We start from the raw sequence: 144,179 nt of genomic DNA, 5'->3' as shown, positions 1-144,179 counted from the left end.
GTAAAAGTTTGATTTTGAGTTTGTTTGCGCCCCACTAAATTTTTTTAGCACCAGCCACCACTGAATATCAGTGGTGACATATTTTAATAGTCAGGTTACACAAAAATAAGTCAAGTGTCCCAAGGTTAGCCTACCTGTGGCATTTTTGCACCCTTTAAAGGGCATTTCGGGAAGGGCGCACATGTAAAGGACGCTCATTGCTTTATTTGCCACGTGTATTTTAATCGTCAACACGATGTGACATTATTGTGGTACTCGAAAAGTATTATCGAAAGTTTACATACAAGAGCTCAGATCTTTGAATGGATTAGGGCATAAGAATAATCACTTCCGATTGGATTTTACAGACGGATTCACGAGATACAGGGAAGGTGTTTAAAACCAGGTTTGTGGCCGTGGATGTGTGTGTGTGACCATCCGCTCTGGTGGCATCTTTTTCCAGTCAGAGATGAGCGTTTGGTTCAAGTGTTTAAAGAAGCCTCCCTCACTAATTCAAAAATGACCAGTAGGTGGCGGAATAATACAAATAGTGAAGCGGTTACGGTTATTTTATCAGTACAATATTGCACAGCTGGGAAGTTCTTTTAGCCAATCAGATCCAAGAACCAGAAAGATCTATATAAAGAACAAATATATATATATATATATATATATATATATATATATATATATATATTTATTTATTTATTTATTTATTTATTTATTTATTTATTTTTAAACAATTTTCACTTTATGCATTGTCAACACTTCTGCTGACATGTGCTAATGTTTTCATGGAAATATAAAAATGTATTCAAATCATAGTAATTTCTAAGAAAAAGAATGACCCACTAAAGATCTCTCTCAGATAATAGTGATGTTTAAAGATAAGTTATGATTTATCTGATATAAAATGGAACAGATTTGTGCAATACAAAAAAAGGGATTTGTGATAAATTCTTTGTGATAGTTACCCTATATTTATTAATTAGTAGTAAGGCATGATAGAGATGTAACATGAGAAAATCCCCAACCATTTAGCTGTGTTGTAGCTAATCCTTAAAACCAGATTATCCTTGGCCTCCTAAATTATGATTTAAGGGTCTTTAGCTGGCTCAGTGTGTCTAATATTTTAAAGATAATTCAAGAAGTAATAAATTCAATTTTCCATGAGGCAACATATAGCTTACTCTTCCCTGCTATGTGGTAGTAGTGCTACACCCATAAAGGGATAGTTCACCCAAAAATGAAAATAATTTTTTTACATTACTCACTCTCACGTGAGCCCCACCGACTTCTATAGGAGGAAAAATAATACTATGGAAGTCAATGGGGTTCATGATCAGTTTGGTTTCAAACATTCCCTTCAAAATATTTTTCATTGTGGTCATCAGAACAAAGAAATTTATACAGGTTTGTAACAACATGAGAGGGAGTAAATGATGACAGAATTTAAATTTTTGGTGAACTATCCCTTTAAAGTGTAACGGTGCTTCATGATGCCATAAAATAATAATTTTTGGCTAAGTGACTTCACAAAGAAAATTCTGTTCCACAAAGGGTTCTTGATAGTGGAAAAGGGTTTTGTAGACTATAAAAAAATGTTAAAAGTAGATGGGGAACTATTCTTTAAGGAAAAAAACATGGCATCCCTGCACGTGAGGAAGCTTTTAGGACCTTAATTTTTAAGAGTATATATTTTCTAAAATAAATAACACTGTACAGTAATTAAATAATATTAATAACATTGCAATAAGGTTATCGTGTAACATTACTTCCATGACATTTTAAATAGACGTAACATTCATAAAATAAACGAGCACACAAAACAAAGCAAAAAATGAGACACAAGCCTTACCCAAAACAGACACTTTCCTTAATCTGTGAGCATATGGGAAATGTTCGCCCAGAGCCCTCACAAAGCTCCTTTAAAGAGCAGCAGCAAAGACATTGTGGGTGGTGATGCTGCAGGGCCCCTGAGAAATGTAAGGTGAAGGTGTGGTGGTAGCGATGGGGGTGAGGAGGTGCAATAAAGGTTTCAAGAATGAAAATCAAGGGATGATGACATGAAAAACAAAGACATAAAGAGATGCTGGAAAACAAACTAGGGAAGAGTGTGAAATAGGAAGAGTGAGGGCTTGGGGCAATGCTGAGATTTAAACCCATTCTGTCTGAAGCTCCATCGGATAATGAGCTGAGTAAGCAGAGAAAGAGAGGGAGAGAGAAACAGAGAGCACTTGCTGCTGCACAGAAAAGTTAATTTATTTGCTTACATTAACATTCAATCTTTCCTTTATTTTTCTCTTTATCATTATTTCAATTTTTTGTCCATTTTCAAATCCTTGTTAAACAATCTCCGTCCATTCTCTAATTTTTACAGATTTCAGTCATTACTCATTAACACTTATTCACTTTTCTCCTCTGCACTTCTGTTTCTTCTGATCTCTGAAGTTGCTCATATCAGTTTCCCAGTAGCATGTTTCTTCCTTACATTGCTGTTGGCCCCATGACCCCTTTTATATCCGGGCCCTTATCTCTCCACTTGCATCCTACCCCAGTGGCCAGACCTCTGACTCTTTAAATCGCTCCCTCACTTTCTACGTCTGTACAAATGATAAAAAAGGATAAAAAAGAAAGAATAATCTACAGCAACTTTAATAATAGATAGGTACGAAGCAACGCAGTAAACAAAATAAAAAAGATTCAGCGATTCAGATTTTATGATTAAGTAATATAATTTATGATAACAACAATATACTGAATTTGGATAACAAACACTCAATTTTAAAGAATGGGACACTGTCTAACAGTAGGTCTGTACTAAAAAGTGGTAAGGACAAAACGCAGTTAGAAAGTAATATGGGTGTCCACATACGACTAAATAAAATCAGTTCACTATGAGAGACCGAGGGAAGCCTTGGTTTTTAAGAGTGGAAGGCTTGCGCCAGGACCTGTCCCATTTCATTTCAGGTTAGACCATCTGCATTACTGCGCACCACAGTGACAGCTGTCAGCGCGCGCCGCGTACTTCATGTGCATCCATGGCACGAGGCCAGAATGAGGCTGATTCAGAGTTACAATAAATGAAAATATATTCACATGTTAATTACTTACAGCTAGAATAAAATTTACATTCACGTCTAGTTAATTATTGTTTATTTGAATGCGCAAAACATTTACAAAAAGTACCTTTGAAACTTACAGCATATATTGCAGAGTTACTATATTGACTTGAAGAGATCTTTTTCAAATCTTACACTCATTTATTATTAGCATTATTATTATTATTATTATTAGAAGTTGTTGGTGTGAATGATGACAATAATAATAATCATAATCATAATAATAATAATAATAATAAAAAGAAGAAGAAGAAGAAGAAGAAGAAGAAGTGTTTTAGTGTTTAAAGTAAGTTGTACGTACGATGTTATAAAGAAAAATACATTTTGTGATGAAATCCTTGGGACGAAATCTTGGCTACGACTAAGAGTTTTTATCTACGTTTTACTGGCGTCCTGTAAGTTACTTTTGTTTGGAAACAGCGCCCTCAGCTGGCAAAATATTTAAATGATACATCATAAGAGTATAATGGTGTCCAGCTAAATTACTTTTAATCACCTATATTCAATATTCTAAAGAGCACAGGTACGCAAATTATTATTATAATTTTTTTTCAAAAACACACACCTGCCTCTACTGCGTCTTTCTTGTCCTTATCTAAAGGACAATGAGTAGAAGAGCACACCACAAAAATTTTTTTTACAAATATCCTAAATAATTTCATCATAAATAAATGACTGAAAGGCGCAAAACAATCTAAATGTATCCTCACAATTAAAAGGAGCGAGATACTTTGTATCTTGATTCTCTGACAGCCACGGTTATGCACATTTAACTGGATTACTTGGTTAAAACCAGCTATACCTGCTGTGCACTATATAGTGGGAATGTATCAGTATCCCTACTCTAGTGTGTAAGAGAACAAGCAATATTTTTTGGTTGTTTTCTTATTTTTGCCAATGATTTTCTCAAAGATTCAGGAAATATGTCAACCCCAGTAATTCAATGATTTATACACCGTTGAATATTACGAGACATACTCTGTTTTATGGATTTAAACACAAACTTGTATGCATAACGGAAGTGTTATTAAACTGCTATAGTCTGGCAACATTCTTTGTTCTCATGCTATTTTGTATAATGAGTTTATTAATGAACAGTATGTGTGTACAGCTCATGAGACTTTTCTTGTATATGGACTGATGTTTTTTTGTATGTTTTTTTGTTTGTTTGTTTGTTTGTTATTTATTTATTCTTCAGTCTGGACAGCATGACCTCTAAATTATAAAGCAGGCCCTGTTCTTTCTCTCAGTGAAAAATAACATCTGTCCTGCAAATGGAGAGCTTAGTGTGTCTGTATAATTTATGGTAAAAGCCTCTAGAGTGTGGCATAAAAAATATATCTAGAAGTCCTCTATAACAAACAAAACAAGGGATTGGTGCTTGAAACAAATCAAAGAGCTAGAGTGGCTGAAAAAAGTATTTAGTGAACTCCACGTGCATCTGGACGTGCCTTAATGAGACTTTATGCAATAAAAGCATTTCTATGGGCCTGGTGGATGTAGCTTTGTACAATGTAAAGTAATGCAAAACCCGGAAAAGTTACATTTTCTCTTTTCAGCCACAAGCACAGGAGACAGCACACAATCTAAATCAAGAAGAAATAATCTACCAATAAGGAGAAGGGTTGTGTCTAGCTAAGATAGTTTTGTTTAATTTAAAAGTAGTTGCAGCAGTAGGACATTTCTGGTAAAACTTTAAAGAAAGTATTTCTCTATGTAAGGACTAGTTAATAAAAAGCTACAGTAATATCAAATAAAAATGAAAACTACTTTATACAATTTATTTATTTATTTTATCACAAACTGAGCAGGCCAACAAAAACAACGAAGGTCACGGCAATGGAAGGCCACCAGAATTGTTGTTTAACCACAAAAATGCGATGTGCGACCCCCGGGTGACAAGAAAACTTGGAACAATGACACCAGCGAATTACATCTTAACATAATTTCTCAGGCACGAATAAACAACCCGGTGGGCATTTGGATGGAGGCATTACCCCTGATAAGGCATTGCGGACCTTCGATTTGATCTCCTGGGACATCATTGAAACCACTAAAATAGATGGCATGATGGTCGTTGGCAAACACGGTCAATCAGAGGAGATTTGGATGGCTTTGTTATCTTAAGGATGGTGGAGATACCATCCCGATGCCTCTTACAGTGATATCCATGAGTGCAGGTGCCCGGGTGGCTGTCCTCTGGGTCACCGTGAGAGCCTTCCCCAAGGAAAACCAACCCTCTGGGGCCTCTCACATCTCAGGTCTGCAGCAGCAGAAATGTTGGAGGAAAGAGCTGGCCTGCCAAAAATGGGACCATTCTAACCTTTAGCTCTCCCGAAGACATCTGTATGCGTGTCACTGCATTTGAGGGGTGGGCGTCACTCTCTGACGTGTTGCCACCTTTGGGGCAGGAGTGGACTCAACCTCCCCCACCTGAACCATTCCACCTCGATGACTGGTTTCTGGGTGCGGCTCCCTCTTGCCCTCAGCGTGAGCCTCCAGTACCTTTATTCCCTGGGCTGCATGAAGAGCTTACAAGGTCATGGGGGGCCCCTTTCTCCTCTTTTAACCTGCCTTGTATGCCTTCACCCCTCACCTCCCTCGATGGAAGGGTCACTAAGGGCTTTACGTCTATCCTGACAGTGGAGCGGTCAGTTGCGATGCAACTGTGTCCAGCCCCTGCTGCCGCTTGGAGGGAAAAGCCAGCCCATCCCTTTTGAGCCTGCGAACAGGCGTCCACTCTGACTGGCAGGGAGTACTAGGCTTGCGGGAAGGTGGCCTCTGCCTTACACGCTATGGTGTTGTTGTAGGTCCATCAGGTGAAGGCCCAGAAGGATCTGCACGAGGGTTATCACGAACCAACAGTGTCGGAAGACCTCATTGCGGCTACTGACCTGGCACTTCGTGCGACTAAGGTCACCGGACAGGCCAGTGGGCGTGCGATGTCCACAATGGTGGAACAGGAGAGCCATCTCTGGCTGTACCTGGCTGACAAGATGGATACAGAGAAGACATAATTACTGAACACTCCTGTCAGAGTCCTGCATGGGTTCATTTTTGGAGCCCCGCTCCCGCCTGTACTCGCAAAGTTCAGCACCAGATCCGACCCATCACCCGTGATAATATCAAAATTAAATCCGCACCCACCCAGACCCGTTACCCGACCCGCACACGCATTTATCACACACACACTAAAATCATTCCAATTAAAGTGCTTTATTTTTTTCTGGTACCTCTCTCAACATCACAACAGCGTCATGAATGGGCTTATGAAACAGACTAAGGTGCGCTTTGTTTTGCGCCATTCAAGTAGCCTGTCAGCATCACCTAAATAGGCTATGAAACGTCTCGGTTACATATGTAACCCTCGTTCCCTGAAGGAAGTGAACGGAGACGTCACGTCGTGACCGACGAATTGGGAACCGCTTCGCGGGTGACCTATCTGCTTCAAGAAACCTTTAAAACGCCAATGAACTTGGCATGCAGATAATTGCATCTGCCGGCGCCGCCCCGCCGCACAGGTATTTAATGAGCGACAGGTGCAGTTATCAAATCAGCTATTTTTTGCTGAGAAAGCTGGACAGAAAGAAAAGTGTCCGGCCGATATCAGCAGTGGAACAGCAAACTGTGGCGACGGGACGTGACGTCTCCGTTCCCTTCCTTCAGGGAACGAGGGTTACATATGTAACCGAGACGTTCCCTTTCAGTCGGTCACTATGACGTCACGTCGTGACCGACGAATTGGGAATCCCTACCAAAACGCCACTGCAGCTGGACCCTTCCAGTCCCTGCAAAAGCCCTCCGCCCTCCACATAAGGGGCGGAACCTAAGGTGAAATGCAGAAGGCCGGTCACTACCTGTTCCTTAACCCACGATAGTGAAGCAGCGAACTGGGGAAGCGTCTAAACTGAGCGGACCTAGAACACTGCGGAAGCCATCCCCTAAGAAGGTTTAATGGATGACATAAATATATGAAACAACCGAGGGTTGCTCAAAGAAGTCTCTGAACAATACATGGTATGTTGAGAGATGCAGAGCAGGCTCTGCTAAGGAAAAACGTGGAGGATTGGAACCCCACGGACTATACACACAAATGAACCCCACGTAGGGGACAAATGTGGACGCCTAGCCTACACAGGTTTACAGAAAATAGATCAGTGATAGGTTGACAGCGGATGCTCTGCAACACCAGCTATCAGGGCGGTGGAGGAGAGGCAAAAACAGTTTTTGAGATGTTTTTGCCCCGATGGCCTTCCATATTGGTGCAAATGTACAGCACCAAAATAGAGGCTCCAAGCCGACACACGAGCCGACCCTCGGCATTCTTAACTAATTAGTAGAAAGAACCCGAGTGGAAACCGGTTCGACACGAACACTATAGAATCTTGTGAACGTATTAGGTGTCGCCCAGCCTGCAGCTCTACAAATATCTGCTTGCGAGGAACCACGAGCCAGTGCCCAAGATGATGCCACACTGCGTGTAGAGTGAGCACGTAAATTAAATGGACAAGGCACATTCTGCTTTTGATATGCAAGGGCTCTAGTATCCACAATCCAATGGGACATCCTCTGCTTGGTGACAGCTTTCCCTTTCTGCTGACCACCGTAACAAACAAAGAGCTGATCTGAGGTCCTAAAACTTTGCGTCCTGTCTATATGCACACGTAGTGCACGAACAGGGCATAACAAAGCCATGGCTGGGTCTGCTTCCTCCAAAGGCAGTGCTTGCAGGTTCACCACTTGATCTCTGAAAGGAGTGGTGGGAACTTTGGGCACAAAGCCGGGCCGGGGTCTCAGTGTTACGCTGGATGCAGCCGGCCCGAACTGAAGGCACGAATCATCGACCGAAAATGCATGAATATCCCCTATCCTCTTAACAGAAGCCAAAGCAAGGAGAGTTAATGTTTTCATAGTAAGAAATTTAACACTCACACTATGCAGAGGCTCGAATGGGGCTTCCTGGAGTGATTTCAGCACCAAGGACAGGTCCCAAGGAGGAATAGAGGGAGGACGCGAAGGATTCAGTCTTCGAGCGCCTCTGAGAAATCTAATGACCAGGTCGTGCTGACCCACTGTCCTAACGTTTACGGGTGAATGGTGAGCTGATATTGCAGCGATATCGACTTTAATAGTGGATGGTGACAGCCTATTCTCCAAACGACGCTGGAGATACAAAAGCACAACACTAATCGGGCATTCTCGGGGCTTTTCACTTTGGGAAGAACACCAGTCGACAAACAGGTTCCATTTAAGCGCGTAAGCCTGTCTCGTAGATGGCGCTCGCGCAGCAGCAATAGTGTTAGATACCTCTTGCGGTAAATCACTCACATCCTCCGTGCCCCGTTCAGAGACCACACATGGAGGTTCCACAGGTCGGGGCGCGGGTGCCATAATGTGCCCTCTTGTTGAGAAAGAAGGTCCTTCCTCAGGGGAATCTTCCAGGGAGGGGCTGTCGCGAGGAGAGAGAGTTCTGGAAACCAACTCCTGGTTGTCCAATACGGTGCCACCAACAGCACGCTCTCCTCGTCCTCCCGGATTTTGCATAGGGTTTGCGCAATGAGGCTCACCGGAGGGAACGCGTATTTGCGCATGTTTCGCGACCAGCTGTGTACCAATGCATCCACGCCGAGCGAGTCGTCAGCTAGTGAATAGAACAGGCGACAATGGGTCGTCTCTGGGGAAGCAAACAGATCTATCTGCGCTTTGCCGAAACGTCTTCAAATCTGCTGAACCGCAATGGGGTGGAGCCGCCATTCGCCGGGACGCGCAGCCCGAGAGAGCACATCCGCCTCTACATTGAGCGTGCCCGGGATGTAAATGCCACGAAGAGACCTCAAATTCTTCTGACTCCAAGTGAGGAGGTGACGGGCGAGATGCGACAGGTGACGTGAGCGTAAACCGCCTTGACGATTGATGTACGCCACGGTCGCAGTGTTGTCTGTGCGAACTAATACGTCTTTGCCCCGTAACTCGTTGCTGAAACGGACGAGCGTAAGATATACAGCCCACATTTCCCGGCAGTTTATATGCCAATGCAGCTGGGGTGTCGTCCAGACCCCCGAAGCCGCAAGCCCATCGTACGTGGCCCCCCACCCCATGTCTGAAGCATCTGTGCATACTATTGCATGCCTGGAGACCTGTCTCAGAGGCACACCGGCTCGGAGAAAAGCACAGTCTAACCACGGAGTGAAAGTGCGACGACACGCAGGTGTAATGATAACACGGTGAATGCCGCGCAGCCACGCTCTCCTCGGGACTCGATCGTGAAGCCAATGCTGAAGCGGTCGCATATGAAGCAGTCCAAGCGGAGTTACAGCTGCGGCTGCTGCCATATGCCCCAAAAGCTTCTGAAATTGTTTCAGCGGGACCGCGCTCTTGCTCTTGAATGTATTCAGGCAAGTCAGAATCGACTGTACACGTGCTTCTGTTAGACGAACTGTCAAATCGATCAGTCCAGTTCCATACCGAGAAAAGAGATTCTCAGCACGGGGCAAAGCTTGCTCTTTTCCCAGTTGACCCGAAGACCCAAACGAGCGAGGTGTTTTAAAGTTAAATCTCTGTGATCGCACAGCGTCTGACGTGTTTGAGCTATTATTAGCCAATCGTCCAGATACGCGAGAATGCGCACACCTTTCTCTCTCAGGGGTTTTAAAGCCCCCTCCACTACTTAGGTGAATACGCAGGGTGACAGAGAGAGCCCGAATGGGAGGACTTTGTACTGGTATGCTCGCCCCTCGAACGCAAAGCGGAGAAACGGCCTGTGCCGGGGGAGAATCGATACGTGGAAGTACGCGTCCTTCAGGTCGATAGATGCGAACCAATCGTTTGGGCGTCAGCATTTTGAACGGCATTCTGTGAAGTGCACGGTTCAGCGAACGCAGGTCCAGGATCGGTCGCAAACCGCCGCTTTTCTTGGGTACAATAAAGTAAGGGCTGTAAAACCCCGACCTCATCTCGGCTGGAGGGACCGGCTCGATCGCGTCCTTCGACAATAAGACAGCGATCTCTGCACGGAGGACGTGCGCATCGTCAGCTCTCACCGCAGTGAAGCGAACGCCAGAGAATTTGGGGGGACGCCGGGCAAATTGGATCGCATAGCCGAGACGAATCGTGCGTAAAAGCCAACGCGACGGGCTGGGAAGCTGTTCCCACGCCCCCAGATACCGTGCGAGGGGGACTAAAGGCACGATCGGTGTACCCGCGGCGGGCACAATGGAGGTGATCGCCGGTGTGTGCGTAATGGCCGCTCCGACAGCAGTGTTGTGTGTGATAACACTCACCTGAGTCCGTTGCTGGGTGGGTGAGTAAGGGAGGCTCTGCTGAAGACACCTCACACCACTCGATGCACCCTCTGGCGAAGGAGGAGGAAGACGATGGGTTATGAGCCCGTAGCTGTCTCCTACCGCCTTAGAAGTTGGAGAGCGCGGTGGGGTTATGAGCCCGTGCGTCGCTCTCGTTCTCCTCTGATGAGTTGGAGAATGAGGGGGGGTATGAGCCCGCTTGTATCTCCGGCGCTCATCTGAAGACCTAGAGATGGAAGTGGAATTCGCTCTTTTTGTGAAATTGTGGGCGGAACAAAAAATTGAAACAAAAGATTCCCCAACCGGCCCTCCTCCGGTGGGGGGAGTGGTGCCTTCACCATCTCCCGAAGAGCGATCCCCTCCATCTCTAGGTCGCCCGTCTCAGGGCCGCTTCGATCTCCTCTTTCCACCCTTCAAAGCGGGCTGAGCGGGCGGGGCGGGCTGCTGACGACCGGTTCCTCGCTGCTTAGAAGAGCCCCAGGGAGGAACGGAGGCGGCCGCCGCAGGACGCCCTCGGCGAGGAGCAGGCTGAGGCGCCAACGTGGACGGGGCAGGCGCAGGAAGCTTCCGACGTGGCATGATCTGAGCGATGGCCTCAGTCTGCTTCTTGGCCGCGGAGAATTGCTGGGCAAACTCCTCGACCGTCTCGCCGAACAGGCCGGTCTGGGAAACCGGAGCATTCAGGAGCCGGGTCTTATCAGCATCCTTCATGTCCGCCAGACACAGCCAGAGATGGCGTTCCTGGACTACCAGGGTAGACATCGCACGCCCGATGGCGCGTGCGGTGACCTTGGTCGCACGAAGCGCCTGATCCGTAGCCACACGCAGTTTGGAGAACTCCGCCGAGTCGTGACCTCCCGCGTGCAGGTCCCTTAGAGCCTTAGCCTGGTGAACCTGCAGCAATGCCATGGCATGCAGGGCAGAGGCTGCCTCCCCACAAGCCTTGTAAGCAGCACCGGTCAGCGCCGATGAGTGCTTACAGGCCCGTGAGGGGAGAGTAGGCTGGTCCCACCAGGAGGAAGCGACACCGGCCGGACACAACTGCATCGAGACCGGGCGCTCCACTGACGGGATACCAGTGTACCCCTTGGCATCTCCACCCTCGAGAGAGGTGAGGGGTGAAGGCTGATACTGCCGGTTCCGGGCGGAAAACGGGGTTTTCCACGACCGCATCAGCTCCTCATGCACCTCAGGGAAGAAGGGCACCGGGGGCGAGGACTCAGAAGCCCTGGCACCCCCGAAGAACCAATCATCGAGGCGGGACGGTTCATGTGGGGGAGGTTTAGTCCACTCCAAGCCGACCGCCTCCACTGCCCGAGCGAGCATGGCTGCCATCTCGGGGTCGAACGCAGAATCCGCAACCTGGCCCGAAGGCGGGAGCGGATCCGGATCGGCGTCCGAGGCTGACAACCCCCCCTCCGACGTTACGGTGGACATCGCGTCAGGTGGAGGCTCAACAGAGCGCGAGGACACCGTAGAACACGGGCCGCTCGTCTCCATCGGGACCTCCGCTGGCAACGGATCAGGGCGCTGGGAGCTGCTGGACGAACCAGCAGACCGACCCAGCACCGTTATACGGAGATCATCCTTCGTGAGTCTGGTAACTGCGCCCTTAGCAGTACCAGACTTGGAAGGCGGGGGCCGTTGCCGGAGGAACGACACCCGTCTCCGCAAATCCGCCATAGTCATGCCCTCGCAGACGGAGCATGAACTATCACGCAACGCTGCCTCTGCGTGCTGGAGCCCCAGACACAAAAGACAACGCTTGTGGCCATCCTGGGGGGCGATGAACACACCGCATCCAGAAAAGGAGCACGGACGGAAATCCATCTTTAAAAAGACGACCCCGACCGTGACACGAATGAGTGGCTGTCTTTTAAAAGACACAAAGCTCAAACGTGCTGCTCTTTTAGGGAAATCACTCTTTGTGCAAGCTGGTGAAACACACAGGGAGAGGCAACGCACTCACTCGAACTCAAGTCCTAAATTAAAGAGACAGAGAGAGAGAGAAAGGGTGGAGAAAAAACACTGCGAGCCTCCGCTGAGGTGTCTTTGCCCAACCAACTTCAGCAAGCTGAGATCTTATTTTCTTCCCTTCACAGAACAGGATCTATGAAGATCAGTTTAGAAAGCTTCTCGAGAGCAGATGTCTGCCGGCTTCGAAGCAATAAAGCTGATTTGGTATTATGCACCTGCGCCTTATATACGCACCTGGCGGGGCGGCGCCGGCATTATGCAAATACCTGCATGCCAAGTTCATTGGCGTTTCTGATAGTTCTCAAGTAGATAGGTCACCCGCGAAGCGGTTCCCAATTCGTCGGTCACGACGTGACGTCGTAGTGACCGACTGAAAGGGAACACTCTTTTAATGTGCTGATGTTGATGAAGCACACAGGGGAACGGCTACGCACACACTCAACTAAGAGTGAGAAAAAGTAAAAAAATTAAAAAGAGAGGTGGAACACCCGCGAGCCTCCGCTGAAATGCCTTTGCCCAACCAAATCGAACACGCAGAGTTCTCCAAAGAGCAGAGAGTAGCTTCTCGTGAGCAGTCAGTCTGCCAGCTTTCGAAGCTAAAAAGCTGATTTGATAACTGCACCTGCCGCTCATTAAATACCTGTGCGGCGGGGCGGCGCCGGCAGATGCAATTATCTGCATGCCAAGTTCATTGGCGTTTTAAAGGTTTCTCGAAGCAGATAGGTCACCCGCGTGACATCGTAGTGACCGACTGAAAAGGAACCTGATAATTATACACAAATAGACCTATTAATGAAAAAAAGAAAAAATACAACCTACCTACACAACCCCTGCTGTGATCCTACAAGTCTCGAAATGCTTCCTATGAGAAGACGTTTCCAGCTTCCGGCTATCAAACAGAAAAACTTTATGCAACTCCTGTAACGCTTTCTTCAACAAGGCTTCGAGAAGCATCAACAAAGGTCATGCTGTCACAGTGGTGGTGACGTGATGGGTCAAATGTCATATCGTTCTTGCGTGTGTAATGCTAATTTAGACAAACAAATACTGCACATACGTATTTTCATTCGTGCTACCACCGCCCGCACGGAGCTAATTATCCGCCCGCATCATCGCCTGTGAATTTTAGGAATGTCACAATCCACCCGTTTTAGACACTTTAATGACCCATTCCAGGACTCTGGCTCCTGTGTTCCAAGCCGGCCTCTTTGGCGAAGAGGTTAAAAGCTTCGCCTAGAAGTTCTCAGCCACCCAGAAACAGACTGAGGCCATCAAGCATATCCTGCCGCATTGAAAGCTTGCTGCTTCTTCCCGTTCATCCTCGGCAGCGTCACAGTCTGTTCCTTGCTTAGGGTGTTCTGCTGTGGCCAACTCCAATCCTCCGCAGCCACCACCACGCAGAGGAACCGGTCACAAGCAAACCATCCCACCCACCCAGTCCATCGCCAAAACTCAAGGAAAACGAAAGTGTAAGTGACCTTGATACTTGCGACCTGAAGATGGCAGGGACTGCTCTTTGAGAGAAGATGATCGCACCACTTCTGTAGTGCCTTTTGTCCCGATCCCTGGGAGCCTGGAAACAGCTACCCCAGATTCGCCTGGCATGCCCCCCAAGTTTTCTGCCATTCTTTTCACTTCAATGAAAGATACAGATGTCTTGCGTGCGGAGATTGTGGTCCTACTGGCGAAGGACGCGATAGAGCCAGTCCCTCCAGCCGACATGAGGTTGCGGTTTTACAGCCCCTACTTCATAGTACCCAAGAAAGGCGTTAATATGATCAGTTTTTATCAAAGTTTGGAGCCGAGCTGTTGCGTTTTGGACTTTAAGTGATGAAAAGATGACTGGTCCAATTCAACATATAAAGAATTGTAGTAGTCTGACCGAGATGCAGAGATGGGGACTCGAGTTTGAGACTTGGACTCGAGTGCGACTTAAGTCGCACACACAGTGACTTCAGACTCGACTTGAGACTTGTCCTCAAAGACTTCAGACTCAACTCTGACTCGAGCCACGGGACTCGTGAACAATGTTTATTTTTAGGAAACGTCTGTTGAGCTCGCTGTTATTCCCCTCCTCCGTTACCTACAACCTGCCTACGATGTAACACATGACGTATCTGCTCCGTGCGTGCAGCCACACATTTGCAAACGCGAACATACATGTTGACTGCACCGGCTGCTGTGCCATTCATCGGAAGCTTTGGGTAGTGCTGTGACAGACCCGCGGTTCGGCTCGCATGCGTTTCGCGTATTAATATGCAATTTAAATAGGGTACGTTTATCATTAACCTGTTTCTAAGGCTTGCAAATGTTTAAATGGTTAAATAATTTAACCAAAAAAGGCGCTAAAGTGACCAGATTTTTGTACGCACATGATGTTAAATGTTTTCCGGTGCAGCTCCAGTCAGGTCCAGAGTTGCGCTACTTTGTGTCATACTGTAGTCCGTTAACATGCATTTGCTGAAAAGAGCAATAAAAAAGTGTAACGTTTTTATGTGAAGCGTTTATGCTGCATCTTCTAAAGCGCTGTTTGGATTCGCCCTCCGCCTGTGTGTGAGCACGCGTTTAAGTGCCCTCAGTAGTCCATATGGAGAGAAGTGTTTCCAAAAGTACGCCAACATAAAATCTTTCTGTTCTTGACAGGGCACATACACACAAAATGATCTCACAGTATTCTTTTTCTAATAAAATAATTTATTAGAACAAACAAATGCTACCTATACTGCAAAGAAAAAAAAAACAGAAAACACTTTGCAAATACAAAAGGTAATTTGAGAGAAAATGCAGCTGAGATTAAAGCATTTTATATTTTATCATCTGAAGTGTAGTCACCCTTTGAACAGAATTTGCAAAATCACACTTTTTATGAAACACTTCCTTGAGGTTGAGATGAAATTGAAAGAATATTTAAGAATGAGTTCAGATCTAATCTAGGCTCTTATTGACTGCTTTCTTTAGTATTAAAACTATCCATTTCATTTTAGTTTTCTAATGACAAAATTATGCATAAGTACTATATTTCCCAAGTGTAATATTGTCTACAAAAAGTAATTTTAAACATTTATACATACACCTTCGGATAAAAAGATATGGAATATCATGGGAAAATGATCCATAGTGTCCAAAAAGCTTTGACTGCTAATGTATCTGTGTAAGCTTTTGTTACATTAAGAGCAAATGCAAAAAAAAAACTATTACAAATGTATTATCTGTATTACTATACAAATTGATACTTCTGAATGCATGATCAGCTTTAATGAGCATTGTAATCAAAATATGTCATCTTTTTAGTTATTTTCCTTGTAGTTGTAACTATGGCTTAAGCGCCTCTATACAGTCACTAGACGATGAATGTCTTGCTTAAAGGCAGTAAGCATTGTGTATAGCTCGTAATTTTGAACTGGTCAAATCTCCCTCCTCTGCAATGGCTTTAACCTCTTTATTGTTGTAATACATCAATGTACGTGTCTACAAAACGTCATATTTTTTGCGAAAGATTTGTACTTCGTTTCGTTTTTTTTATTTATTTTCACAGATCAGTGAATCTTACCAATAAAATGTCACTTTATTCTCATGTCAGACATATTGTAGGTTTTGTTTTTTAAGATTATGCTAACCATAAATACACTGCATTAAACAAGTATTTAAAATGAAAAACAAATGAAAGCTTACAAGAAAAAAAACAGAAAGTATACAAATGCAACAAACCAAACGCTTTACATAATGCACCTCTTTTTATTGTACACGTTAAAAAGGTGTATTTAATTTCTATTTGATTAAAAAGTTAACTTTAATGCTGTCATTTGTGTGTTATTTATATGTGTATATATTTTTCTTGTTAAAATGCATTTATACAAAATTCTCAATACATCTTAGCATGTAGCCATAACTAAAAATCATTTAGTAAACTGCATTTCCCCTAAATGTGTAAATACTAATCTAACAACAAGACCCTATTCAAATTCCCACAGTTCCGGACATGCCCAAAACAGCAACAACCAGTGATGGGAATCTGGGGCAGGGAATATGCGAATATGAAAAACAGCACTTATATTTCCATTATATCATAGTGGCAAATAAATCACACGAAAACAAATGTAATCAGACTTAGAAGCAGGAGACTGAAATTGACTTCACTCATCCAGGAGACACGATTGTTTATAAATGTTCCTTCAAGGCAGGTCACATTCCAGATTTTTGAAGGATTACAGAAATTCCTGGAGATGCAGCCTTTCAATGTTTTATTCTGTCCATATCCAAAGCCAAATGGCAATGAAGAAGCTGAAACCACGTAGACAAACACAAAAAAGAGATATGCAGTTTCTTAACACACTCTTGTTAACTTATATATATCTACACTCATAAATCTTCCTAAAGTATACCTCAGTCATACAGTAAGGTAAAATAAGGTATACTACCTGTGTCGCTAAAGCAGCGGTCCTGACTTCCCACGCAGTCCATATCAACATTTTCACAATTGTCATCAAAAATACCACGACATGATTTACACTTCAGTCCATTTGGGGTTTCGTTTAGTGCTAAAAGTCATATTCGCAATAGAGATTGTGGGTGCTCATATACATATCACTGTAAAGTCACATTTTATTAAAGACTGAAGATTTAAAAGATAAGATTAGGCTTTTACCATCAATACTTGCATTGTTACAACCATTAATGTTGCAGCAGGAAAATATCAAAGTGTAACTTGTTTGTCCAATACCAAACGATGACGTGAATGTTGTACCATTTGCATTATAATATGCACATATGTCAGTCAGTAGGCAAAATTTTTGAATATCTGTATAAATATAACCTAATGAAAAACACACACAAACACAAACAAGAAAGTAATGTTGAAAATATCAAAAGGACACGTTTTATAGAGAAAACATATTTCTCTTTCCACTGTGGATTTATGGGTTCAGCAAGTTAATGCAACAAATATATAAAAATTACATGGGTAGGTGGCTACAATGTAACAATTCCTTGTTGCACTTAAACTTTTAAGTTTAATCAATTTGACATTACAATTAATTTCAACTTTTTTGAATTTCTTTTTTGAATTTAAAAGTTTGAATTAATTGTTAATAATTCAAGTTGATTAAACAAAAAAATTAAGTGCAAGGAATTTTTAAGATATAAAAATCATTCAAAGTAAACAAAAATAAGACTGGATACATTTGTTTACTCTGTACAGTGGCACAAGAGTAATTTGAATAGCAGTTTGTTAAAGATTGCTTCTCGCAATATGAAGTGTCACACGTCAGACACTGCAGCATATGAACTGTTAATCAAACACAAGAAATATGACCGTGTAACACTTAATGAGCATATTTTTGTAATATTGTATTTAAAAATTCAAAATTGTAAAAAATGTTATTGTACCCGAGTAGAGAACCGCAGAGATGAGGAAGAGTCCTAAGAGCAATTTCATGCTGAAGCACTTTTGGAGCTGAATTGAAATGAACTTACGGTTGTTCTGTAAAACATCAAACAGAACTTTATCTTTTATACATGGGAGGTGGTCCGTATCAACTAGTTATAATAAAGAACACAATTTAATGAAGTAGAGAAAAGGGAAGTTGGCACAATTTTAATCCTGGCATTAAAAAACAGGGGATCTTCTGTCAGTTATCTCAGTATTGTTATTATAGTACAGTTTCTATAAACTGACCTACAGGTACATCTCATATTATCATATTTATGACAGGCAGGCCTGTAACTTGTAGAAGTCATGATTAAAGGCTAAATTAAAGGTCTCTTATTTTTTACAAACCCTCTGCATTTGACATGTTGTTTTTTGTAAATGATCATTTTTATCAGGCTCTTGTGGTTCAGTAATTTAACTTAATGGCAATTAAAAGGTTATTAGTCAGTAATTAAAATGCATTATTTTTACAAAAGTCAATTTACTTCTAAGTGCATGCAGCTTATTTGGCAAAAACTTCCACCTCTGAGCACTTATTTGGAGAAGACAGTAAACAATTTCAAAATCACTAAAGTTGCAACTAGAAACATTGCAGTCTGAACTTGTAAATTGTGTAAACATGACCATTTTAAAAATAGAGGAAAATAAGAAGGAATTTTAAGAGAAGTTGTAAGATTACCAGTAATTTACTAGTACAATGCTATGTGTGAACTGACTCGTTTACCTCCCGCACGGTTACAGGAGTTTTTCTCCACACACTGTTTAAGTTGAACACATGTAAATCGCCCAAATCTTTTGACCAGAGCTTTTTTAAAGGCATTCCATGCAGTTTGACGTTTTTGTCAAACAGCGACCCCTAGAGTCACTGGGGAAAACTTGCAACTGTCGTAATTTCGCACGCCCACTCTGTACGTACCTGTAAGGATAGTGTTGGGCGTGAGATGGACTCCGAAGATAATGACCAGGGAATGTTTCACAATTTCATACAAATATTAGGCTACTGCATGTCTACTAAACTACAGATGATGGTAATAGGATAATAAGAAGTTTATGCCAAGTGTAGAGTAGGCATATAATAATAAAGTAGCCTACCGCGTTTGCTGGCTTATTACGTTTTACAAGATTGCAGCTTAATCACAAGTAAACAGTCTATAGTCTAACGTTATGTCTACTGTATAATATTATTTGTTTTTTAATTGTAATGTAAACATTACAAAATGCATTGACAAAGTTAATTGTATACGTTGCATTATTTCATAACATTGGCCATTATTCGTTGGCCATAAGAAATCGAAATTAGACAAATGACTACACATCACAACACAACACTTGAGTTTAGATGGCCAAAAAAACATGTAAGAGAAACGAGTGTTTGTTAGCAAGTCTGCTAAATGCTCTTATGATCGTAAGCTAGCTAGACCCTTGTTGAAGTTATTTTACTGGTCTAATTATCAACACTGGATGAATGAACAGCTTAGTAAAAAAATACACACTACAAGCAAGCGCAACCACATACAACATAGACCGCAAACAAATTTACAAATAAGAGATTTACTTGTCCATCAACAAGATCGCCAGATCAGCATCCCTTTTGCATCCAGGGCTGTCTATTAGCTCACGCCAACGAGTAAAAACCTGACCGAGTGGGACTCTTGTCCAGTTCCTAACTCGGTCAGATTCTCTTTTTCGCTTTCTACTCTCTTCCGAACGGGTTTCCCTCATCGAGCATCACGTCTCAAATGTGCGCGTGCAGTTGTTGTTACAGGCTTGTTTGACTTCATGCAGCGCTGCAGGAACCGACAGCCGGATGACGTCAAAGTGCCATCTCGGATCATTCTCGCGGTACTTTTACGTCATCCGACTGCCGGTTCTTGCAGCGCTGCACGAAGTCGAACAAGCCTAACGTGTGTGACGTCGTTGCCGTAAAGCAAGTCGTGATTCTCGCGAGATTTGTCAGGGGCGATTCTCTCAAGCTTGCATTGCTGGTTTTGGTAGCGGCGTCCTTCCCGAGCTTCAACAGGAGGATGATTCGCCCTACTATGACTTCGTTTACCATCGAAATGACTTTGAAGCTGTTATATTAAGGTAAAATAACTGCATAGTGTGTCTTTAAACAGTTTACTATTTAATTGCTAAACTGCTCACGTCTATTGCACACTTTCTGTAGACTTTATTGTCTAATGTTTTAGATGCAGGTTGCAACCAGTGGTGTATACGGAATATAACCACTTCTGTATTAGATGCACTCTAAAACATTTGCTGTAATTTTGCAGCTGGTTGCCAGTAACTTACTGTAGAAGATAAAGTAAAAAAGAGTTTCATGTTCACTTAACGTTGAACAAAATGTTGCCAGTAAATAACATAAATGTAAAATCTACAGTAAGTTACTGGCAGCTAGTTGCCAGTAATACCCATTAATACTGTAATTTCTAGAGACATTTTTTACAGTGTGGCATGGCACTTCTAAATATTAATTAATAATATTAATTTTACAATGATACTTACGCTTAGATGTCACGCAAAAGAAGTTAATTGACAATACTGGCCCATTTTGAAGTGAACTAAATATACAAGACTAGTCTTACAAGTCACTGTATACCCACTTCTCCAGGCACCACTACACCACTGGTTGCAACCCTTTTCCCCACAGTTCAGTGAAGTAATTTATTACAACGTTGTTTGGTCAAGAGCAACTGCTCGCCTGTTGGCATTTGCCAAACTTTTGCTCTCTGACAGAGTTTCTTGTATTTCGGTACTGTTTTGTCAATGATATCTTACAAGAAAAAAGACATAATGTTGTTGCATATGTGACTATCACTTAGGTATTTACTGGTGAAGTCATTCTGGTAAATATATGGTAATTGTCAGGACTCTGCCACGAGAGTATGGTTTTATATTTATGTTTTATTGTGATGGCAGAGTTCTGACAGTCTCTTGTTTAATGTGGAGGCCATGCCTTGTTTATTGTTGCATGTGTCTCGTCTTTAGTCCCCGCCCCCTTGTTCTCCCTGTTAATTATTCATTATCAGTTTATCCCTTGCACCTGTGTTACCCTCGTTAAGTTTCCCTATTTAATCTCCTCTTGTCTCTTGTCCTGGGCTGGATCATTGAGTTGTATCATGTCATGTCTCGTCTCGTAGTCTATCGTGTTTATTCAGTTTAAGTTTCATCAGAATGTTTCTTGTCTAGTCAGTACTGTTATTTCATGTTTCTATGTCGTGTTGCCCCCTCGTGGGCTTTTTGGTTTTCTTGTTTATTTAATAAATGTTCTTTGTTCACTCCCCGATGTCGTCTGCGCTTGGGTTCTCTTGCTCCATGTCTCTAGTCCTCACAGTAATTTACTGAAATTACTGTGTAAAAGAGGCTACAGGCTTTTTTTATGAATGAAAACAGCAAAAACAGGAATCCAAAGTTTTGCTTTTTATTATTATACACAAACATGGCATTAGGTCACTAAAAATATTAGGATCAAAATTAAGATGTGCCTCCATGATATTTAGGTTTTTTCCTACTGGTTACTAAGAGACAATATGCTAGTTTACAAAGACCTGCAGTGTATATGTAACATGCCAAGGGACCGCCAATTAAGTCCTTTTTAGGATAATATTTAAGATATTTTGCATTATTGTGTCAGTAGGAAGAATTTGAAAAAGCTCCAAGATGTACTGCTTTGGTGGAAAGCAATTGAAATTAATGTTTTTATTAGCAAATATGTAATATTGTTTGTGTCAACATTTTTGCATATTTGTATTATATTGGCATATTAAACTCACAAAGAAGCTCATTTAGTTCAAAACTTACTTGAAACAAAAATCAGCAATCCATAAAAATATGGAAAATCCACACATGAGCAGGAGCTAGTTGGGCTAATTTGTCTTTTATTGCTTAGACAATCCACCAATTTGTCTGACTACCATTTGTAGTTTTGGAGGAATTTCGACAAGTTACAGTTTATAAGAAAGAACAGCAACATTTAGTCAACAGTTTATTTTTGGAGTTTTGAGTGTGCACAGTAACAGATGACAAGTCCCGCTGCCAATGCACAAGCACCACCCCCTTCTAAAATTGCCCATTAGCATATGTTATTTTTAATTTTCATTATTTATTCTCATAGATACAGTAACTTCCAGTAAAGGCAGCCTTTGGGAAAAAAACAGAACTCTTTAATTCATATTGGTCATATTGCATTTCCCCTATGCATAGTAATAGGAGTGCTCAATCTTGTTATATCCAATCTTTTTGTTGATGTTCAGCCCTATATTATTAAAACAAAAAATGATACAACAAACAGCAGAAGAGTATATAATCATAAAATTAAATACAGTCATGTTTAGGTTTAAAAGTAGCATTCATATATATCTTACATTTTGTTTAGTAATACAGTACATACGCTCAGTTAACACTAGTTGGATTCTTGTAAAGAGGTCTATATTACAACCTGATTACTTTTTTAAACATGATTAGTAATTTTTGTTCAGTTTCTCCATCATGTGTCCTGAAATAATAAAAAGTACCCCATGTGTAAATAATAACCACACTATATCTCAAATATCAAAAAAAGGAGCGCTTCCCGGACTCAAAAAATATGCTAAAGTCAAGGTGCTCTTTGGATAGGAAAATAGTAGTATAACAAACCAAAAAAAAAGTTTTTTGTTTTGTTTTTTGCTATAATAACCACACTATACTTTATACTTTTATTACTAAAAGATGAGCTATGTATGTTCTCACTAACTTGATCCCAATCTGTTGCCTAGTAAGCCATGTCTTCTGCATTGCTCTTGGGTGTAAATGTAAAAAACTCAATTCTTAATTAGGTTTGATATGATGCAAGGAGAACAAGGAGTTGCTAGTGATTGACACCGTTCTTCTTCATTGCTTCTACTGCAAAGTGACAATGTATCATTTTTGTTCTCATTTTTAATCTCCAATTTGCACAGTGCTATTAGCATAGATTATGGACACATTGTAACAAATACTTATAGTGTTATTTTCAGTGTCATAAGCTCTGTTTTCGGCTGCAGCTGAATTAGCACGCTTATTTGACGCTCAAAACAGATGTGTGTGCACGAAAGATGATTCGCCTTAAAATGCTTACCTGTGTGATTGACTTAATGTTAGTTAACGTAAATCTAAGTAACAAACCAAACATTATTAGCAGGAATAGTGGCGGTGAGTTGAAAAAGTGCAGGGAACAGAACCATCTTTTATCGCTATATATTTTCATACATACAGTAGCATGCACTGAACGCAGCCCTGATATATACTTTAATCACTGGCTTTTACTGACTATTAAAAAACAACTAAATGTCAATTTCATTAACATTTATCAGACAAACCAAATGAAATCTGTTTTGAGGAGATTTTGTTATGGATCTTTCAGGTTCCATTCACTAATCTCACACGTGCAGCATCTCTGGAATAGCCTATAATTAATAGTCACCCGATCATCAACTCGCCTATAAGCACACACCTTAACATCACTGTTTGTTCATCATTTGTGATTAGGATTTTTACCTGTTCTCTCTATTGGATTACCTGTTTCCATGTGTCTCCATCGTTATCATTCCTATCAGTTTACAGGTGTGTGCTCCATTAATACAATTTGTCCACAATTTCCAGCCATTGGCAAAAGAACAGTAAATAACTCTCTGCTATTCTATTATCATTGCCATCCTGAACATTTCATTGACATGCAAATCTGTTCAATAAAACTGGCTTTTATTGTAGTCTTTGATATGAGCATTTTCAGGACCTTTTCAAGGCCCTTTATCAAACTCTCACAACCATCGCTTCCACCATGCCAACCAGCCTCACCACGGCCAGTCCTGTGGCCAACGGAGCACCCTACTCAGGTGTGAAATATGATTACAATAGATTTCTCCTCCAATGTTTGCTGACCCTGGAGATGCAATCGCACTAATATCCCAAAGAATGAGACAGCACATGATTTCTATGCTGATGGTAAGTGTGTTATGGGGCACAAACTATTTGGGAACAAGCTGGTCCAGTAATGCGAACATTATCCAATTTCAAAAGATAATTTTTGTGAAATTTTTGGTATTCCTGTTTGTTAATCTTCTTTTAGTAAACAATTGTTTCAATTACGGTAGATCAAAATTCCCATTAAAATGATTATGCTCTTAGTTTTTGCACTCTTGCAGCAGCTAGTGGATGGATTGAACAATCACTTATCATTACATATCGATGAGGACCGGACACGCGGATCTCATGACTTATTAGTGTCCATACATTGATGTCCATCGGACCAAAGATGTATTCAACAAGATCCATTCAAGTAGCCTGTTGCATTCAGCCTTATATGAGCAACAGGGTCACACCCACCAGAGTATTACAACCCTCCAGAACCAAGCCTGGAGTCCATGAAACTCTGATCATAACGGTTAACATCCCGCTGACTCAATATCTAAGCATTTATTGTGGTAATTTATGACAAAACACAGCTATGATCGGTGCACCAAATGATTATGTGTAGCACTGCACAGTCTATGTGTATAAGCTCAATTATTGCTTGACTTACCATCATACTTTGAAAAATTTACTGAATTTAAGAAAACCAAATTAAAATGTATCTTTCTTGCAGCACATCCACAGACTCACATTTCAGTGGCTGCTATCAAGCACTTAAAGGTCCATTGTGTAGATTGTCTAGTGGTAAGACACAGCTCACCCCTCCCTTTCGAAACATGTAGAATGAAGAACATGAAAGTCCCAATAGACAAACATTAATTCATCAGAGACAATGTAGTGCCAAACATGCTCTATAAATTTGTCCATTTAGGGCTACTGTAGAAACATGGTGGCGTGACTTCCATGTAAGGGGACCCACAGTGTAAGTAGATAAAAATATTAGTTCATTATGTAAGATCTTTATACACCACTAATAATATAGTAATTCCTATTTTATTGCATTTCTAGAGATCCTCCTAAAAGTTACACAATGCACCTTTAATCTCACTGTAGAGTATGGAACATAAATTACATCATGTTGATGTACTAGTAACTATTTTTATGTTCATATTATATATTTATTAACATATTCCAATATTATAGACTTATTTTAAGCTTAAACTATGCCATGTGTTACCAATGTATGTGAAACATTTGTTGTGAAGGGTTTTTGTTTTGATAGATAAAGAATTAAACATTGTTTACACCTTGACAGATTTTTCTTGTAATGTCTTACAATCAGTGTTATTTATAAATTAAAAATTTCTAAGCCAATCCCTGTAGTTATCCAAACCTGCTTTCACCAGTTAGAAGAAGAAAGTTAAATGAGCAAACATAATTGAGCAAGTATTTACATAAAAAATGACATAGCCCTTGTCCATATTTAGTCAGTAGAGGAGAGCAGGGGTGAAAGTACCATTTTTCAGAAAAACATAATTTTAAAAGATAATGTTTTAGGCAGAGATATATTTTTGGTGTGGTCAAAAACTCACAATTGTAGTTTATCAATACCATGTGGAATTTTGAACAAATGTAAAACTGTTTCAATAATTTCACTTTCAACATAAGTAGCGCATTAACAAAACAAGATAGATTTTTGTGTTACACTTGTTTTAGTAAATATACCTGACTATGACCTTGTTAATATTTAACTGCAAACATATTTTGTCCTTTATGTTGGCAAAAACTAATTAAATAACATTTTCATTTTAAATTTCAATTCATCAAATATTTCAAAAGCAACTCAAAAGTACAAACTTGAAATGTTGAGAATAAGTTTTTTTTCAATCGTATGAACACTACAAAAATAAATTAAATCAAATTAGAATAATATACATGCTGAAAATAATGCATCAGTATTAGCAGCGGGACAAAAGCAACAAGTGTTACTGAAGTGCTAAAATGCTGTCATAGTTTGGAATGCAAATGTAATCAGGGCTCGGAGAAAATCGCTTTGTTCCTTTCGCCCGGTACTCCCCTATCTTTTCTTGCTTTCATGATTTAATTTATCTCCTTCAAGAAAATGGCACTAAGACTCATCAGTAGAAGACTGCAGCTGTGGACTCTTAGCCAAGATGTACTTTTGTTGCCTGGGGGATATTTAGAAGTAGTAGATTTAGTGTAAGTAGTAGTGTTAGTGTTGGGTTTAGGGGTAGGATTTAGATTCCCTTTATTGTAGCAGCTAAGCGAGACTGTGGAGTTTGATGAGATTCCACTAAAATGTTTTGAAGTACAGCCCTTCCATGTATACTTTCCCAACACTTTAAAATCTGAAAAAACACAAAAGCACAAACCTTACAAATGTAGATAGGCTCTAATAGTTTGAAATGTATTTGTTTGTGATTTTAATGTCACAGCATTTACAACATTTCAATGTCAACACACCTGTCATATTGAAGCAGCATTCCTGGGCTCCCACACAGGACAGTGGAGTTTTGCACTTTTTGTCTTTGATATTGTTGCATGAGTCACACTTAAGTCCATTCGGGACATTATTTTTTTCTATAAAGTAAAATGTGCAAATTAAATTAAAATGAATTTATGTATTGTATACAAGTCTTATGACAATGTTTTGACATATGTTTGACAACATATTTTTATAGGATTAGTCTCACCAGTCAGGCTGCCATTGTTACATCCATCTGTGTCGCAGCATGACAGTGTTACATCAAAAAAACCAAAATTAACACTTGTAGGTGTTGTGAAATTACAGGTGTTTTCATTAGAAAAACAGGTCTGTAGGGTTGAAGAATTGCCTATACAGCACACAATTTAAGAAAAAACATAAATGTATTGTTTCAAATGAGATTTAATAAACATTTAATGTGATTTGTTGAAACAAAGAATGTGTTACAATTTTGAAAGAAAATGAAACAATAGGAGATTTGTCAGATAAAACTGTGAAAAGTTGCAGTCCCAACTAACCTAAATATGACAGGAAAACAACAGCACAATAATAGTTAGCAGGACAGGCTTTTAAAGATGCGTTCTGATAAAACCCATCCCAACATTGCAGCATTTGAACTGTTCATCACAACATCAAATGTATAAATAAAAGGATAAGTCAGAAACATTTTAACAAAATCTGAGATTTATTTCATTGCATAATATTTATTTCCTGTGAATTAATTGTCATTAAATTTGAATCATCTAATTATACATTACCTGAGTGGATGAGTGAGGAGGTCAAGCAGAATCCCAACAGAAGCCACATGATGATCAAGAGTCAAAAGCCAACTTATGAAAGTGATGTGTAGCTCGATGATAGTAGATTTATATATTCAAGATCAATTTATAAAGAAGCAGAACAAATCAAGTTTGACCAGTATGTCAATAAATAAACATTAGACTAAACATGTGTGTGGGCATAGACACTGTTTTGCTTTTACAATATGTAAGGGTGGGGATAAAAATGCCTCCTTGCATTTTAGTTTCAATATTTTAATCTGAAAAACTCTGAGAAGGCAAACTTCATGATGTGTTAGAGCACTAAATAACCTCTACATCGACCAGTACTGTAACACATGAAAGAGAAACATAACATGTTAATAGAAAAAAATTACAGGAATTTACTTACCAAGATCGAAAAGAGCTTTTTGGACCTACCTGTGGGAAACAATGATGGAATAATGTGATATTTGTCAGCTCTGTCATGGGTTGCGTGCTCTACCCAGAAAATAAACACTGAACACCCCAGCATCAGTCTGGATTTGCATGAGCAAGCACCAAAAAAAATGAAAGCTTTAAAAACATAAGTGACCAATAGCAAAAGCAAAAGCATAAGAACTCTGGGAACAGCTCCAAGGTGCTGCTTCTAAACTAGGAGTGGGGAACCCTGGGTCCTGGGGGGCCACTGTCCTGCAGAGTTTAGTCCCAACACTAATTAAACACAGCTGCATTTCATTTCCATTAATCCTGAACACTTTGATTTGATTTTTCAGATGTGTTTAACTCTGCAGGACAGTGGCCCTCCAGGACCACCCTTACGAAAATTAACCATGGTTTTACTACAGTTAAAACCAAAAAACCATGGTTACTGTAGTAAAACCATAGTAACTACAAAATTACCATGGTTTTGACAACCATGTTTTTCAAAAACCATAGTTAAACCATGGTTAGTGTAGTAAAACCATGGTTTTGCTGATGGTAATCAATACACAAAAAAAACCATGGTTACTACACTTTTACCACAATAAAACCATGGTTAATTTTCGTAAGGGCAGGATTCCTCACCCCTGTTCTAAACACACAACCCATACCATAGGTTTGGGAAACCATATAAATGAATGTTTTCATTATCATAACAGGCAGATAAATGTTTGCTCACTGGGTAATATTGTTTGTATAACATTTTGCATATTAAACTCACAGAGCAGCACATCAAGCTGAAAGCCACAAGTATCAGCAATAGATAAAAACATGGGAATTCCAGATGAGTGAAGTTACAGCTTAATTTTCTGAAGAAAAAAAATAGGGTTACTGGTTCTTATCACATTTTTCAAAATGTGTTCAGATATGAATATGTATTGGACCCAAACAGGCAAATAATAAATGATCAAATTTGGATTAAGAAAATTATATCCTTATTTCTGGCAACGCCGTTAGATTAAAATAACATGCCATTTAATAAAGCTAATGAGAGAGTATGATAATTAAATGTGAGACAGCACAAACCATTACACACAAGTCATCAGCAAAAACTGCAACATTCAGTCAACATTTTAACTCTGGAGATCTGTATGTGCACAGTAACAGATGACAAGTCCAGATGCCAATGCACAAGCACCAACCCTCTTCTAAAAATGTCCATTAGCATCAGGGTGTAGCAGCATCCTAAAAGGAAGTCATGGCTGTCAGTTGGCCAAACAACTATCACAAATTTGTGATAAGCAGATACGCTGAATATGCGTTTTTTACTCTCACATAGGTCTACTGCTTTTCAAATGCTCTTTTCGAGCACATGATGTCTTTCTTTATGTAAATTAAAGTTTATCCCACTAGAAGATACAAATCAGTTGCTGGTGATTGACACCGTTCTTCTTTATTGCTTCTACTGCAAAGTGACAACGCCTAATTTTTGTTCTCATTTTTTAATCTTCAATTTGCACAGTGCACTAACTTTCACCAACTATTAGCATTTGGACACGTACCAGCTTGTTTGTAACAAATACTTATAGTGTTATTGTCAGTGCCATGAGCTCTGTTTCAGCTGCATTAGCATGCAGTTTGAGCTTTGACGCGAAAAACATATGTGTGTTCATGAAAGATGATTTGCCTTAAAATGCTTACATGTGCTTAATGTTAGTTAACATAAATCTAAGTAACAAACCTAAAAACATTAGCAGGAATGGTGGCAATGAGTTGAAAAAGTGCAGGGAACACAATCATCTTTATTTTAAAATGGGGGACATGTCCACTGCATATTCTACAGCAGATTACTACATTTTATCGCTATTGGTTCTCATACATACAGTAGCATGCACTGAAGGCAGCCGTCATAAGCTTTAAACGCTTATGGCTTATACTGCCTTAATACTGACTATTAAATAACAACTAAATTTCAATTTAATTAACATTTATCAGACAAACAAAATGAAATCTGTTTTGAGGAGACATTTGTTGTGGATTTTCAAGGCTTCATTCACCAATCACAATGTGCACCATCTCTTGCCTCAATAACCTACAATTAATCGTCACCTGATCATCAACTCACCTATAAGCACACACCTTAACATCACTGTTTGTTTGGTCGCATTTGTGAGCAGGATTCTTTCATTCTTTCCTGTTCTCTCCATTGGATTACCTGTCTCCATGTGTCTCCATTGTTATCATACCTACCAGTTTACAGGTGTGTGCTCCATTAATACAATGTCCACAATCTCCAGCAATCGGCAAAAGAAAATTAATCTTTGCTATTTTATTACCATTGCCATTCTGAACATTTAATTGACATACAAATCTTTTCAATAAAATTGGCTTTTATTGTAACCTGTAGTCTTGTGATCTGACCATTTTCAAGGCCCTTTATCAAACTCTCACTACCATCGCTTCTACCATAGCAACCAGCTTCACCACGACCAGTCCTGTGGCCAACGCGGCACCCTACTCGGGTGTGGTACAGGATTGCAATGGATTTCTCCTCCAATGTTTGCTGACCTTGGAGATGCAATCGCACTGATTTCCCAAAGATTGAGATATCACATGATTTCTCTGCTAATGGGAAGAGTGCTATGGGGGCACAAACTATTTGGGAACAAGCCGGTCCAGTAATGCAAACATTTTCCAATTTCAAAGATCATTTTTGTAAAATTTTTGGTATTCCTGTTTGTTAATCTTCTTTTGGTGAACAGTTGTTGCAGTTACGCTAGCGAAAAAATCCCATTAATGACTACCGAATGCTCTTAGATTTTGCACTCTCATTACTTATTAATGTCCATACATCAATGTCCATAGGACCAAAGATTCATTCGCAGAGGTGGATAGAGTACCCAAAATCTATACTCAAGTAAAAGTACCAAGTACTTATAAAAAATCTATACTCAAGTAAAAGTAACAATCTAATTATTTACTTGAGTAATAGTAAAAAAAAGTATTAGATGAAAAAACTACTCAAGTAGTTAGTTACTAGTTACTTCCAATCAGATAGAGAAGAAGTGTAAAAACACTGAATTTCAGACTACTTGCAGGGCTTTCACAAACCTCTCCTTGAAAGTCTCATAGTTTTATGTACGTAAAACCTAGGTTAAAGTAAAGCAGCCTATCTTAGTCCTGCAACATCACATAACGTGTCATAAAAAAATCTCAAACACACACTGACTGTTTTCTGACAGTTAACTGTTTCTTTATTTTCAAGTTCACAACACAAACTTGGCAGCATATGCCTTTAAACAAGGTAACAGTAATCAAAAAAGAAAGTGTGTGTCTGTTTGTTATCATGTTTTTACATTAACCCCTTGGGGTCCAAAAACGTTTTGACGTGTTTTCTCCTTATCATGGCAGAATCAACTTAAAATACCCAATCATTAATAATCATACACTTACGTGTTTGACATCATTTAAAACTGTGAAGGGTCTTCTTTTATTTGTGTACATTCATTCACAATAACAAGAGATCTTTGTGTTTTTGTCAAATAAAGAAAATAAACAGGGTGCGCATTCAGACATTTCTGTCTCCGCAAGCTGTCTCTCAAAACACGTTACAAAAATCAATTGAAACTCCGCGAATACTCGTCACACAAACATGATACACATATCCTAAGAAAGCCTGAAATGTCTACTTTTAAACAAGCTAATTATAATCGAAAACAAATATAGCATGTTTATAGAATCAGCATTGAAGTAAAGAGAGTACTGTTTTTCCTGGCTGACTTCATTATCTCTAATGTGGTCACGCCTACTTGCGGTACCCGCTGTTCACATGGTAATGAACAGACGAACAGTTCAAACAATGACAAACAAAGCATAAAGTTTTATCAGATTTAAAGACTTTACTGCATGTTTGGATGATAAACTTTATACACACACGTGAGAAAGATTTTCATTTATGTCTGGACTTTGAGGAAGAGAAGCTATTATCTTTAATGTTAACTTTACCGAAGAAGAACAATGGAAGACGCACTGGAGGAGGATATATTCCAGAAAGTAAGTAATTTTTCCTTATTTATATTTGCTATCATGTAATATGCTTATGGCTTGTGCAGTTCAGCCTACACAAGCGACCTCAGCAGACTGCACGCTTCGGATGGAAAAACTTTCGCATTGTGTACAAACGAGGACGCGTGAACTCACGTAATAGCAGATGACTGTTACATGCCATACAGTGTTAGACACAGTTATTCACTTTCGTATCCTTCATGGCAACTTTGAGTAAGGCTGCACTACAATATATTTTAACTGTGTGCTGTCATATGATTACATACATTGTTTACAAACGAGGATGCGTGAACTCACATAATGGCGAATAACTGTTACATACCGTACAGTGTTAGACACAGTAATTCACTTTCGTATCCTTCATGGCAACTTTCAGTAAGGCTGCACTGCAGGATCTTTAAGTGTGTGCTGTAATATGATTCCATATATTGTTTACATGCAACGCAATTCCATACATTGCGCTTTACACGTGACACCGTTTTTTACGCGGAGAAGCAAGTACTCGTGCACATGGTCCCCATATGTGATGTGTTTTTAAAGTTAATACGCACTTACAGAAATGCATTAAAAGATTGTTAAAAACAGAAGCTAGATGATCAGTCGATGGGCATCTGAAAACAGTCATCGGAAAACAGCTTTTTATAAAACTAATCACTGCAGATGTTTATCTAAGATGTTCTGAATTTAGTTTATGTACATGATAGTTTATCTGAATGTAGTGCTATCAGTGATATTTACCCATCAGTTATGTAAGTGGTATTTCTGTGGACAATTTATGCTAACAGCTGTTTATAACTCTCTTACAGGTCTGCATCCCTCTCATCAGTACAAAACTATGAAGTTGAAAAACATATTCACACTTTTTGGACATAAAGTTATATAGTAACATGAGTCACATGAGCAGCTCTGTTGTGTATCAGTTTCTTAGTTCACACAAGTTAAGTTTTTGAATAGGGTTTGTTTCCAAATAAACTGAAAATATCCGACTGACCTTTATTTCTATTTTGATTATATTGTTAACTTCTTCTTAATAAACCACAAATAAACTGTATATATTTCTTTTGTCCTCACTTTCTTCACTGTAGTTCCCTCTCACATTCCTGCCTAATTCATTATGCAGCTCATTATGCGAGTCTTTTGTTTCCGGCCCCTCTAAACAAAAAAGTGTCCTACAATTTCTAAATCAATATATTGTTTTATGTGAATGAGTAAGCAGAATGATTTTCACAATTTTAAAGAAAAAACTTTAGACTACTAGATTCTGTTTAGAAAAGTCTTGTGAAAACATGTTTAGTATGGGTTTTGTGGACTTATATCAGTGACTTAAAAATGTTGCTTTTTTAAAAACCACGCATAAACATTTTTCTCTCAAAAATACAAACATATACATACATGTAGCTCATATAATATTGTAGCCCAGTTTGTGCTGAACGCAGCCATTAATATGTTTAAAGCAACTGAAAAAAGACCAAATGTAAGAGCATGTCAGAACCTCTGACAGTGTCCCAAAATGGTCGGACCCCAGAGGGTTAATAGGTTATTTTCATTGCCATTAAAGTTAAATTACTAAACATAAACAGGAGCTTGATAAAATTGCTCATTTCAGAATTTCATATGGAACTTATGTTTTTACAAATCAACTCTACATTCATTATAATATATAATAAATGTTTCTTTAAAAACATACTTTATACTTTATTCTTTTAAGTATATACATTCTTTAGGAAGGAATAAAATAAAATACAATCCCATTTTTATTCTTATTTTCTACACTTAAATAAGGTGTCTGGATTTGTGTAGGGGAGAGCAGGGGCAAAAGTACCATTTTTTAGAAAAACTCAATTTTAAAAGATTACATTAAAAGATGTTTGAAACAGAGATACATTTTTGCTGTGGTCAGTAACTTACAAGTGTGGTCTATCAATACCAGGTGGAATTTTGAACAAATGTAAAACAATTTCACACTATAATTTCACTTTGAACATAAGTAGGGCATTGTTACTTTACACAACAAAACAAGATAGATTTTTTGTGTTGCACTTGTTTTTATTAAATATACATGTCTATGACCTTGTTAAAATGTAACTGCAATCATATTTCGTAATTTATCTTTGTAAAAAATAATGAAATTACATTTTCAATTTCAGTTTTATCAAATGTTTCAAAAGCAACCAACAGTAGAAACTTAAATTCAACAGTTTAAAGCATATACTGTAAAAAAAGATGGACGATGCGACTTCGCCTCCTTCCATTGTAATGAACTGAAGCAAAAATGGTCCGACAATGGTCGCCACCATGTTACTTAGCCAGTTTGAAGCCAAGGCATGAGGCCAGAGGCAGAGCCGTGGAATCAAACTTCCGCCCAAACGCTTGCAGGACCAATTCAACCACGCTAATCATAACGACACGCCCTGTTTCTTTAGCATCAAATTACTAGCTAAAATTAAAACTACTTAAAAGGACCAAAACCATCTTTCGGCAACTTTGATTGAAAGTGTAAATAATTTTTTTATTTAGAGCAGAGTCCCATTCGTTTGAATGGAGAGAGCAGGGTTTATGACTTGTACTGCAGCCAGCCACCAGGGGGCAATCAAAGAGCCAGCAGCTTCACTTTTCAAGACTTATGAGGCACACCCGGTTTGAACACTATGAAAATTAAATGAAATCAAATTAGAATAATATAAACGGGACAAAAGTAAGTGTTACTTTCGTCCCGACAGGATCTCCTCACATTTAAACCCGATTTACTTTTATTTTGAAAAACTATGAGAACGTGATATTTGTCAGCTCTATCAAGGGTTGTAAAGATGCTGTTTGGGATGCATATGTTATCAGTGCTCTGAGAAAATTGCTTTGTTATTTTCGTCCCACGTTACTTTTGCCCCGGTTCTCCCCCTGCATTAATGCAAGACGTAACATTAATGCTGTTCAATATGTTTAGTTTTGTGAGTAAATTATATGGAAATGTAAAGATGTGAACGTGTGTTGTTTGTAAAGTTTACAGGATTTGTCATTGCATATGACAAAAACACTCGAACAGTGTGTGAAATAGTATTATGATAAGGTAAAAGTGCCCATAGTTAGTGTTTAAATAGGCTTTACTGTGACACTTACTGCTACGCGTTGTTTCAGGTTGGAGCTTGAATTTCTGTATGCTGAGATGTCAGTTTGTTTTGGTGCACAAAGCATGGATCGCATTATGAAACTATTCTTTTTGACCTCTTGTAGTGAAAACATAGACCGAACGTGAGGCTATGCATGATCTGCCTCTGATAGCTTCCTTAGGTCATCCTCTGCTTCAGTCCTCTCCTTTCATCGACTATATATATATATATATATATTATTATTATTAATTAATTAGTACCATTTAACAGTATAGTAACGCCACCGAATGTAGCGAGGTAAAACTACTGTAAGGTACTCTGATTATAACAGTTATCCCGCTTACTCAATGTCTATGCATTTATTGTGGTAATTTATTACAAAACATACAGTATAATCGGTGCACTGTATATAAGCTTAATTATTGCTTGACTTACCATCATACTTTGAAATAACATTAACATTTTAATTTAATGAACATTTACTGAATTCAGAAAACCAAATTAAAATGTTTCTTTCTTGCAGCACATCCAAAGACTCAAATTTCAGTGGCTGCTATACCTTGTCAACTACTTAAAGGTCCATTGTGTAGAATTTTAGTGGCATCTAGCGGTGAGACACAGCTCACCCCTCTCTTTTGAAACACATAGTGAAGCTACGGTAGTCCCCACTGGACAAACATGTCTTAGTCAGAGATAATGTAGTTAAAAAAACAAAACATGCTCTATAAATTTGTCCATTTAGGGCTACTGTAGAAACATGGCGATGTGACTTCCATGAAAGAGGACCCACAGTGTAGATAAAAACATTTGAAGGCAATAAAAACAACACAGTTCATTAAGTAAGGTCTTTATACACCAATGACAATATATATTGTATGTATTTCTGTCAAGAGATCCTTCTAAAAGTTACACAATGCACCTTTAATCTCACTGTAGAGTAATAGAGCATGAACTACATCATGTTAACTATTTATATGTTCATATTATATATTTATTAACATATTCCAATATTATAGTTGTATTTTAAACTTAAAACTATTTCATGTGTTACCAATTTATGTGATACTTTTGTTGTGAAGGGTTTTTGTCTTGACATAGATAAACAATTAAACATTGTCCACACCTTTACAGATTTTAATATTGTAATATCTTACAATCCGTGTTATTTATAAATAAGAAATTACTAAGCCAATCCCTGTAGTTATCCAAACCTGCTTACACCAGTTAGAAGAAAAAAGTTAAATGAGCAAACATTATTGACCAAGCAGTTACATAAGATAATTACATAACCCTTGTCTATATTGAGTCAGTAGGGGAGAGCAGGAGCGAAAGTACCACTTTTCAGGAAAACATAATTTTAAAAGATAATGTTTTAGGTAGAGATATATTTTTGATGTGGTCAAAAACTCACAAGTGTGGTTTATCAATACCAGGTGGAATTTTGAACAAATGCAAAACGACTTCAGTATAATATAATTTCACTTTCAATATAAGTAGCACATTGTTACACAACAGAACAAGATAGATTGTTGTGTTACACTTGTTTTTAGTAAATATACCTAACTATGACCTTGTTAAAGTGCACAATGTTTGAAAGCCAATGTTGATATTTGAAATCACCTAAACATACACGCCCCTACCCCAATAGAATCTGGACCTTCTTTTGATAGACCCGCCCCACACATATGCATCCCAGGCAAGGATGTTGGTTAGTAGACATGCCCCCTTACTGCTGATTGGCTACAAGTGTTTTGGTAATCGGCCCGACTCCCTTTTCCAAAGCGTTTTTCAAACATTGTGCACTTCGCCTTTAATATGTAACTGCAAACTTATTTTGTCCTTTATGTTTGCAAAAACTAACTTTAAATCAAATATTTCAAAAGCAACTCAACTGTACAAACTTGAAATGTTGAGAATTGAACATTTTTTCAATCGTATGAACACTATAAAAATAAATTAAATCAAATTAGAATAATATAATGTACATGCTGAAAATAATGTATTAGCAGCGGGAAAAAGCAACAAGTGTTACTGAAGTGCTAAAATGCTGTCATAGTTTGGAATGCAAATGTAATCAGGGCTCGGAGAAAATCGCTTTGTTCCTTTCGCCCGGTACTCCCCTATCTTTTCTTGCTTTCATGATTTAATTTATCTCCTTCAAGAAAATGGCACTAAGACTCATCAGTAAAAGACTGCAGCTGTGGACTCTTAGCCAAGATGTACTTTTGTTGCCTGGGGGATATTTAGAAGTAGTAGATTTAGTGTAAGTAGTAGTGTTAGTGTTGGGTTTAGGGGTAGGATTTAGATTCCCTTTATTGTAGCAGCTAAGCGAGACTGTGGAGTTTGATGAGATTCCTTGAAAGTTTTTTGAAGCACAGCCCTTATGTGTGTACTTTCCCAAAAATACAAAATCTGAAAAAACACAAAAACACAAACTTTACAAATGTAGATAGGCCTTAATACTTTGAAATCTATTTGTTTGTGATTTCCTTTTCTATCATTTTTATGTGATTCTTACAACCTATCAAAAAGGAAAACAGCATTTGTGTCAGTGTCAACACACCTGTCATATTGAAGCAGCATTCCTGGTCTCCCACACAGGACAGTGGAGTTTTGCACTCTTTGTCTTCCATATTGTTGCATGAGTCACACTGAAGTCCATTCGGGACATTGTTCTTTTCTATAAAGTAAAATGTGCAAATTAAATTAAAATTAATTTAGGTATTGTATACATGTGTTATGACAATGTTTTGACATTGTGTAAGTAAACATATTTGGATTACTCTCACCAGGCAGACTGCCATTGTTACAGCCATCTGTGTTGCAGCATGACAGTATTACATCATAAAACCCCAAATTAACAATTGTAGGTGTTGTAGAATTACAGGTGGTTTCATTAGATAGGCAAGCCTGTAGGGTTGAAGAATTGCCTATACACCACAGAATTTAAGGAAAAACAAATTTATTGTTTGAAATGACACATTTATATTTAATAAACATATTTAATATGATTTGTTGAAAAAAAGAATGTGTTACAATTTAGTAAATTAAGTAAATTAAACAATAGGAGATTTGTCAGATGAAACAGTGAAAAAGTTACAGTACCAACTAACCTAAATATGACTCGAAAACAACAGCACAATAATAGTTAGCAGGACAGTCTGCTAAAGATGCGTTCTGATAGTTGAACCCACTCCAACATTGCAGCATTTGAACTGTTCATCACAACATAAAATGTATAAATTAAAAGGATTAGTCAAAAACATTTGAACAAAATCTGAGATTTATTCCATTGTATAATATTAATTTTCCGTACAATTAATTGTCATTAAATTTAAATCATCTAATTATACATTACTTGAGTGGATGAGTGAGGAGGTCAAGCAGAATCCCAACAGAAGCCACATGATGATCAAGAGTCAAAAGCCAACTTATGAAAGTGATGTGTAGCTCGATGATAGATGATGTATATATGCTAAAAAGAAGCAGAACAAATCAAGCAAGTTTGACCAGTAGATCAATAAATAAACATGTTTAGACACTAAGCATGTGTGTGGGCATAGACACAATTTGTTTTTACAATATGTTCGGGTGTGGATAAAAATGCCTCCTTGCATTTAAGTTTCAACATTCTTTTCTATCTATTTATATATAATGAATAGAATGAATATCTTTTTTGTCTTTAAAATTAAAAGTTTTACATGTTTGTCAAGTATGCAGTCCATACTCGAAATATGACTTCTGCATTTAACCCAAACACACCCGGAATGGGTCGTTATCACAGAAGAGAAAACATACATAAATACATACAGCAACAATTAAAATTAATCAAATTAATAACAAAACCAATATTTGAGTGTTATTAACAAGACCAGAATAGGTGTGCCACTGTTCCTTCAGAACTCAAGCAAATAAAGCAAGTATTCTCTATTTATCAGCTCTAAACATTTCAGTACATTTCTTAACATGGTACAGTTAAAGAATACTTCTTTCACTTTCTTTGAAAGAAATAATTTATGCAGTAGAGACCCTATTTTTTCCAATTGAGGCCCCTGCTTACCTGGTTGATATAATTCATCTTCATACCCCACTCCGGTCTCTCAGGTAACCAAAATCTGCTATCTATGCCACGTACTCGTTTAAAGACATATGGGGATAGAGCCTTTGCCACTACGGCACCCAGACTCTGGAATGCTTTGCCAACCAGTATTAGGTTTGCTGAGAATGTGGACATTTTTAAAGGACAAGTGAAGACTCATTTGTTCAGGTTAGCTTTTGAGTAATTTATGTTCATTTCATATTTATCATTTTATGTGTTTTATTGATTTATTTTCTTTTTTAGCTTGTTTTTATTATGTTGTACAGTCTACTGTAAAGCGCTTTGTGACCTAGTCTGTGAAAGGCTAGGAAAATTTTTTTACCTACTTACTTACTATAGCATAGAGTGTAAAAAAGATGGACGGCGCGACGTCGCCTTTCTTCATTGTAATGAATTGAAGCCAAAAATGTCCGACCATGGTCGGCGCGATGTAAAAAACGTCAGTTTGGAGCCAATGTCACGGTAGGAAATCCACTGTTTCCTCCGTGTCGTGTGTGTGTGTTTGTTTACTCACCTCTGCCATGTGCTCATTAGAGCGATTCAGATCACCTGTGTGTTGATTGTCTCGCTCCAGCTGTTCATCATTACATCTCCTCCATAAATACTCACATGACTTTCTGTTCCCTGCCAGATTCTCACTTTGTGTTCGACACCGTGTTGTTTGGTTGTTCCGTGTCTGTTGGATTATGTTTACAGTTGAATGTGTATTGTCGTCGTCGTCTTCGTGTGGATGTTCCCGTGTTCAGCCTGGATTTCACCACTGCTCACCACTCCACCAACGTCGCACTCAAACACCAACTTCCACCGTAGTCTTCGCCACCATTGCCAACAACACCGGACTGTTACTTCCGCATTGACTCTCTATACTCTCTCTGTGTTTATTTTTAATAAACATTGTTTATCATTCCCCTGCAGTTGTTTCCACTCCTTACATGTCATTACAGAAGAATCTGGCCAACATGGAAGCAGCGGGGGAACAACCTATTTCCGCGCTGGAGGAGTTTCTCCAGCGATTGTTGGCTAGGATGGATCATCAGGACAAAGCTAACGACGATATGCGGAAGGCCGTTCATGCAATGGTGGCGAAAGTGTCCGAGCTCTCCCAGCGATCTCCACACACCACGCTACCCACTGCGCCACCCACGCCGCCCGCATCATCTTCACCTCCAGGGGGTAGTTCTTTTCCAGAACCCCGGTTACCGATCCCTGATAAATACTCCGGTGAGCCTAATTACTGCCGTACATTTCTCTCACATTGTTCTCTTCACTTTGCTCAACAGCCCCGGTCATTCTTCCTTGAGGAAACTAAGGTTGCATTCACGCTTTCACTTCTGACCGGCAAGGCTGCCCTCTGGGGGATGGTGGTGTGGGAGAACAAGGACATCTGCTGCTCCTCGTTCGCCCTGCTATCCCAGGAAATGAAGAGGGTTTTCGATCGCTCCGTCGCCGGGAAGGAAGCCGCCCGTCTCCTCACGGAACTTCGGCAGGGGGAGCGGTCGGTTTCAGACTATGCCATCGAGTTCCGGACCCTGGCGGCGGAGTGCAGGTGGAACGAGGAGGCGCAGTGGGATCATTTCCTGCATGGGTTGGCGGATCGGATCCAGCGAGAGATCGTCACGGCGGAGTTACCCACGACGCTCAACGGACTGGTGGATTTGCCGATCCGGGTCGACGCTCGACTATCCATTGCCGCCCGTAGGAAGTCTTCCTCCATTTCCCAGCCGCGTACCGAGGTTTCCCATCTGACCAGCGAAGTCTCCGCCGGCGGTCTCTCAGATTCGGAGCCCATGCAGGTGGGTCGAGCTCGGTTACCCCGGGAGGAGAGGAATCGGCGGAGATCCCTTGGATTATGCATGTACTGCGGTGAGCCGTGTCATCAGTGTCAACGATGCCCGGTAAAAGACCAAGCCCGGTAGAAAGACGGAGGCTACTATCGGGCGGGATCTCTGCTAGCAAGACCTCGATTACATCTACTCTCCTTCCGGTGAGGCTACGGTGGTCCACCAAGTCTCACACTGGGCACGCACTTCTGGATTCGGGGGCGGAGGGCAACTTCATTGACAGCTCACTTGCACGTAAGCTTCAGTTACCCTTCATTCTACTCACCGACCAGATTGTGCCCTCTGCCCTCAATGGACAGCCGCTACCCACCATCAAGCACACTACAGCACCCATCACACTCATCACCTCTGGCAACCACACTGAGACTATTTCCTTTTTCATTACTGACACTGCTCTCTCCCCTATAGTTCTCGGACACCCTTGGCTCCATTCCCATAACCCCAAGATTGACTGGAAACTGGGTTCTGTTACCAGCTGGAGCGAGGAGTGTCATAAGTCCTGTCTTGTCTCTGCCTGTTTGACTGTGTCTGAGTCTGTGTTTCAGGGGGAAGCAGTGGATTTGTCTAACATGCCCGCGGAGTACCACGACCTGAAGGAGGTGTTCAGTAAGTCTCGGGCTGATTCTCTACCTCCGCATCGTCCCTATGACTGTGCGATAGAATTATTGCCAGGTACGTTTCCGCCTAAGGGCAAGTTATACTCTCTGTCTGTTCCGGAGATGGAGGCCATGGAGAAATATATTTCTGATTCTCTGGCAACGGGGTTTATTCGTCCTTCCTCTTCTCCAGCGGGGGCGGGGTTCTTTTGTGTGGGGAAGAAGGACGGATCCTTGCGACCTTGTATTGATTACCGAGGGTTGAACAACATTACGGTAAAGAATACCTATCCTTTGCCGTTAATGTCTTCTGCCTTCAAGAGGTTGCAGGGAGCGTCCGTCTTCACTAAATTGGACTTACGTAATGCATATCATTTGGTCCGTATTAGGAAGGGGGATGAATGGAAGACTGCATTTAACACCCCTAGAGGCCATTTTGAGGATTGCGTCATGCCTTTCAGGCTAACGAACTCGCCGGCAGTCTTCCAAGCACTCGTTAATGACGTGTTGCGAGACATGGTAGATCAGTTCATATATGTTTACCTGGATGACATATTGATTTTTTCTTCGTCTCTCCAGGAACATTTGCAACACGTACGACGAGTGCTTCTGCGGTTGCTAGAGAATGGGCTTTTTGTCAAGGCGGAAAAATGCGTTTTTCATGCACAGTCTGTTTCTTTCCTAGGACACATCATTTCGACTGAGGGTGTCCGCATGGATCCTGAGAAGATTAAGGCTGTGGTAGATTGGCCATCCCCAGAGTCTCACAAGGCCCTGCAGATATTTCTGGGGTTCGCCAATTTTTACCGGCGTTTCATTCGCAATTTCAGCCAACTAGCCGCACCTCTGACCGCCTTAACTTCCTCTAGTTTGACGTTCAGGTGGTCAGACGCAGCAGAGTCTGCGTTTGCCAAACTGAAAAGCTGCTTTGTTTCAGCTCCCATTCTTGTCCCCCCTGATCGCTCACGTTAATTTCATTGTGGAGGTCGATGCGTCAGAGGTGGGGGTAGGAGCAGTGCTTTCCCAGCGCGCATCCTCAGACGAAAGGGTTCATCCTTGCACGTATTTTTCTCACCGTTTATTTCCTGCGGAAGTTAATTATGACATTGGCAATCGAGAGTTGTTGGCGGTCAAGCTAGCACTGGAGGAATGGCGTCACTGGCTTGAAGGGTCGGGTGTACCTTTCATTGTCTGGACGGACCATAAAAATCTCGAGTACATTAGAACCGCCAAAAGACTTAACTCCAGGCAGGCTCGGTGGGCACTTTTTTTCGGATGTTTCGATTTTACATTATCTTACCGGCCGGGTTCCAAAAACATTAAACCCAATGTTTTATCCCGTCTTTTTGAGCGTTCCGATCGCACTGCTACTCCCGAGCCCATTTTACCGGAGACCATCATTATCTCCGCGCTCAGATGGGAGGTCGAATCGAAGGTTTTGACAGCCTTAGAAGGGGTAACGTCCCCGGCTCAGTGCCCACCGAATCGATTGTTTGTGCCGGAGAAGTTACTGTCTGACGTCCTCCAGTGGGGTCATTCTTCCAGTGTTGCTTGTCACCCAGGGGTAAGTAGAACTAGATTCCTAGTCAAGCAGCGATTTTGGTGGCCTGGTATGGCTCGTGACGTTCACGACTTCGTCTTGGCTTGTTCTGTTTGTGCCACTGGTAAGACTTCCAATCGACCTCCAGATGGGTTACTCTTACTGCTGTCTGTCCCTTCAAGACCCTGGTCCCACATATCGCTAGATTTCATTACCGCCCTCCCACCCTCTAAGGGTAATACGGTGATTTTAACCGTAGTGGACCGGTTCTCGAAGGCGACTCATTTCATTCCCTTGCCCAAATTACCATCAGCCAAGGAAACAGCGGTAGCTGTCATTGATCACGTCTTCCGTATACATGGCCTCCCGACAGACGTGGTTTTGACAGGGGTCCCCAATTTGTGTCCAAATTTTGGCGAGAATTTTGTAAATTGTTAGGAGCGACTGTTAGTCTTTTGTCCGGGTTCCATCCCCAGAGCAATGGTCAAACCGAGCAAGCCAACCAGGATGTCGAAAGGGTGTTACGATGTTTGGTTTCCAAGAATCCTTCGTCCTGGTGTCAGCAACTCTCAATTGTGGAGAACGCACAAAATTCTCTGCCAGTGTCCTCTACGGGCATGTCTCCATTTAAGTGTAGTTTAGGGTACCAACCACCTAATTTTGTCAGTACGGAATCCGAGGTGTCGGTCCTCTCCGCACACACACTAGTCCAGAGGTGTCACCGTACCTGGACCAGAGCTCGTAGAGCTTTGCTCCAGGCAAGGTCACGCACCAAGGCCAAGGCCGATCGCCACCGGTCGAAGCCTCCCCGTTACGTCGTCGGTCAAAGAGTGTGGCTTTCAACCCAGAATATTCCGATGCGTTCCGTTTCACACAATTTTGCTCCCAAATTTATTGGCCCGTTTTCTGTTACCAAAATCATTAATCCGGTAACAGTGCGTCTTAGCCTTCCACCGGCGTACAGGAGGGTTCATCCCGTCTTTCATGTTTCCAAAATTAAACCGGTGATTTCATCCCGTCTTAATCCGCCTGCCCCGGTTCCCCCCCCCCCGCCTCAAATCGTTAATGGGGAGACCACGTATTCGGTTAACCGTATTCTGGACTCTAGACGGAGGGGACGCGGATTTCAGTACGTGGTGGATTGGGAAGGTTACGGTCCGGAGGAGAGAAGGTGGGTTCCTGCTCGAGACATACTGGATCACCGCCTGATTGATGATTACAATCGACAGGTAAAGCAGGCTGGGAACGTCAAGGGGCGTTCCTAGGGGAGGGGGTACTGTCACGGTAGGAAATCCACTGTTTCCTCCATGTCATGTGTGTGTGTGTGTGTTTGTTTACTCACCTCTGCCATGTGCTCATTAGAGCAATTCAGATTACCTGTGTGTTGATTGTCTCGCTCCAGCTGTTCATCATTACATATCCTCCATAAATACTCACATGACTTTCTGTTCCCTGCCAGATTCTCACTTTGTGTTCGAGACCGTGTTGTTTGGTTGTTCCGTGTCTGTTGGATTACGTTTACAGTTGGATGTGTATTGTCGTCGTCGTCTTCGTGTGGATGTTCCCGTGTTCAGCCTGGATTTCACCACTGCTCACCACTCCACCAACGTCGCACTCAAACACCAACTTCCACCGTAGTCTTTGCCACCATTGCCAACAACAACAATATCGGACTGTTACTTCCGCATTGACTCTCCTTACTCTCTCTGTGTTTATTTTTAATAAACATTGTTTATACATTTCCCCTGCAGTTGTTTCCACTCCTTACGTGTCATTACAGCCAAGGCATGCTCAGAAGGAATCGTCCGTGGAGCCAGAGGCGGAGCCGCGGTATTAAACTTCTGCCCAAACGCTCGCGCGCCCAATTCAACCACGCCAATCATAACAACACGCCCCGTTTCTATAGCATTAAATTACTAGCTGAAATAAAACGTATCACAAAAAGAACAATTGGACATATATCAGCGTGATATCAAGTACCTGAAAGGACCAAAAACCATCTTTCGGAACTTTTATTGGAAGTGTAATAATTTTTTTACTTAGAGCAGAGCCCAATTTGTTTGAATGGAAAGGGTGGGGTTTATGACTTGTACTGCAGCCAGCCACCAGGGGGCGATCAAAGAGCCAGAGGCTTCACTTTTCAAGACTTAAGGGCTCGTTATAGTCGTGCGTTGGTCCTACGGTGTAGCACTGATGGCGTAGGTTCCGCGTCGGTTTTCATTTATACTTTTGCGTCGTCGTCCGCGTCGATGTGCAAACACACGCACGACCGCTGGTGGGCAGTATCCACGCGTGTAACCGCAGTAGCAAGAAGAAGCTTGGCAAGTTAACCCACAAACGAAGAAGAAACAGCAACATGTTGTGTATAATTTGAGAAGACCAGCAATGATGGAAGTAAATAAACAGCGACTTTTGATGCAGCTTGAGTTAAATCACTCCTCAACTTGGCTCTTCTTTGTTTTCACCGTCACAAACGGAAATACCTATGACGCAGTTTTTTTTTACCTGACGGGAGGGGTTCAGGTGGACCAATCACAGCGCTTGCGGTCCGCATAGATCTGACCCGCTGTTACATTTTTTGCGAGGTGCGCGTCAGGCTATGCAGAGCTACGCACAGGCTACGGATCGCCTTTATGAGGCACACCCGCTCTATAGTCATTCATAATAATTGTGGCTGTTGTCTGTAATAATCTTGTGAGAATCGACCATGTCTGTAGTTTGGGCAGGATTTGACAATCTCATACATTTTTTGGTTTTTGTTACCTGTGCACCTTTTCATCCATCTTTTCATTTTTCTCTTTTAAATGTCTACTCAGTGTCTTCTCATTCACGTTTCATGATTAATTTTAATAATGTGCAGAACTTTAATTAAATTAGATTTTTGTATAGGCGGAGCTGTCAGACGCAAATTTGCAGAACCGCTTTTAAAAATAGAATCCACTGACATTCATCACTACCCAGCCAACATTGATATGTGGGCCCCACGTGGGTCCCATCTCGGCAGCATGGGTTACATGTGGGCATGGGCTTCACATGGGCAATATATGTGGGTCCCATGTGGGTTTCCCTATGTTATATACATTTAAACTCTTAAAAGTATTACTTTTGGTTGATAGTCACTTTTATACAAAGAGCAAATAATATCACATATAGGATATGATTAGTATAAAACATTTAAAATAAAATGCATTATTGTTTACATTTAATTGTGATATTTGTGTTTACCTGCCAATTATTCATTTTAATTTGCACAGCTGAGCATGAGTGAAGAAATGTCAGAAAGTTCATCAGTTTGTTAGTGTGTTAATTAAAGAAATGTTTCAAACATTCTGAAAGGAGTCTGATTAGTGGAGTCAGGTGTTTCATATAAGGAGACCTCATTACGATCTGCTCACTGCTACGACACATTACGCTTGACAAAGTAGTCCTGCTTCAAATGTTTTTAATTGTGATTTTTTTTTCACATAATATAATATCATATTTGAAATAATCTTTGCTAAAAGGCAGACTTTTAAAATTACAACTATAAAGATGATAAACATTTAAACTACAAGAATTTCCGCTCAGGCGCAAGGATATAGTTTCTACCAGAGCAGCAGGAGTCTCTCACAACTGTTACACTTGTTATTTATTCTGAGTTGTGTTTTTAGAAAATGTAATACTACGGTGCAAGTTCACGGACTGCACAGGGATGAATCAAAGCAAACATGCAAGGGCATTTAATGAGTTTGGCTGTGGATGCTCTGGAAGTTCTTCATAAAACGTTTGAGCAAAGATTAATTGATGATCAGAAGACCATCTCCAGAAGAGTGAGCAATGTTTGTGGTGTTTTTGAGTTCGAAGTATTTTTAGAGTTTGACTTCTTTCAATGCCTATTTTAAGTGTTATGTTAAATTGTTCGTCATTACCTGCATTAGCAGTTTTGAAATGTTGATGATTATTTTAGCATTGAAAGTGTTATAAATTGACAAAGTATTTTGATTTATTGAACCTTTACAGTATTTTATTTGATTTTTCATATTGCACCTCCTTCATGTTTTGGGATGTTACAGATGAATGAAATGTTGAATTTCAATTTAAAACAAATATATTATTTAAGTAAATTAAAATTAAGCATTAAAAGTATAATTATTACATAATAAGGGACCAGTCCAGTACCCATTAAAAACCAATACTGGGCCCTGGTAAATAATGTGGGCTTCATTAGGTGGGGCCAATATGGGCCCCATGTGTGTTGCCCATCTGGGCCCCACATTAGCCCCACTTTGTTTCTATATCAAATTCATGTGGGCAACCCAGGTGGGGCCATAGGGGAACCCGTGAAAAAACCCATATAGGGCCCACATAGGAAGCCCATATGGGGCCCACGGTGCAAGTGCACGGACTGCACAGCGATGAATCAAAGAAAACGTGCAAGGACATTTAATGAGTTTGGCTGTGGATGCTTTGGAAGTTCTTCATAAAACTGTTGAACAAAGATTTAATAATGATCAGAATTAAGACCATCTCCAGAACAGTGAGCAATATGTGTTGTTTTTGAGTCTCAAGTATTTTAAGAGTTTGACTTCTTTCAATGCTTATTTTAAGTGTTATTTTAAATTGTTAGTCATTACCTGCCTTAGCAGTTTTGAAATGTTCATGATTATTTTAGCATTGCATTGTTATAAATTGACAATAAAGTATTTTGATATATTGAACCTTTACAGGTTTTTTATTTGAATTCTCATATTGTACCTCCTTCATGTTTTGTGATGTTATGTCACAAGTCGGGGCTGGCCACTAATGTAACAAGCCACGCCCCTTCTTATTTTCCACCTCGAGGAGGTCCCAAAACCAACCCAATGACCAGACAACACAAGTGCACGTAAGTATAAAAAATAGAACTTTATTTAATTTAATTAAAATGGATGGGGAAATGGGAAAGAGAAAAAGATTTAAAACTAAAGGTTCTTGTTCTGCCCTCCAGGTGGGCCGTGATCAGAAAGGGACAAGGGGGGAGACGAGGCTAGAGGTCCGGGGTCGAAGGCTCTGTGGGGGTGTGCGGCTCGGGCTCCTCCGCCTTGCTTTATGATCCCATGGCGCCCTCCTTTTCTTCCTGGAGGCAGAAATAAAAGGACTGAGATAAGTGCTGGATAAAATACTGACTCCTTGACGTACCCTTTTCCTGGATGACTTGGGTGCTCCTGTACGTGGAGCTGGGGCGGTGTCACGTAGGTGTTCCTCCAACTAAGGTGTTCAATTTTCTCTCCTTACATGCTGCTGGCTAGAACACAGAAGATCGGTTAAATCACCACTGGTATCGATTCTCACCTCTCCGGCTTAGGACGAAGTACAGTAAGCGCTGTTCAGGTAAGGTATTCAGTTTCGCTCTCTCTCTTTACAGGCGGTCAGCTCCCAGGTAAGTTTTTCGGGTTTCTCTCTCTCTCCACAGGCTGCTGGCTGGGGCACAGAAGATTGGTTAATAACCACTAGTAATGACTCTCTCACCTCTCCAGCTTGGGACGTCGTACAGTAAGTACTGCTTAGGTAAGATATTCAGGTTCGCTCTCTCCCTTTACAGGCGGTCAGCTCTCAGGTAAGTGATTCAGATTTCTCTCTCTCTCCACAGGCTGCTGGCTGGGGCACAGAAGATTGGTTAATAACCACTGATAATGACTCTCTCACCTCTCCAGCTTGGAACGTCGTACAGTAAGTACTGCTTAGGTAAGGTATTCAGATTCGCTCTCTCCCTTTACAGGCGGTCAGCTCTCAGGTAAGTGATTCAGATTTCTCTCTCTCCACAGGCTGCTGGCTGGGGCACAGAAGATTGGTTAATAACCACTGATAATGACTCTCTCACCTCTCCAGCTTGGAACGTCGTACAGTAAGTACTGCTTAGGTAAGGTATTCAGATTCGCTCTCTCCCTTTACAAGCGGTCAGCTCTCAGGTAAGTGATTCAGATTTCTCTCTCTCCACAGGCTGCTGGCTGGGGCACAGAAGATTGGTTAATAACCACTGATAATGACTCTCTCACCTCTCCAGCTTGGAACGTCGTACAGTAAGTACTGCTTAGGTAAGGTATTCAGATTCGCTCTCTCCCTTTACAAGCGGTCAGCTCTCAGGCAAGTGATTCAGATTTCTCTCTCTCTCTCCACAGGCTGCTGGCTGGGGCACAGAAGATTGGTTAATAACCACTGATAATGACTCTCTCACCTCTCCAGCTTGGGACGTCGTACAGCAAGTACTGCTTAGGGAAGGTATTCTGATTCGCTCGCTCCCTTTACAGGCGGTCAGCTCTCAGGTAAGTGATTCAGATTTCTCTCTCTCTCCACAGGCTGCTGGCTGGGGCACAGAGGATTGGTTAATAACCCCTGGAATAGATTTTCACGGCAGCGCCACACACAATCAATCACACAAGTACGTATGGCTACCCTGTTTTACTCCGCTCTACTTCAATGGTAGCACTCGTGGTCAATCGACAGACAATTTGTAACATTTAGTTCACTGTTTGGGAATGGTGGACCTACGGTAACCGTGATCTCATGTATCGACCGATACCTCGAGACTGGATGATGATGGAACGCCTTTCCAACGGCTGCGAAATACTGCAGTGGGGGAAGATTCTACACCGTCACACCGAGCCGAGCGCTGCCCTCTCCTCTCCGTTTCCTCGACTATGGACTGGACAGGGGAGCCCCTTTGAAGAGGCTTCGGGACCGGTGAGATTTAAACTCCGCCTCCCTCCTCAAGCAATAGATGTTCTGTATATACACACAAGCAAACATAAACTTTTGGTTTTACTCATACAGTCTCCAGCAGTCGAATTCTTCACCACCACTCTACCAAACAACCCGGGACCCAAGGATGGCCGCCGAAAAAAAACAAGGTTAATATTCACATTCAGGGACTCGCCCACAGCATATATCAGGTTTGAGATAACTGGCACCCGCAGCCTTTCGTTCTCCCACGACGAGGTTGGTAGAGGCAGGGGTTTCTGACAATACACACACAACACCACACTCCACCACTTCAAAGTGTATTTCCACAGCAAACACAGACTCACCCACAGCACTCAATGTGAACACTTAGGACGCCCCGTCTTCCTCCACTTCACCGGAGCCCGTTAGGCTTTGTTAGTGCGGGCCAGTAACGTCCACGTCGCTGTAGTGGGCCCGAACTCGTCTTCCTCCGGTTCTCCCACCACTCTGCTCCGTGGTAGGGCCGTCACTCCCTTTACTGGAGTCTTACAACACAGAACGAGTTAGCACACAGTGTGACCAAAATAATACTGCATACTCACAGTCGCTGTACAATCCTTTCCAATGTTTTCCTCTTCCTAGCTACAGGTAAACAATTCCAGCAATACACAACGAGGTGTTTCTTCCTGATGACAGTATTACACAATAATTCCGTTAGCTTCTAAATTCTTCTGTATAAGGTGATCACTCACGCTAACTCTGCTTTTTCTTCTGCTTCGTTTCAGTCCCAGCGATTTCCTGTCGTCTCCCAGCGACTACGGTTTGTTTGTCCCCACACAGCCACGCCAGCTCAGCCTGAATAATAAAACAGCGAACGAATACGACCAGCAACAACCAGCTACAAACAGCAACAAAACCGAACCCCACTCTGTGTTTCTAGATGATCTTTTATACTGTCCTCTTTCTCGTATCCTCCAATCCCCAGCCGCTCATGTTTAACAAGACGCACCTGTGTTTAATCGACTTGTTTTCGTCCCGCAGCGTTTACCGGAAGTTCCGGTGTTTCTGCTCTTCCGTCCGGGCGAGAACACTTCCGGGCGGAACCAAACTCTCATATTTTTGGTTCCGCCCCCGGAAAGATCGTCACCGTGTGACATCCTCCCCCGCCAAAGCGTTCTAGTCCCTAGAATGCCTTCGGGTCGTCCACTCACCATAGCGGCTAGGGGGGCGGCCTCGGTTCTCTCGCTGGGACCGCCTTGGAGGCGAGTCGGGTTCGGCTCGAGCTGGCCTGTCTTCTGGCTCTCTTTGAGCGGCCGGGGCTGGCGCCACCGTGGGACCTCTTGGGACTACAGCCCAACCTCCGATCCAAGGGGCTATAGGCACGGACTCCGTGGGAGTTGCTTCTGCGGGCCCAGGGTAGTTTGGGCATGGACGAATCATGTTACGGTGCACTACCCGGTCGGGCCCGGACTGTCCCTCGGGCCGGATGGTATACACTGGTTGCCCCGGTCTCTGTTGACTGAGGACCACATACGGAACGGTCTCCCAACGGTCGCTCAGCTTCCCCTTTCCTTGCCGCCGATTATCCCTCACCAAGACTCTTTCACCAGGCAGTAGGGGGGCGTCCCGGGCGGTCCGGTCATATAACCGCTTGTTTCTCAGTCCCGCCATCTGTATCCGTTTTGACACTTGCTCGTACTCGAAGTGTAGGCGCTGGTGGTGGCGCCGCACCCATTCTATCACGCTCACTACCTCCTGGTTCACCGCGACTCCCAGCACCAGGTCGGTGGGCATTTGAACGTGTCTGCCAAACATCAGGTAAGTAGGGGCGTACCCCGTTGTACAATGTACACTATTGTTATAGGCTTGGAGGAGATTTGGTAAGGCACTCACCCAGTCGTCTTGTCGTCGTTGGTCCAGGGTTCCCAGCAACCCCAATAAGGTCTGGTTGAACCTTTCGCAACCGCCGTTCCCCTGGGGGTGGTAGGATGTTGTGTGTGTTTTTGTACAACCATACAGTTGGCATAACTCACGGATCACCCGTGATTCGAAGTTGGCCCCCTGGTCCGAGTGTAGAAACTCCGGACATCCAAACGTCTGAAAGACGGCCCTCCACAAAGCCGTGGCGGTGGTGCTCGCCGTCTGGTCCAGGGTGGGGACGGCCCAGGCATACTTTGTGAACAGATCGGTAATCACAAGGATGTTTTGGTAGCGTCCAGTGGTCGACCCAGCGTCAAAAAGTCCATGGCCATGATGTGGAGAGGAGCCTTGGCATTGATGGGGACCATGGGCGGTCGGGCCTCTCATCTGGACTTAAACAGTGTGCACCTGGGGCACGCCTGGATCAAGGTGTGTACTGACGCCTCCAGCCCGGGCCAGTAGAAGTACCTGCGCAGCAGGGACACGGTCCTCTCCTGTCCCTGGTGTCCCAACTGGTCGTGGTAGGCCGTGATCAGTGCTGTGACCTGGTCTTCGGGCACCACGATCTGGCAGACTTCTTCGCCCAACTTCGGGTCCCTTACCCGCCTGCACAGTACTCCTTCTTGCAATTCCAACTTGTCCCACTGTCCCAGCAGCCTCCTTCCTGTGTCGGTCTGGGCTTTCCTCTCTGCCAGTGTCGGCCGTCGGCCTTGTTCCAACCACTCCCGAACTTGGTTCACCTCCTGGTGCTGGGCTTGTCGTTCCTTCCACGGGCGGGGGTCCCATCCCAGTTCTCGGGCACTGCCTCCTGCTGGCTTCCCGGTGCATCTACTACACCTACCATGCATTCTTCCTCGTCGCCAGCCGTTTCGGGCCTGGCCCGGTCCTTTGGACCTTCTGCCTCAGGAAGCCTCGAGATTACATCTGCATTTGTGTGTTCCCGCCCAGGGAGATACTGTGGCGGGTAACCAAAATTCGCCAATTGGGCCACCCACCGTTGCTCCACTGCCCCCAGTTTCGCCGTCTGTAAATGCACCAGTGGGTTGTTATTTGTGATTACGATTACCTTGGCGCCCCAGAGGTAGTCTTTAAACTTTTCGCTGAGCGCCCACTTCAGTGCAAGCAACTCTAGTTTGAAAGAGCTTTAATTTGCATCATTTCTCTCTGCCGGATGGAGGCTCCGACTGGCATATGCAATGACCCTCTCTGCTCCGTCCTGTCGTTGGGCCAACACCGACCCCAGTCCAAGGTTGCTGGCGTCTGTATAGAGAACAAATGGTTTTGAGAAATCAGCGTAAGCCAAGATATGGGCCTGCAGCAATTCCTGTTTTAGCTTTTGAAAAGTAGCCTCACAGTCTGTACTCCACTCTATAGCTGGGGACCCCCGACCCCGAGGGCGGCCTGTACCAACCAGTAACTGGTTTAAAGGCTTAGCAACTTTTGAAAAGTCTTTAATGAATCACCTGTAGTACCCCACAAAGCCCAAAAAGGATCTTACTTGTCTCACTGTCTTCGGGGCACTCCAATCCCTCACCGCGGATACCTTCCCTGGGTCTACTGACAATCCCGCAGCGCTGACCACATGGCCCAAGAACTTGACTTCTCGTCACAACAGGTGGCACTTCTCGGGCTGCAATTTCAATCCATACTTCTCCATGGCCTGGAAGACTTCCTCAAGGTGCCGAAGATGAGACTCGAAATCTGGGGAATAGACAATCACATCATCTAGGTATACTAACACTGATGCCATCAACTGACCTCCTAAGCACCGCTGCATCAGGCGCTGGAAGGTGGCCGGAGCGTTGCAAAGGCCGAAAGGCATCCGGTCCCACTCAAATAGTCCAAAGGGGGTCGTGAATGCGGTCTTCTCCCGGTCTGCCTTGGCCACTTGCACTTGCCAATAGCCACTGGCCAAATCTAGAGTGGAATACCACGCGGACTGCGTGAGCCTGGCGAGAGAATCTTTGATCCGCGGTAAGGGAAAAGCGTCCTTCTTGGTCACTAGGTTGAGCTTACGGAAATCGACGCAGAATCTCCAAGCCCCTGTCTTCTTCTGCACGAGTACGATTGGAGCGGCCCAGGGGCTGCTACTCTCCCGGACGATGCCTCGGCCCAGCATGCCCTGCAATAGCGTGCGTACCTCGGTATATAAGGTAGGTGGTATCGGCCGGTACCTCTCTCGGCTTGGTCCTGCGTCTCCCGTAGGGATGTGATGTTCCACCACCTTGGTGCACCCATAGTCTTCATCGTGCGTCGCAAAACATGTTGCCATCTCCTGAGTAATGCCTGTAGCTTCTGTGTTTGCGCTTGTTCCAAGTCTTCCCCTTGTAGGGACTCACCCGTGAGATGACTGGGCATGTTCCTTCCAACGTCGTTGGGGGGTGGATCCATCTGAGTGAGGGCCACCTCGACCACAGTGGGGCATACCTGGCGGAAGCTCACGTCTCTCCCTTCTCGTACTTGGTGGGGTGCGACTGTCGTTAACCGGGCCAACCGTTGATGTCGGTGTAAATGTACCGCGTAGGGGTGCTCATTGCGTATCTTTACAGGGACCCGTCCTCGTCGGACCACTGTCAGGCCCCGAGCCACTTCCACCTGTTGGCAATCCACGTGGGGCTCGATCAACACCCATTCTTCGGGGCCAACTCCTTGCGGCGGGACTCTCGCCCATACGATGGCCTCACTCTTGGCTGGAACAGATATTGCAAAGCGACAGGCCACTCTTCCTACCTCTTCTCGGTCCCTTCGGACCTGGGTCATCTGCACCCGACGACAGTCGGCCACCACACGTTCCCACTTGGGCCGCTCGGCTGGCGGTAATAATTCTTCCCAACACTCTGAGAGGACGTTCAATCCCAGGAGGGCTCGGTGCGTACCCAAGCAATGGTCCTGTACAATAATTACTCCTTTCTGGGGGACTACCACACCGTGGATTTCTAGGTCTGCCAATCGATAGCCGATGTAAAGGATATCTAGGCCATTTGCGCCCTTCAAAGTGAGCCAGGGGGCCTCCACTCCACGTACTCCCTGTCTTCCAAATATCTCTTGTGAAAGGCTTTCTGCGAATAGGGTGACCTGCGAGCCCGTATCCAGGAGGCACTGAATCTTCTTACCACACACTTTGACTTCCGCCACCGGGCTGTGCCCGATCATCTGACTCCTAGAGCCATCTCCTTCCAAAGGGTCTTCTACAGGGGTCCCGGCCACACGACCCACTGTGGCCGGCCGACCTAAAAACCCCCTTCGGATGCTCTGTGGGACCCACACTGGCGACTGTAGTGGCCTGGCTCTCCACAACGGTTACAAATTGGTCTCCCTTGCTCGTCCCATTCAAACCGGGGCCGGTTGAGTCGGTTTGGGCGTCATGGCAGCTCTCGGCCCCCTTCAGAATACACTCGGTCTCGGGGAACAGGCCTCGTCTCCTCCCGCATCTGTCCCAGGCGCAACTCTCCCAGAAGTGTTTTGGACAGCTCTGACATCTGGTCCCGGACATCCTTCACGAGCTCCATTTTTAACGCCTGCTTCCAATCTGCTCCTTCAGGCATGGCCGTTGCTGCCGCACACACTGGGGGCTCTCGTACTTCGGCTTCGTCGCTCTCTAATGCCACTGCCTCCTTCTTCAAGTCCTTGAACGTGAGCCCTGGATCCCTCCGAAACTGCACCCTCAGGCTCTGCCTTACCGGGCCTTCTCTCATTCCCAAGAGAAACTGGTCACACAGCAGGGCTTCTCCATCCCCCAGCCCATGGTCTCGGCGTCCCTGCAGTCGGGTAAACTGCTCTTGTAATCTCAAGGCGAAGGCTCTAATGGTTGGCGGGGGCCCTGCTTACAATAAAAAAATTGGGAGCGGAGGACAGCCACGGGGGTGTGATCGCCATACTGCTCGGTGAGGAACTGGAATATTGTTTGGGCGGTGGCTCTAACGGCCTCAGGGGCGGCCTGCACTTCTCGCCGCGCTTCTCCCTCTAGTGAGTTCAGTACAAACTGTAGCCGCTGGGCCACACTTAGGCCTTGCAGGTCGGCCAAATACTCTAGTTGGGCTTTCCACTCAGACAGATGTACCTCAGACTCTGCTCCTCCATATTTCTGCACCCAGGGGTTACCCATAAATACGGGCGTGACAGAGGGTGGGGCCTCTGGCACTTCTTTGTCGGCCATTGGGCGACCCTGGTCACTCAACTCGAGGTGGAATCCTGCCGACTACGCCAAAATCTGTCACCAGTCGGGGCTGGCCGCTATTGTAACAAGCCACCCCCCTTCTTATTTTCCACCTCGAGGAGGTCCCAAAGCCAACCCAATGACCAGACAACACAAGTGCACGTAAGTATAAGAAATAGAACTTTATTTAATTTAATTAAAATGGATGGGGAAAGGGAAAAAGATTTAAAACTAAAGGTTCTTGTTCTGCCCTCCAGGTGGGCCGTGATCAGAAAGGGACAAGGGGCGAGACGAGGCTAGAGGTCCGGGGTCCAAGGCTCTGTGGGGGTGTGCGGCTCGGGCTCCTCCGCCTTGCTTTATGATCCCGTGGCGCCTTCCTTTTCTTCCTGGAGGCAAAAATAAAAGGACTGAGATAAGTGCTGGATAAAATACTGTCTCCCTGACGTACCCTTTTCCTGGACGACTGGGGCGCTCCTGTACGTGGTGCTGGGGCGGTGTCCCGTAGGTGTTCCTCCAACTAAGGTGTTCAAATTTCTCTCCTTGCAGGCTGCTGGCTAGAACACAGAAGATCGGTTAAATCACCACTGGTATCGATTCTCACCTCCCGGCTTAGGACGTCGTACAGTAAGCGCTGTTCAGGTAAGGTATTCAGTACTGTTAGGTAAGATATTCAGGTTCGCTCTCTCCCTTTACAGGCGGTCAGCTCTCAAGTAAGTGATTCAGATTTCTCTCTCTCTCCACAGGCTGCTGGCTGGGGCACAGAAGATTGGTTAATAACCACTGATAATGACTCTCTCACCTCTCCAGCTTGGGACGTCGTACAGTAAGTACTGCTTAGGTAAGGTATTCAGATTCGCTCTCTCCCTTTACAGGCGGTCAGCTCTCAGGCAAGTGATTCAGATTTCTCTCTCTCTCTCCACAGGCTGCTGGCTGGGGCACAGAAGATTGTGTAAAAACCACTGATAATGACTCTCACCTCTCCAGCTTGGGACGTCGTACAGTAAGTACTGCTTAGGTAAGGTATTCAGATTCGCTCTCTCCCTTTACAGGCGGTCAGCTCTCAGGTAAGTGATTCAGATTTCTCTCTTTCTCCACAGGCTGCTGGCTGGGGCACAGAAGATTGGTTAATAACCACTAGTAATGACTCTCTCACCTCTCCAGCTTGGGACGTCGTACAGTAAGTACTGCTTAGGTGAGATATTCAGGTTCGCTCTCTCCCTTTACAGGCGGTCAGCTCTCAAGTAAGTGATTCAGATTTCTCTCTCTCTCCACAGGCTGCTGGCTGGGGCACAGAAGATTGGTTAATAACCACTGATAATGACTCTCTCACCTCTCCAGCTTGGGACGTCGTACAGTAAGTACTGCTTAGGTAAGGTATTCAGATTCGCTCTCTCCCTTTACAGGCGGTCAGCTCTCAGGTAAGTGATTCAGATTTCTCTCTCTCTCCACAGGCTGCTGGCTGGGTCACAGAAGATTGGTTAATAACCCCTGGAATAGATTTTCACGGCAGCGCCACACACAATCAATCACACGAGTACGTATGGCTACCCTGTTTTACTCCGCTCTACTTCAATGGTAGCACTCGTGGTCAATCGACAGACAATTTATAACATTTAGTTCACTGTTTGGGAATGGTGGACCTATGGTAACCGTGATCTCATGTATCGACCGATACCTCGAGACTGGATGATGATGGAACGTCGTGGGCCAGCCTTTCCAACGGCTGCGAAATACTGCAGTGGGAGGAAGATTCTACACCGTCACACCGAGCCGAGCGCTGCCCTCTCCTCTCCGTTTCCTCGACTATAGAGCACTGGACAGGGGCGCCCCTTTGAAGAGGCTTCGGGACCGGTGAGATTTAAACTCCGCCTCCCTCCTCAAGCAATAGATGTTCTGTATATACACACAAGCAAACATAAACTTTTGGTTTTACTCACACAGTCTCCAGCAGTCGAATTCTTCACCACCACTCTACCAAACAACCCGGGACCCAAGGATGGCCACCGAAAAAACACCAAGGTTAATATTCACATTCAGGGACTCGCCCACAGCATATATCAGGTTTGAGATAACTGGCACCCGCAGCCTTTCGTTCTCCCACGACGAGGTTGGTAGAGGCGGGGGTTTCTGACAATACACACACAACACCACACTGCACCACTTCAAAGCGTATTTCCACAGCAAACACAGACTCACCCACAGCACTCAATGTGAACACTTAGGACGCCCCCGTCTTCCTCCACTTCACCGGAGCCTGTTAGGCGTTGTTAGTGCGGGCCAGTAACGTCCACGTCGCTGTAGCGGGCCCGAACTCTTCTTCCTCCGGTTCTCCCACCACTCTGCTCCGTGGTAGGGCCGTCACTCCCTTTACTGGAGTCTTACAACACAGAACGAGTTAGCACACAGTGTGACCAAAATAATATTGCATACTCACAGTCGCTGTACAATTCTTTCCGATGTTTTCCTCTTCCTAGCCACAGGTAAACAATTCCAGCAATACACGATGAGGTGTTTCTTCCTGATGACAGTATTACACAATAATTCCGTTAGCTTCTAAATTCTTCTGTATAAGGTGATCACTCACGCTAACTCTGCTTTTTCTTCTGCTTCGTTTCAGTCCCAGCAATTTCCTGTCGTCTCCCAGCGACTACGGTTTGTTTGTCCCCACACAGCCACGCCAGCTCAGCCTGAATAATAAAACAGCGAATGAATACGACCAGCAACAACCAGCAACAAACAGCAACAAAACCGAACCCCACTCTGTGTTTTTAGATGATCTTTTATACTGTCCTCTTTCTCGTATCCTCCAATCCCCAGCCGCTCATGTTTAACAAGACGCACCTGTGTTTAATCGGCTTGTTTTCGTCCCGCAGCGTTTACCGGTAGTTCACGTGTTTCTGCTCTTCCGTCCGGGCGGGAACACTTCCGGACGGAACCAAACTCTCCTATTTTTGGTTCCGCCCCCGGAAAGATCGTCACCGTGTGACAGTTACAGATGAATGAACTGTTGAATATTTATGCTGAAATCTGATATTTACCGAACTGAAATGATTTGCTTTTATCGGTTTTCAATTTAAAACAAATATATTATTTAAGTAAATTACAATTAAGCATTAAAAGTATAATTATTACATAATAAGGGGCCAGTCCAGTACCATTAAAAACCTATACTGGGCCCTGGTAAATAATGTGGGCTTCAATAGGTGGGGCCAATATGGGCCCCATGTGTGTTGCCCTGCTGGGCCTCACATAAGCCACACTCAGGTTCTATATTAAATTAATGTGGGCAACCCAGGTGGGGCCATAGTGGAACCCATGGACAAACCCATATAGGGCCCACATAGGAAGCCCATATGGGGCCCACATGGGCCCCACCTTGCAATGTTGGCTGGGTAGAACTAGTACAGTAGAACTAGTCTCATCAAGTCTAACACAGTATACATAGCCAAGCCTTATTAGTTATTTTTTATGACAGAAAATAAAGATAGCTGCTATAGGAAGCCATTGTAAAGGACATTGGGAATGGTCCTATATGTTTGTATTTTTTCATGTGCACCAATATATTCTAGATAAAAAACATAGATACAAAGCTTGTTTCTCCAAATAAGTCCAAACATTTATCTTCGTTGAAACCAGCTACAACCTATAGCGATTAAACTGCCACATCAGGAAAAGTAACAACACGCCAGTAGGGAAAGAACACAACTCAAATTTTACTTATTCATCCAAATTACTTATCTCTCATTACATGTACAACCTGAACAAATTACATTCATCCAAAAAACTCACATGTATCTGTTTGTCAATTTATAATATTTTAATTGACCTAAAATTAGCAATTATGGAATTTATTTTTTACCTTATTCTGCAAAACTATAATAAAATTAAGAGACTTAATATGAATAAAAGAAACAAATAACAGAGTTGTGAGACCAAAGACTGTTGGCTAGATACCCAAAACAAATCTCATCTTTGACCATCAGACACAGATATGAAAACCATGGTTTTTAGCTGTGAACCAGTTTAATCCGCTTACCCGTTTCATATCCCTATCGTGTTTATATATATAAATATATATGTATTTCTCTCAAGGGTTTTTCTCCTCCTAGGAGTTTTCCCACTAGGGGTTTTTTTCATCCCTGGGAGAGTCATCTAACATTGCCTTAACTTAGCACTTTACTGTATACATTATTACTACGCTCGCTTACGGTTTATTCTTAGCCGCTGTATTCTACTTCTTATATTATCTATCAATTATTCTGTGTTTTCCCCTACATCTATTCATGTAAAGCTGCTTTGAAACAATGAACAAAAAATGTGAAAAGGGCTATATAAATAAAATTGATTGTATTGGCTGAGATGAGGCTACTTAATTGGGTTGAAGAGTGCTGACCCCCACTGGTCGTACCTGGAACTCATACTTCTGATATTGTCTAATTAAAAATTTAAATAGGCGTTATCTTTACTAAATAGAACTATTGAGAAACTGCTATGATGTCTATTGAGTTGGCTTGCGCTACAATTCATTGTAGTACAACTTGGACAATTTACATTTCTACAAAGAAAAAAAATGCAACTGTTTTTAAATGCATAATATTTACATTGATCTAAAATAGATTATTTATGGACATCAAATGAATGCCAATGGGGTAAAGGCACAAACTCAAATTTCACTTATCCCAATTCCTTCACTATCACTACTTTGTTCAACCTTTAAATTATAAATTTACCCAAAAAACAAACAAATATTTGTTTCTAAATGTATAATAGTTTAATTGATTGTTCAGGACACCAACTCAAATATCACTTGTTCATCAACTTTACTTTATTATTATGGTAACACTTTACAATAAGGTTCATTAGTTAATATTAGTTAATGTATTAACTAACATGAACAAACTATGAGCAATACATTTGTTACAGTATTTATTAATCTTTGTTAACGTTAGTTAATATAAATAAAGCTTTACTTGCTTGTTCATGTTAGTTCACAGTGCATTAACTAACATTAACAAACTTTTAATAAAAGTATTAGTAATTGTTGAAATTAACATTAACAAAGATGAATAAATGCTGTATAAGTGCAATTCATTATTAGTTCATGTTAATTAATGTAGTTAACTAATGTTAACTAATGAACCTTATTGTAAAGTGTTACCATTATTATTATTATTATTATTATTATTATTATTATTATTATTATTATTATTATTATTATTATTATTATTATTATATGTACAACATGGAAAATGTAAATTTCTCCAAAGAAACAAAAACACATCTATTTTTTTATGTATAATATTTGGATAATTTACTCAAACTCAAATTTCACTTATTTATCCAAGTTCCCTTTCAGTCGGTCACTACGACGTCACGTCATGACCGACGAATTGGGAACTTGGCATGCAGGTATTTGCATAATGCCGGCGCCGCCCTGCCAGGTGCGTATATAAGGCGCAGGTGCATAATACCAAATCAGCTTTATTGCTTCGAAGCCGGCAGACATCTGCTCTCGAGAAGCTTTCTAAACTGATCTTCGTAGATCCTGTTCTGTGAAGGGAAGAAAATAAGATCTCAGCTTGCTGAAGTTGGTTGGGCAAAGACACCTCAGCGGAGGCTCGCAGTGTTTTTTCTCCACCCTTTCTCTCTCTCTCTGTCTCTTTAATTTAGGACTTGAGTTCGAGTGAGTGCGTTGCCTCTCCCTGTGTGTTTCACCAGCTTGCACAAAGAGTGATTTCCCTAAAAGAGCAGCACATTTGAGCTTTGTGTCTTTTTAAAGACAGCTACTCATTCGTGTCACGGTCAGGGTCGTCTTTTTAAAGATGGATTTCCGTCCGTGCTCCGTTTCTGGATGCGGTGTGTTCATCGCCCCCCAGGATGGCCACAAGCGTTGTCTTTCGTGTCTGGGGCTCCAGCACGCAGAGGCAGCGTTGCGTGATAGTTCATGCTCCGTCTGCGAGGGCATGACTATGGCGGATTTGCGGAGACGGGTGTCGTTCCTCCGGCAACGGCCCCCGCCTTCCAAGTCTGGTACTGCTAAGGGCGCAGTTATCGGACTCGCGAAGGATGATCTCCGTATAACGGTGCTGGGTCGGTCTGCTGGTTCGTCCAGCAGTTCCCAGCGCCCTGATCCGTTGCCAGCGGAGGTCCAGATGGAGACGAGCGGCCCGTGTTCTACGGTGTCCTCGCGCTCTATCGAGCCTCCACCTGACGCGATGTCCACCGTAACGTCGGAGGGGGGGTTGTCAGCCTCGGACGTCGATCCGGATCCGCTCCCGCCTACGGGCCAGGTTGCGGGTTCTGCGTTCGACCCCGAGATGGCAGCCATGCTCGCTCGGGCGGCGGAGGCAGTCGGCTTGGAGTGGACTAAACCTCCCCCACCCGAACCGTCCCGCCTCGATGATTGGTTTTTCGGGGGTGCCAGGGCTTCTCAGTCCTCGCCCCCGGTGCCTTTCTTCCCCGAGGTGCATGAGAGCTGACGCGGTTGTGGAAAACCCCGTTTTCCGCCCGGAACCGGCCGTTTCAGCCTTCACCCCTCACCTCTCTCGAGGGTGGAGATGCCAAGGGGTACACTGGTATCCCGTCAGTGGAGCGGCCGGTCGCGATGCAGTTGTGTCCGGCCGGTGTCGCTTCCTCCTGGCGGGACCAGCCTACTCTCCCCTCACAGGCCTGTAAGCAGTCTTTGGCGCTGTCCGGTGCTGCTTACAAGGCTTGTGGGGAGGCAGCCTCTGCCCTGCATGCCATGGCATTGCTGCAGGTTCACCAGGCTAAGGCTCTGAGGGACCTGCACGCGGGAGGTCACGACTCGGCGGAGTTCTCGGGGGATCTGGCGCTTCGTGCGACCAAGGTCACCGCACACGCCGTCGGGCGTGCGATGTCTACCCTGGTAGTCCAGGAACGCCATCTCTGGCTGTGTCTGGCGGACATGAAGGATGCCGATAAGACCCGGCTCCTGAATGCTCCGGTTTCCCAGACCGGCCTGTTCGGCGAGACGGTCGAGGAGTTTGCCCAGCAATTCTCCGCGGCCAAGAAGCAGACTGAGGCCATCGCTCAGATCATGCCACGTCGGAAGCGTCCTGCGCCTGCCCCATCCACGTCGGCGCCTCAGCCTGCTCCTCGCTGAGGGCGTCCTGCGGCGGCCGCCTCCGTTCCTCCCCGGGGCTCTTCTAAGAAGCGAGGAACCGGCCGTCAGCAGCCCGCCCCGCCCGCTCAGCCCGCTTCAAAGGGTGGAAAAAGATCGAAGCGGCCCTGAGACGGGCGACCTAGAGATGGAGGGGATCGCTCTTCGGGAGATGGTGAAGGCACCACTCCCCCCACCGGAGGAGGGCCGGTTGGGGAATCTTTTGTTTCATTTTTCTGTTCTGCCAACTTTTCAGTCGGCACCCACAAATTCACAGAAAGAGCGAATTCCACTTCCATCTCTAGGTCTTCAGATGAGCGCCGGAGACACGAGCGGGCTCATAACCCCCCCTCGTTCTCCGACTCATCAGAGGAGAACGAGAGCGACGCACGGGCTCATAACCCCACCGCGCTATCCAGCTTCTCAGGCGGTAGGAGACAGCTACGGGCTTATAACCCATCGTCTTCCTCCTCCTTCGCCAGAGGGTGCATCGAGTGGTGTGAGGTGTCTTCAGCAGAGCCTCCCTTACTCAACCACCCAGCAACGGACTCAGGTGAGTGTTATCACACACAACACTGCTGTCGGTGCGGCCGTTACGCACACACCGGCGATCACCTCCCTTGCGCCCGCCGCGGGTACACCGATCGTGCCTTTTGTCCCCCTCGCACGGTATCTGGGGGCGTGGGAACAGCTTCCCAGCCCGTCGCGCTGGCTTTTACGCACGATTCGTCTCGGCTATGCGATCCAATTTGCCCGGCGTCCCCCCAAATTCTCCGGCGTTCGCTTCACTGCAGTGAGAACTGCCGATGCGCACGTCCTCCGTGCGGAGATCGCTGTCTTATTAGCGAAAGACGCGATCGAGCCGGTCCCTCCAGCCGAGATGAGGTCGGGGTTTTACAGCCCTTACTTTATTGTACCCAAGAAAAGCAGCGGCTTGCGACCGATCCTGGACCTGCGTTCGCTGAACCGTGCACTTCACAGAATGCCGTTCAAAATGCTGACGCCCAAACACATATTTCCATGCATTCGTCCAAACGATTGGTTCGCATCTATCGACCTAAAGGACCTGTACTTCCACGTATCGATTCTCCCCCGGCACAGGCCGTTTCTCCGCTTTGCGTTCGAGGGGCGAGCATACCAGTACAAAGTCCTCCCATTCGGGCTCTCTCTGTCGCCCCGTGTATTCACCAAAGTAGTGGAGGGGGCTTTAAAACCCCTGAGAGAGAGGGGTGTGCGCATTCTCGCGTATCTGGACGATTGGCTAATAATAGCTCAAACATGTCAGATGCTGTGCGATCACAGAGATTTAACTTTAAAACACCTCGCTCGTTTGGGTCTTCGGGTCAACTGGGAAAAGAGCAAGCTTTGCCCCGTGCAGAGACTCTCTTTTCTCGGGATGGAACTGGACTCGATCAATTTGACAGCTCGTCTAACAGAAGCGCGTGTACAGTCGATTCTGACTTGCCTGAATACATTCAAGTGCAAGAGCGCGGTCCCGCTGAAACAATTTCAGAAGCTCCTGGGGCATATGGCAGCAGCCGCAGCTGTAACTCTGCTCGGACTGCTTCATATGCGACTGCTTCAGCATTGGCTTCACGATCGAGTTCCGAGGAGAGCGTGGCTGCGCGGCATTCACCGTGTTATCATTACACCTGCGTGTCGTCGCACTTTCACTCCGTGGTCAGACCGTGCGTTTCTCCGATCCGGTGTGCATCTGAGACAGGTCTCCAGGCATGCGATAGTATGCACAGATGCTTCAGACACAGGGTGGGGGGCCACGTACGATGGGCTTGCGGCTTCGGGGGTCTGGACGACACCCCAGCTGCATTGGCACATAAACCAACACCTGTCGCATCTCGCCCGTCACCTCCTCACTTGGAGTCAGAAGAATTTGAGGTCTCTTCGTGCCATTTACATTCCGGGCACGCTCAATGTAGAGGCGGATGCGCTCTCTCGGGCTGCGCGTCCCGGCGAATGGCGGCTCCACCCCATTGCGGTTCAGCAGATTTGGAGACGTTTCGTCAAAGCGCAGATAGATCTGTTTGCTTCCCCATAGACGACCCATTGTCGCGTGTTCTATTCACTAGCCGACTATTCACTAGGCATTGATGCATTGGCTCACAGCTGGCCGCTAAACATGAGAAAATACGCTTTCCCTCTGGTGAGCCTCATTGCGCAAACCTTATGCAAAATCCGGGAGGACGAGGAGAGCGTGCTGTTGGTGGCACCGTATTGGACAACCAGGAGTTGGTTTCCAGAACTCTCTCTCCTCGCGACAGCCCCTCCGTGGAAGATTCCCCTGAGGAAGGACCTTCTTTCTCAACAAGAGGGCACATTATGGAATTCTTAAAAGGAGCCTCGCCAAGCCTCTAAAGGAAGTGACTTGTAAGGACTAGTCCTGCCAAGGAAGTATCCTTGACATTGAGAAACGGCTTGAATCCTTCGCGTCCTCCCTCTATTCCTCCTTGGGACCTGTCCTTGGTGCTGAAATAACTCCAGGAAGCCCCATTTGAGCCTCTGCATAGTGTGAGTGTTAAATTTCTTACTATGAAAACATTAACTCTCCTTGCTTTGGCTTCTGTTAAGAGGATAGGGGATATTCATGCATTTTTGGTCGATGATTCGTGCCTTCAGTTCGGGCCGGCTGCATCCAGCGTAACACTGAGACCCCGGCCCGGCTTTGTGCCCAAAGTTCCCACCACTCCTTTCAGAGATCAAGTGGTGAACCTCCAAGCGCTGCCTTTGAAGGAGGCAGACCCAGCCATGGCTTTGTTATGCCCTGTTCGTGCACTACGTGTGTATATAGACAGGACGCAAAGTTTTAGGACCTCAGATCAGCTCTTTGTGTGTTACGGTGGTCAGCAGAAAGGAAAAGCTGTCACCAAGCAGAGGATGTCCCATTGGATTGTGGATACTATAGCCCTTGCATATCAAAAGCAGAATGTGCCTTGTCCATTTAATTTATGCAGTGTGGCATCATCTTGGGCACTGGCTCGTGGTTCCTCGCTAACAGATATTTGTAGAGCTGCAGGCTGGGCGACACCTAATACGTTCACAAGATTCTATAGTGTTCGTGTCGAACCGGTTTCCACTCGGGTTCTTTCTTTTAATTAGTTAAGAATGCCGAGGGTTGGCTCGTGTGTCGGCTTGGAGCCTCTATTTTGGTGCTGTACATTTGCACCAATATGGAAAGCCATCGGGGCAAAAACGTCAAAAAAACTGTTTTTGCCTCTCCTCCACCGCCCTGATAGCTGGTGTTGCGGAGCATACGCTGTCAACCTATCACTGATGTATTCTCTGTAAACCTGTGTAGGCTAGGCGTCCACATTTGTCCCCTACGTGGGGTTCATTTGTGTGTATAGTCCGTGGGGTTCTAATCCTCCACGTTTTTCCTTAGCAGAGCCTGCTCTGCATCTCTCGACATACCTTGTATTGTTCAGAGACTTTTTTTGAGCAACCTGTCGGTTGTTTCATATATTTTTATGTCATCCATTTAACCTTCTTAGGGGATGGCTTCCGCAGTGTTCTAGCTCCGCTCAGTTTAGACGCTTCCCCAGTTCGCTGCTTCACTATCGTGGGTTAAGGAACAGGTGGTGACCGGCCTTCTGCATTTTGCCTTAGGTTCCGCCCCTTTATGTGGAGGGCGGAGGGCTTTTGCAGGCACTGAAAGGGTTCAGCTGCAGTGGCGTTTTGGTAGGGATTCCCAATTCGTCGGTCACGACGTGACGTCGTAGTGACCGACTGAAAGGGAACGTCTCGGTTACGTATGTAACCCTCGTTCCCTGAAGGAAGGGAACGGAGACGTCACGTCCCGTCGCCACAGTTTGCTGTTCCATTGCTGTTTTAAGGCCGGGCACTGTTGCTCGGCTTCTCAGCAATAATATAGCTGATTTGGTATTATGCACCTGGCGGGGCGGCGCTGGCATTATGCAAATACCTGCATGCCAAGTTCATTGGCGTTTTTGATAGTTCTCGAAGTAGATAGGTCACCCGCGAAGCGGTTCCCAATTCGTCGGTCAAGACATGACGTCTCCGTTCCCTTCCTTCAGGGAACGAGGGTTACATACGTAACCGAGACGTTCCTTCACTATCATTACATTGTACAACCTGAAAATTTTACATTTATCAAAAAACCCCTGAATGTTTCTGAATGTATAATAGTTAAATTGACCTAAAATGAAAACTTTTTTGAGTGAGCTACAGGGACCACATGGTTCTGTGTTTTGTTGTTTGAAACATCCTCTAAGATTCTGCGCATGCACATGTTGTGCTCAATCCTCTTCAATAATATTTTCTGGGTCTAATTTGGGCTTTATTAAGGCAATATTGACGCCATTGTTTACAATAAACCTAAGCACATGCACCTAAATGTAATGCTAAGGGGTGTGACTTTTCGTACAATGTGCGGTAGGTAGTTAGCGAATCTCAACACACTCGGCCAGTTAACCGATCTGAGCATATTGCGTATTTTTTGAGAGAGAGCTTCATGGAACCGAAAACTAGACTACCTGTTGTTAGGAGAATGGAAACAGCGGTGTAGAATAAAGGCAAGATGTGAAAAATAATGTGTTTTTATTTTTTAAATGAATATGTTACAGTGCACCTCTTGAACACAATTAAACCTTCATAAACAGCTGGTTTACCAAATGTTTAGAAAAGATTTTGCAATACGATTTGACTTTACTTGACACTAATAGAAAATAAAACTTATAAGACATATCAGTAGAAGACTGAAATTGTGGATTGAGCATTTTGTGCCTAGGTTTCCAGGGTTGGTGTGAAATGGGTAGACCAGGTTTCCAAGGTTGCCCAGGTTTCCAAGGTTGCCCAGGTTTCCAAAGTTGGTGCTTAATGGGTAGCCCAGGTTTCCAGAGTTCGAGTTGAATGAGTCTTTACAAAAAAATTTTGAGCCACAACCTTTCCATTGGTAAGTGCTGCCGGATGATGATGAATCTGTCAGAACACACATACACAAAACCTTGTAAATTAAAAATTATTCGCTCCATCCTTTAAAGAGTACATGTAGAAGAGTTATATTTATAATTTTAATATTTTGTTCCTTTTCATAAATTTTTTTATGAAAATGTTATACATACCATCTATGCAGCATTCCTGGATTCCCACACAGGGCAGGGGTGTGTCACACTTATCATCGTTTATGCTGTTGCATGACATGCATGTCCGTCCTGTCGGGGCAGTGTTGTGTTCTAGAAAGAAAGATGTGCATATTGAGGTATATGTGCATTTTTCACAAACATATTTAAATGATTAAGTGTTATGACAATGTTTTGATATACTGTATGTGATTAAAATATTGTCATACACTCTCAGAAATAAAGGTACAAAAGTTGTCACTTGGACAGTACTCTTTCAAAAAGGTACACCTTTTTACCCCAAAAGTGCATATTAGTACTTCAAAGATACATATTGGCAGTTCAAAGATACACATTTGTACCTTTTTTAAAGGGTACTGCCCCAGTGACAACTTTGTACCTTTATTTTTGACAGTGTAGGATTACTCTTACCAGGCAGATCAAGTCTGTTACAGCCATCTGTGTTGCAGCACGTAGCAGTTGCATTAAGATACCCAAGATTGTATGAAAAAGGTTTTCCTAAAAAAGAGCACGCTTCAATGCAAGACTGCACAGAAATGGACTCATTGCTGATAATGCCTGAAAAACAACAAAATTAGGGTTTGTATTGATGAAGGATGATTTGAAAGCTAATCATATTTGTCGAACTATTTACAACTAACCATAATAGCTCTTGTAAACATAACAATATGGCTGGTTAGAAGGACAGGTTTTTAATGACTCCCGACTGTCCCAACACTTCAGCATTTGAACTGTACATCACAACAATTCACAAAAAAAAAAAAAAAACTTTGTTATTAAATATCATTTTATGTAAACAAAATTGTCATTAAATATGGCTTTTTACTCTTTTTAGTGTACTTTACCTGAGTGGATAAGTGAGGAGGTGAAGCAGAGTCCCAACAGCAGCCACATGATGAGCAAGTGTCAATAGGTAATAAAAAAGTGATGTGTAGCTCTATGATAATCAGATTTATGTATGCTAGAACAAAAAAAAAATAAGAGGAGTGGCACAAATCCAACCAGTGAGTCATTAAACGAACATCAGACTGATCACAATTATGTTAGGGTAGGGATAAAAACTACTTCCTGGTGTTCAAGAAGCATGTAAACCAGGGCTTTGAACCAAAACATTTTCCCAATTGGTTCGTTCCGAACAGAAACAGCATTTTAAAGTTTCCGGTTTTTGGTTCAACCCTAAAATTGACGTTCCTAAACCAGTTAGAACAAAAAATTAAGTTCCCGAACCGGTTAATAACGTTCCATGTCTGCTGTGGGACATACAAATAAGTAGGCTGATCATTAGGACATTAAACTTAAATTATTAGTTTACATAATTTTCCTTAAGTCTTTATCTTGTCATCAAACATTATAAAAAGGCTACATTATGTAAGCGGCATAACTGTAATTCTGACATGCCAAAATTTTTTAAGTGCACTTAAACACGCGCACACACACAAACGGAGGACGAAGTCCAAATAGCGCTTCGGGAAGAAGAAGATGCAGCATAAACAGTCGCTCCACACAAAGTGAAAATTACGTGGTTTTCAGTGCTTTATTCGGCAAATGTATTTTAATGGACTACAGTATGAGACACAGTAGCGCAACTCTCTCTCTCAAGTTAATAAATAAAGAGTTGTGGGGCCTCATTTATAAACTGCTGTGTAAAAACCACCCTACATTTGATCTTACAATCATTTATCAAAAATGCGTATGTGTGATTCATAAACCGAACGTTTGCGCAAAAAAACGCGCGTACCCCTTTCAAATCTATAAATCGCAAATGAACTTGAGCTTGTGCGCAGCCGAGCAGTTTCAGATCTCCGCCTTTAAACGTTGTCTAATTAATGTCTATAGACATATAAAAGAGCGCTTGTCAATGTTTAAATCTTTTACGAGCAGGAATGGCTTTTATTTCCAAAAACCTGCAGCAATCGGATAAGCAACAGTGCGTAGCCTGCTCAGACCCTGACGTGGCGCTAAGCACTTTTCCACATTTAAAGACAGTTTTTATAAATATAAATTGTTTAAAATCACTTAAGTGTTAACATTTGCAAGCCTTTGTAACAAGTGCAATGGATCAACTTTCACCCTATTTAAATTTGCGCATTAATCCGCGAATCACAAGCAAGCCAAACAGTGGGTCGTGATCTGTATACGGATCACGGATCAGCTGCGATCCGTTACACCACTAATCAGTATTAAAAAACAAACATCTTGAGATAATTGGTAGCCTACAATATTTACCTCTTATGATTGAGCATTATAGGTCCTGTCCCAAATGGCACACTCCGGACTTGTGGTCCTCCTCAGAGTCCACACTTTGGTGATATCACGTAGTCCAGACTTTAGGGACCCTTAATGCGAGTCCACGTGGGTACAACGGAGTCGTATTTTGGGACAGACTCGAGCGTCACACCGGAAATAGGTAGAGAAGTTGCCCGTCAGTGTGAGCTCCTCCCTTCCGTCGTCTGATTGGTCTGATTGAACTTTCGCAAGGACTTCTGGGTTGGTAAAGTGCGCGAAGCCTGCTGCAGTGCGGGCTTCGCTGAAGACCACATCAAGGGGGCAAAAGAGGCGCTGATGTGCACACTTCAAAGCGTAAAAATGACAGATGGGACACCCTACGGACTCGTGGACTAAGCGAGCACGCGCAATTTAAGGCCATGAGACCGAAAGTCCACATGAAGTGCACCATTTGGGACAGGGCCATAGACTTGGGCTTGAGTAGGCTACTTTCCAGTGGCAAGCTTCTCATTTCTCCGATGAGTCAACGACGACCGGAAGTGAACTTCATCGAGTATTGCACAGAAATCTGGGGTGCGTTCCACTCCAGTTTTAGACACACACTCGCGAACTTCCCTAAGCACTTCCCCTCGGGGGAATCCCTGTCGCCATTTTGAAGTGCGTTCCATTTCGTCAAGTGGACGAGGGAAGTTTGCATGGACAGACCCTCGCTCCCTCGATTTTGACAAAGGGAGCGAGTCTGCTTCATATGTACACTTCATGCAGCTTCATATCCCACAATGCAACACGATTGTGACGTCACTTCAGCTAACTCGCGCTTTGCACATGGAGGGGGCGGTCTCCACTTTCCATGTGATCAAGGGCTTAGGGCGATCCATTTGAACCCACTTCAAGTGTTCTAGCAGTAGGCTAGTGGGCACTCGTACAACGTAAGCAATGACGTACATCCGAGTGAACGAGACTGAGGGAAGTTAGCGAGGGAAGTTCATAAAAAAACGAACTGGAACGCAGGGCTTGTCGAAGAACGGAAAAAATAAGGGTATTAACCAGTTACCATTATTTTAAATAAACGATTCTGTTCCGGAACTTTTTTTTAAGTTTCTGGTTTCGTTTCTGTTCCTTGCAAAACATCAAAAGTTTCTGGTTTTCGTTCCGTGAACCAGTTCAAAGCCTTTATTTAAACATACATAAAAGTTATGAAAAGGACTTGCATTGCATCTTGCCCTTGTCAAATGATTAAATGAATTCAAAGCACACAAAAGAAACAAATACGAAATGCATGTTTTTATTGAGACAATATTTCATCCATGCATATACTTGTATATACTTAAAAATATAGAATTGGAAATAGTCATTACATTTCAGGGTATTAGTTCACAGCACCTCCCACAGTATATATACTATATATATTTATACTTTGTCCAGATGAGTTATTGATTTGTCTTTAAACATATCTCTTTATTACAACTGCTTTAAATGAACATCCTTAATTTAAAGCAGGCACACATAGGGCTATAGTCTTGTATACTCCCACCTGTAAATTGTTGTTTAATGCACAGTTTTAATGGAGTAAAAGTTAATACTGCAGCTGGTTAAAGCATACAGGAAATTTTCACATAATAAATGTAAATGGACAAGTTCCTGCTTGCTAGTATTTTTGTCACCTAGGTTACAAAATACTGTATTCCACACCCATTTTTTCTTATCTTAACGGGAAGAGAACAGGTGGGACAAAAAGATGTGTCATAAATAAATTAGATGGCGAGGAAATGGTTACATGTACACAAAAACTCATTTGTAGGAAGACAGGTTATACTAAGACAAGCCTTAGATACACTCCCGGGGAAATATTACAGAAAAGTGCCATAAAAAATAAATATGTGTGTATCTGATATATATATATATTTATATATATATATTTAAATAACATTCATAGATTATGCTTGATCACCTAACAAAAATATAATCACATTACCTGCCAGGAGAAGGCCAAAATATGTAACAATGTACCATGCCTGATCCAAGCAATGTTAACATTTTGAAAAAAGCTACAGTAGCTGTGCTTTAGGACAGTTTTGGGGAAGCTCACACTCAATGGCTCTCCCGTAATTCCGGCATCTTTGATTGACGTACAGAAGTACATTTCTCATTGGCTGTTTCTCCATCACCTATTTAGGTTGAGAATCTGCAAATGATTGGTAAGTGCTGTGTCTCTACTGTTGACTGTTGGCCTTGCCAGCAAGTCTGTTTGAGGCAGTAGATAGTTGAACCTGGCAGAGCCAGACGAAATTGAAGACAAGGCGTTTGCATTCAGCGTGGGGCTGCAGGATCTGTGGCTGGATCGGTGTGGGCTTTCAGAAGGTCCACTATCTCAGAGTTGGAAGTCTTCGTAGCTATTGAAAGAGCTGTGTTGCCATCCTATAAGAGTGATAGAGAAAAAAATAATTTTGAAAGTTAATTTATTATTAAACATCTCACTTTGATGAAATAATCAAAAGGTGTTATGACACCATTAGCAACTGCAACACTGTAAGTGACTAATACAGAAAGAGTCAGGTCCATGATCTGTGTAGATCAGACTGACCTCACGGAAAGTCATGTTATAGTCATGCAAAATTTGATCAACTTATTTGTGTCCATGGCACGAAATTCACCTTTTTTCCATTCATTGGGCACAAATGAAGAGTTTCGTTGCAAAACGAGATAAATCCATTTTTTAACATTTTTGTCAAAACATGTTTATTATTATGTTATTATGTTATTATTTTGTTTTATGGTGCTACTTAGCTGTATTTTTTAAGTTATGAAGGTTTAAATCAAAACAAACCAACTGCAGTTGCATTGAAAATAATTGGAATGCACAACCAAAAAACGAGATTTCTGAACAATTAAAAAAACGGTGGTTATCTCGTTTTGCAACGAAACTCTTCAAATGTCTTTTTTGGGACACTCACACAAATTTTTATAAATAGTTTTTTTGTGTGCGTTGCACGACTTTCTTTTTCGTGTAATTTTACTGTATTGCTTTCTCATAGTTTTTTTCCTATTTTCTTACCATTGTCGCTTGGGGTTGGGGTTAGAATCACTTTCTTTTACATTTTTACAACTCTAAGCCAACTCCAGACGAGAACAGTTTTAAAAGCGGAAGACAATCATGTAAAAACCAATGCATAAAAGTACATCCTAACCCAAACCAATGACTGATGAACAAAGCAGAAGTAGAACAGCAACCAAAGCGCTCAAGTGAAGAAAGCTGGCAGTCGGTTGAAATAAAGCTGCCAGTCGGCGTCCGTCGGGTGTTTTTAGCTGCGTAAAAAGCTTTGGTGTGCACGCACCCTAACTCTCTGTTTGTCTATTAAAAGGTATTGTTTTAGAATAGTGAAAACTTGTATCTAGTACCTTTTGTACTATTGCCTCCCTATGACACATCGCTTTTTTTGTTTTCTAATCTTTGGATAAAAGCGTCTGCTAAATGCCTAAATGTAAATGTAGTTCTGAATCTGGATTAATTTAAACCATGCCTGGGAAACTGTTTTATACAAATAAAGGTAGTTGTCATTAGGATGGTACCTTTAAATTTGCTAATATGGACCATTTAGGTACAGATATTTATCTTAGAGATACCAACATGCACCTTCTAGGTGTACTTTTTAATAAAGGTACCGCAACTTTTGTACCATTGTGGACCTTTTTTTCTGAGAGTGTACATGTGCACACAGGCTATTTAGATGGCTGAGGTCCCTTATGATTTTCCTGGCTTTGGTCCGGCATTGTTTGTTGACAGACAGCAGGTCATGGAGGTCACTTTTGGTAAATACTCTCAGCTGAATGCATCTTTCCTTGTGGAGCAAGTCTATCCTGCTTTGTTCTGTTCTCAAACCAGGGTGTGACGCATCATGTCAGGATGCTCCTTGATTGAGCACCTTAACAGATGGTGCACGCTACTCTTCACCAGTTAAGTCATAAGATAACATGAACTAACAACTAGGAATATATTTGTACAATATTTATTAATCTTATAAATGTATGTTGATACAAATACAGCTGATCAATGTTTGTTCATGTTAGTTCATTGTAGGAATGCTGATATTGCGAGCATGCGCGTTGAAATTCTGAGGTGACTGCATGGTAGTGTTGTAGTCAAGACCACCTTAACCGAGACCAAGACCAAGACCAAGACCGAGACAGGCCGAGACCGAGACAAGACCAAGACCATTGCAAGTCACTGCATTAAAACACTATGATAAAATGTGGAATATGCATATAATTAGGCACTTCTTGTCTCTGTGTGTGTGTGTGTGTGTGTGTGTGTGTGTGTGTGTGTGTGTGTGTGTGTGTGTGTGTGTGTGTGTGTGTGTGTGTGAGTGTGTGTACCTGGTAATTATCACGTTGTGGGGACCAATTGTCCCCACAAAGATATGAATACCAGTGTTTTTGTGACCTTGTGGGGACATTTTTAAGTGATTTTGTGAATAAAACAAGCAAAAAAAATCTTAAACCTTTTGCTTAAACACTAAATTCAATAAAAATTCAATTTGCTTACCCCATTGTCAGATTTTTTTGCTTGTTTTATGCACAAAATCACTTAAATTTGATATTTTTGCTCTAAAAACTAGACTTATTTTCTTGGGTCGTTTTGTTCATCATGAAAAAGCATCTTAAATTTAAGAATTTTTTTATATTTTTACTGAAAACAAGACAAAAATACTTTTTGTGATACTTTTGAAAATCATTTTTTGCAGTGTGCCATCAGTTGTGGTCTTGACCGGTCTTGAAATAAAATTCCGAGTCCTCTTTGTCTGAGACCGAGACGAGACCGAGTAAAAATGCAGTCAATTCCAAGATGAGACCAAGACCTTTAAAAAGTGGTCTTGAGACCGGTCTTGAGACCGAAACAGGTCTCGAGAACTACAACACTACCACATGGCCCTGTTACAATGTGTGTGTCATGCAATATCCACTTCTCGCCACATGGTTGTAGTATGTTTTTACTAAAAACGGCAATAAATAATGTTTGAAAATTTGTGCTGCTTTTAACCAGTCGGTGTGCTTCCACAAAACTCTGGACACTAATGAAAGGTAGGTGGACCAAAATATATATCTTTTATCTTGGTACTGATAAAATTTCTTCGAAATCTAGTAAGAAGAAGGTATTTAAATGAACCGAGGAAATGTGGTATTCACGTTTTATTTGTGGTGGTAGATTAGCGAACCTCCTGTCAGAACATTAGAAATGGAGGCATCATTTTAAAAACCATGGATCTGAGTCTGAATATGATAAACATATATCCAAGTAAATGGCCCATTCCAACTAAAACTGTAAATGTTCATTATTTAATTTGAAAGAACTAAAAAATCTACTGTCTGTTAAAATTTCATGCAAATATCTGATAAAATGAGAAAGTTACATGTAAAAACATGCGAATAAGCAACATTTTCGGTTACACACCTTCCATAGACATCCATATATAACTTTTTCTCTGATTTCTAATTTTAAAAATATCATAACTTTCTTAATCCTCAACGGATTTTTACAATCTAGGTTTCTTTGTAAATGGGAATGTTTGCTCTGTCTAGTCATTTGATACATTTTGAGCTTTGAGGTTTTATCCTCTAAGTTATAATATATCAAAATAAATAAATAAATAAATATGATGGAGGTAGTGCTCATTGTTATGTTATGTTGACTAATGTAGTTAACGTTAACTGTTTCCAAAACACTAGACACTGAGGGGTGGTTTCACGGACAGGGCTTATAGTCCCAGACTTAAATGCAAGTTTGAGCTGCCTTAATTTAAAAACACCTGACATTGACATATCTTAGCATATATCAGAGCCACTGTTTTGTCACAAGATTCACACCTGTATATTGGTTTTTTGTAAGATTTGTTTGTAAAAACTACTTAAATGTCCTAGTATAACTAAGGCCTGGATTATCTAAACTCTGTACGGGAAACCTCCCTTGAAAGTTCAATAAACACTTGACCGGGTTATTTGTCCACTGAGTGGCAGTGTTGCATTATTCTAAAATGAAGCCCATGGCTCTCCAATCTTGTTGGCAAATTGTTCTTTAACAATTTTACATATGAGGCTAAAATTAACCCAAGGTCTCACATGCACTAATAAATTTGATTGACACTTGGTATTGTTAACTTACAGTGCATCCAAGGCATACTATACATTAGATCAGCATTCCTGAGTTTTCGACCCATAACCTTGACACTCTGAAGAGTCACACACTTGTCAGTAGTTAAACATGTTCACATGTTCAGTGAAGAACTAACCAAGTCTTTTTTTCAGTCTTAACATGTTTGACAACCAAAAAGATCTGTGCAAAGAATTAATATTTTAAAGCCAAACTAACTTGATTTTGTAAAATATTATGATTCATACGTTTGTTCATGCCAACTTTGTTTTACAGTAATCAAACATGATTTGGTGTAATCGTTTGTTCTTTAATACTGTGACATGAATCCATTTCATCTACACTGTAAAAAGTAAAAGTTGGATCAACATATTACTTCAATTGGTAATACCTAAAAAATAAGTTGTTTCAAATTATATGTTTAAGTGAAAAACACTTTAAGTGGAAAAAAATCTTAAAACTTAAAAAAACTTAGAGGACATATCATCTTTTTCCATGTTTAAGTGTTATAATTGGGTAACCAGTGCTTCTAACAACCTAGAAAATGTGAAAAAGATCAACCCAGTAACTTAGTTTTGATAAACCATTCTCTGCAAGCATGTGAAGAAATAGGTCATTGCAATCTGGTTCCCCCTGCGATGTCAGAAGGGGATAATACGCCCCTTAATCTGCACTATCCAACCACAGCACTGCCATTTAGTGCAGAGATCAGCTTATTTGCATGTTAAAGGACACACCCAAAAATGGCACATCTTTGCTCACACCTACAAAGTGGCAATTTTAACATGCTATAATAACTTATATATGTGATATTTTGAGCTAAAACTTCACATAAGGACTCTGGGGACACCAAAGATTTATTTTACATTTTTAAAAAGTCTTGTGAAATGTCCCCTTTAGGTGTTACCAATTGAAGTTTATCCAACTTTTCACTTTACAGTGTATTTTCATCTAAAGATCGTGCCTTTTCACACCATTTTCTAATAAATAAAGATAAGTTTGAGTTTATTGAAAATATTCAATATGTACAATACAAAGGTTTTATAGCAAGAGGCCCCACTTTCAAATGTGACTAATGCAGGTTAAAAAAATATTGTTAGCCTTGGATCCTAATCTGGAGGAAGGTTTATAAATTTCTGCTCTGTCGCTCTCTCTCACCTTATCTGTGAGTGACGTGTTACACTCTGGTCTCTCCAGCAGTATTTTGGCTATCTCAGTATGGCCATGCTCACTGGCACACATCAGGGCAGTGGAACCATCCCGATCCTGTAGGTTCACATCAGCCTCACAGTCCAAAAGAAGCTGCACCATCATCGTCCGCCCATGACTGACTGCAAGCATCAGTGCTGTTTGCCCTGACTGGAGGGAAGTGATAAAAGGTTTTGAATGAAACAATATTTGTCATAACACCTTAAATAATCAAATCAAATGATATGCTGCAATGCATTTTGGAATAGACGCAGGCCTGTTAGAAATGATTTACTGTGCTACACATTCATTTTACACTCTAAAAATGGCTTGGTTATATTTGACCCATAATGGGTAAATATTGGACAGAACACCTGCTGGGTTAAAAATGACCCAATGTTGGGTGGTTGTTATGCAACCATGGGTTATAATAACCCAGCAGTTGGGTTAAAACAATTTTGGGTCCATTTTAACCCAGCCATGTGTTCTGTCCAATATTTACCCATTATTGGTCAAAAATAACCCAGACATTTTTAGAGTGTACTATTTGTGTCTAAATGTATGACTGTTCATCCACACTAGGGATTTATACATGTTTAAATTGCTCCATGGACTGTATAAGCTAATAAAATAACAATTCAACTTTAATTCAAATTTATTTATCCATCTCTTTATTCATTTAAGTAGCTTTGCAATGTACTGGAAATGTACAGAAAATACACAGTTAAACATATGTATTATTATATAGCAGGTAACTCCACTCTGGATCACCATACAGGTTTTTTAAAAGGAACAAAATGCCAAACTCTGTGAAAGTGCTTAACAGTATTGTCTTTTCACTTTTTTGATGCCAGAAATAAAAGAGAGACACCTAGTTGCAAGAAATCAGATCTTGGGATACATTCGTGCCAGGCAAATTCCTATTATGAAAGTAATTTGAACAAATATGGAAAATCATGATCTGATGGGTGGGGATAAATATGCTTCTGAGCTTGTTTACAATGTGCTGGCTCCTGAGTAATTAAATGCACATGATACAAGTAGAGAAAAGGTTAAGCTGTTTATGTTTTTGTTGTTTAAGGGTATTTGGTAAGTGTTGTTGTAAGTGGTATTGGATATTGTGTTGTCCTGCTGTGTGTACCTGGCTGGCTCGTGCGTTGATGTTGCCCATTCTCAGCAGTTGCTGAGCCACCTCCATGTCTTCAGAGCTCTCAGCCGCAGTAAGAGATGCCAACATTATAGCAGTGTAGCCGGCCTTGTTCTGATGATCCACCTCACACAGACCTAATGAACGAACATTTAAAGAAGATTTTGGTATGTATATAAAGGTGTATAAAGAAATAGATATTTGGAATATAAAGGGTTTAAGGTAAGAGAGAGAGTTGGAAAGTTGGAAATTTATACACTATCTGTTTACAACAATACAAGTAAATTAAACTGTGATATCTCCAATTTAAAGGGATAGTTCACCCAAAAATGAAAATTCTGTCATCATTTGCTCACTGTCATGTTGTTACAAACCCGCATAAATTTCTTTCTATGATGAACACATGAGGAAGATATTTTGAGAAATGTTTGTAACCAAACCATCCGTGGACCCCATTCACTTCCATAGTAGGGAAAAAGAATACTATGGAAGTAAATAGGAGCCACAAACGGTTTGATCACAAACATTTATCAAAATATCTTCCTTTGTGTTCATCAGAACAGAAATTTATGCAGGTTTGTAACAACATGACAGTGAGTAAATGATGACAGAATTTTCATTTTTGGGTGAACTATCCCTTTAAAGATCAAATTTCTTTAAAGGCAGGGGCGTCAGTTTGTGTTGAAAAAACATAACAGCAGGACGAGAAAAACATTGAATAACGGCGCATCAAAAATGGGCATAGCATAGGCCATTCAACAACACGAAAAATACTCAGCATAAAACCCTCAACAATGTCGACTGCACATGTAACAGTCCCTGCAACACCAGCTTAACTGAACAGGCCAAAGCACCATACTGTAGAAACAACAGCGCGTTAAGGCAATGATTGCAGTGAAATTCATTACATATGTAAAAGAAAACACACCATAAGCACACAACGCAACATATGTGACCCTGGACCACCGGTCGTACACTGCAAAAAATGATTTTCAAAGAAAAAATCTTAGTATTTTTGTCTTGTTTTCGGTAGAAATATCTAAAAATATCTTAATTAAGATGCTTTTTTCATGAGCGGCGCTACCGGAAGGTAGTTAATTACGTTAATAAAATTTTAAATATGGATATTTCTACAACAACACCGCACGGATTGCCCTCGGAGGACCTTTGTTTGTCATCCTGGAGCCGTTTGGATTTGATTTGTGAGGGATGGACGCACTTTTTTTGGTGGACCCCGTAACATTACATTTAATCAACTGAAAGATCTAAAATATTTTCTAAAATATCCGAAAATGTGTTTGTCTGAAAAACGATGGACGTGTGCAGCTCGGACGGCTTGGGGGTGAGTAAATCATGGGTTTAATATCATTTTTGTCAGAACTATCCCTTGAGGACAAGACGTCGAAGATGTGAAATCTGATGTAAACAACAGACTGTAGTTTTCACGGATTATACGCATTTGTGGACAAAAATGGTCATTGAATGTATTTTACTGGACTTTCATGGATCATTCACACATCTGAAATAGACTAGATTCGATTCGCGATCGATATCAACACAAAAGGTAAGAAGTCACGTTATATTTTGCATGTTGTCATCTTCTGTCACAAAATACTACATTTATGATGCTAGAGCATCACAAAACAGAGATCATGCATTGATGCTAATCCCGTAAATTATACCTTTTAAATGTATATTGATGTTAAAATTGTTTGTAGACAGTAAGTTAGGCTATATAGATATTTTTGCAGGCTAGATAGTTTACAGCGTGGTTTCGAAAGTTAAAAAAATTTTTAACGGCTTTATTTTACAATTCTACAAGAACTAAGTAATAGTGCTTTGCCAAACTAAAAGTGTTTTGCCAAACTAACCGAGACCGGGCCTTACTGCCCCGGCTTTTCTGACGAGTCTAACCCCCGAGCCTCGGACCACAAGCAGTATACATCCCCCGCCGGGTCTTAATTTCTGTAATTTGCTAAAATGATGCGTTTGAAAATGTTTTATAACGGGAATATGTTAGTATTGTCCAGGGAAAACGAGTGTATTGTTGACGCTGCTACATCACAATTTACTCTGGAATCATTGTGTGTCATGAGTTTCTTCTCCTGTAGTGTACTTATTAGTGATACGTTTCTGCATGATTTGTCTGTTGGCAACATAAACCGTTAATAATAGTAATATATAAAATAAAAACACAGTATGGTCTGTACTGCTCACGATATCACTATGCAGGCGCACATGACGTTAGTAGTGGGGCGTGATCAAAGGAGCAGCAGCTCATAAATATGTAATGACTAGCTCAAAACGGCTCAATCTGAACTGCACTGAAACAGAGGCTCCTAGAGATGGGTAACAATCTTTTCCTACAAGCTATTTCGAGCAAACAACTTTTGAAACATGCTTTATGGAACTCATACACCTATTTAACTTGTGGAAAAGCAGTCATAAGATGGGCACTTATTTTAAGATTTTTTTTCTCACCCCATTGGCAGATATTTTTGCTTGTTTTAATCACAAATTCACTTAAATTGTATATTTTTCTAAAAACAGGCTTATGTTCTTAGGTAATTCATTAGGTCATCAAGAAAAAGGATCTTAATTCAAGAATTTTTAGATATTTCTACTGAAAACAAGACAAAAATAGCAGTGAAAGTCGCACAGGTATTGCTTGATTTTTCAGAACATTTTAACCAAATGCTTTCAAAAAGTGGTGGGGACAAAATCAGCCATTTCAAAAAGTTGTGGGGACATGTCCCCAGCGTCCCCAGTGTAAATGACACCTATGTTTAAAGGGGACATATCATGAAATCTGACTTTTCCATGTTTTAGTACTATAATTGGGTCTATAATACCACCCCTTAATCTGCACTATCCAACCACGACACTGCCATTTTGTGCAGAGATCAGCTCATTTGCATTTAAAAAGACACACCCAAAAAAGCACATTTTTGCTCACACCTACAAAGTGGCAATTTAACATGTTATAAATACTCTATATGGTATTTTGAGCTAGAACTTCGTATACATACTCTGGGAACAACAAAGACGTATATGACATCTTAAAAAAGTCTTGTGAAATATCCCCTTTAACAAAAGATGTATGTTGAAATGTTCTGGGTTATTTTCAACCCAACACAAACTCAACCCATTGTATTTTAACCTATGTCGGATTGTTTAAACCCATTCTTGGGTCAAATAAACATTTTCTGGGTTATTTAGCCCAATGGCACTGCATCTGCTGTTGAGCTTTGTCCTGGAAAACTACAGTAATTAAACTTTACATTCATCTTGCTTCACATCACGTATGAACTTGCAGGTCTCTCACCTGTGTCTAATAACAGCTTGACCACAGAGAAGTTGGAATGGGACACACTGTAGTGTAAAGCCATGTTGCCATTTCCATCAGCCAGATTCACTATATAACGCAGAAGGGTGGGAGTCTGGAAGCCCACCTCCCTCAAGTACAAGGTGACGGTATCTGCCTGCGATTCCTTCTGACTGGATACACGAAACCACTCCTGATAGAGCACCATGAGAATCTGCCTCTGAGATTCACAACCAAAGAAATGATAAAGTTATTACATCAGTAAAGTGCCTTCATTTAGATACAGAAATACAGGCTAATTCCCTTTTGGGCATACAAATAACTTTATTACAAAGTCCTTTGGACTGCTGATTTCTGATTGGTCAGTTGTGGATTGATGTCTAAGGAAAATCTGACACTTTAATTACCGTCATATCCAGTGGCGGCCAGTGACATCTTTTTCGAAGGCACACAATGCGAAGCTCGTCACAACATGTATGTAGCCCATCATGTGTGTGGCACGTCCTTTCAAAATATGTGTTCAGGCCGTGATGTGATTCACGCGTGATGTCAAAATACGAGCCTGCTGCAGATGCTTCGAAAGGGTTTATAATAAAACAGACACTCATGTTTACCAGATACTCGATTAATCTCATGCGTAATCAGAGTTTACTGTTAAGGGAGTGTCTTGCGAGTATTTCGTGAACATAAATCCTTTCGACGCCTGTACAGCAGGTACGTATTTTGACAAGACACATAATGCACATGGTAACATGACGCAACAAACACATATTTTTAAATGACGAGCAACACGCATGACACTATTTTTTTAAATATTTATTTTAAATTTGCGCCCATCGGAAGTCGCAGGCCGCCACTAAACAATAATATTATCATACATTTCATACATTTTTAAAGGTAATGAAGTATAAATTATGTAATCAAGTTAACTTCTTACCATCTCTTTATTTGGAGTAGCAACCTCAGCCATGCGATCCTTCAGGAAATGACAAGCAGCCATAAAATTCTTATCGACTAACTCACTGCAACAGTCGAATGAAACAGTACACAGTCAACAACATAGTAAACAGTGAACACAGACAGAACTGTTATGTATATAACACTGGCATTTTATAAAGGTTTATACACAATATACTGTATATTTTAGGTCTATTTTGCATTTTTCTCAGCATAAACCAGCTGTTTCAAAAATGAAATAAAATTCCAAATCATGCATTCATCTTCAAATTTAAACTATTATTGACAAATACAGATTGACTGGATGCACACAAGAGAATCTGTATTTGAAATTATATACAAGGCTTAAGATTCTTGGTAACAATAGTTGAGGAGTCTCATTCTGGACAGGGCTCTCAAGCTAATTGTTACCAATAAATGACATGAAGCATCTTCATTTCAATGATTGGATTTGGCACATGCAGCTTCTTTCCGTTGAAAAGTATTTTGGGAAATTGCTGTGAACTGGTAGGCCTACTCTTTGGCTAGTTTTCCCCTAATGGCTTTAATCTCTTAAAAGTGTATTCCTGTGGAACAGTTGTTTAGGTGTACCCATCACTGGGCAATGTGGGCATATTAAACTTATCTCTCAGTGCTTGTTTTATAGTGACTTGCTGCCAGATGATGGGTAGAACAAAAGACAGGATTGTGTCTGATTTAAAACAGAGGCTCCAGCCTTCGGGGAACATGCAAGAAGGGTCACTGCGCACCTTAATGTGTTAAGCCAGCTCATATTATAAAGTTATGGGCTTTTCACACCTAACTGAAAAGAGGGGGACTACCCAAAAAAATTTCACATGGATTTTTGTACTTTCGACAATTATTCTATGGCAGATAAGTCATTATGTGTAATAATTTGTAATATATATGTTATAGATTTAAAACGGTGCATTGTATTTTTTGTTGGGGTCAAGAAATGTTTTGGTTCCTTATAAAAACATTAAATGCCTTAATCTAATAAAAAAAATATTTTTGTAATTTGTAAACAAACATACACACAAAAAATATGATGAAGGGTAATTAAAGTGACATTAACTCATTCCCCGCCAGCCTTTTTTTTTTTAAAAGTTGCCCGCCAGCATTTTTTGTGAGTTTCACAAAATGTCTTCCAAAATTTTCTTCTAAAAATATATAAACATACTAATATATCAAATGAAAGAACAAACCCTCTGCTTTCAAACAAACAAAATGGGGAAAAAAACATTTCATCCTATCTATATTTCTTTCTCTGCTTATAAACTATGAATAAAATCTGGGTATTTTTCTTTAGCAAAAAGCTGAAATAATTGCATTTTGTGAAGGAATTTTGTTAGAGATCAGATAGAGTTTAAAATTAGTAAATAACGTTTTTACTTCAGTTTGTTCTAGTGGATAATCGCGGTATTGCATATTAACATACAATTTCTTCAGTTTTTAATGCAAATGTTTTTTTCTTAATTGACGAGATAACTCGTCAATGGCGAGGAAAGAGTTAAAGTCACTCCAGCCCCTCTTTTCACCACGGCCCTCCATCTCACCTGACAGGCTGCTCCTCCTGGGGACTCATGGTGGCCTGGGGGGCATCAGGCTCCTCAGAGCCCTTTGCCGCCTCTGCCTGATCCCCGTCACCTTGCTCCCCAGTAGCAGCAGCCTCCTCTTTGGCCGTTTCACTCGCCTCCCCCTGCTCCACCTCAGACTCCGAGCTATCCACCTCCTCCCCCTCGTCCTGAGCCTCCTCCCCACTGGAGTCCTCACTGGAGGTAGTCTCATAGCTGGACACACAGATAACTTAAGTCAGGTTTTTTTGATTTCCCTTTAAAAAAATCAGGATTACATATAGGTCAGTCAAACCTCGGAATACTGACCATAAGTACCAGCTGGCCCATATGTGACCCAAAACAATATTGCGCTTTTTTGGATTTCTATTTTATATTAAAAAAGATTAAAAAATTGTTGAGTAAATGCTTTTAGGTTTAGTTAACATATCCTGTTTCTTACCGCTAATAGTAAATGTATGCAGTTAGCCTGTTGTGAATGGACATGCAAAATGTGAGTGTTTATACAAGCTTTTTAAATGAGAGGGTCCTCTGTGGGGTCTCTGAGGGGGTTTCTATGTGTGGTGAATTTTGTCTGAAGAATGCTCCTCCTTCATGGACGTTTTAAGGCAGGGGAATGGCATTCCCACAATTCCTAAAGGACATGGGTGAATGGAGATCTATAGCTGCAGGTCAGGTGACTATACAGTTATTAGTGTGAGTATGAGGGCCTCTTTGGAGTACCTCAGATTAAAGAAGCCTATGTGTAGAAAAAAAGTCTTTGATCATCATCAAAAGAGAACTGAAAATGTGATTGCTCTGTTGCTACAGTACCATCACCATGATACGATTAATATTCTAATTAATATTAATATTTTACAAAAAAATGCATTAGTAATGGCAACTTTGACAAATAAGGACTTCAACATTTTGATACTGCTGTTTGTCACTGGCTGACAGCACTAAATAGCACAGGTTACTGATATTGTAGCGGTTTTGGTATAAACTGTGTGTAAATTCTGAAATTAGTAGACTGTTTGGTAACACTTTATAATAACTGCACACTATGAAGCATTAGTAAAGCATTAGTTAAGCAGTACTAAATAGTCAATTCATCATTTATCAAACATTAATAAACATTGTGTAGTTATTATAAAGTGTTACCGACTGGGGTAATATCCCCAAACCCTAACCTAAACCTATCCCTAACCATACCACTTTATTATAATGATCCTCAACACTTTACTGACTTTGCATCTACATGTTAACTTGTTCTTCTCTAGAGTTGACATGCAGTTGCAAAGTTATTTTTGGGAATAATGTCTAAAGTGAACTTTCGAATTAAAGTGTAACCTTTAGAAACTGTTATTTTTAAAGGGTACGTACACTGTAAAAAAAATTCTGTAGTAATTACAGTATTACTGGCAACTATCTGCCAGTAACTTACTGTAGATTTTACATTTATGTTATTTACTGGCAACAGTTTGTTCAAAGTAAAATGAACATGAAACATTTTCAGTCTTTATCTTCTACAGTTAGTTACTGGCAACCAGCTGCATAATTACAACAATTTTTACAGTGACCTGTATACGAAGCTGAAGGTTTCTTTTTCTACTCTCATTTATCTGCATACAAGCAAAAGGAATAGTTTGCTTTGACTTAGTTTTAACCTTGTTCATCTCTGAGCCCATCCTCAGCACTAAATCGTAAGTGTTAGATTAAAGGAAAACACCACCGTTCCTCAACACTCCACTATGTTCCCACCTCAACCCAGAACCAACACACCCCTATCTTTCTTCAACCTGTGCACTTAAGAGCGTTGTGAATGCGCTAGCATTTAGCCCAGCCCCATCCACTCCCCAGGAACCAAACATGAAGTTAGAAGCCACCAAACACTTCCATGTTTTCCCTATTCAAAGACTGAGAACAAGTAAGTATGGTGGCACAAAATAATACTTTTGTTTGGAGCCATAGGAATGAATGGGGCTAGGCCAAATGCCAACACACTCAAGAAGCGCTGTACAAAGATTAAAGTGCACACACTGAACAAAGACAGGTATGCACCAATTCATCCAAGCTGAGGCAAGAACACAGTAAAACACTGAAAAACTGTGGTGCTTTCCCCTAAGGAGAAATCAAAAATATGCAGTTGTGGGCTCCAGGACAGTGTCATGAAAACTGGTTTAACAGAAACACCCTTTTGTTTCTAATCAGACGCAGGGAAGGTCAAATGTTTGGCCAACTATATCAGGATAATTATCTTATTGTTGAAGGTTAGTCAAATACAGCTGAGACAGAACCATCCTGCTGCCAAGCTAAACAAATCATTCACCACACAGTGACAGGGAGACAGACAGTGAGACAGTAACAGGGAGACAGAGAGATGGCTTTGTTCTCTGTGTCGTCTCACTGGCTCTCACTCATCATGCTAATGTACTCGCATAAAACAATGCAGACACCTCATGGCCCATTTCTAACAGAGTATCAAGATGAACGATGAAACAGATTAAGGGATGCAGATAGATAAGCTGGACATATTGTTAACTGATGTAATGGATGCTAATGAAACAGAATCCTCAATATTTTTCATAAAAACACCATAAACTGTGAAGTTAGGGGATCTGTTAAACACAAAAAAATGCTAGGTTGGTTTTAACCCAGCAGAAAGAAAGCCGGGTTGAAAAGCTTTTTAGAATTATTGTTTGAAGAATTTGCTTAATTGCATGTTAAAGTCGAATTGCTTAAACCAGGGTTTCAAACATTTACACACCAAGTTCATATACTACAAAATACTACTTTATAATGTTTGGAATGTTGGAAATTAGTCAAATAATAGAAATGTCACGAACACTGTACATTTTATTTTACATTCAGACTCCTCACCAAACACCTGGTTGAAAACCCTAGACTTTTTCCATGTTCTGCACAGATGGTGATTTAATGAAAAGTATTACTATCAGCCACTTAAAACTTAATCTATCATGCAGATACTGTAAATATGGTAAAAATCCATACAATGTGCAAAACAATAAAAAAACCATACCCTCCATTTACGCCAACAAACTTCAACTTCTTGGCTCCCCCATTGCCCTGCTTGTCAGGACAGTCGTTCTTCTTCATGATAGATTTGAGGCCTGATGTGGGGGAGATGATCAGATATGTGAAAATGTAAGCCAAGCCTGCACCTGTTTATACTCCCTAACCCAACTCTATGCACTATGCCAGTGGTTCTCAACCTTTATCACCTCAAGGCCCCCCTATTGCCCACAACAACTTTGAAGGCCCCCCTGACAATTTCTATCAAATAAAATATACTTAGCAAGACTGAGCAATAAGAAATATCTTGATTTTAATTGTATTTTAATGTTTGTTTTGTCTTACTTTTAAATAATTTGAAGTCATCTTGAGGCCACCTTGGAAATTTCTTGAGGACCCCCTATGGGTCCCGGCTCCATGGTTGAGAAACACTGAACTACAGTACATATTCAATCTGACAATATGGTTTCAAAACTATATTCGTAACTATTGATATTTCTGACATAAACCTTAAATACATTTATATGCATATTTAGTTTTGGAAGATTTGCAACTTTTTCCCCAATAATGTCCCAGAATTCCCTCCGCTAGCAAAAATATAACACACAAATGCTGAAAGTTGCTGTGTTAGAGTGGCACTCGTTCATAATATAGCATACCAAGCTGTCAAAACAACATATTCAGCCACAGAGGAACTCATGTTTATTTACAAAATGCTCCTAAAAAAAGCACATCCTTCTCATCTGCCAGAGAAAATTCTCAACAATCATGTGACTTTAAAAGGGTTAAATCAATACAAAGCATTTTAAAAGGCATGTGCCTGTCTGCGTTTGCTGCAGAAAACAGAAGTGCGTAACATCAGGCAATGGAGCCTGTGGGTGCAATCTCAACAATACACAACACATTAAATAGTTTGGAAAGCTTCCACAGTTTGGCAAAGGCTCACAAAGTCTCATTAGACCCATGTGCATTTCACAGGAAAGACTGAGCCTGAGTCAAAACTCGAGTCAGAAAACTATACTAATATGTTAGTTCGCCTGTAAGTGACCATAAATCATAGCAAACAGTGGAATTGCTATCCAATGTAGAAAGCAAGTACCTGAGAAGAGCGGAAGAATGTATTGTGGTCACGGAAATAGCAAGAGATGCCGATATTTATGACCACAACATTTTGTAAGTACCACAACATGAGGCAAATGCTTTTAAAATGTCAACAGCAACTACTAAATAATCTTGGCATTCAGCAAGCAGCTTCAATAGACCAATCTAGACTTTCTGGAGCGCAGATGCATCTAATATACAAAATTAACTTTGAGTTTGTCCAGCAGTGTATGTTTTAGCAGTGCAGACTACTATCACCGGCTTTACCTGACGCTTAAAAGCCACACATCAAAGTTAATAAGGCTAAGGCCTTACAGTAAGCATGTACATATTGGCACTTGCATTAAAATATTTGCACCAAAGTCCTTTTTGGGAAGTTGCACCGCTCAGCATGTAATGTTTTTTTTCAGTCATGCAAGACAAGTCCTGTCTACTTGAAGGGGTGAAGACAAATGTCTCTAAAATCATGTACTAATTGCACTCAAATGGCACTAAAACACCTTTTATCAAGGTCGCTTTAGCTACTGTGCATACTTACAGGTTGGCAAACACCTCAAGAGACGTTGTACAGAGCCCCTACCCCAAAGAATCATCAGTCTTATCAATTGATGATTGGTTCTTTCATATCTATTATTTGAGTTTATACTAAGTTAATCTTTTTGTATTTAATTGTATTCAATTTTATTTTAATGTCCACAGTAATTATTGTTTTCAATTTTACAAACTTGCTGAGAAAGCACATGATTACCTAAATGTAATGAAACTTCGTCCTACCTGATTGTCGCGCAGCCCCTCCTTTCTGAACAGGTGAGTAGAAAGCAGACAGGGCACTGAGGGAACCTCTCAGGTGGCTTTGAATGGAGCTTATTTTGGAGGCATGAGGTTTTTGGGAGCTCTCTCCCCTTGGATCTTGGCCTCCGCTCCCCAGGCTGGCCCACTGCTCATTAAGAAGACCCTGTATACGATTAACAACCTGACCGATGGCAGCAGGAGAAGCTGTGGCTTCAGGTGTTCTCGGAGACTGAGGTTCCTGGCCTTGTGTTCCCTTTTGCTCCTGCTGTGTTTGCAAACCTGCACTTCTTTCTCCCTCGTCTTTATCTGTTACTGTGCATTCAACACCTGCATTCTCCGCAGATTCTGTTTCTGGGACCGTGGGCTTAGAGACTTCTGTTTCACTTGCCATCGTCTCAACCATAGCACTTTCTACCATTACATATTCTTCAGTGTCACTCTCTGCAATCACATTTTCTTGACTTGACACATAATCTTGGACATCACTTTCTTTATCCGCCTCTGTTCTCTCTAGCATTTCAGAAACTTCCTTGTTACTTTCTGGATTATCCTGGAGCTCAGTCTCTATTGCTTGATCACACATAACAATCTCTACCCCTACAATTTTCTCTGCTGTAGGGATTTGAGCTAATATTTCAATGTCTCGTGCTTCTACTATATCTGTCTGGGTGCTTGAGCATTTCGAGTCTGTTTCTTTGGGACCATCAGCTGGTTGAGGTTCTGTTGAGACAGCCTTCTCCAGGACACTTTTGTTATCCGTACTGACTGATGCATCACAAGTGACAACTGGTTCAGGAAGTGACTCAGAAGGACCTTGAAGATTTTGATCCTTCACTCTGTCAGTAAGTTCCTGTATCCTCTCATCCTTTAGTCGGTTCTCATCCATCTGCTCTCTGAGTAAGTTATTTGTTGTTTCCAATTCACAACTCGCTTTACTTAAACTCTCTTCCAAAGTTTTTAGTTTTTCTTGAAGCTCCTGATTAGTGAGAAGCTTCTGTTCACCAACTTCAGAGATTGTATTTTCATGTTGTCCTTCAACAGTCTCTGCTTTCTCTGTAACTTCTTGAGTGGATGTACATTCAATTGTAACACTTGATTGTTCTGATTCTGAAATCCCTTCTGACAGTGCTGACTGTTTATCTTCTAACAAAGTCTCTGACGTAGTCTCCTGCATGATTACTTGCTTGGAAAGACTCTCTAATTCTTCTTCTTTTGTAGACTCCTGCAAAAGCTTGTCAGATTCGTCTGAATCAGTTGGGGTTTCTGCCTTCTCTATGAGTATCACAGGGACAGGCACTGGTGTTTGAACTTGTTCCTTCTCTGACTTTGTGTCAATTACATTTTCATGATTATCAGATTCTGGCTCTAAGATACCCTGTGATACAAGATTTTGTTCCATTGCTTGTTGTTCTGTGGTTTTGTCTGACTGTACTACTGCAATGTCCAGTGAAATTGAGGAAGCCTCTGTCTGTTCAGTTAAAATCGGAGGAATGACATTTTCTTGAGATTCAGTCTGAGAAACATTGGCCTCTTCCAGCTGCGAAGGCCTCTTACTCTCAGATTGGTGTTGTTGAATCCTTTGAAGCAGTTGCTCCCTCTCTTCCCTAAGAGATAATATTTGAGCCCTCAGTTCGGGGATGGTCCTGACTTGTTCCTCTAACTCACGCACCCTTTTCAACGCTGCTGTGATCTGCTGATGTAAGCTGGCCCTGTCCTGTGGAAGACTGCCTCTCCTGTCGCCTCCCTCCGCCGGCTTAAACAGTTTCTCTGTTGAGCCATTCTGTGATTGAGGAATTTGCTCATCAGTTGAGTCCGAACCTTTCCGCCGTGGGACATTAACAGGCATGCTGGACGCTCTTAACAGGTGAGGCCTAACATTAAGGCCTGTGGACTGTTCACTGGGTGTTTGTACTTGAGGCTCTTCCACAGCTTTCGGAGAGGGGAGTAAACCACTTCCAGAAATCTTTGTCTGGCTGGCAGGGGAGGTTCCACTAATGGTACCACTAGTGCCATCACTAGCTCGAAACTCAAAGAGCTGCTGGACTTCGGTAACACGTGACTTGGGTTTAGACCCTAAAGTAGAAGTATTGGCCCAAGTGTCTTTGGCTAGAGGTCGAGCACCATGCCCAGGTAAACTGAAGTTCCGTGGCAGTGTGCTGTACTTTGGGCCCCGATTTTTGCGCTGGATGTGCACCCTCTTGATTGTGTTACCTTTCTCTATGTCATCTACATATTTCAAGAAGTCCAGATCCAGGTGAAATCCATAAGGTGTCTCTACAGAATACGGCAGCTGTTTTCTTTGCACTCCACTCTCAGAGGCTTTGGAAGGAAAGCCATTTGCTGAAATACAAGGTACATTATCAAATTTTGAATTCTTTTGATGTCCAGTTCAAGCATCCATTGCATTATGGTCCATATGGACCATCTGCATAATGATTCGAAAGACAGAAAATTGAAATCTGAACAAACAACTTTTTGCTTTGTCAAATGCCCATTTAAGAGCAGGCAGATAATATTTACACATTTAAAACTGGAATTGACTACAACCGGCCTTGCATTCTTACCACTTTTCTTGTCCATTACTACAGTTTTTGCAGTGTCATAGATGTTATGTGTTGTAAATGCTGGAAACCTATGGAGAGATCAAAGAAACACATAAGATACAGTACATACAGTACATTATGTTCATATATTGGTATGATTGATATCAATCACCAAATGATTGGACTGTAGTACAACATCAAGTTTCCTGTGAAAAAAAACCAAATTATCATCAACACTTCCTGTGCAACATAGAGGGCTGTTTAAAAAACCCACACCACTAACCCCATGGTGACATAGTAGTATATTTCATTTAATTTACTCCAGATGGGGATGCTAGAAACCAAGGTTCACAGTTTATGTGGAATTGATTTAGGCAGTGGAAAACAATTTTTGCTATTTTAGATTTAAGATTCTTCTGGGGCTTACGTAAGACATCTTATACAGAGATGTTAATATAAACTGAATACAGCAATGGTTTAAGGTCTGGGGACCTACTTCCCAAAAGTTCACACTATTATGTGCAAAAAATACTTTCTGAATAAACAGAAAAATGAAGAAGACCCTTCTCAGACCTTTGGCTTTAATGGTAAAACCTCTCAGGGCATGTTTGCAGACATTAACTATGCACAACACTCATGGAAGAACGATTACTCAGAGATTTGTCATCTGGATTTGATTTCAATCTTGCAATCTGGCCCAGAGACCTGGAATTTGGATTTAGGAGGGTTTGGACAGTTAAAAGAATGTACTTCAAAGGTGCTGACCATGTCCAATGAAATCTGGATCATGGGATAGCTGCTGGATGTCCTTATGTGGAGGTACTATCACTGATAAAAATAATGAAGCTGACATACTTAGTAATATCATACTCTACCTCTTGGAATTGATGTTTGCATTGAACTTTGCAGTTGTACGTAAAGTTGTTACTTGTTTGAAAGATGTATTTCAGTAAGCACAAGGAGGGATTGAAAAATGCCTTAGTTGCATTTTAGAAATGGCTTTGGGCCACCGTTTGGTTGAGAACTCAAGCGCTAAGCATTTTGAAGCAAAGAGAAATAACAGAGTGCCAACGCAGCATTTGGTGATTAGGACATCAATCAACCTTGATTTTCTTTCACAATACATTTACTTTAGAGAATAACATATTAAAGTTTACTGTGAAAGAAATAGGATGGCGTGGTATAGTGGCCCCAAGGTTGTAATCAAAACAAAACCGCAAAGACCAAGCCATGAGCAAACACCATTGTGCCCTTATAGTAATGGTGTGTACACTAGCTCCCAAGAAGTTCATATGAAGAGTTTGGTTCCAAAACGCATTAAATCCATTTTTACTAATTTCTGTAAAAATGTGTTTTCTATACCAAGAAAGTGACAAGATAAAAACCACAATTTTCTGCTACAAACGTTCACATAGCATCTTTAGGTTATAATAACATAAACAATTCAAATCCATAATTTACCCATACCCATCCATAATTTTCAAAGATTTATTATAAAAACTGATTTATTATTTCCGCAAAATGCAATAAATCCATGACAATTTTTTTTTCAAAATGCTATAAATCTATTGAATTAATATATAAATGTGCTTTTATCTTTGCCATGTTATATTCATTTAGTTGACTAGTGGTATACACTGATGTAAAAATAAACATTAAAGGCGGAGTCCACGATGTTTGAAAGCCAATGTTGATATTTGAAATCCTAAACAAACACGCCCCTACCCCAATAGAATCTGGACCTTCTGTTGATAGACCCGCCCCACACATACGCAACCCGGCAAGGATGTCGGTTAGTAGACACGCTCCTTACTGCTGATTGGCTATAAGTGTGTTTTGGTAGTCGGCCCGTCTCCTTTTCCAAAGCGTTTTTCAAACATCGTGGACTCCGCCTTTAATGGCATTAATCAAAACACTTACTTTACTTTGTTATATTAAGAACACTGTCATTGCTGCTGTCATCCTTGGACCATCGTCGCTGAACTTTTTTGACGCAATCAGCTGTAAAATGTTTTGGACCTGCTCGATTTTCGTTGACTTCGAGTAAAATAATGTAAAGTTTTTCATAAGATCCCCTGGGGTCAATGTGTTAGCATGACAGAAGCTTGATGCTGTCTTGTGAAAACAAGCAACAGCCTGCATTTTTTCTTCGCCCGAGTGCCTCTCACATAAATTATTTGATTTTGATGGCTTACGTTTCTTGTTTGTTTGAAGATCACGAAGTAGATGAGAAAAACTAATATTCCCTGTGAGTGGATTTATTGCATTCTGCAGAGAAGGAGGACTGAAAAAAAGGAGAAAAGATGACAGAATAACACGCCGGATATCGGATTTTGCGTAAAATTAAGAAATTAGTTTATAATACACTGAAAAAATGATTAATTGAATTTAATAACATTTTTTAAGGTAAGTGGTTGCAATCAATTTATTTAAGCTACATTTAAACAAAAAAGATTAGTAAAGTAAAATAAAATATTAAACTTTTGTTTAAATGTAGCTTAAATTAATTGATTGCAACCACTTACCTTAAAAAAAATAATTAAATTCAATGAATAATTTTTTTCAGTGTACTGACCTGATACAATATGATTTTGGTGGTACCAATTTTTTTGTAAAAATGGCATTTATCATGCTTTGGAACCAAACCCTTCATATTCACAAGCATGGAAGTTCAGTTGTAATTTTGACATGATGTGCGTGTGAGAGATTTTGGACATAAAAATTATGCTGCTGGGAACTGAAAAAACTTTTTCCACTTGCTAACAATAACAGGAAGCTTCCTAGTGTTAAATCAAAAAGCAAAACACATATTAGGTGTCTAGTCAACTTGTATTTTGGCGTTTTTGTGCTGTACAGAGAGCTATGGAACATTTTAGCTGGTCAGGCTGTCAGCGCTTTAATACTTTTCTTTTCAAATTGTATTTATATTCTTGATTAGCAGTACACTAAATGCATACATCTACTATAAATTGTAAAATTACCTTACACAAATACATTTTATTGTGATTGCTACCAAATGTGACTCTTTAATTGATATACTCCCAACTCAGAAAAGATTCCAGCTGGTAAATACAACTTTGTGCCATTCGTGTGTGCTCATCTTGTAAATACGACCATTCTGACATCATCTAAATTCACAAAAAGTGCAGAGAAAAGTTGCTTTGCATATATGCGTAATTTCTTTTTTTCCCAAATTTTGGAAGTTTAGGAACCCATGTTTAGGTTGCAACCCTACTAGCTGAGTACAAAGGTGCTGTATGACTGCTTACACTGTCAGAAAAAATAGGGGGTAGTACCCGTTAAAAACGGTCACCTTTGTAATGTACCTACCAACAGAGTTCATATTAATACCTTAGAGGTTCATATAGGTACCAATGAATGCATATTAGTACCTCAATTGTACACAGAAACCATATGTATACATATCTGTAAATAGTACATATTAGGACCTTTAAAAGGGCACTGCCCCATTGACAGCTTCGGACCATTTTTCTGACAGTGTATTAAAGAAAAAGCTTTTATTAAAGGTCATGTTCTTCCTGGTCCCATTTTTCAAACTTTAGTTAGTGTGCAGTGTTGCTGTTGGAGCATAAATAATACCTGCAAAATGATAAAGCTCAAAGTTCACTCCCAGGCGATATATTTTCTTATATTTCAAAGCCTACAGCGAACGTCTGGTTTGGACTACAGCCCTCTACTTCCCGATTGAATGAGGTCAATATAAGAGTTTTTGACTAAACTCCGCCCACAGGAGTAGGTCAGTCTCCAGCTTTGGCTCAAACGGCTCTGCTAAGCTAAGCTGCTTTCGAATCACAACACACTAAACAAACTACACAATCAGAACTCAATACGCATTTTTGAAGGAGGGACTTCACAGAACAAGGAAGACATAAGCATTTTTTTAGTACAGTGAAAACAGCGCTATAGAGATAAGTAAATTGTGTGAAAAACACAATCAAAGCTTCAAAAACAGAAAGAATGGGACCTTTAATAGTAAAATGTGACTGTACAGTTCACACAGGTAGAACTGAAAATGAAAACTGAATTATTTCCAAAATTTCTCTGTTGTTATGATGGCAAGTAGTAAAACATTATTACTACATTTGTAATTAAACAAATATTGAACATCTAAATTAGACTCGTCAGTGTACAGCTTGCATTTATCCCCAGGATTCCGCTTAAAGCGAATCCATATAACAGTAGGAGTCTGAGCTTGAATGACATCTGAATCCCCAGAATCCGACACACTGCAGCAAGCATAGAAAATAGCATACGACTTCTTAAAATCTCCTAGAGAATGAAGGAATAAGGCAGTGACGGCAGGGGATAAGGGGCATCCCTAACCTAAGAAATGTTTAATGCGATCCAAACGCATTGCCTGTCCTTGGGTCTTAATTAGGCAGAGCTGGAAAGCCTGCATGTAATTGCTGAGTAAAGTGAAGCCTGGTCTCTTGTCAATTATCCACATGGAACAGAGGGACACAACAATGCCTATTAAAAAAGATACTGAAAAAGAGAGCAAACACGTTAGGAAGCGGAAGAATAGAGGAGAGATGGCAATGGTCACTGGAGAGACATTATTTTAATGAGAAGACTTCCACTGTTGGCCATATTCGTATTAATTGGTTTTAAACATATCAGTAGTGATATTATTGGAGTGCATGCAACTCAAAACAGGATTTATTTATCTGTCTATCCATACAGTATGTGTTCCTTTAGACCAACTGGTAGAGCATTGCGTCAACAATGTAAAAGGTCATGTATATATATTGTAATGCACCCCAAGCCACTTTGGATAAAGGTGCCTGTCAAATGCATACGTGTATATACTGTGGCAAGAAAAAGTATGTGAACCTTTTGAAATGTCATAGTTTTCTGAATACATTTGTCATAAAATGTGATCTGATCTTCATCTAAGTCAAGGGTTTTGACAAAATTATGTGTCTAAAAAATAATATCCTATAATATATATCTGTGTTATATATATATTTTTCCTTGTTCATAATTATTGTGTTTTTGCATACATTTTAAATAAAGTTTAGTATGAACGTTTGTGTTGAATCATGATTTGTAAGTTAAAACGTCAGTACGAACAAATTTGTGCGTACAGTACGCATGCTTAGTGAATGAGACCCATTATGTTTGTCAATTCCCTTGACTTAGATTAAAATCAGATCACATTTTATATATTTTTTTAAAAACATGAAATTCCAAAAGGTTCACATATTTTTTCTTGCCACTGTATATATACACTCACCTAAAGGAGTATTAGGAACACCATACTAATACTGTGTTTGACCCCCTTTCGCCTTCAGAACTGCCTTAATTCTACGTGGCATTGATTCAACAAGGTGCTGATAGCATTCTTTAGAAATGTTGGCCCATATTGATAGGATAGCATCTTGCAGTTGATGGAGATTTGTGGGATGCACATCCAGGGCACAAAGCTCCAGTTCCACTATGGACATGGTCAGAAACAATGCTTAGGTAGGCCGTGGCATTGAAACGATGCCCAATTGGCACTAAGGGGCCTAAAGTGTGCCAAGAAAACATCCCCCACACCATTACAAAACCACCACCAGCTTGCACAGTGGTAACAAGGCATGATGGATCAATGTTCTCATTCTGTTTATGCCAAATTCTGACTCTACCATCTGAATGTCTCAACAGAAATCGAGACTCATCAGACCAGGCAACATTTTTACAGTCTTCAACTGTCCAATTTTGGTGAGCTTGTGCAAATTGTAGCCTCTTTTTCCTATTTGTAGTGGAGATGAGTGGTACCCGGTGGGGTCTTCTGCTGTTCTAGCCCATCTGCCTCAAGGTTGTGCGTGTTGTGGCTTCACAAATGCTTTGCTGCATACCTCGGCTGTAACAAGTGGCACCAACAACCATGCCACGCTTAAAATTGCTTAAATCACCTTTCTTTCTTATTCTGACATTCAGTTTGGAGTTCAGGAGATTGTCTTGACCAGGACCACACCCCTAAATGCATTGAAGCAACTGCCATGTGATTGGTTGATTAGATAATTGCATTAATTAGAAATTGATCAGGTGTTCCTAATAATCCTTTAGGTGACTGTATATTGCTTGGAAATTTGTGTTCTTTATCATGTTGTTTAAAGTTGCAGTGTGTAAATTTTAGCGACATCTAGTGGTGAGGTTGCTAATTGCAGCCAATGTCTCAGTCTACTGCTCACCTCTTGCTTTTGAAACACATAGAGAAGCTACGATAGCCGCCACCGGACAAACGTCATCGTTGGAGACAACTTAGTAAAAAAGTTTGTCGGTTAAGGGCTTCTGTAGAAACATGGCTGCACAAACAGGGCTCCAGACTAACTTTTTTACTAGGAGCACAGTGGCCCCCAACTGAAAATTTTAGGGGCGCAACCAGAAAATTGAGGGACACATACCATAAATCAACATGCTAACCAAATATTGACATTTCTACTAAGTAATACACTGTATTACTAATAAATACATTGATGATGGATGCAAAAACTACAATGTGCTGTTTTAAATTCAGTGTCACATCAAAAAAAGTCAAATTTACTGGTCACACATGTGCGACTGGATGTAAAATCCAGTGGTACACTCTCAAATTTTGGTGGCAAAATGCCACCATTTGGTGGCAGTCTGGAGCCCTGACAAAATGGCGGCTTCCCTGTAAGGGGACCCTCTGTGTATGTAGATAAAACGTCTCATTCTAACGCAATAAACACATAACGGTTCATTATGAAAGGTCTTTATACGCCCCTGATAATTTAGTTTTGTATATTATTTTGCATTTCTGTCTAGAGATCCTTTAAAAAATTACACACTGCACCTTTAAAGCATGCCTTTATTTATAAATAAGGTAACCCTTAACAGTTTGCATTGCACCTAAAAACAGAATTCCAGTCGTTAATCCTACGTAAGCTCACAGATAGCCCAACAGACCTGTGTCGGTGAACATTAATGCAAAGTCACTGTTTGTTTAGCTATTCTCAACTAATTTAATTGAATCTAACTAATCAAATTGCAGCACAAAGAGCGGAAGTGAGGGAAAGAAATCGATCTCATTTGCTTTCTTCGTGACTTTGTGGCCAAAACAGACACAGACAAACACACACTCACATACGCACACACACACACGCACACACACACACACACACACACACACACACACACACACGTGCACGCACACACACACACACACACACACACACACACACACACAATCCACCTGCAAGCCTACAAGCTCAGCATCTACAAGCTCAAGCCTTGAAGGGAAATCGAACCAAATTGAGCCACATAAAGCATCAGACGCCGCCTGAACAGCCAACAAAACAACATCTGTGGGCATTCTCAAGCATGCCAGCGGGACAAGCAAAGAGAGACTGTTAATATTCCACATATGCCTGTTACTCAACATAACCCTGAAAACTCCAGCTTCAGAATACACACTAGTAAATGCATTTTGCAATATTACTATGTTACAACTATATTATAACACACACACACACACACACACACACACACTACATCTTTTCCTTAGTGTATGGGACCTTTTTTTAAACGCATTTCCCCACAATTACTGCATGTTTGTATTAACAATTTCCCCTCTGCAGATCTCTCACATCATTACCAGCAGCTCATCTCTCATCCACTGATCGCATGCAATGACAATAAACAGATAGCGAGTGGGCTGTCTGGCAGGAAGCAAAAGCCTGCTGCTCTTTCACTCTTTGAGGGAACATTCTAGATGTACAAATCAGTTCTTCAAAGACATCTGGAGGAGATAGAGAACACAACATCTGTCCCACTGAGACGGAACAGGTCAAGTCTGGAATGAAGGCTGGACCACCGGAGTGAAAATATCTTTATATTGCTGTTCACATTAATATAAACAAATGAAAGCAGATGCAAATACTTTAATAGTAATAAATGAGTATTCAAGCATCAGCAACATTTAATATGGGGTAGTTAAATGTGGTATGTTGTCTAAAATGCAAAACACAAATGTTTTTCTGTGTGTGCGTGCATGCGTGATAATGTTTGTTTTTTCTCCATATACCTACATATATTTTTGCTATAGCTGTTGGGTAAACATTATAAAACTGCACTGACATGTTAAAGTAATACTCCATGAAATATGTGCACACCCGAAAAAAATTCAGGCAGGTGCACGATCAGCACACTGCCACTGCTGCTCCCAAAATAATTTATTAAAAAGAAACAACATTTTCGACCAAAGTATGGTCCAAAATATGGTCCATTTTTTACGTACACGCGAGGGTCCGTGTACAGTGCGCGTGACGCAGGCCTGGCTCCAGATATGAGATGAAAGGTAGGCCAGGTGATATTCCAGGTGGGCCGTCGAATTGGGGGAGTAAAGATTCTGACACGGTACTCACAGAAACAGGACAAAACGAACCAGTCAAAAACACAAGGACTTTAAATAGAGAGAAATTAATGAGACACACCTGAAAAGAATCACGAGTAAGGAATCGGGGAAAAAGTGAGGAGACCCGGGAAATGCGTGGTCAGAATAAACCAATAATAAAACCACACATCTCCCACATGAAACATTGTACTGTTAGAAACAGAACACGCTGAACTAGATCTAAATACAAAACAAGGATCTGGCAGGATCCTGACAATATTTAAGTTAGGGTTATTTTTTATTGTTGTGTTTTCTTCATTTTTATTTTTTTTTTATACATATTTTGGAACTATTTAGTAACTTTACATATATAAAAATAGTAAAAGGTGCAGTATGTAAATTTTAGCGGCATCTAGTGGTGAGGTTGCGAATTGCAACCAACGGCGTAGTCCACTGCTCACCCCTTGCTTTTGAAACACATAGAGAAGCTACGGTAGCTGCCACCGGACAAACATGTCATCGTCAGAGACAACTTAGTAAAAAAAATTGTCTGTTAAGGGCTTCTGTAGAAACATGCTGGCACAAAATGGCGACTTCCATGTAAGGGGACCCTCTTTGTATGTAGATAAAAAGGTCTCGTTCTAAGGTAATAAACACATAACGGTTCATGATGAAAGGTATTTGTACACCCCTGATAATATAATTTTGTATATTATTTTGCATTTCTGTCAAGAAATTACACACTGCACCTTTAACACGTTTATTTTTACATTCTCTCTTTTTGCATTTAAAAAATATTTTTTGACCCCTTAACAGATCTTAACAGAGTATCAATTTAGTAAGTTTAGATTTGATAGAAAGGGGCAGTTCTTTTAAAATAACTATTTACATCAACTAAAACAAACTTGTTATAAACTAGAAATGTTAATTTAATCTGAAATGCTGTTTTTCTTAAGAATTATTTTCATGTTTGTTTATATATTATAACATTTTTGGCCAAAAGATTGGCTGTTATGTGGTGTGGGGCGAGGGTAGCCCAAGCCTCTGATTGGGTGGGCCAGGCCCACTCTGGCCCCCACGTGGAGCCGGGCCTGGCGTGACACAATTTTCATCATTAAGGGCTTGTCATAGTTGTGCGGAGGTCCTACGGCATAGGTTACGTGTCGGTTTTCATTTTTACTTTTGCGTCTCGTCCGCGTTGACGTGCAAACACACATGCAAACCACAAGTAGGCAGTATCCACGCGTGTTACCACAGTAGATGTGCGGCCGTCAATGAAGAAGCAGCTTGGCAAGTTTACCCACAAGCGAAGAAGAAACAGCAACTTGTTGTGTATGTTTACAATGACCAGCAGTGATGGAAGTAAATAAATAGGGACTAATGTTGCAGTTTGAGTGAAATCACTCCTCAACTTGGTACATCTTTGTTCTCACTGGCGCAAACGGAAATACCTGACCGTTTTTTAACTGACTGGAGGGGTTCTAGCCAATCACAGCGCTTGCGGTAGAACTAACGCGCTGTTAAAAATTTGGCGAGGTGCATGTCAGGCTACGCAGAGGATACGGATAACCTACGGCATAGCTACGGCGTAGACCTTACGGACGACTAAAAATTGGACTTTAGAAGAGTGCGCGTGTACTGTACTGCCAGACTTTTTGAAACACCGCCTACATGGTATGCATAGGTCATGCTTGCACATACAATATCATGTGGTATGTAGCCCAGGAGATGTGTTGCATTTTGTTGCAATGCGCATGCACAGAACGTCTGCGTATAGGTGTCAAATAAACTATCTTCATCAGACCACATACTATATGAGGCAACACCTTACCACATATAGTGTCACAACATGCGTCTGTATGCATGTGTTCTTGTAGCTCAGCAGTAGAGCATTACGTTAGGGCAAAAGGTTGTGAGTTCGATCCCATATTTCACATATTTATTAATGTACATCTTGTAATGCACTGTTAGTCACTTTACAAGCATCTGACAAATGCATTAATGTAAATTTAGATGATTTTTTCCCCTGGCCAATAACAGTGGAGTTTATTCAATAAATAAGTCTATTCAATAAACCCACCCTGAGAAATATTCAATGGAATAAAGAGCATGAAAACAACCCAGTTCTCCCCTGCACATTTAATTGAATTATTTCCTTCAAAAGCTAGAAATAATAGCCTTATTTTTCCCTCAGCCATGTGCTTGTTTGCTTGGGTTACTGTGTGAGCAAATGACAGGAAGAGAACGTGCGAGAGGGAAAGACAGGAGGAGAGAGAGCTTTCATTAAGAATGTGAAGCAAATGTCTATAAATTATTCAGTCAAAGCATGTTTGTAACGCTACAAGCGGAGTCTTAGGTTCTTATTATCTTTATTAAAAGGAAAAGACAGAAACACAGAGAATAACCAAACCTGAACACAGTAGGCTATAAAATGTGCAATGTATTACAAAGCTGATTCCTCAGAGGGACATGCAGAAAATTGTGAATTGAAAGGGGGAAGGGACAGATGGGTCCAGGAAGATGACAGAAGAGAGAGGGGTTGGTGGCGACAGACACAAGGAGGGGTAATCGAACTCCAGCGAGTGACAGCCAGGTGCAAGCTAGGTCTGTGTGGATCAGTCACATCCCACGGGATGCACAACAGCAGACACAAATACCTACAGATACCTACAGAGATATAGGACACATCCCTGGCGTTGACTAATCGCGAACAGATGCCGAACATGTTTTAAGCTGTGTGAGTCCAACACCCCTGCCAATACTGTAACATTTTATACCAATTCAAAACACCCAACGAGTCGCTTATCTCCTGTTTTCCCATCACTCTCAAAAACACACACACATACACCAAAACAAATGCACAACACTCTCATTACATGCTGCTTGCCTTACACTGAAAGTCTACACCAGCTCCAGAAAAGCAATACTTCTCATGCAACATCATTTCTGTATAGTAAGAATAAGATTGCACACATTTGCATGCATACATAAAGAAGATGAGATGAGGTGGCTATATTCCAGAATGGTGACAAAATAGAGCCCCATAATTATTTCTGCACTGCAGCAGTAGCAACAGAGCTGCTTAAAAAACCAATCGATACAATCCATCCAATCACACATGCACACACGAGAAGACACAGCGGGTTATGACAGGTTGAGATTCTCACCTGTGTTGTGTGCTACATGCCTCCCAGAGCGTGCAAGAGCGTGCGCATCATGGCCGAGAGAAAACGATAGAGATGGAGGGGAAGAGATGGAGAGAGGGAGATACAGAGACAGCCCAGAGTGATGGGGGGAGGAAAGGAATTCCTCTTACCTAGCATGTGCAGTGAACGCTGCTTCGCTCCTGTCAACCCAAAACGTTCAACACCTCCCCCTTGCTTTCTTTGAACTTCAGCCTGACAAGCAAAAGCAACAAAAAATGGGGTTGACTGATATTAAAAGGCGATTAAGAAGAAAAACAGACTTATTTTCCAGCAAAAAAAAAAAAAAACATGTAAGCATTTATTAAACAAGATCTGTTTACTTGAAGAGCAAAAACTGTGCTATAATAAGATTTGTTTTTAGAGAATATATATCTAGAATTCAGTTTATTTTTCGAAACCCCATTGATACTGCCAAAGACGTCCTAAAAACAAAAAATATAAACTGTTCCACAATACTTAATATTTGAAGAGCTCAGATGCAAAAGCTGCTAAACGTCACCGTCAAAATATTATATATATTATATGTTCTTCAAATACTTTCTGTTACCGTGGGTTCACAGTCACACCAGCCACGTTTGAGGCATCAAAATTGCGTCTACCGCGCCTAGTTTGCCTCGTGAACAGTTTGAGTTTACTCGCTTCATTCGCGGGTGAATTTCTAGTCATCGAGACATTCACGTGGAAATTCGCGTCATGGGAGGGGCTTCTGGGTCTCCGCTCGCTTCCTGTAATCATGTCACTACTAAGAGCACGCTCCTGATTGGTTAAAGCGGCGGGTTTTTCGGCGGCAACGATTAATTCGCGCCATTGAGGCGGAATCGCGTCTACTGCGGTGCGCTAAACGTCTGATTCGCGCTGCTAGACCTCCAGACGGCCGTCAACGCGACTTCACATTGACTTAACATTGAAATCACGCGCACTTGACGCCTCTACCGCGGCTGGTGTGAACGCAGCATTAGACTTTGCTTAATTCCAGCCTCAGGCCATTCAAAAATACCAGTTTGTTGTATAAATCCGTTAAACACCACGGCGGTTTTTAGTCTTCACAGTGCAAAAAGAACTGAATCAAAGACAATGTGCATATGTCAAGGTGCATAGTTTTTTTACCTGGTTAAAGGAGGTTTGCCGAATACATTAGGATATTGACTACATTTTTTTTTTAATTTATTCAGAAAGGACAGTGAAGAGTGACTGGAGACTTTTATAGAAGTTGAGATTTTTTAATGTACTTAAAGGTCACGTTCTTCCTGATCCCATTTTTCAAACTTTAGTTAGTGTGTAATGCTGCTGTTAGAGCATAAATAATACCTGCAAAATGATAAAGCTCAAATTTCAATGCAAGGGGATATATTTTCTAAGCCTACAGCGAACGGCTGGTTCAGACTACAGCCCTCTATTTCCCAGTTGAATGACGTCAATATAAGAGTTTTTGATTAAACTCCGCCCACAGGAATACGTCAGTCGCCAGCTAAGCTCAAACGGCTCTGCTAAGCTGAGCTGCTGTCGAATCACAACACACTAAACAAACTACAAAATCAGAACTCGTTACGTATTTCTGAAGGAGGGACTTCACAGAACAAGGAAGGCATCAGCCCATATTTAGGACAGTGAAAACGGCGGTATAGAGATAAGTAAATTCAGTATATGTCGAATTACGTGACAAAACCGGAAAACTGGGTCTAACGCTTCTGGTTAGCGGTATGTGCTATCATAGCTTGTTATTGTTATTCATAGCATTATTATTTGTGTTGTTTTTTATTCTAATATCTGAATGTATGTGAGAAGAAGATCCCTTTGGCAAAAGCTATAAAGTATAAAAAAGTTAGTCAATTTTCTTTTACTTAGGTTTAAAATGTCAATGAACATATCCATTGGACATTATTATCGTATGAAAACAGCACCATTTCAGCGTAAAGCATACAGAACCAGATGCGATCTACTATGTTTAACAGTAATGCGGAAGTAAATTGTGCATATGAAGAGTTTTGTTGCAAAACGAGATAACCACCGTTTTTTTAATTGTTCAGAAATCTCGTTTTTTGGTTGTGTATTCCAATTAATTTCAATGCAACTGCAGTTGGTTTGTTTTGATTTAAACCTTTATAACTTAAAAAATACAGCTAAGTAGCACCATAAAACAAAATAATAACATGATAACATCATAATAAACATGTTTTGACAAAAATGCTAAAAAATGGATTTATCTCGTTTTGCAACGAAACTCTTCATATACCCTACTGTGTGAAAAATACTATATTTTTTACAAATGAAACATGAACACATGTTATATTGCGCACTGTAAACACAATCAAAGCTTCAAAAACACAGGAAGAACGAGACCTTTAAAGGGTTTTGCAGCGAAAGACTTGTTAAACACCAATTAAAAGACTAAAGTGACATTTATCAAAATAAGGTATTTCAATTTTTATTGCCATTAAAGTAAATTACTTAACCTAAACATAGGCGCCTGATAAACAATGCTTATTTACAAGAAAACATGTCAGACGCACTTAGAGGGTTTTGCATCTGAACTCTTTATTTTGTTTTCATCAGTTTCCTAGACAGGGTTTAGATTAAGCTTAGTCAAACTGGGAAATTTAAGTTGTTTTTACGAACACATCTTACAAAAAATACCGATGTGCATCTTGAAACAAAACAATGGCACTGATATATACGTCAGTGCAAGATGTTTTTACATTAAGGCAGCTCAAACATGCATTTTGGTCTGGGACTAGGATAAGCCCTGTCTGGGAAACCATCCCAAAGTCTTTTAAGCCTCAATATATTACAGTTTGCAACTCAATCTATGTGGTTTTAAAGTCATTTAAATATTTTTGCTGGAACAACAAGACAAACATACCGATTAAGAAAGTCCTTTCTGCAGTCTAAACACACACTCTATTGAATTGATTGTAGTAAAATATTGGTCCAGAACGAGAAAGAAAAATGCAGCAAATGAGAAAAAAAAGCAGCAACGATTAGTTCGCAAAGTGTGAATAGTCATCCTACTCTTCCTGAGGTTCAGTCCACTGCTAGAGTAAATCCCAAATGCCGTCCTTTTGACACACGCCAACTGAATGCTGAATTCAGATGAAATGACCCGAATATTGGAGGTCTTCTCTTTCCTTCAGTAACTCTACATCTCTTTCTTTCTCACTAACTTCCTTAGTACTGTGTACAGTAATTCAAGTTATTTTTCTTCTCGTGGCTTGAAAAATATTTGAAAAGCGCTGAAGAATACCACCGTAAAGCAATGGAATTTTTAGTACTGGGTGGAGGTTAACCAATAACAATGATGCGCAGGATCTCCACCTCAATTTATCTTTTCATAACACTTGTACATCAGTTACAGGCTTGTTTTAGATATCAACATCTTTATCATCCTCGGGGTGGTATAAGACAAACACATGTTCAAGCTAAAATACAGTATTCACACATTATGTGACTATATGACCACCATACAGGCACAGTACATTGTGTCCAAATTTTAAAGCCACTGTACACTGTACAAAAAATGCTTGGTGGACAAACCCAACCACTGGATTAAATTAATCTAGAATATATCTATATTTCATCCAACCAAGAGTTGAAACAACCCATTTTATGTTGAAAAATTAAACCCAAATTGTTGGGTTTGTCCATATTTTACCCAACTATAAGTTGAAACAACCCAGCATTTTCAGAGTCTAATTTATTTTCCACTAATTTAGACCAGTTTGTAAAAAGTTTACTTATACATTACAAGTACAGCGATAGTGCAATAGTATGTTTAAGGTATCAGATACTAATATATGCCATGATTATCTTTTCCATACAATATTGAATTTATGTATACGCACAACGGGAGGACTCATAAAACTCACAGAGCAAATAAATGCAGTCATTGCAGGTATTACCATGGTACCGTATCTAAATAACATAGTAGGCCTACTTTTCCTGTGTCTGTGATAGTTGAACAGTTCCACACACAAACCAGCATGTATTCATGTCAGAAGTCGTGCCATGATGTTGTTGCTCTGCTTTTTCATTTGACACAGACAAATTGAAGTGGCCCTTGAGGAGGAGGCTATTAAACTCGAGATGTGGTTGAGAGGTCTGTCCAATCAGAGAATTGAGATGGCCCTGCCATGACCATATTTCACCGGGGTCCAGGGAGTGAGTCATCGCGTAGTGTTAATGCAGAGATCAAGATCAGACTTTAAAAATGGCCAACATGTCCAACACGTCCTGTAGACATGGAGTGTTTTTCCTACTCCTGTCAACACTCTCATAAGTTGCGTTTCCATTACCCTTCAAAATGCACAAATTGAAAAAATGTGCCCAATGGAAACGCAGCAATTTCGCATAAAAATTTGTACATTGGGGTGCGGTGGTTCTTCGGGTAATTCGAAAAAGGAATATATCGCAACACAGCAATGGAAATAGTTTTTTCGCATTTACAGGTCACATGATCTGTATGTAAATATGGCACGGTATGTTTGGTTGGAGGTGGCATCAAGCACATGACATCAAAATACTGCGTATTCGACTGCTCGGTATGCTAACAAGTCGTTCTCGCTGTATTTTTATGTCATCCACATTTTGGTCTGCGTAAGGTTGAACACCCGTCACAGGTTTTTGGAATAACTTATCAGGAGACAACAAAATTATGTTTAAGTCGCATAACTTCAGTTAACTTTTTTTTTGTAGAAAACAACGCAAAAGTTTTGTGCAAATCTGCAATGTAGACGCAGCTATAGACACAAATAAAAGTGAACATTCACAAACCCACATACTAAAAAAATATTATTTTTAAGATCTACGGGAAGGCCACTGGGAGAGGATCATTTTTGGGCTATTCAGTATTCTGTATTTCGGCTGATCTTTTAAGCAGCTTACTAAGTCGGAATCTTGCCTGTTCCTTTGACCATCTTGGCTGAATTGGAGGAAAACATGTATAAACACATCCTAACAACCCCCCTCATTTTACACACGAGCTGGCACACAGTCAAATACACACGTGCACGCACATATTATGCACACGTTCATTAGCGCGTCTATTGCGCACATAAACAATCTACATCTGCACTGTTCACAAAATAAGTCACATAAATACCGCACACCAAAACACAGGCAAGTTTATCAGTAATAAATGCCAACAATTTTACACAGTGCAGGACTGCGTACATAGAATTGAGACACTTATAGCCTGATTCATTATTTTGAGGTTCGCTAAAGCAGCAAGATATAATTTCTGCCCTAACATATGTCAAATTCACATACTTTCCTTGCACATTGCACAACATGCTGTAGCTATACCGTGTATAGTGTAAACTTTTAAGCTTCAGACAGCTCACCCACATATCACCCACAGTCTGTTTACTAACTGTCTAAAGCATATCTGGCAATGTGAATCTGTTTAATGTGAAAAAGTAAAATTAGAAATTTATATTTTTTGTGACTTATCATTTTATAATATTAATTCACTTATTACACGGTGCTCTGGAATGCTTAATTCTGATTGGTCAGTAGCCACATCTTAAAGGGAACATTTCACAAGACTTTTTTTAAGATGCCAAATAAAACGTTGATGTCACCAGAATACGTATTTGAAGTTTTAGCTCAAAATATCATATAGATAATTTATTATAGCATGCTAAAATTGTCACTTTGTAGGTGTGAGCAAAAATTTGCCGTTTTGGGTGTGTCCTTTTAAATGCAAATGAGCTGATCTCTGCACTAAATGGCAGTGCCGTGGTTGGATAGTGCAAATATAATCTCTGGAGAATTCCTGAATGTTGTCTTACTATATTGTTGATTAGCTATTGTTGGATTTAATGTCCCAATTAAAAAAGAAAGCAGTCAGGAAGTGGTGATTTTTGAGTGGAATATTTGAAATCACCTTAACAAACACGCCCCTACCCCAATAGAATCTGGACCTTCTTTTGTTAGACCCGCCCCACACATATGCAACCCAGGCAATGATGTCGGTTAGTAGACACGCCCCTTACTGCTGATTGGCTACAAGTGTTTTGGTACCCGGCCCAACTCCCTTTTCCGAAGTGTTTTTCAAAAATCATGCACCCCACCTTTAACTAAGTTCAGGAGTTGCATGGTCATGTAATCCAACCAGTCTACCCAAAGAGGTCTCCATATATGGGTGTCCCTTATCTATGTTTGTGACAGTTTTTGCAGTATCCCTTCTCCACCCCATCACCTCACTCTCTGCATGTATAAATAGCATGCCAAAAGACACATCGTATTAAGTCAACAGGAAGGACTGGCGTATCATATACACGCAAAATTAAAGAGTGGCGTATGTATTGCACATCATGAGAACGGGTAGCTATCCCAGTTAAAGAATGGGAGAATACTTTGGGTTTGGGCTAATATTTTAAGCCCGGATCCCTCCTCTCAGACATCACCCCAAATATGCTTTATTCCATATTTGATTATATGTTAATGCAAAGTAGTGAAATAGTTATACAAGTATCAGCAAGTGGCAAGATATATGGTTTGAATGCCAGCGACAAGTGCACCTTCAGCCTTCAGCAAGAGCGTCCAGCTTTTATAGTCAGAGTTTAGAGGAAAGATTTTCGCCATTAAATGTAAAGCACCGACAGGTAATTTACATCCATTTTTGTGACTGTAACACCACAGGGCATGAGTTTATAATTAACAATACATTATCTTTATTGTCTCTGTGGCAACACGCATATATTTAAAGTTTTTGTTGTCATTACAATTCTGGTCAAAGTGTGACCGCCCAGCCTGATCTCACAAGAATACATACATATTTTACGAATTCGCAAATTCGAATGAAATCATACAAAGTTAATCATGCAAAAACCAAGATTCTTTAGAAAAAACGAAACCCAACCCCTAACCCCGTATTTAACCCCAACATCAAAGGGTTAAGGCAAATCGTACAAAAACTTACGAATATGGTTGTATGAATGAATACAAACTAGCCAACTCGTAAAATATATACAAATTCTCGTGAGATAGTGTTGGAACGCCCCTTAGACCCCACTGTACAGTGTGTAATCAGCACTATCATTTGTGTATGCATAAAAAAATTAACAATCATCATAAGAAATATGCTTATTTCCATTCTGAAAATGATTCAAATAAAACAAACAGTATCATCTTAGCTTTTTTGTAGTTATGTGTTTAACGTTGTTAACACACACAAGGCGTGAATTCCCTTCGCTGCCTTTACCACAATCCAGTATCAAATTCAGTTCTGTGCTTAAGGCTTCACTGCACACTGGCATCTGTGTCATGTGCCTCTCTGAAGACATGAGAGGAACTGATGTTAATGCTCGCACAATGTGAAGTGAGCTATGTGAGCATCCTCTTAGATTACAGATTATGTGGCAATAGCCATCATCTGCTGAACCTCAAAACCCCATTTGGGTGGAGCGAGGGGGATCAAACTCTTGAACTCTTATACAGATGAAGAACAAAGTTCCCACATCAATGATGGCATATGTGTTTATACCGAAACTCTTCTTCCAACGGTAAACATTTTTATGATGCAAGTATAGAGAGTTCTTAAAGAGAACTAATTTCCTTTCATTCAAACCCCTATTTGATTTTCTTTGTTCTTCAGAAACAAAAAGGGAATTTTTAAAACAAATCATTGTTTTGTGGTTTTTGTTTACAGTGGGGTAGATTAAATGTACACTGTAAAAATTATTCCCATGATCCTTAGCAAATATAGCTCATGAAGTTTTGCATATTTACTTAAAAAAACACCTATTGTCCGATTCACGATTTTACATTTCCTTTGGTGTGTAAGTGTGTATTAGTACATGTTAACGATATGAAAAAGGTAGATACCCCAAAGTAAACGATGACGCGAGTTAGCGTCTCCAACGTAAACCTCCCTTCCTGGACCACAACAAACACACGGATCGCAGGCAACAGTTTACTTCCTGGGATTGGTGATGTAGTAAAGACCGATATTATCATAATTCCTCCCGCTTGAACTATAAGCCTGTAAGTTAACTCCTATTAGCATTGTAAGGAGATCTTTCAAACATGGTATGGAGCGTCACATTTCCTGCTGACGTAAGAGGTATTCAGACCAATCACAACGTACAGATTAGCTGGCCAATCAGAGACACAAAGCTTTTCAAATCCGTGCGTTTCAGGAAGAGAGTGGAATCTGAAGCTACAAAAATGTATAGTATGTGGGAAATTAACCACGCAAACACATTGTATTTTACCAAATACACACAATAACCTTATTTTTTAGCAATGAAATAGGTGCACTTTAATTTATGACTATAATCATTACAAATATATTATGTTTTTGGTTTACTTAAAATAATGAATGAACACAACAAGTTCTTTTGAGTAAAGTCAAGAATAATATTTAGTGTAGCCAATTTAACTTTTTAAGACAAAAGCAGATTATCACGTGACACATCAAGATCTGAAGTGCGGGCAACGGCCATTTTTGACAAGACCACCTCAGGAAAACCATGGTAAAGTAAATATAAATGCTATATGAAATAAGTAGAGATATTCTTTACCAAATATTGTTAAAGGAATATTCCATTTTCTTAAAAGAAAAATCCAGATAGTTTACTCACCACCATGTCATCCAAAATGTTGATGTCTTTCTTTGTTCAGTCAAGGAAGAAATTATGATTTTTGAGGAAAACATTGCAGGATTTTTCTCATTTTAATGGACTTTAATAGACACCAACAATTAACACTTAACTCAACACGTAACAGTTTTTTTCAACGGTGTTTCAAAGGACTATAAACAATCTCAAACGAGGCATAAAGGTCTTATCTAGCGAAACTATTGTCATTTTTGACAAGAAAAATAAAAAAATGCTCTTTTAAACCGCAACTTTTCGTCTAGGTTCGGTCCAGCGAGACCTAACGTAAATGCGTAGTGACGTAGGGAGGTCACGTGTTACATATATAAAACGCACATTTGCGGACCATTGTTTTAAAGGACTATACATTAATTAGTATCAGTTGACATACAACAACGTAGGAACGGTCCTCTTTCAACACATTTGTAAACACTGGGGCGGAGTTTCGCGTTCGTCTTCTGTGACCTCTTGACGTCATGACGTATTACGTGGGTTCATGCTGGCGCATCATGACCAGATCTAGATGAGAAGTTGTGCTTTAAAAGTGTATATTTGTTATTTTTCTTGTCAAAAATGACAATCGTTTTGCTAGATAAGACCCTTATGCCTCGTTTGGGATCGTTTATAGTCCTTTAAAACTCAGTTGAAAACAACTTTTACGTGTTGAGTTAAGTGTTAATTGTTGGTGTCTATTAAAGTCCATTAAAATGAGAAAAATCCTGCAATGTTTTCCTCAAAAAACATAATTTCTTCTCGACTGAACAAAGAAAGACATCAACATTTTGGATGACATGGTGGTGAGTAAATTATCTGGATTTTTCTTTTAAGAAGATGGAATATTCATTTAAGGTACAGATTCCTGGTGTTTTGGTGTTAATGTCCAAATTAAAGAAATAACAATCAGTTTGCTAGGAAGTGTTTTTTTTTTGAGTGGAATATAATATGTATTAATATAATAAAGTTTATTTAACTAAGTTCGAGAGTAGCATGGTCATGTAATACAACCAATCAACATGAAGAGGTCTCTATACAGTGTATGGCCGTCCCTCACCTCTGTCCCGTGACAGTTTTTGCAGCATCCCTCCATCATCACCTCACTCTCTGCACATATAAATAGCACGCTGTGTGAAAAGTCATGCAATACATACACCAAACTCCAATTTTGCATACATATGATACGCCATATACGCTTTCCATTGAAGTCTTGACATCTTCAATATATAGTATATATAGACCTTCTATTATTTAATTTTATTCTATTAAATAATAGATATATTTTAGTTTGTCTAAACCAAACCCATACATATGCCTTCACTACATTTGGAATATTCTGTATATCGTCGCTGATTTTGATATTTTTCGACGGATTAAATGTCCAGGTTGATTTCCGTATACAGTATGCTTCACATATCTAAATCGCCAATGAAAAGTTGTGAAATCATGTCATCTGATTTTCACGTATATCCATTTGGTGTCAAAGCTGTCAATCACGGCGGGTATCTCCCACCTGGTGGAAGCATCTCGCCGGAAGTTTCATCGAAGATCAGCACTGGATAGCCGAATAAACATAGCCTGGTAATACAACGACTTTCCTTCATCGAGGTAAAAGTCTCCCCCCCACCCCGATGCCAGACGTACGTCTAGGAGTGACAAAATTACAGTAGGACAAACAAAGTATCTGTCTAGCATTACCATGTCAGTGTATAGATTCATTGTCCCTTCATAGTTAGCAAGAGTCATTTAATAAATTTATAATTAATATTAAATAAACTAACCATATTTAATAAACTACGACGTAGGCTATTTAATAAACTGAGCGTATTCATCTGTCAATATGAAACGCGACTTGGCCATTCTAATTAATGATCGGAAGAATGCCATCTTGGTTTAGGGTAAGTGAACAATGACAAAATGTAAATTTTTTCACAGGCTAACTATGTAAGTTAACATTTACAAGTGTTTTCAAATTAATTTATAGTGACAGTTTGTTCATCGAAAATAGCGTCACGGCCCTTTAAGGAGAGCCTTAGCAGTCTCAAGACCCTCAAGTAAAGAGAGGATAGAAAGTAACCTTGGCATGTGACTACAGACGTTCATAATAAAGAATAAATCTAGAAAGATATTAAGAAAAATAATAAATGCATGATAAAGCTCAATGCATATGAGAAAACATTTAAGAGAGATAGACATACTGTAGGGTGAATCAGAATTGGGTGGATAAGGAAAGCCAGTAAATTATACATAATTCTTAAAGGTAACATCAGACATGAAGAGAAGTCTGAGGGAGAAGCTGAAGTGTTGCGCTTGTGAGAATAGCTGGAGCTGAGGGAGGAGCGAGCACATGATAAAGCGAAGTTAAACAGGGTTTCCTGGGGAAGAGTGCTGTGTGAGAAAGACTGATAAGAACCTCGGGCTATTTGTGTTCAAACTGTCACGTCTGAACCAGGACACAGACTAATGGAAAGTCTAAGAAAAAGCAAGAGAGAGAGAGAAAAAACCACAACAATAAAACTATGCAGCCATGTCAAGGGTATCTTGCAAAGATTTAGTCATGAGTGACCAGCACAGAAATGAAGCTTAGGCAGAAATGTGCGATGGTTTAGATTTAAACATTCAGGTTAAAGTTATTTCACAGTTCTGAATCATAAATAACATCTATGATTCTTTTAAAGTCCTTAATAATTACATCATTTGACATGCCTGTAATGTAGTTAGTATAGTGTACTGTGTATTGTTTCTTATGGAGAGAATCTGTTTTATATACACAAGGCAGATTCTGGAATTGCACAGATCTGCTGCTGGGGGCTGCTTGTGCTCGGCTGCTGAGGATGTGGCCAAATTGCACACACCATCAAAATTCATAAGCCTCACAGCCAGGCATGTGCACATGGCTCAGTACAAGACTTCAGAATATGTTCACTGTATTACCCTATAAACCTGTTTAGACTTCCTTTCAATTTTTTTACTATTGCACAACAATTGTGCATTTCACTTTAAAGGAAAACAACACAGTTTTTCAATATTTTACTATGTTCTTACCTTAACTTAGACAAATTAATACATACTAATCTTTTTTCAATGCGTGCACTTAATCTTTGTACAGCACGCTGTGAATGTGTTAGCATTTAGCCTAGCCCCATTCATTCCTTAGGATCCAAACAGGGATGAATTTAGAAGCCACCAAACACTTCCATTTTTAAGCGGATAAAAAATTAAAACTATATTGTATGGCAGAAGAGCACTTAGTTTGCAGCACTTCAACCTCGGGCGCAGTAATATTGACGGAAGTTTAAGTGAGAGGAGGAGTAGTCAGGAGTGATGATGTTACTGCCTGCCGAGGTCGAAGTGCTGCAAACTAAGTGCTCTTCCGCCATACAATATAATTCTAATTTTTTTATCCGCTTAGAAAATCGCCACATTTTATTTTGTCCCACCATACTTACTCGTGTAACTACGCATGTAACAGTATTTAAATAAGGAAAACATGGAAGTGTTTGGTGGCTTTTAAATTCATCCCTGTTTGGATCCTAAGGAACGAACGGGGCCAGGCCAAATGCCAACACAGTCACGATGCGCATTGAAAAATTATAGGGATGCATCAATCCGTCCAAGCCGATGCAAGAACATAGTAAAATACTGAAAAACGGTGGTGTTTTCCTTTAAATTATACATTTACAGTATAGATTATTCAAGTACGAGAAATATCAAATTGTAAAAAAAAATGTTTCATACATAATTTTTAGTTTGAAAACTAGCAATGCAACTGTTCTTGGCACAGTTTGCATGATTTTAATGAAAGTTAATAAGAGGCTGGCCACAAATTCATTCTTTTCTCTTAGAGCAAACAAGATTTTGTTGGCATAAATAATGTAAAAACTGTTCAGTCTACAGTCCTAGACTTTTAATAATTTCCATGCATAAACATACTGTGAAAAAGATTAATGTTGTATCGTAAAAACAACAGTTATAAAGTTATCAGCCTTAAGGGATTTTCTTGTTTATGCTACAGTTTTCTTACAGAAAATGAGTACTCAAATGAATTAATGTCAAACATTAAAAAAATCTGTGTTTAGAGTATAACTATTTAAAGGATCCCACATGTGTAAACAGAAAAATCATGGGCAAAATCACTCATTCAGATAAAAAACATACGAAGGCTGATGGTGTGCAGATGGCTCAACATAAACCATGTAACCCTGACGACAGAACCATAAGTAAAATTAAAGACAAAAGCAGGCCTATAGTTGTTAAAAGGACATCTTGTCTTACAGCATTAATAAGCAGCAGTCTATCATGCGGAATACACACTGTTCTCTCCTGCCATCTCTTTACTATTGATTTTCAGTCATGTAGGTGAGACTGCGGGGGCAACTGAAACACATTATATTTTTTCAGTCACAAACAAGCTAGAGTAATGACACTGACTCAGCACATGCTCAGTGGAATTTTCTCCTTGCCAAAAAGTACCCCTTTGTATCTAAAAGGTACATATTGGTACCTCTAAGGTACACACTGGTACTTAAAAAAGGTACATATTTGTACCTAAATGGTACATATTAGAATCTTTTTAAAAGATATCATTCCAGTGACAAAAAGGTACAACTATGAGTGTAAGGGAAGTTTCTCTGACAGGGATTATTATTTTAGTCCCAGACTTAAATGCATGTTTGAGCTACCTTAATTTAAAAACATGTTTATACAGTATTTTAACATATATTAGTATAATTGTTTTGTCTCAAGATGCACACCAGTATTGTTTTTGTAAGGTATGTTAGAAAATTTTGCACCCATGGGTTTCTGGTCTGAAAACAAGGTGTGTTCAGGCGCATTGTTGGCGCGTTGCTATTTTGAGGCAACTAAAATAGACTACGCCATTGACCAACAAAAACCTGGTCTAAAGTCTAATGTCAATGGCGCAATATGTTTTTTGATATTTAAAGAGCGTGTTAGTAATATGCGCCTATCAACGGGAGGACAATGCAGGTTTGCTTATCACATACATGAATGCACAGCAGCACAAAAACACTTTTAAATATGAAAGATTAAAGGATTGAATGCAAAATATTATTATTGAGTCTCTTAGACATAAATGAGGACCGATTATGAGACGTTAGAAGGTGTAAAGAGCTGCTTCACCTGTAGCCTGTTAAGAAAATAAATGCTTTGCTTTAAACAAATGCATCTGTTTTAAATGTTTCTTAAATGCTACCCTACCCTACAGATTTATTGATGATGAATCTGTACCTGCGGATATGGTGAGAAGAGAAAGATTTTAAGTAATGCTTTTAAAAATCCCATGGTGCTGTCTGAGTGCTGAAGCGCTTCGGCTCTCCCCACGTTTGTAAATTCTTTATCTCTTGTTTGTATTTTTAGAGTACAAACCTTTTCTTGCATATTTGCTAATTATATTATGAGATTACAATGATTATGTAGGATATCAATACATTTACAGCAATTGAAAGCTTGCTATTTGTACTATGACGGAAAGAAAAAGGCTTTTAAAGGTTTTAATACAAAAAATTAAAATTACAATAAAAATGAAAACAACACATTGTGGTGATCTTCTTCCTCCACTTAGTTTTTCAGTTTACCAAGTCTGTCATCTAAATAGGGATTAGACATAGCGCCAGCGCAACTGGCTTTTAAAGGGGATGAGAGATAAGACTCTCATTGGTTTATTGCACGTTACGCCCAAAAAGCACCCAATACTCATTACGAGAATAGGAACAACCCTTTATGACCGTGCGCTTTAGACAATGCTCTTAGATCATTAAAATAGGGCCCTATATGTTTTACCTCCAGTTTGTTGGTAAATAAATCATAAATGACCTAATTCCAAAACTGCAGCAAGCTATAAGATTTTATGATTGCTGTGATGGTGAGGAAAAATATAACAATATAATATACGTATGGGTCCAACTACATTGCTGATCCAAAATTACATGCCCACATATATATATAATAAAATGCTACATTAAATTTGAGCCCTTACTACAAAAAACCCCAATGAGATATTACCCATTTATGATGTCATTTGCACCACAGCTCTAGGCATCATTTGTCCATGTTACCAACCTGCCACAAATCACTTGGTTATTCTTTTCTCATTCAACCATAATTTTAGAAAAGTGGATCTGAATAATTATATGACGGTTCAAGATTAACTTTTGTTTAAGCAAATTGTAATATAAATTAAAAATCTGTCAAATTCCCATAACACAGTTGCAACATAAATTGATATTAAAAACGCACCTTTTTTATTGCTAAAAACACTGTTATTTTGTCTATTTGGTATAATACACTGTGTTTGTGTGGTTGATGGTTAAAAAACACATTATTTTCCACATACCACACATTTTTGTAGCTTCAGATTTCACTTTCTTCCTGAAACCCACTGATTTTGTGCAAAACTCATCGATTTGAAAAGCGGTGTGTCCCTGATTGGCAAGCTAATCTGTACGTTGTGATTGGCCTGAATGAATACTTCTGACTTCAGCCAGAAATATGACCCCTCTTACCATGTTTGAAAGATTCGCTCACAATACAATGCTAACAGGAGTTAATTTACAGGCTGTGAGTCCAAGCAGGAGGAATTATGATAATGTCGGTCTTGTCTACATCACCAATCCCAGGAAGTAAACTGTTGCCTACAAACCGTGTGTTTGTTGTAGTCCAAGAAAAAGATTTACGTTAGAGACTATAAGTCGCTTCTTCATTTACTTTGGGTTTTTGTAAAGGGTTTGACTTTGTACCTTTTGCATATCGTTAACATGTACTAATACACACTTACACACCAAAGGAAATGTAAAATCGTGAATCGGACCATATTTGCTCTTTAAAATCTCCAAAAATCGAATCTAACAAAAATTCCTAAGTGTTTTACGAGGTAGTTAATTTGTACATAAACATAAGATTATAAAAAATAACCCCCACCGCTAACACCAACATCATGGGGCAAAAGCAAATTCTACAAAAATGTACAAATTTGGTCATACAAAATAATATAAATTAGCCGCCTTGTAAAATACGTACAAAATGCTGTGAGATATAGCATTGGATTTCTTGTTTTCTACATAAAATCAACTACATAGTATCATCAAGATCATTATGTCAAAATATAACATTGCTATCTTTAATATTGACTGAGTAAGATCATGTCAAAGATTTAAATTAATGTGAAATCAATGATTGAAATCAAACTTTGATGTTCCTAATCTCATAACTAGATAATGAAAGTTTACAGGCAGGGTCACATACTGTACACCAAAATATGTCAGGAAGACATGTCTGTGAAAAAATACAATTGCCTCTTTTGTGTCTCCAACATACTACACTGTAAAAAAACTTTGCTGCCTTAAAAATTTTTGTTAAATCAACTAAGATTTACAAGTCATGTCAACAAAGATGAGTTGTCAACTTAATTTTATAAGTTATAACAACTCACCTGTAGTTATAACAACTGATCTCTAGTCAAGATAAATAATAGCAAGTTGAAATGACTTGTAAATCCGAGTTGATTCAACAAAAAATTTTAAGGCAGCAAAGTTTTTTTTACAGTGTATATGTTAAAGTGTGTTCACCATGAAGAAATGCCTTGGGCTGCACACAGAGTAAGGGCAGGATAATAAACGTGTGTGAGAGATGAGGCTGTCACTCCACTAAGATAAAGATGCTCAAAGGATATGTGACTTGATGTCAAGACATGAACAGAGGTGTACGTGTGTGGGGGAAAACGCATTTGTGTGGGTCATTTTTCTAACCCTTCTCCTTGATTTACTTCTTGACATGATACGGCAGTTTAAAGGCCCATTCCACAAAAGCTCTGTTATTTACAGTACTTTCCAGTTTTCTGTTTTTCTCTATCCCTGTGTTTCTTCTGCTTTACTCAAACTATTTTAGTTGCCCATTAGTCACATGAAAACAGAGAGTGGGGACACTGCACCTTAAAATATAGTTAAAGGGACAGTGCACCCAATTATGAAGTCATTATTTTATGTGGGTGAATAACAAACATATGAGTATAGAAAAAATAATAATTTTACAGATATGATAAGGCCATTATGTTACAGATTAGAGTGATACGTTGTTTATGTCTTTTTCCATGCATTCCACAAATTCCAAAGATCCTCACAAACTAGCCCTACATGGGTTTCATAAAAATACGACATACCTGAGACTAAATACATTCACTATACTGAATGCACACACATAGAAATAGTTGAAATATTAAATAACACATGCATACTTTTGGACACTACAACTTGTGATGTGGTGACAGATAGGTGAGAACAAAGCATGCTTCCTATAACTGCTGTTATTTTACCATTCTACCTTTCACTAAAAAGATATTTGCACTTAAACACCCATATGTTGTACACACACATACACACAGACCAAGCAGCTGCAAACACACAAGAATGCTTATATAGAAATACGAGGACAGATGAGCAAAGCCCACTGCAGCCAGCTAACATGAGCTCTATCAACAAGAATCTCTAGCCTCTGGGCAGAAAGAAAACAACCACAAAAACACAACACGCACACAATATATGAACAGACAGACTTGTGCAAATATGCTGACAGATACGGCTAAAATAAATTATCTCTTACATAACAAACGTATGTCATATTGTATTTTTAAAATGCTTCATTCACCCAAAGGGTATTTTCAAAACATACATAAGTTTCGACATTAGCTGTTTCCTTTGGATAATATTTTGGGTACCAACAGGACCAGATACCAATAGGATCAGCCTTATCTCATGAGAATTCGTTCGCATTTTACAAGTTGGATAATTCGTATGAATTCGTACAGAAAACATATGATTTTCATAAAAAATAACAATAATGAAACACCACTTCTTACCCCAACGTCACAGGGGCAAAAGCAAATCGTGCAAAAATGTACGAACATGTACGAATTAGCCACCTCGTAAAATACGTACAAATTAACGTGAGCTATAGCGCTGATAGGAGAATGTATTATACTGAGCTACAAAAACATACAGTATTTAGATGTTAAATTGTACAACATTTAGCAGAATTATCCACATCTTACACCCAGATTACAAAATTCAACACAGAAACTGCAGGGTAGACAGATATTGTCAACATGATTTCATAGAAAGTTGTGTTATATTCACGCAAAATTTTATCAATTTATTAGTGTACATGACACAAAATTCAGCTTTTTTACATGCCTTGATCATGAATGTCTTTTTCGTGTCATTTTATGTATTGTTTTTTCTTTTTTCCCCCTACTTTTTAAATCATTGTCGCTTGGGGTTAGATTTGGGTTTTGGGTTAGGATGTACTTTTATGCATTGGTTTCTACATGTTTTTCTTCAGCTTTTAAAAGTATTCTCGTCTTGAGTTGGGGTTAGAGTTGGGGTTTGGATGTCTAAAAATGTAACAGAATGTGATTCTAACCCAAACCCCAAGCGACAATGGTAAGAAAATAGGAAAAAACTATGAGAAAACAATTCATAAAATGCCACGAAAAAGAAAGTCGTGCAACGCACACGAAAAAGCTGAATATCGTGCCATGGACACGAATAAATTGATTAATTTTTGAGTGACTATAACACGACTTTCCGTGAGATCAGTCTGAAAAAACAATCACTGAATTAAAAGCCCTGTCTTTAGCCATCTTATCAGTTGAGAACATTTAAGACTTGCAAATTTGTTGTTATCAAAATAAATCTAAAAGGGCTACATACTCTGTAGTGTGCATACTCTCTAGTGAGGCTGAATTGATTTTCCTCTCTTTGCAAGTAAACATCATTTGTCTCATTTTGGTACAAATTATTTTGTCGGCGCCTGTTTGCTATGCTGCAGCATATATTGGATCAATGTTATGAAGCTGCGAAAAAGGGTTTGATTAAAATTTTAGGGAAAACAAATGGGTAACACTTTATTTCACATGTACTTACTATAGTAAAGCTAAAAGTATAGTCCCGTTTTTACGCATACACGAGGGTCCATGTACAGTGCGCGTCCGTAACAGTAAATTTGGCATAATTCAGTGTGCAACTAACTCTAACCAAGCCCTAATACTACCCCTAACCTCATTAAGGCCATTATTAATTAATATTACTCAGTAATAAGGACATTTTAAAAAGTATAAACAATTTGTTTACAAAGTTTTGGCACAACGATCTACTAGTTAAAGGACAAGTTTGGTATTTTACACTTAAAGCCCTGTTTTCAGATTGTTTATGATGAAATAGAACGGTTTTGACTGAAATTTCGACATATGCGGCTGTCCTGAGAATTTTCGGGTATTTGTTGTTTCACCTCCCACCTCTACAATGTGTGTATATGTGCACTGGAACAATCCTTCCTAAAATGCATTAAACTTTCGTTTACAAAGACGTGAAACCCACCGAGTGGTCAGGGGTGCTCACCGGCACGCTCACACACAAATCGCTGCAAAAGATGCCCTCCAACAGGTGTTTTAGCATTCGTTGTAAACTTGTGGACCTATTTTTCCAAACGCCTCACACCCGTATATTCTTCCGCTGAGAGCTTAAATAATAGACACTCCAGCCCAGGTGGTGGCGATAATCCACCTTTGCCAATTGCAAGAATACAAACAAGGTTTCCGGCGCTGAGTAATACCGTACCTCACAGCACATCTAATACAAGTCAATGGAGTTGGCAAAAACTACGATAAAATCTGTTGGAATGCTTCTTCTGCATCGATTTTTGTGTGAGCATATCAGTGAACACCCATGAGCATTCGGTGAGTTTCACGTCTTTGTAAACGAAAGTTTAATGCATTTTAGGAAGGATTGTTCCAGTGCACATACAGCCATTATAGAGGTGGGAGGTGAAACAACAAACACCCGAAAACCCCCGGGGAGCCGCATATGTCGAAATTTCAGTCAAAACCGTTCTATTTCATCATAAACAATCTGAAAACAGGGCTTTAAGTGTAAAATACCGAACTTGTCCTTTAAGCGTTCCCTTAGCTCAACTGGCATTGCTTTAGCAGCTCAAAAGGTCATGTGTTCAATCCCTAGGGAACACACACACTGATAAAATGTACAGCTTAAATGCTCTGACAAATGTAAACAAAATATTATATACATTTAAAATATATAAGCATGTTATATATTATAACATACACCAATCAGCCATAACATTATGACCACCTGCCTAATATTGTGTAGGTCCCCTTTTTTTCCACCAAAACAGCCCTGGCCCGTCGAGGAATACTGTAGACTCCACTACACCTTCTATCAGAACCAGCATAAATTTTTGTAGCAATTCCAGCTATAGTAGCTTGTCTGTTGCATCGAACCACACGGGCCAGCCTTCGCTCCCAATGTGCATCAATGCGCCTTGGCCAGCCATGACACTGTCACCGCTTCACCGTATTTCCTTCCTTGGAACACTTTTGATAGGTACTGACCACAGCAGACCGGGAACACCTCACAAGAGCTGCGGTTTTGGAGATGCTCTGACCCATCTAGCCATCACAATTTGTCCCTTGTCAAAGTTGCTCAGATCCTTACGCTTGTTCATTTTTTCTGCTTCTAACACATCAACTTTGAGGACAAGAGGCTTTGCACCGTTAGAGTTCATATTAGTACCACAGAGGTACATAATGGTACCAAAGGATGCATATTAGTACGTCAAAGATACATATTAGTATCTTAAAGATACATATGTGTACCTATTGGTACCTATTAGGTCCTTTTCATAAGGTACTGCCCCAGTGACACTAGCTGGAGTACATATTTTGACTTTTTTTCCCTGACAGTGTAGAAATTGGTCGACATCTTGCTAGTCCTCACTTGGAAGGAAAATGACAAGGCACCTTAATCAATATCTTACATGCACTAGCTGAAAAGGTTGACTCTGACTCACTAAAAATATTGACTGCTTTTGGAGTGCATTCGTACGGTACCTAATGACAGCATGTTACTGATATATACCAGTCTCAACACCCCATAAATATCAGCAAAACTATGCATTGGATGTGAATGCTTTAATGCTTAACACGGTTATTGTTGTTGCACAATTCAGATAGTGGCCATGTGGGTGGCCACAAAAATGTGTACAGCTTTTTACCTGCTAGGCTTGTGGGAAATAAGAACCTACATTTCAGCAGGCAGTACACAAGAACTCTCAGGAGACCTCAAATGTTTTGAAGGAGTGGGGTGTAGCCTGCATAGACCACAGAATGTTTGCAAATATTTTCCTTTCTTTTGAAGAGAGAATTTATTAAAGAGGACATTTCACAAGACTTTTTTAAAATGTCAAATAAATCTTTGGTGTCCCCAGGGTACATATGTGAAGTTTTCGCTCAAAATACCATATAGATAATTTATTATAACATGTTAAAATTTCCACTTTGTAGGTGTAAGCAAAAATGTGCTGTTTTTCGGTGTGTCCTTTTATATGCAAATAAGCTGATCTCCGCACTAAATGGCAGTGTTGTGGTTGGAAAGTGCAGATTAAGAGGCGGTATTATCCCCTTCTTACATCACAAGGGGAGCCAAAGTTCAATGACCTATTTTTTCACATGCTTGCAGAGAATGGTTTACCAAAATTAAGTTAATGGGTTGATCTTTTTCACATTTTCTAGGTTGATAGAAGCACTGGGGACCAAATGCCAGTGTGTTACAATAAGTCGCTTTGGATAAAAGCATCTGCCAAAAATGGTTTCTTGCTAAGAAATTAAACTTTTGGAGTAAAGCAAAACGTGTAGCTATCTGCTAGACACAAATTGCTCCCAAAAAGTGCTGATCCCTGTTTAATGCTTCTAATATTTTTTCCTGAATGATGAGGTTTGATATTCTTAAAGATTTAGGTTTCTTTTTTGACCCACTGCTGACACTCACCGGCTCTGGCATTTGCTTCTACAGCAGACCGACAGAATTTGCTGTTCTTTGATCTGCCCACTCCCTCTTTCTTATTTTTTTATTCGTTTGCTCTTTTTCATCTTAGCTATCCTCATTTTTTCCAAAGGCTGGAAGCTTCCAAAAGTGAATCTTTTAGATCAGAGGTATAAGAATGTTTAAGAGGTAACAGCTTGGAAAAACAGATCCAAAGTTTTAATGGAATCTTCTCACACACCTGGCACCATTTCATTTGCAACTTGAACTTGAAGTGCCCTGTGTTATCAGTAAATGGCATGTGCTGTGTTTTTCATTGGAGGATATCAGCAGTTTTGATAACAAACCTGAAAAAACTGCATGTCTGGATTATCCAGCACTGAACACGTCTGGAAAAATATTTATGTTAACAGCTGACAGGAAGGGTCCTTGGATTGTGACATCACCATTTCTCTACCCATCGCTTCAGTAATTCACTGCTGCCTCTATTAATAATGATAATTTACAGGTTTAGTATGTTTTTGGCTGTTTTTCAGTAAAAATAACCTTACAAGGTAACACTTAGCAACATAAACTCAAAGGAAAACATATTTTTACCATTGTGTTTTATTACATTTAAAAACTCAATTTTTATGATTTTTTTTAGAAAGCCAGTCAAAAATACCAAGCTACAAGCTTTGCTTGTGAGCAAAGCACTCCATTAGCCATCACTATTTTACTATAGTACATTTTACAACGTATTATCAAGTAAAGCCATTTATTTGATTCAATCTTTTTGAATACAAAGGAAATGACTTTATATTCCCTAAACACTTCTTAGGATAAATAAAAACAGAAGGGGGAAGAAAAATGGACCATTTAAAATGCAAAACACCTCCAGCTTTTTTCTGTGAGGAAATAAGGTCTCAAGGTCACATTCATGTAGCAAGTCTCTAAGGAGCTGCGGGCAAGACTCCTATTCCATTTCCGCTGATGGTGAAAACATTCAGATCATTATATCTCTGAAGGACAAAATAAACCCACTGAAGACAGGCCCAGGTAAGCCAAAACTGAACTCTTTAAAAATTGTAGAAGCATTCACAACGAATTCCTGCAAATGTAGGACATGCAGGCCTTGGTTAACATAAAATGAATAAATTATTTTATTAGTCTCCAATTGACCTTGATAATATGCACAGGAATATGCACAAAACAATGACGAAGATCAAATTCAAAACTATGACAAGATATACATAAATATGCCCTAAACAACATTTTAGAACATTGTTATAAGGAAGACTGTGGGTATGATCATTTATGGAAATAAAATGTTCATAGTTGCTATTCTTATCATGCCATTATCCAGCAGCCATATCACCCTGTAGCCCAAGACAGCTTGCCCACTGAAGCTAAGCAGGGCTGAGCCTGGTCAGTACTTGGATGGGAGACCACCTGGGAAAACCAGGTTGCTGCTGGTAGTGGTGTTAGTGAGACCAGCAGGGGGTGCTCACCCTGTGGTCTGTGTGGGTCCTAACACCCCAGTATAGTGATGGGGACACTATACTGTCAAAAAAGCACCGTCCTTCGGATGAGACGTTAAACCGAGGTCCTGACTCTCTGTGGTCATTAAAAATCCCAGGATGTCCTTCGAAAAGAGTAGGGGTGTGCCCCGGCATCCTGGCCAAACTTGCCCATTGGCCTACTAATCATCTCTCATACTAATTGGCTATATCACTTGGTCTCCTCTCCTCTCCAATAAGCTGGTGTGTGGTGAGCGGTCTGGCGCAATATGGCTGCCGTCGCATCATCCAGGTGGATGCTGCACATTGGTGGTGGTTGAGGAGTTTCCCCCGTTCATATGTAAAGCGCTTTGAGTACTGAGAAAAGTGCTATGTAAATGTAAGGTATTATTATTAGGACAGCAACAATTTTTACATGACTGTCAGAAATTTTCTAATTGACACTTAACCAGCAGGTTCAATTCATGGGAAGCCATCTGTTTCTAATTTAACAGTTACATGCTGCCTTAAATAGAGCATATCATAGAGTTTCTCAACTGTAGCCGCTATCTATACGCTTTTCTGAACTTTAAGGAGGTAGCCTATTCAGTTATTTATTTTAGGTATTTAAGGAAGTGCCCATCCAAGCTTGTTGACCTGCTGGGCAATTCATAACACAATAAATCCTGTTTTTAACATAGTTGTACTGTATTATGTATTAGGGGGATACTGTTTCTTAACAACTCGTGATTTATCGCTAACATGAGTGTGAGGTTTATTTAAATCAAAGCATCTATAAAGAAAATATGATTTTATTTTGAATAACAAGAATGCAGTTATATAATTTGTACACAGTTGATGACATGTAGCACTTTTTCACCATTGTGCAAAACCGTTAAGGAACGATTACAGTTGTTTCCACTTGAGCCTGGTTTGGCACCATTCTCGGCCCAGAATTCTCAGCATGGTTGTCTAACAAAGATTGCGTTCGAAAGCTTAGGCAGCTGACGTGTTGCCTCGCTGCCACATGACTTCGGAGTCAATGATCTAACTTTTGCTTGTAAGCTTAGAATTTCTTCTCTTCACTTACATTGAATGAGTAAGTCCAAGGAGGCTTCCATGTCGTTCCGCCGTATTGATAAACTATAATAGCAGAGAGGGACAAAAAGCACTAGCCTATCAACGCGTTTCCACAACGCGTTTTCGTCCAGTGAACCAGCTAAAAAGGACAAGGAGATCAGTGATTACATAACGGCTACCGTAGTTGCAACACGCATTTGGAAAAGCGAGGCGCTAGAGAGCACTATTCGTTTGAATGCAAAACACAATTTCACCACTAGATGGGGGAAAATCCTACTCATTGTCCCTTTAAGAGTGTACTTATTTGTGAATACCATGAATATGAACTAAAATGCGCTTTTAACATACTATGTCTGTATTAAAAAATGTATTTAGTTAACACTTGTATTACACTTGAACCCAACGTTCATACAAATACAGGTTCAAGTTTACTACTAGTGTTACCTAAATACATTTTTAAATACATTTTTAACACATTTTAGTTATTTATGGCGTCTCAAAATAGCACAGACAAGTACAAATTAGTGCTCGAAAATAGAAGTGTACTTCTTTTTCACCTGGGTACATCCATGCTGCCTTGACCTGACCTGATGAAGGTATCTTAGGGTAAAGGAAGTAAAGCAAACATTGGATTTGGACGTGCCTTGATGCCTTTTTTTCCTTGGAGTGCTGCCTCCGAAGGCAACATTTTAGAGCTTTTGGATGCAGCCAATGCTAGTAGAATGTGTGTAGTAACATCGCTGCTCAGGATTGGTCACTTGTCTGTTGCATGGCTACAAGTTTTTCTTTGTAGATTGTAAAGCGTGTAAGCGAAGTAAACACAAAAAAGATCATCCTCCATAACACGCTCGGTATTTACATTGCATACCGTGTGTAAACTCTTGTGATATACCAAGGCAACGACTGATGTGTTTATTTTACATTCCAAATGATGTTTTTATTAGAAAATAAAATCATAATCGTACCGGAGTGGTACAGAACGGCTACACAATGAGAACGGTTTGGCACGAAGATGGAAAAGTGGCTTTAATTGTAACTTTAAATACAACAAAATATAACATTAAATACATTTACATTGGCCAGTGCGAAAGCACCTCTACCGTGGGTTTACACTAGACGCGAGTTCAATGATTGGCGAGTTCAATGAGTAGATTACTGTCAGGATTCTGTCAGAATCTTGTCTTGTTTTAATGTCTAGTTCTATTTGACAGGATTCTGACAGTACCATGTTCTGTGTGGGAACACGTGGCCATGGTGTGTTGATATCAGGCCACGTGTTTTCCTTGTCTCGTCTCTTTTACCCCGCTCCCTTGTCATTCTTATTGGTTTGATTGTTTGATCCCTATCACCTGTTCCCCTCTTGATTTACTCCCTTATTTAAAACCCTTGTGTTTCTTGTCCTGTGCTCGTTCGTTTTGTATTTGCTGTTCAAGTCTAGTGTCAAAGTCTAAGGTCAAGTCTAGTTGTGTGTTAAGTCTGTCCAGTGTATTTATATAACCTGTTTACTGTTGTTTGCCCCCTCGTGGGCTTTTGTTTTGTTAATTATTAAAGTGTTTGCTGTAGTGATGGTCAACCCGGATCTTTTTAAGGATTCGGGTTATTCTGAGTCACTCACTAATATGATCCGGGTTGTGCGAGTCACTCGAGTCAAATTCCAATCGCTAAGTCATACTAATGCCAACCAAGCAACTCAGATCACGCATGCAGCTACGAGTCTACGACTCCTCTGCTCGCAAAAAAGCGCTGAGGAACTCGTAAAAAACATGCATGTCCGTGGTAACATTATCAATAACATAATTGTAAAAAGTTTGGTGTGTTTAGTTTCATTTCATAATGACAAATATATCAACACCACGTTTAGAAGATGTCAGGCTTTGTTGACTTGGACGTGAGAGGAACGTGTCCTGTTTTAGAATGACTTAAAAGATCCACGATAGGCTTCGGTTAATGCAGCCACACAGTCACTCATCCACGCAAGAACATGATCTTGTGAGTGAGTCCCAGACAGAGCCGCCCGCTCCTGCACGGGTCCTGTGAGTGAACCACTCGCGTCACTCTGAGTGACTCAGTCAACAAGAGGAGCCGTGTACGTCCGTCTGTGACGGATCTTTGCAGCAGCACTGCTGCAGCAGTCCTCGGATTTAAAATTTTTAAACATTTGCAGCTTCTACCCAAAACATTGTGCCAGTCAAATATTGCAACAGATTAGCCTACATGAGTCAGTGGGTTAATAACACGAGCAAGGCTCGTTTCTCCTAGTCCAGGATTCAAGCTCTATGAGTTGAGTCACTATCTGTGTGAATCCCCGAGCTGCCAACCAAGTCATTGTCGCGTGCACCCATCCCTTTGTACTCGGACTCGGAGCTGCAGGCAATTACGATCCGGAATAGCAGCTTTTGGCTCACTCGGTACCCCCAGTCGACATTTGGTGATGTAAATTGACTCGTTGTTGCAAGTTATAAACCTATGGCAGGTTATGTAGAGTTATTTGTTGTAATTCTGTTGTAAACATTCGAAGAGCTTTGTGTTTGATACAATTTCTCATTTTTAATGCAAAATCTGAGAGGACTCAACTGACTCGGGTTAATGGTCACTAGGACTCATGGTTCTCGAGTCATTTTAGGGATCGGGTTAAATGATCCGAGTTTCGAGTGACTCGCTCATCACTATTTTGCTGTTTACCCCCCGACATCGCTTGCTTTTGGGTTTATTTGTCCGCTGTTCCTGACAATTACATACAAAGTCAATACAAAAACGTGATCAGACGTGTCCTCGCATGGGGCAATGCGAATGACGCAATATGGGCGGTGTGTTTACCATGAAAACCTCATACACGTCTTCGCCCACGTTGAAAATATTCAACTCGAGCGAAAAATTTGCATGACACAAAGTTAAATCCCGCGAGTAATCTAGAGCGAGTAACGCGATGTTCCACATTTGGTGTGTACATAGCATTACTGTGGGTTCACACCAGCCGCATTTGAGGCGTCAAATTCGCGTCTACCACGTCTAGTTTGCCGCTTGAACATTTTGAGTTTACGCGCTTCATTCATGCGTGAAAGCCGTGCGTGAAATTCTAGTAATCGAGACATTCACGCGGAAATTCGCATCATGGGAGGGGCTTCTACTAGAGCAAGCTCCTGATTGGTTAACGTGGCGCGTTTTTCCGACAAAGTTCACATTTTTCAACTCGCGCGTTTCCCGCAGCAACGCTCAATATCTGCCATTCGTGCAAACTAGACACGTAAATGACGTGGAATCGCGTCTACCGTGCCGCGCTGAATGGCTCATTCGCGCCGCGAGACCTCCAGGCGCGCCATAACATTGAAATTACTCGCACTTGACGCCTCTACCGTGGCTGGTCTGAACGCAGCATTATGAATCACATGCTGTTACTATCACCCACCATGTTAAAATCCACTTTGTAGCAACACTATGTAGTTTTTTTACCTTTAAATAATGTCTCTAAAATGATTTCAGTGATAGAACAACTTTTAACTGGACAAATTGTACTGTTGCTGCAACCTGAGCAGCCTCCTAGCTGCTACAAGCACACTCTGAAAGTGGCGGTGGAGGGTAGGAAACACAGCCCTGCCCCTCCCCCTGCCTGCAGAAGAGTGTCTGATATCAGGCACTGTTGTGCTTTTCAACCACATGGGGGAGCTGTAAGTTATTTTTACATGGAAACTACTGTTGCTTTAATCACCCTCCAGGTCAGTTTGTTAACTGCCTGAATGTTGTGGATGTGCTGATATGCTCCTTCCCAGAGGATGGTACTGCCCTGGTACCACTTGGTGACTTCAACATTCACATTGAAAACAAACAAAACGCAACAAAAATCTCAACAGGGACACACCATATTGTATATACAAAGAATTATAATTACTAGACAAACCCTAAACCACAAACCAATAGAAAACATTTACATTTTCCCAAATTTCTTTAAAACATTCATGGGAACGACTGGGGTCAGATTTGTCCAAGTATCGCTATACACACACACTCTCTTTCTCTTATGAATATACACCCACAATCCCATGGGGAACTGTAACAATCAACTAATTAATTCAACATTAGCCCATAGCGTAGTGGTTGGGAACATATTTAATATATTTCTTTCTCACACATAAACACATCCCTTGTTTGTGGGCTGGAGTTCAAATAGCGGTCACTTCAACAAGAAGCATGTGGTACTGTGAGAATCTTTCATGAAGTCTGTGATACCTTTTCAAAAGGCCAAAGTAGAGCTAGAGGCAATGCAGCACATTACCACCATCTTTCTCTTTATCACTCTCTCTTTCTGTCTCCTAAACCCAGCGATGCCATCTTATTTTTATCAAAGCTCCTCTCTGAAGTAACTAAAGTCATCCACTGATGTCACTATCTGTATTTTTACCGTTCCTTCCCTTTGTGCTTTGATCCATTTCGGATCTCAAATCGGTCCAAGCTGCTGTTTAAAGATAGCAAAGGTTGGATGAGGGCTTTATTTCAGAGAGGAAAGATTTGTTATCTAACTAGGGCAACTGAATGATGGGACAGAAGAAAAAAACGCACAAACAGGTGGTAGCATACTGTACTTTCTCTCAGGTGAATATTAACCGCACGTTTCTGTGCAGGGCTACAAAATGAAAACCAGATTTCTTGTCCTAAATAACAGCTTGAAAATTTGTCTGCTGGGATCTTACTGTTGGATCGTGAGAAAGGGCACAAGTTGTAGCGAGGATGTGGCTGAATTAACGAGTAGCATAAAAACTTCTTCCTCCTTTTAGTATCAACGGTATCTTGTAATGTAGACTTTCCTGCTCTCCTCCTAAGATTTCTGACCAGTAATAACAAGATAAAAATGCAACTTCCTGCTCTGTGGACACTGAACGCTAGTTTCTACCTCAAGTGGAAACATATATCATGGTTGGAGTTAAACTGATAATCCCCTGGAAATCTACAACACTGAGACACAGAAATCTTGAAATTAAGGGGAAAACTGCACAGTGCTGAACTCACCCAGATGGCATTTTTAACAATCCCTTGTTGTTTTAAAAAAACAATGTATTAATCGTATTTACATGCACATTCAGATTAAGGTCTATATTCCGGTTAAGCACTTAATTGACACATAATTCACTTTTATTGTGTTAAAATAAATTGGCATAGTCTGAAGAAATACCTGATTCCTACATAATCAGAATATGACTTAATTCTGATTAATATCAGATTATTCCAGTGAAATTAAACACAGTCATTCTAATGACTTTGTAAATTGAAGAATGAAAGATGTGATACCAAATATGCTGTGAAAGTGTTTGCTCCATCTAGATAGTTGTAAATGTGTACTTACAGTAGGATTAGTGTCTAATCGGCATGGTCTGAAGAAATACCTGATGCCTACATAATCAGAATATGACTTAATTCTGATTAATATCAGATTATTCCAGTGAAATTAAACACAGTCATTCTAATGTCTTTGTAAGTTGAAGAATGAAAGATGTGATACCAAAAATGCTGTGAACGTGTTTGCTCCATCTAGACAGTTGTAAATGTGTACTTACAGTAGGATTAGTGTCTAATCAGTTTCAGTGCAGATGTCTTCTGCATTAATCAAATGTGATCAGACCGCTCACTCAATCTTTCTGCTTTTGTGCATTTAACTCTCATTATCTCTGAACCATCAATGCAGTGCAAAATATCAGACTACAGCAACCCACAAGCTCATGTCAATATGAGTAATGTCTCCCTATAAATAGCTAGAATAACATGATGCATGTGATATGATATATAAAATCATGTCATCCAACAACAAGCTTCTTCCTGCTCTGCCCCTGAACACTCAAGATTGTATTTTACTGATTCAGATTTATTTTCTCTAAAAGCTATAGATTATGTAATATTAAACATCCATTTTATGTTTGTATTTAAAATTACTTTAGGGTGTGAGGATAATCAAAGGGCTGTGAAAATCGAGAAAGGCTAAGTCTGATATGGTAAATTTGTGAAAATAAGAAGCAATGTGGGCCACCTTTAAGGTATTTTGACCATCTTCAAAGCTGATTATATCCTATTTACTAAACCGTCAAGTATGTATTTTTCATTTGGCCCTGTAGGGCACAGGTATAAATGGAATCAGTAAAAAAGCCTTTTTTATGCCATGGATTATATCAGGCATAGTAAATGTATTTCAGTTTAGCCAAAAGCAACTTTAATGTCGCATTAATCAGACAGTTAGTTTTTGCCAGTTTTCAACTACTTTTTGAACTAAATTGTATTCCTTAATGCTTATACAATTTGTTATGTATAAAACACATCCTATGATATGATCAGAATTTTTTATGTATTGCTATAATTTTCTTGTTTTTACACCATGTTCCTGCTTTGTTATAACCTTTATGCTTTTTTCTTCCTATCACTAATGTTATTGTGCTAAAAAATGTATTGTCTGTAAGGCTGCTTTGCAACGTGCAGTGCTATAGAAATAAACTTTACATTATTATTATTTATTTAATGACATTAAAGAAACAGTTCACCCAAAATGACAATTCTGTAATACTTTAGCAGTTTAGCTGTTCTTCATACAAGTGGATCTGTAAATCTCCAAAAAGAACCAAAAAGCAATAAGTGCTCATGTATACCCCAGTAGTAGAGCATTACATTAGCAGTGCAAAAGGTAATAGGTTCCAATCCAGGGAACACACATAATGATCAGATTCAGATAAATTTTAATGCACTGTAAGATGCTTTGGACAAAAGTGTCCGCCAAATGCTTAAATGTAAGCGCAATAAGGAATTATGAAAGCAGTCCTCTTTTGACTCATACCATAATATAAGTGTTGCGAAGCCATTTGATAGGTCTTTTTTAAGTAACTGACTAAAATGTAAAGAATTGAAGAGCTTAGATGCAAAACTCTTTTTTGTCTGTGTCTGAAATGTTTTCTAGCAAATAATCATTTTTTATCAGGCTCTTGATTAAATCGGCATTTCAGGGGTTAAGTGCAAAAAGGATTGTTTTCAACCCAGCATTGGGTAAACATTGGACAGAACACATTGATGGGTTAAAAATTACTCAATGCTGGGTTGTTTCAACCCAGCTGTTTGGTTATTATAACCCATGGTTGTGTAACAACAACCTATTGGGCCAAATTTAACCCATCTGTCTAATATTTACCCAACGTTGGGTTAAATTAACCAGTAGCATTTTTTAGAGTGTGGAGTTTAGGTGAGAGTACCGTACTTTCCGGACTATAAGACGCACCGGAGTATAAACCGCATCATTCAAAATTGCGTCATTAAGACGAAATAACATATATAAGTCACAGTGGACTATACATCGCGTTTATTAAAAAAATTATTTCACAAAATCCAAGCCGAAGAAAGAACAGACATTTAATCTGGAAAGGCAAGTTATTCAACTAAACAATAGCAGACAGAACAGCAGGAAAAAGCCTAATATAATATAAGTAATATTATCAGTTATTTAAACGATAAACCATAGCATACAGAATTTACCTGGAAGGTTGAATAGGCTTAATTAACCGAACAAGCCAACTAGCGTGAAGTTCGCATACTCGTCATTCCACATAACTGAACCCATTGAATTACATAAATACAGAAGAAGCATATGGCGGACTCTCGCGGCTGTAGACGGAAATGTTGTTTCTTGCCTCATAAATGTCAAAATGAATTCATACTGACTTACAAGGCGCACCTGACTGTAAGACGCAGCACCAGCCAAGTTATGGAAAAAAAATGCAACTTATAGACCGAAAAATACGGTATTTGATAAATGTATAGCATTAGTGTAAGTTCATATCATTATCTCATTTTAGACGGAAGTGGCGTTTAGCGGCTTTTGCATTTGAGCTTCTTAATTATTCAATGAATCTTTGCCTTGGCCACCAATCTGGCTGTGGTCACCATTTCATTTTATGGAAAACAGCAAGTTGGTCATTCTACTATAAAAAAACTTTTTTGTGTTGTGCCCGGAAAAAAAATAGGTGTTTTAGCATACATGAACAATGACAGAATTTGAATTTTTGGGGTGAATTATTCCGTTATGGGATTTTATTCTATCACTTGACTTTGAATGGTGAATACCAACTTTGTTAATGTTTATCGTTTATATTGATGAATGACACAATTTTACTGACAAATCTCTTTGGCAAATGGCAAAATGACAGACAAGAGAGTTGTAAACAAAAGTAAATGTGACAACATAAGTCTCATAACATCTGTAACAAAGCATTTCCAGCATGTCTGCCTTGCTTCCAGAACACTTGGCATATTACACTATTCTTATAACAAGGCAGGACAAAGGAAAATATAGAAAAGCCCAGTGTCATACATTACATTATAAACAAAGAAGTACTTAGGAGATCCCTACATATGACCTACATCTCTGACACCACTACACCCACAACAGTCTAGATGATTTATTTGTATCAACTGAGAACACCACAGCTTTAATAGGACTGTGTCGACAACCAACATTAAAATGTGCATACTAAAATATCAGCTTTTGCAAATGTTCTCCTTATTCTTTCTTTCTCTGTGTCTGAATGCACTGCTGTAGACTGTCGCATCGGCCCTCTCCTGGAGACTGCTGATGTCATTGCATATTTGAGAATTCAAGGAATGCAATAGACAACCCCATCTCCTTTCAAGATTTCACAGTACGTGACAGATCATATCTATAAGGACCTGTATATTCAACCCAGGATACAGAGGTGAACATGATGAATAAAGGTGTATTATATGAAGGAATAACATTAAACAATTGTTGAAGTGTAGAAAGGCACACAGATTGCATCTTTCTTATAAGAGTAATTACTTACATAAATTCCTATGTTTTAAATTAAATATGTAGGTTGACTATGGTTTGACACTGTGCAAGTATTTCTTTAAACGAAAACACACATAAAACATACAGTTCATAACAACATAAAACATAAAGTTCAGTCCAAAACATGCAAACCCAGATGAAAAATGTTAGGACACAAGTAGGATTTTACTCCTCCATTCAGCATCTGTGTAGACCTCTGTTCCAATCTTTCTAAGGCTAAACAAAAATGGGAATAACACCAGGCTTTTTTGATTCAGCAAACAATGTGAATTAGGCACATCTAACTGCTTACATTAAACTGCAAGCACACTTGAATTAGACATGTGCTTAAGAATTCAACCACAAACACATACTTTAAGACAAGCATTTGTCTTTGAACTTTTATGTAAACATTTACAAGACACGTAGGGGCACACATGCTCGAAAAAGTGATATAGTTGATTTACCGATATGAAGCAAGGTTTATCTAGATTCCTTTGCTCAAAATGCCCCATTACTTCTGCCTTCACAGATAGACCATTGGACAAAATAAGATGACAACTATTATGGGGCGTACACACCAAACGGAAATGCAACGATTTGCACGAGTAGATTTCATACAAAGTCAATGCTAAGACGCCAATAGACAAGAACTCGCACGGGGCGATGCGAATGACGCAAAGTAGGTGGAACAATTGCCATGAAAACACGTGCTATTCGCCTCAAACGTGTCTTTGCGCAAGTTATAAATATTCAACTTAAGCGAAAAATTAGCATGACACAAAGTAAAATCCCGCCCGTAATCTAGAGCGAGGAACGCAATGCTTCACGTATAGTGTATCTGCAGGATTATGGTACACAACAAACGCAAATTTAACGATTTGCGCGAGTAGATTACATACAAAATCAATGCAAAGACGCAAATAGATGCGAGTTCGCATGGGGCAAGCGAATGACACAAATTAGGCGGCACGATTGCCATGAAAACACGTACTATACGACTCAAATGTGTCTTTGCGCAAGTTATAAATATTCAAATATAAAAATTTGCATGACAAAAAGTTAAATCCCGCAAGTAATCTTGAGCGAGGAACGCGATGCTTCGCATTTGGTGTGTACGCAGTATTATGGTACACACCAAACGCGAATTAAATAATTTGCACGAGTAGATTACATACAAAGTCAATGCAAAGACCCAAAGAGACGCAAACTCACACAAGGCGACGCAAATGACGCAAACTTGGTAGCACGATTGTCATGAAACTACATACTATACGTCTCAAATGTGTCTTTGCGCAAGTTATAAATATTCAAATATTAAAATTTGCATGACACAAAGTGAAATCCCGCAAGTAATCTTGAGCGAGGAACGCGATGCTTCGCATTTGGTGTGTACGCAGTATTATGGTACACACCAAACGCAAATTCAATAATTTGCACGAGTAGATGACATACAAAGTCAATGCAAAGAAACGAATAGACACAAACTCGCACAAGGCGATGCAAATGACAAAAATTGGGTGGTGTGATTGCCATGAAAACACGTGCTATTCGCCTCAAACGTGTCTTTGTGCAAGTTATAAATATTCAACTGAAGCAAAAAATTAGCATGACACAAAGTTAAATCCCGTGAATAATCTAGAGCAAGGAACGCAATGCTTCGCATTTGGTGTGTACGCAGTATTATGGTACACAGCAAAAGTGAATTCAACAATTTGCGCGAATAGATTACATACAAAGTCAATGCAAACACACAAATAGATGCAAACTTCGCACGGGGCGATGCGTATGATGTGAATTGGGTGGTGCGATTGCCATGAAAACACATGCTATTTGCACGAGTAGATTACATACAAAGTCAATGCAAGGATGCGAATAGACACGAACTCGCACGGGCCGATGCAAATGACACAAATTAGGTGGCACGATTGCCATGAAAACACATACTATTTGCCTCAAACGTGTCTTTGCGCAAGTTATAAATGTTTAACTCAAGCAGAAAAATTTGCACAACAAAAAGTTAAATCACGCAAGTAATCTAGAGTGAAGAACTTGATGCTTCGCGTTTGGTGTGTACGCAGGATTATGGTACACACCAAACGCGAAATTCAACAATTTGCACAAGTAGATTACATACAAAGTCAATGCAAGGATGCGAATAAACACGAACTCGCACGGGCCGATGCAAATGACACAAATTAGGTGGCACGATTACCATGAAAACACATACTATTCGCCTCAAACGTGTCTTTGCGCAAGTTATAAATGTTCAACTGAAGCAGAAAAATTTGCACGACAAAAAGTTAAAACACGCAAGTAATCTAGAGCGAAGAACGTGATGCTTTGCGTTTGGTGTGTACGCAGCATTATGGTTCACACCAAACGCAAATTAAACAATTGTAGATTACATACTGTACAAAGTCAAACTTCGCACGGGGCGATGCGAATGATGTGAATTGGGTGGTGCGATTGCCATGAAAACACGTGCTATTTGCACGAGAAGATTACATACAAAGTCAATGCAAGGATGCGAATTGACGCGAACTTGCCTGGGGCGATGCGAATGACACAAATTGGGTGGTGCAATTGCCTCGAAAGACAAAGTCAACTTTGTTGGCCGATTATGCTTGCTATGCTTCTCAATGAATTACGGCGAAATACCGCTACATTCTGCATCTCGTGCAGAAACTCAGAATGCGCTGTAGACGAAGAACAATACACACGCAGCTATGATGACACGCAGCTCCAGGAAATGGCTTAAGGATATATTTATATTGCTGTTCTTCAAACCTTTTCAGGTATTTTCATGATAATAAAGAATATGTTTAATAATTATGTTTGACGAGTGTTGCTTTTTCAAATGTATGTTATAAACGGTTTAAAACTAACAGTGATTTTAGATCGATAAGGACTTACTGATCAAAAGCCGTAGTACATGAAATAGCTGTGAATAAGATCGGCTGTCCGATTCAGAATAGTGATCGGCCATGTATTTTTAGTGGAGATCGGCATTGATCGGAGCATCCCTATTAAATACCAATGACATGATTAAAGTGACATCTGTGAATTAAGGAATTTTAATTACTGATTAATAATCTTTTTATTGCAATTAAAGTGAACTTTTACATGTTTTTTGCATCTTCATATATAGAGAAATTATTTTAACTTTTACAGTTTACCATGTGTTACTAACAAACTGATTGTATTAATAATATAAGTATATGGTTCTGATAAATGTAAGTTTCATTTGTTTATAAAGGAGATGTGTGCTATCCAACAACAACAGGCAATATCCAACAACAAACTCGCTTTTCAGGAAGTTTTTTTTTGAAGTCACGCTTTCAAAGAAATCTTGCGCTCACACGGTCCCTTTCAAAGTTTTTTAGCCCACCTTCATACAAGGAAAAAACCTAAAGGGCAGGGGCTGCATGAAATTATATCAGCCATTGTTTCCATCTCCGTTCTGTGAGAAATGTCGTTCAGCAGAAAACAATGGACAAGGAATCGCCCCCACAGAGCCTCACATGTGCACCCTCAAGAGACCTCGCTATGCCAAATTCCATAACCTCTACAACGAGCTCTCTCATGCCCACCACAACCAAGACAACATGAAACATAACCACACAATTATACTATTTTGCCGTAATATCAATAGGGATGAGACCAATATCAGATCGGCTAGATTCAAAGTACCCTAAAAGTCCCTATAGTCACTATTTCCACTAAGGGTCTGTTGCAGATTTCCAGGCAATAGTATTGCATTCAGTGATGCAACAAGGCTCACATGACTCTTCATAGGAGTCTGTTTATCTCTTTAGTAGATAGATATCGCTCTAATAATACAATGTTCAGATTTTTTTTTTGAAATTGACTGTAATTGTCTAAGAAAAAACAACATATGCATAAGCATATGCATAAGGCTGAAGTCCCATGGGACCATGCAGAGGACAAGCGTGTTTGCAGAATTAATGGACATAAAAAAAGAACATGCACAGATATAGCAATTGCAAAATGAAAAAATTATATTAAAATGCATTAAAGATTACATTACTGCCCTACAAAGGCAAAAGACCTTAACTCGCTAGAGTGTGAAACTGAGAAAAATTACTTTAAAGTTTAGACTTACAGTAAGTTTCAGATGTCAGTTAATTTCTTCTTTATTTTTATTTTCTCGAAAAAACATAAAATTGACTCAAGATACTAATGCAATAATAAAGGAGGTCTTAAATGTCTCAGAAATATCAATGAATAATTTATTGATAAATTAAATAATTTAGCTAATCTGCCTTTTGCCTTTGTAGGGCAGATTAGCTAAATTAATTCAAATTCAAAAGCTGGCTTTTTTCCAAATAAATGATTAATTCATTGTTTTGTTCATTCTAATTAATTTAAACACAAATGAATGTAATGAAGCCGATAGGCTACTGTGTATATTTTGGCAATTCTCAGAATGATGGGTAGACCTTAAATTTTTCAGTATGGGGGTTCAGAAATCCTGGGTGGCCCTTGGGTCACATGCTTACTGTAACTCTGCATTCCTGACAACATCAAACAGCATGTAAGCTCAAAACGTGACAGAAGTTCAGTTATTAAGATAAAACGACGCAGACACAAAATAGCCTACTTTATAATACGTGCTACAGTAATTCACAATACCCAGCAGGAATCCGTGTAAGCCACACTCACTGTGGTTTATAACAAAACGCATTAAAAAGAGAACATGACATAACATCCAACTCAGATAAGAGCATCTTGCTGGCTGGACTTCGCCTGAACTCGCGCATTTTGACCAGCCGACCTCACCACCTCTAAATGAATCAGAATGAGCCGGCCATCATAGCTACATCCCCGCGACAAACAGACACGCGACAAGCTCTAGAGCTCCAGCGTCATAAGCGCAGTGCTGCAGTACGGTACGAGCAAACGCATCGCTCTTTCTCGCATCTCTGCCAGATTGACATGAAGTAACATCCAGCTGGTCGACATTACTACGACCCAGCAGGGAGGTAAACTGAACCGCGGCATAGCCGTCAGATGGTAAAGCTGTGGTAGCACGAGAATGCATTCACGCGCCTATCATGCTTAAAAAATGTTGCCAACGCTGTTAAAAATCATGAGCTATAGATGATAAAAGAAAGCGCCAGGTATGCAATGAATGATCTCGTGTGTTGTCAAGCAAGATTATCTGTTAAAGAAAAATGGATTGAGATGCCATTCTGAACGACCAATTGAAATCTTTGATACTGAAGTACTATTACCTGAAGAACAGGAATAATAAATCACACCGCTGCAAATAATAAGGGTAGTAGTGAGGATGAGTGGGGTATAGAGGTGTATTGCATATTCCAAAGGTAAACAAAAGTTGAATAACAGAGCTGACAGACAAGGAATGCATTATCTCACATCACTTACCTCAGTCTCTGGGGGCCCCTTGTTTTTCCTGGGCACTGCAGAGGCGAGGCAGACCTTCAAGGAAATCCAGCACTGGGAGGCAGCCGCAACCAGCTGCGACGGCGGAGGCACTCCTCACTCCCCTTCACACACACACTATCAGCCTGTGATACTGTTGTTATTGAGGTTTGTGGAAAGGGACGGCAGCAGGCTCTCATAACACAAGCGCTATACTGTGAGCCTGAACACACCCCTCCTTCTGCTCTCATCCAATGGCAGTCGGAGGGTCAGATGCATATACATAGGCAACCAACACACCCCATTCAGTTACCCATCACTTTTTTATATTTAAAGATGATATGAAGATATTAAAGCAATACAATATTAAACGGGTTTTTGACATATTTGCATTTGTTATTATGCTTCTGAGCATGGTGACGTGTAGCTGGGCAGTATGTGGGTTTTATAATTGCAGGTACATATTAAATGTTTATATTTTAATACTTATTGCATGGACCCCAAGATGTTACAGGCCATAACAATATACTATTTTATGTGGAAATGGAATATGCCTTGTATATCTGAAAACCATGATTTCCTGTGTCCGAATTAGTCAGAATCAATTCTGTTACTGTGTTACCAAGGTAGAGTAACAGTGTTGTCCACATACCGTACATTTTTCTAGCTCCAAATTTTACTCTCTTTCTGAAACGCACGGATTTGAAAAGCTCTGTGTCCCTAATTGGCCAGCTAATTTGTACGTTGTGATTGGCCTGAATACCTCTTGATGTCAGCCGGAAATGTGACGCTCCTTATCATGTTTGAAAGATTTTAAAGGGGCCATGGCACAAGACTTTTTTAAGATGTCAAATAAATCTTTGGTGTCCCCAGGGGACGTATGTGAAGTTTTAGCTCAAAATACCATATAAATAATTTATTATAGCATGTTAAAATTGCCACTTTGTAGGTGTGTGCAAAAATGTGCCGTTTTGGGCGTGTCCTTTAAAATGAAAATGAGCTGATGAAATTCAAACACTGATCACAATGATGGTGGTTTGTTGCAATTAAAACTCAATTGTGCTTTTCTCTGCACTAAATGGCAGTGCTGTGGTTGGATAGTGCAGACTAAGGGGTGGTATTATTAAAATAAGAGCTTCTTATGACATCCTAAGGAGAGCCAAATTTCAACAACCTATTTTTTCCATGTGCTTGTAGAGAATGGTTTACCAAAACTAAGTTACTGGGTTGATTATTTTCAATCATAGCACTTAAACATGGAAAAAGTCAGATTTTCATGCCATGGCCCCTTTAAAGGCTGTGAGTCCGAAGCGGGAGGAATTAGGATAATGTCGGTCTTGTCTACATCATCAATCCCAGGAAGTAAACTGTTCCCTACAATCCGTGTGTTTGTTGTAGTCCAAGAAAAGAGATTTATGTTGAAAACGATAACTCGTGTCATCGTTTACTTTGGGGTATGAACCTTTTGCATATCATTAACATGTACAAATAAAACGTACTTTAAAACTAAATTTAAAAACGTAAATCAGACAATAGGTGCTCTCACGGTCAACACTGTTACTAAAACACATAGGTAACAGAGTTTAACAGTAACAGAATTGACATTGACTAATTTACCAAAACAGTAAATCATGTTTTTTAAGCTATATAGGACATTTGTCTTTATATATGTCACAGACACTAAAGCAGGTTACGGTTTAGTGTGGTGAAGGAGGCTGCTTGATGTGATTTACAAAACAGAACACAGTTGGGGTTGAAAAAGCGCAGGACATGCCTCTCATTCTTTTAGCTTGCTGGTATGTTTCTTCACATTTCCAGACTCAAAATCTTTATCCCATGTCTGGCTTGCTTCTGAGAATAAATGCGCAGGAGTAGATAGTATATATCCAGCAATTTAATTATTCTGTCATTGACTTACCCTCAAGCTATATGAGCCGTTCAAACATATAAAAGTGAAAGAAAACATCTTTAGATTAGAATCATTTATATTATTGGACAGGGGAATTGAAATGTTAAGAGTGTGTCCTGCTGTGTGACTTGCTATTCAGTATGTACAAATATAGCATCTACAATGCATACCCTCCTCCATACATTCATATCCGTTTTGACCTAAAATAATGATTATGAAAAAAGATGTTCACATATAATTTTGTATATATTATGTAGACCAATGGTTATTAAACTATTTTGGCGTACGGCCCCCCTTGTGAACGGTGCATCCCTTCGTGCCCCCCTCCCCCAAAGAAAATGTATGACATAAAAAATTAAAACAAATTAAACAATTAAAACAAAACATATTAAACTATACAATTTAGTGCTGTTGGTTAGTAGTGGTCTTATTTTTGTTGAGGTTTAATTACACAGAATTAATGTTAAATTAAATTTTAAAATGTCATTAAACTGGGGACCCTGGACATCTCAGGGCCCCCAGTTTGAGAACCACTGACGTAGACCATGTATCTAGGAACATTTATCAGTTGCTTTAATCGTGCATTGCTCTTGATGACCATCTGCTGGTGCACGTTGGAATTGAAATAAAAAAATATATAATGAATGAAAGTGCATATTTTATGTGTATTGTATTGTCGGTTTTCCCACAGACATAATGTCTACTTTATTTTTTTGCCTATGTGTAAAAATATGATTTTATTATTTCTAGGTTTCTAGACATATTTCTTATTGTTTTGGTTATTCTAACAGTTACAATAATATTCTGAGCCAGGGTTTGTAAACCTTCATATGTAAAATAACAACATGCAGTCCTAAAAATATGCATTCATTA

At 40.4% G+C, this 144,179-nt stretch overlaps 3 protein-coding genes, 1 non-coding gene and 1 pseudogene across 9 annotated transcripts; 1 reads left to right on the top strand and 4 right to left on the bottom strand.

Annotated features, from left to right (window-relative positions):
• Nucleotides 1-15,172: 15,172 nt before the first annotated feature.
• LOC129451165 (uncharacterized) lies at nt 15,173-17,220 on the bottom strand. Its single transcript, XR_012370912.1, has 3 exons — nt 17,025-17,220; nt 16,798-16,917; nt 15,173-16,660 (listed from the first exon to the last, which is right to left on the bottom strand). It is a non-coding gene; the product is annotated as an uncharacterized protein (transcript).
• A 7,597-nt stretch (nt 17,221-24,817) lies between these two features.
• LOC129450786 (uncharacterized) lies at nt 24,818-38,010 on the bottom strand. Of its 2 annotated transcripts, XM_073870966.1 has the most exons (5): nt 37,890-38,010; nt 37,645-37,746; nt 37,321-37,461; nt 37,095-37,211; nt 24,818-26,044 (listed from the first exon to the last, which is right to left on the bottom strand). In XM_073870966.1, the coding sequence occupies exons 1-5, from the start codon at nt 37,936-37,938 to the stop codon at nt 25,776-25,778; spliced, it is 678 nt and encodes a 225-aa protein (XP_073727067.1). In that variant the 5' UTR covers nt 37,939-38,010; the 3' UTR covers nt 24,818-25,775. The 2 variants fall into 2 exon arrangements, 1 of the variants encoding a protein (XP_073727067.1); XR_012370911.1 differs by lacking the exons at nt 37,095-37,211; nt 37,321-37,461; nt 37,645-37,746; nt 37,890-38,010 and adding exons at nt 26,160-26,276; nt 26,390-26,527.
• Nucleotides 38,011-67,036: 29,026 nt separating this feature from the next.
• LOC129450932 (uncharacterized) lies at nt 67,037-68,597 on the bottom strand. Its single transcript, XM_055213979.2, has 5 exons — nt 68,441-68,597; nt 68,237-68,326; nt 68,007-68,153; nt 67,578-67,688; nt 67,037-67,434 (listed from the first exon to the last, which is right to left on the bottom strand). Exons 1-5 carry the CDS (start codon nt 68,487-68,489, stop codon nt 67,172-67,174), a joined length of 660 nt encoding a protein of 219 aa, XP_055069954.2. The 5' UTR covers nt 68,490-68,597; the 3' UTR covers nt 67,037-67,171.
• Nucleotides 68,598-71,090: 2,493 nt separating this feature from the next.
• On the bottom strand, nt 71,091-141,615 carry kank4 (KN motif and ankyrin repeat domains 4). Of its 5 annotated transcripts, none has more exons than XM_055212873.2 (11): nt 141,401-141,614; nt 103,290-103,371; nt 91,630-91,697; nt 89,048-91,405; nt 87,180-87,270; nt 84,140-84,373; nt 82,564-82,648; nt 81,627-81,846; nt 78,296-78,438; nt 77,125-77,325; nt 71,091-72,239 (listed from the first exon to the last, which is right to left on the bottom strand). In XM_055212873.2, exons 3-11 carry the CDS (start codon nt 91,643-91,645, stop codon nt 72,132-72,134), a joined length of 3,456 nt encoding a protein of 1,151 aa, XP_055068848.2. In that variant the 5' UTR covers nt 91,646-91,697; nt 103,290-103,371; nt 141,401-141,614; the 3' UTR covers nt 71,091-72,131. The 5 variants fall into 5 exon arrangements, with proteins under 5 accessions (XP_055068848.2, XP_055068849.2, XP_055068852.2 ...); XM_055212874.2 differs by lacking the exon at nt 141,401-141,614 and adding an exon at nt 106,040-106,154; XM_055212877.2 differs by lacking the exon at nt 84,140-84,373 and having other exon boundaries at nt 141,401-141,615.
• LOC141365968 (5S ribosomal RNA) lies at nt 125,962-126,078 on the top strand (annotated as a pseudogene).
• Nucleotides 141,616-144,179: the final 2,564 nt, after the last annotated feature.

Source organism: Misgurnus anguillicaudatus, chromosome 8 (genome assembly GCF_027580225.2).
Source record: "Misgurnus anguillicaudatus chromosome 8, ASM2758022v2, whole genome shotgun sequence".
Lineage (NCBI taxonomy): Eukaryota > Metazoa > Chordata > Actinopteri > Cypriniformes > Cobitidae > Misgurnus > Misgurnus anguillicaudatus.
The sequence above is the reverse complement of the archived record's forward strand: the minus strand, read 5'-3'. Positions and strand labels throughout refer to the sequence as shown.

Bases quoted from the DNA above. Each gene is read 5' to 3' on its own strand.
- LOC129450786 (XM_073870966.1), bottom strand. From the start codon at position 37,938: ATGTGGCTTCTGTTGGGATTCTGCTTGACCTCCTCACTCATCCACTCA. The intron at 37,747-37,889 runs GTAATGTATAAT...TGTGATGAACAG, and splicing joins CTCCTCACTCATCCACTCAA to TTCAAATGCTGCAATGTTGG. The intron at 37,462-37,644 runs GTTAGTTGGTAC...TGTGGTGTATAG, and splicing joins TGTTTTCGAGTCATATTTAG to GCAATTCTTCAACCCTACAG.
- LOC129450932 (XM_055213979.2), bottom strand. From the start codon at position 68,489: ATGTGGCTGCTGTTGGGACTCTGCTTCACCTCCTCACTTATCCACTCA. The intron at 68,154-68,236 runs GTTAGTTGTAAA...GTTGTTTTTCAG, and splicing joins TGTTTACAAGAGCTATTATG to GCATTATCAGCAATGAGTCC. The intron at 67,689-68,006 runs GTAAGAGTAATC...CTTTCTTTCTAG, and splicing joins TAACAGACTTGATCTGCCTG to AACACAACACTGCCCCGACA.
- kank4 (XM_055212873.2), bottom strand. The intron at 77,326-78,295 runs GTACACACAGCA...ACTTCCCTCCAG, and splicing joins TCAACGCACGAGCCAGCCAG to TCAGGGCAAACAGCACTGAT. The intron at 72,240-77,124 runs GTGAGAGAGAGC...TCACTCTTATAG, and splicing joins ACACGTCACTCACAGATAAG to GATGGCAACACAGCTCTTTC.